The sequence below is a fragment of the Ochlerotatus camptorhynchus genome, unplaced genomic scaffold (genome assembly GCF_037179485.1).
Source record: "Ochlerotatus camptorhynchus isolate MF236.1 unplaced genomic scaffold, CSIRO-AGI_Acam_v1.1 ptg000125l, whole genome shotgun sequence".
Classification (NCBI taxonomy): domain Eukaryota; kingdom Metazoa; phylum Arthropoda; class Insecta; order Diptera; family Culicidae; genus Ochlerotatus; species Ochlerotatus camptorhynchus.
This window is the reverse complement of record NW_027040615.1, coordinates 1,622,870-1,767,048: the sequence shown is the minus strand read 5'-3', so window position 1 is coordinate 1,767,048 and position 144,179 is coordinate 1,622,870. Positions and strand designations below refer to the sequence as shown.

The 144,179-nt window shown below is 42.4% G+C and overlaps 2 protein-coding genes across 2 annotated transcripts; both read right to left on the bottom strand.

Moving 5' to 3' along the window:
* Positions 1 to 28,414: 28,414 nt before the first annotated feature.
* Positions 28,415 to 134,206, bottom strand: LOC135700042 (uncharacterized). Its single transcript, XM_065220433.1, has 4 exons — positions 133,502 to 134,206; positions 67,195 to 67,891; positions 66,704 to 67,104; positions 28,415 to 28,504 (listed from the first exon to the last, which is right to left on the bottom strand). Exons 2-4 carry the CDS (start codon positions 67,475 to 67,477, stop codon positions 28,415 to 28,417), a joined length of 774 nt encoding a protein of 257 aa, XP_065076505.1. The 5' UTR covers positions 67,478 to 67,891; positions 133,502 to 134,206.
* On the bottom strand, positions 123,804 to 124,478 carry LOC135700041 (uncharacterized). Its single transcript, XM_065220432.1, has one exon. The coding sequence runs from the start codon at positions 124,476 to 124,478 to the stop codon at positions 123,804 to 123,806; it is 675 nt and encodes a 224-aa protein (XP_065076504.1).
* Positions 134,207 to 144,179: the final 9,973 nt, after the last annotated feature.

Here is a 144,179-nt window from a genome sequence, read left to right as displayed (position 1 = left end):
CAAGAAGAATTGGCTGAATTCGATCCGCAGGAGCCATGGTCCCTTCCCATCAACGTAGTTCTGAACCCAATGAAACCTGCAAAAGTAAGGCTGGTGTGGGACGCAGCGGCAACGGTAAAGGGTGATACGGTCAAAATTTGGTCAAGGGAAAACGCGTGTAAATCGGTGAAATCGTTTATTTAAAAAATCAAATTAAATTTCTTTTTCAAGTTCAATTAGTATAAAATTCAGGAAAAATATTCAGTTAGGCTTCCGCTTTTCCAAATCCGAATTGCCGGGCCTTACGCTTGACCCCTGCCATCAGATTTTGTACAGCCACCTTGTCCACCTTCTTCGCCGCAGAAAGCCAGTTTGCCTTAAACTGCTGCTCGCCCTTAGCAGTTTTTTTGGTCTTCTTTAGGTTCCGCTTGACAATAGCCCAGTATTTCTCAATTGGGCGGAGCTCTGGCGTGTTGGGAGGGTTCTTGTCCTTGGGAACCACCTGCACGTTGTTGGCGGCGTACCACTCCATGGCCTTTTTACCGTAATGGCAAGATGCCAAATCCGGCCAAAACAGTACGGAACAACCGTGTTTCTTCAGGAAATGCAGCAGACGTTTATTCAAACACTCTTTCACGTAAATTTCTTGGTTGACAGTCCCGGAAGCTATGAAAATGCTGCTTTTCAAGCCACAGGTACAGATGGCTTGCCAAACCAGATATTTCTTTGCGAACTTTGACAGTTTCATGTGCTTGAAAACATCTGCTACCTTTCCCCTTCCTTTTGCCGTATAAAACTCCTGTCCCGGAAGCTGCTTGTAGTCGGCTTTGACGTAGGTTTCGTCGTCCATTACCACGCAGTCAAACTTCGTCAGCATCGTCGTGTACAGCCTCCGGGATCGTGCTTTGGCCGTCGTATTTTGTTTATCATCGCGATTTGGAGTCACTACCTTCTTGTAAGTCGATAGTCCGGCTCGTTTTTTGGCTCGATGCACGGTTGTAGACGATACACCCAGCTTATTTGCGGCATCTCGGAGAGAGAGGTTAGGGTTTCGCTTGAAACTACCGGCAACTCTCTTTGTCGTCTCAGCGGCTTCCGGTTTTCGATTTCCCCCCGATCCAGACTTCCTGGCTGTCGACAAACGTTCCCCAAACACTTTAATTACATTTGTAACGGTTGATTTGGCAACTTTTAGCAATTTTGCCAACTTTGCGTGCGAGTAGCTCGGATTTTCGCGATGCGCGAGCAAAATTTTGATACGCTGCTCTTCTTGCTTGGACGGCATTTTGACAACTGAAGAGTGAATTCCAAAATCAAAATAGGAGCAACATTTTACACACACACACCTTCAAAATGAGGGGTGTTCAGGTTTTTTAAATGCAAAATTGAAAGAAATACGTCAAGTTGATATTGACCAAATTTTGACCGTATCACCCTTTAAATGGTGTTTCTTTGAATTCCCAGTTGCTCACAGGTCCAGACATGCACACTCCACTACCGGGTGTTCTCAACCGTTTTCGGGAACGAGCCATCGGATTCGGCGGAGATATTCGTGAGATGTATCTTCAGTTACTGATACGGGCGGCAGATAAGAAGGCACAGATGTTCGTGTTCCGTAACTCATCACGCGATTATCCAAGCGTGTACATAATGGATGTAGCGACGTTTGGATCCAAATGCTCACCGTGCCAAGCGCAGTTCGTGTAGAATCAGAAGCCAACGAGTTTTCCACGCAATTTCCAGAAGCAGCAGCAGCGATAATAGAGAAGCACTACGTCGACGACTACTTCGACAGCATCGATACAATCCAAGAGGCCATCACTAGAGCAACGGATGTGAGATATGTTCACTCGAAGGGAGGTTTTGAGATTAGGAACTGAGTGTCGAACTCCGGAGCGTTTCTCGATGAACTGGGAGAAGTCCGGCAAGACCAGTCGGTACATTTCAATCAGCTCGGCAGTATCAGCTCGAATGTCAACGTCCTACTAAGAGAATAGTTCTGAGCTGCGTGATGGGATTTTTCGATCCGTTAGGCTTGCTCACACAGGCTGCGAATGGAATGACGAAGTAGACGACGAAAGCCTTCGTAAGTGGGAACGCTGGACGGGTCTGTTGCCGACGATGGAAGACAAACGTATACCTCGCTGTTACTTCAAAGACGCTAGCTCATCGTTCATCAACTCTCTGGAGCTGCATGTTTTTACTGATGCAAGCATTCACGCATACGGTTGTGCTGCCTTCTTCAAAGCTGTAATCGACGGAGATGTAAGGTGCTCGCTGGTGATGTCACGTTCGAAGGTGGCTCCATTAAAACTACAGTCAGTTCCACGTCTCGAACTGATGGTCATTCACTTCCCATTTCAAAATTCATTCTTTGGAGTGATTCGCAAACGGTGCTGAGTTGGATCCGGTCAGATCAGCATAAATACAAGCAATTCGTTGCTTTCAGAATCTGTGAAATATTGGAACTGACGTCAACTGGATTTGGAGGTATGTTCCGTCCGATTTGAATATTGCCGACGTCGTTACGAAATGGGGACAAGGACCACCACTGGAATCAGACGGTCCATGGTTCAACGGTCCACAGTTTCTACATAAACCGGTGTTAGAGTGGCCCGAGCAGCAGAAAGCGAAGTTCAACGTCTTGGAAGAGATGAAAGCATGCATGCTGTTCCACGACGTATCCAGTTCGGTTATCAACGTCAACGTAACGTCACGGTGGTTGAGGTTGATTCGAATAGCAGCCAGCGTAGTTCGGTTCATTGCCAACTGTCGCCGCTGCTTCAAGACGAGCTCCAAGCAGGAGAAATTATGCTTGTGAAACAAGCCCAGCAGGACAGCTTTCAGGAGGATGTGAAGATATTGGAGATCAGCCGTGGACGCAACCCGGATCAATCGCCGCTACTCGTTGACAGGTCAAGCTGGCTCTACAAGCTGAGTTCGATCATCGTTGCCAACGGAATTGTGCGCATGGGTGGAAGATTGGCGCTATCGGAATCGTTTCCTTTCTATAAGAAATTTCCGGTAATTCTTCCCAAGCGACACCAGATCACAAGTATGATCATCCAATATTACCATGAAAAATATGATCATGCCAACAAGGAGACCGTGTTCAACGAGCTTCGTCAACGCTTCTACATCCCAAAGCTTCGATCAACCATTTCGCTAGTCGTGAAAGACTGCATGTGGTGCAAAGTCAACCACTTCCGGTTCAACAGGTCACGCCGCAGTTGCGCCCCTTCAGCTCGGTCGGAGTTGATTATCTGGGTCCTGTCGAAGTATTGGTCGGTCGGTAGATGGGTAGCTCTGTTCACTTGCCTTGTGGTACGAACCATTCACCTCGAAGTGGTGCATAGTTTGACCACACAAGGTTGTCTGATGGCGATAAGGAGGGTCATCTGCAAGCGAGGTTCGCCGGACGAATTCTTTTCGGACAACGGAACCAACTTCAAGGGTGCAAGCAATGAGATGTACAAGGCGAAGCAGAAGGTTAGTACAGAATGTGCGGAAAGTGTCACAAGTCCAGCAATCAAGTGACATTTCATCCCTCCCGGAACACCTCACATGGGGGGGGGTAGCTGGGAAAGAATGGTGAGATCTGTTAAGGAAGCTATGATAGCATTAGACGACGGCAGAAAGCTAAGGGATGAAATACTTTTGACCTCGTTGTCCGAGGCGGAGGATATGGTCAATTCACGTCCGTTGACATATCTTTCACAAGAAACTGAAGAAACCGAAGCCATCGCACCGAATCATTTTTTTGCGCGGGGCTGTCAAGGATGAGGATCAGATTGTCGATGGGGAGTCAGCTGTTATTACACAGAGAACCAAAAGACGTTACTTGGGACTACCATTCATCTTCAATGTGTAAAATAAAGGAATGGGTAGGAATGTGTTGACGTGACACTCGCTTTAATGGAAGCCGAGAAATCCTCTGCACTTCCGCGAGAAATAACTGGGATGTTGGGTTTGCAGCCGGGTTCTTTTTGGTAAACGATAAGCTGAATTGATGTCGTAAGGATCCTCTAGCGCGAAAAAGTTTGAAATTGAATCCACAAGCCCCACACCACTTGTGATCGAGTCATATTAAAGCGATTAACGAATCTTGAATGTGGAGGGCCTGAGATTAAACTCATGATGTTCTGCTGAGTAAGCAAAAACGGTCGCTCTAAGGCCACCGAACCTCTCATATCTATCATACTATCTATGTACGAGTTGTTGTTGTAACTAGAGAGGGTTCAGTATAAGAGAGGAGCAGATTCAAAACAAACTACCTTGGCAACCATTATCAAGGTGATTTCTAGCAACACTGCCAATAGACTCTGCTCGATTGGCTCAAAACCAGTAAATCCGCGCCTCTCTTTTACTGTAGACCCTCTCTAGTTGTAACCATTAAAAACTTGCATCGACGGCGACGACGATAAAAAGAATCGCAAAGCACATGATAAGAAAGTGATGTGACTGTAAATCTGTTTAATATGAAAGGACTTCGGATTGATCCCTCGTTTTTCTGCTCATTATTCATAAACGGCTGTTTCAGGTCACTTAGGCTTATATCGCGTCTCAAGACGTGAAAAACTGACGATACACTCATCTAATTGCTGAATTTCGTTTGCTTAGACCTCATTCAGTATTCTATGGAATATTAAAAAAAAACAATCATAAATTGTTTAACCGTTTTAGAAAATACACTGGAGTCGCTTTTTACGCGGTTTTTTTTTACACGGTTTTTTTTTACGCGGTTTTTTTTTACGCGGATTTCGGAATTTACGCGGTTTTTTTTTACGCGGATTCCAGAATTTACGCGGTTTTTTTTTACGCGGATTTTGGTTTTTTTTTACGCGGATTTCAGAATTTACGCGGTATATCGCTTTTTACGCGGTTTTTTCTTACACGGTCTTTTTTTACTCGGTTTTTTTTTTACGCGGATTTCGGAATTTACGCGGTTTTTTTTTACGCGGATTCCGGAATTTACGCGGTTTTTTTTTACGCGGTTTTTTTTTACGCGGGACGTATCACCCGCGTAAAAAGCGACTCCAGTGTATTTACTAAACTTTAAATTAACGATGTGCTTCTTAGGAACATTTCACTCCATTTTATGGAGCAAAACGCTGCACCGATGGAGCATTTTTCTTCATACAGCAAATTAATGAACTCCTGAGAACAAATATGCTCCACATACAGAAACTAGTCAAAAGAGATTCTGCTTGGATTTAATCTCCTCCCAAGAAGCTAATAACACTAATGCACTCCTTTCATCGAGACAACATCATCGGCGAGGAAAAGTGCAACTTCAAGGTTGTTGGATCTGCTCCTTGTTCTTTCAGCACAAATCCACTTTTTGCCTATGGAAAGGAGCCGCGTCTTTGAATAGACCAGCACAGCCCAGTTGAACTAAATAGCACCCAGCCAGCCAGCCAGCCAGCCAGCGAGAACGGTGCGGTGGTACAAAAGCTCCACCTAAGATCCCATTCAAACATAAACCGAGGGCCGGGGAGCTCTCAAGTAAAATGAATTTTCCTCAACCAAGCACCAAGAGATGCAGAAAGGCACACGGAAAGGAAGTTGTTTGCCTATATTCTCCGCTGCTAACCTCTTCTTCTGCTTGAATGGGGTAACAGGAGCGGTATAATAACTGACCCTTGTCGATAGCTCACCGCTTACCAAGGCTGGTCGTCGTCGTCGTCTTCGTCGTCTTCGTCGTACACTCGAGGGGATCTGTCCGGAAATAACTAGTTTATACCGACACCCTCATTTCAAATTTGGTAGATTAGGCTGCTTGATGGAATTTGTACCAGGGTGAGTCACTTACCTGCAAAGAAAGATGGAAGAGAAATGGGATTTTAGTTTTCGGCTTTATCGGAGAAACGTTCCAGGAAAGGCGTCCTAAATACGCACTTTGTGCGTAGCGTTTCTCGGAAGTCTTCTCCGGAAAGCAGCTCGCTCGGGATTGTAATCGGCCGTACGGCGAGGATTAGTGTCGTTGTTTACTACCGGCGGCAGTTCCAGTGTATTTGCATTTAAGCCCGGGAAATACATGATTTGTCTCCATTTGAGCGTTAATCTCCGGCATTGTCGTGTTGCCGATGCTGGGCCGTGAAAGGCGAAATTACATTGTACGGTCAATTAAGCAATCTGGACACATTTATGCTTGGACCACAATCTCGATGCCTTGTAATGCGGTCATGAATTTTTCCTGTGCCAGGAGGAATTTCAATAACGAGCTCGGTAGCAATTTATCTTCGTAGCTGGAATTACATTCCATGGAACTGCGGTTTCATAATATCGATGAATTTCCTGTGCCTATTGCTACTTCCCCACCGCTTCCATCTGGTGCAGGGTGGAGAACTTAAAGCTGGATGTAATACCGGGAACTTTGCTTCACTTTTTCCATGCCGATTTGTGAGCCTTTTCAGTCACATTTTCTCATGTCTCTAAGATCCGTTAGTCGAGATTAAATGAAGAACGCTGAAGTCAGAGTAACATTTGAGATTTTATTAGGGTCATGTAGACCATAATTTAGACTAGTAGAATGCTTTAAAACCTTAATAAAACTTGCAATGTTACTTGGGAGGGGAAGACGGAGTTGAACGGCACATTTGTAGCTCATGTCATATTCTTAACTTCCCCGAGAGCACTCGGAACATGATCAGTTGTGGCCAATGTGTTCATAGGCACTCTCAATATGACCACAACTAATCAGGTTTTGAAAACCTTGAAGCTTATTATGCATTGTAAAGGGTGTCAGTCAGAACATGTGCTCACCGGCTCATCTCCAATTAGGTCAGTTACGAAGAAATTGAATTACAGTTAAATGCGATGTATAGAGTTCTTAAGGCCTACCCTTAAAATGCCCTAAAAGTCCCACGATATATTGTGAAAGTCTTCCGAACACAACCAAAACTTCTAGTCCATTAGAGTTAAGAAAATGCTTTTGAAGTACCCTGGACTTGTCCTAGCATGCCTTTAAATATAATCTGAAATGCCAGCGTAGACCTACCATCGAAATCAACCTGGTATGTTTACCTTAAAAGTCCCCACCCAAGTAACATTTTAAGTTTTATGAAATACTACAAAGCTACTATAAAACAACATTCATAAAACCATGCTAAAGGCTGCTTTGCCATTGATGCATCCACCAAAACCTCATTAAGACTAGACTTTTTCTAGTTGGCCCACCCTGGGGAAGATTTTGAAGGGTGTATTCTCAAAGCCCTTCAAGATTGATTCACTGCAGAAAGGTTGTATGAAGAACGCATTGAGAACCATTTGAATACCGTATTTAAGCTACAATAAAAACTGGGCTGTATTTGAGATTGCTCCCGAGAAATTCTACTTCAATCGACGGCAAGAGACACGTGATAACCGCTCCAGTAAGTACCAACAAAGATAACTTGTAGAAACGTTGCATTTATTGTATCCTTCCAACTAGGTCAACCTCTGCAAAGCACAAACTGATGAGCATTAAAAACATGTCGATTGAAAGTTTTGTACAGCAACCATTCGTACTGTGGAGGCTTTGGCATCTTTTTTGGGTCCCGAACAGGTCGTCTTTATTAGTCAAGACCAGTGATGGCATAAATATTAGCAAATTGATATTTTTCCGCTCTCATACGCTCTTTATATCACGCGTGATATTGAAGCAAAATATCATGCTTGATATTGATTTTACAAGCTCCTTTGATACTGCGAGGCTGTTCAAAACGTGTAAAGTTGATGCTGAGAGTTGATTCGACGCAACAATGATTCCGTTGCACGTCGTTTTCTTAGAAAGAGAAGGTATAATAATGCTATCTCGGTTTTCTCTTCACCGATGGCAGCCACGAAGCGACTGCTGCCAGCCGTTATGGAAGTTTCGGTTGCGGTCGCGTGTAGAGCAAAAATCAGGGAACTCAATCTCACCACAGTTTGGTGAGATTTGCAGCTGGTGAGTTTTGTTAGTTTGATATTCCGAGCTGCGAAATCACAGCTTGCAATATCAACCGCAGTTGTATGCTTGTTGATTTTTGCCTACGAAAATCAAGCGTGATCTTGTTCTTCGGTGAGAATTGATTTTTTGATATTTTCCCAACACTGGTCAGGACGATAAGGTCAAGGTGACCTATAGGACTAACGGCGGCACACAAACAGTGATCCAATGATGATGCACCTGGAGTATCGTGTAACTCTTCCCGACCACGACAGGGTGGTTGCACCCAAACACAAGCTCACTCCATCAGTATACGGTGCAATGAACATCAAATAACGAGGCATTGGATCCCCAGATGCAGTAACCTATTCCGGACCAACTTACATAGCCATCAGATGTCTAAAGCATTCTCCATCAAACGCTCATTCCCACGCAGAGAACCTAAAGACGTTTTTGAACTTGTCTAGTTTTGAACCCGTTGTCGACGGTGGTCAGGATGAAAATCCCAACTAAGTATTGTAACGTCATGCACATACAATTCATTTTTATATAAACTAATGCCCTATAGGTACCCCAACCCAAGTAACAATTTTGGTTTTATGAGGGTTCTGTAGACCATGATTTAGACTTGTAGAATGCTATAAAACCGCGATAAAACCTGCAATGTTACTTGGGCAAGGTTATTACATATGCCATTAAGCATTTCTTTGATTATAACTTGGACGCCGTGTTGTTGTGACGAATGCACCAGGGTGTAGTCCATTTAACCGGGTCGATCGAAGAATGGCACCATTTAGCGCACCGACCGCGTTGGTTTCTGTTGTAACCACCCCAGATAACCGACAAGAAAGCAAACATCGGGTCTAACGCTCAACATCGCGTATATCAAGGAACGTAGCAGTTCGCGATACGGTTTGTTTGCGCCTGCTCCACTTACACTGTACGAGCCGGATTACAGTCAGCCATGCCAAAACGGGTCATCAGCTTTTCGATGCTGACATCTTGAGATAGTCGTAACAGTCCACTTTCACGATTGTATTCCACCTTCATGCCTAGGAAGTGTCGTAGCTCTCCACAATCGGACATCTCGAACATTGAAGCCAAATCCTTCTTCACTTGCTCGATCGTCAACAGATTGCGACCTGCCACCAATAGGTTATCAACGTACAGTATCAGGATAATTTCACCATTGCCATCCAGCTTCGTGTAAAGGCAGTAATCGTGTTTCAAACTTGTGAAACCCATGTTCAGAATTGCTTCGTTGAACCGATCATTCCAGCACCTCGGGGACTGCTTTAAACCCTACAGCGATTTGAGCAGCCGACAGACTTGACCTGGCATCGCAGATACACCATCCGGGACTTCCATGAAGATGGTTTCCTTCAGGCAAATCCATTTGGTGGAAACAGTATTGTCTGTGCACACCTACTGCTAAAACGATCCTGATGGTTGCCATTCGAGCTACAGGTGCATAGGTTTCTTCATAGCCCTTCGCCACCAGACGGGCTTTGTAGCGAATTGGTCTGCCGTTCGCATCTTCCTTCAGCTGGAACACCCAATTTCGACTTGTGTGGTTTCACATCCTTGGGACAGGGCGTCAGTTGCCAAACTTGGTTACTCCTGAGTGATTCCAGCTCGCTGACCATACGTTTTGGGAACGTCTGAAGACCATGACACACCAGAAGTTGCTCCGTAACCAACTAAGTAATCCAGTAACTTACCGGGAATAGTGCACACCCATTCGCTGCGCCTCACCAACACTTGTTCCTCAGACTCGTGGTTATCCAGTTGCGACGGGAGCGCCGATGCTGTCGATGGTCGAACTCGTTATCGGCTTCTTCTGGTTCTTCATGATCTTGCTAGATGTTTTCTTTATTCCTCTCTTTTATTTGTAGGAAACTGCACAACTAACGGTGTTCAGACTTGACCGCATACGGTAGACAAGCTTCATTGAACTTAACATCGCGGGCCACGATTATTCTCCTATGCGTTCGGTCCCAAAGTCGGTAGCCGTTTGGAGCATAACCGACCATGACCACCTCGAAACTTTTGGCATCCAACTTCTTCCGCAACTGGTCGGGTATCCAGGCGAAGGCCAAAAATTCTTAACGTCTCCAGATTGGGCTGCATTCCTAGCCATATTCTGCGGAAGTCGATTTGCACGGAATGGCTGCTGTGGGGCTTCAGTTAAGTAAATACAAACCTGTCAACGATGCTTCGGCATTTCCGAATCTAGGAGCATCACACGAACCTTCTCGATAAGCATTCGATTGAATCTTTCAGCTACCCCATTTTGCTGTGGGGTGTACGCAACCGTCGCTTCAACTTGGATTCCTCTCGTCTTGTACAATCTCTTCTGCTCATTGGAATCGTACTCCGATGCCTCGATCCACCGTGGGTTTTGAAATCCTCTTGTCAAACGCCGCCGTCACCATCGCTTCATATTCCCGGAACTTCTCGAAAACTATCGATTTCTTCTTCAGCAAGTAGATCATGGAGAAGTGGCTTTAATCATCAATAAATGATACAAAATAGTGTGAGCCATCTCAAGCAGGGGGATCGAAGGGGCCACAGACATCCGAATGGATCCATTCTAGAACACGAGTTGCACGTTGTCGAGTTCCGTCAAATGGTTCACGGCACTGTTTGCCTTGAATACATGGCTCACAAAATTCAATCTTCTCGAGCTTCATGTTGACACCTGCATCAGTCTCGACATTGCTTGTTGGTTAAGATGTCCTAGCCGACGGTGCCACAGATCACTCACCTCAGCTTAGCATACGTTCGCAGCAGGCTGTTCACAAGATGATCGCTTGATCCGGAAACGAGCTTGAAGATCAGATGTTCTCCGTGACTCACATTCTTTCCGTTGCGATCGTCCATTCTTCTGCCGGCAGACCTTCTTCAAGTGCCCTTTCTTGCCGCACTTATGGTACTTACCATCGAACTTCTTCGATCTTGCTTTATCATTGTCGCCAACAAATGCAGTAGATTTATCATTGGAGCAATCTTCAGGTCTATCGAGCTGTTTCACTTCTTCGCCCAAAAGCCTTTGCTTCACCACGACTAGCGTCAGGTCATCATCACCAAGGTTCTCCAAAGCAGTTATCGACGGGTCGTACGATTTAGGAAGGGTTCCGAACAGCTTTACTACCACCGCTCCTGCTATCCGCAATTGAATAGTTCCGCACCAAATGATTCCGCGTAGATTCACCTTTCTTCATCTTCAAACGCCCAAGCTGCTTACGTACCAGGTTCTGCGTCGCTAGCAATTTCTTGGCAACAGAATTCTCCAACGCTCTCCACATCTGTTTCGCCGTCCGTTTTCACTGACAATCTCCTGGTAATCATTTCCTAGGAAACCAATCAACATAGATTTTACCTGCCAGGGAATCTTCCGTCAGGGTATAATTCCACTCTCATAGTGTCCAGATACATGCGTACCAGGAAACTCCAGGTCCCTTATTACGGGTGTGACTAGTTGTCATTCACGGTGAAGTGATTTCCGGGCAAACCAAATGAGAATCACTTCACCGTGAGTGAAAAGTTGTCACTTCACTTTGTAACGGATCAAAATGAGGTTGGAACCGATTCTGGATTTTTCTTTAACTTACTTCACTTTAGCGCCAAGCAAGATAATCGAAATAGCTTGCATGTGAAGTAGCAAGATTGTTTACCCGGCAAACTCAGGGCGAGTCCTTCAAATTTAAAAACAAAAACCTAATCGAAATCCGACCAATCAACCTACGAGTAGGACGATACTCGACTTAAATCGGGAACACCCAACGGGAACTTAAGATTCAAACGAACCGGCCAATATCCAATAAGTCACCCTTTCTTCATCCAATAACAACACTAGCAAGCATTCATTTTCTGTGGGAGTTTAATTCCAGTTTTCGAAGGGCTATTATCTCCTAACTCCAAAATTCCAATTGGAATTCCAATTTGCACGGCCACACTGGGCGCCAAATGCCTGTAGTACCAATACCCTCGCTCGCTGCAACGGCACCAACGATTGCGGCCTTTGTGGGAATTACACCTGGGTTGGCACCCTCAGTAAGACCCAACACTACACCCGTCGGCAATCATCAACAATGGACCAAGCAGACGTGCAACGGAAAATGGAATATTAATGGATTCCACAACAACATCAGCGATCTGGAGATTATGGTTACGGATCTCTCCTCAGCCTTTCTGACTATCCAGGAGGTACACAAATCCAGCGTCATCAGGATGAATCGGTCACTGTCTGGGCAATACCGATGGATCCTCAAGAAAGGAATCAACATCTACCACTCCGTCGGCATCGGGATTAGATCATCTCTTCCATTTGTCAGGATCACCACACCAGCTGACTTGCCAATAGTAGCTGCAAAAATACGCTGTCCGATCGTTGCCACGGTCATCTCGATCTATCTGCCCTGCCAGAAGATTTCAGACCTTCGAAACCACCTGGTAAAATTCCTTGACACCCTGGAAGGCCCTCTCATTCTGATGGGAGACGTCAATGTTCACCATCAAGCTAAAAAGGGGAGCTGGGAGTCCTTCCTAGACGAGGTTAACCCCAACCAAACAACAGCTGACCTCTGGAGCAAAGTCAATGCGATAAGCGGTAAAAGGAGAGCCCGTAGTATCGCCATCGAGCACGACGGAACGACCACACGAAATCCAGCTGAAATCGTCGACATCCTCGGCAGCTACTTCGCATCGCTGTCATCGATCGACAGGTACGACCCAGCATTCCGCCGGAAGAATTGCCCGACTATCCACTCGATAGGAAACATCCCGATCCCGAATGACAGCGACAACCTGGACATCAATCGACCCTTCCGCATGGATGAACTCGCCCTTGCATTATCTAAAGCTAGAGGCGCATCTGCTCGACCTGATGAAGTGGGATATCCTCTCTTTCGATACCTTCCTATCGGGGAGCAGGCTAGGATGCTAGAGTTGGTGAACCAGGAATGGATGGGTGACACTTTCCCCGACCAGTGGAAATACAGCCTGACCGTCCCAATCCCCAAACCGAACAAATTTAGACCCATTTCGTTGACCTGCTGTGCGTTTAAGCTGGTTGAAAGAATGTTAAACAGGAGATTGATCCTGTACCTGGAGGAAGGGAAACACCTGGACCACCGACAGCATGCTTTTAGACCAGGTCACGGTACCAGCACATACCTCGGCTCCCTCAGCGAAGCTTTATCGTCAATGTCCGCAAATAACCATCACGCTGAATTGGTTGCGCTTGACCTATCGAAGGCCTACAATCAGGCATGGATGCCAGATGTTTTGGACCAGTTGATAGCCTGGGGTCTAAAAGGACACGTGTTGAAGTTCATCCAGAACTTCCTCTCGCACCGGACCTTCCAGGTTGTCCTGGGAAACTGCCGATCCAAGATTTTCGACGAGGAGACTGGCGTTTCGCAAGGGTCGGTGATAGCGGTCACCCTCTTTCTCGTTAGGATGAATGGGGTATGCACGAGGTTGCCGGTCGGAATCTTCATTTTCGTGTATGCACACGACATCGTCCTTATGGCAGTTAAGGAGACTGCCACGGCCTACATCTCGAATTGGGCATCAAACGCGGGATTCCAGATGTCCGCAGCAAAAAGCGGGTACACTCATATTTGTCCGTCGAATCACCGGATCCTCAGCACGAAGATCAGCATCCAGGACGAGGTAATTCCGTTCAGAAAAACCCTTCGGATACTTGGTGTGCATTTCGACCGCTCTCTTACATTCAACACGCACCTGAACGAGGTAAAGAGTGCCTGCAAACAGCGCCTAAACATCCTGAGGACACTAGCAGGCCGACATCCTAACGCCAACCGGACCTCACGCTTCAATGTTGCGAAGGCTATAGTAAACGCGCGGCTGACCTATGGCATCGAGGCTACGTACCTTGCCAAACCGCGCCTGGTGGAAAGGCTTACACCAGTCTACCAGCAAGCACTTCGGATTTCTTCCGGACTCTTTCCTAGTACCCCCGGGATTGCCGCCTGCATTGAGGGAGGAGTACTCCCCTTCGACCGCCTGATTACCGGGACTATATGCAAACGCGCCATCGGGCTGAATGAGATAACGTCGGGTACAGACGAGGAAGGTTCCCTCCTAAAGGAGGCCAACAAGTTCCTCAGGGAAATCTCCAACCGAGCTCTCCCCCCAGTGTGCAAGACACGTTGGGTTGGAGCCAGAAGCTGGAACAAACTGCCAATCAAGACCGAGCACACCATCAAACGACACTTCAAGGCTGGTTCCAATCCCTCTGCGGTAAAGGAAGAAAGAGAAGGAAGTACGCTGGATACGCCATCCGTTACTCAGACGGTTCCGTAGCCCAGAAAAGGGTGGGCATCGACATCTCCGGTGACCACCTAAAGGAGTGTCACAGGCTCCAGGATGAGTGCTCTATTTTTTCCGCCGAGGCAGCCGCAGCTTTTATCGCAGTTATTACCCCGGGTACACGGCCAATCGCACTTTTCACAGACTCTGCTAGTGTAGTCACTGCACTTGAATCCGCAACCAGCAGGCACCCCTGGATACAGGCCATCCAAGAGTACGCGCCACCCAACACGATATTCATTTGGTTGCCTGGACATTGCGGTGTAAAAGGGAATGAGGAAGCTGATCATCTCGCCGGATCAGGCCGTCGTATGACCAAATATACCCGGAAGGTCCCCGGGCAGGATCTGAAGAAGTGGGCCACCAAGACCGTAGACCAATCCTGGAGTCGGGACTGGCTCGCCGGAAGTATACTGTTTATACGGAAGATAAAAGGGAACACCAGCAGATGGGAGGATCCACCCCTCCACCGTGAGCAGGTGGTTTTATCGCGACTCCGGTTCGGCCACACAAACGTCTCCCACAACTATAAGGGGGACGGACCCTTCCGGAGGATATGCGACCACTGCCACATTTCACAGACCGTCGAGCACTTCATCTGCATATGCCCGAAATACGATGGAACCAGGAGAAGCTACGACATTTCCGGCAACATCCGGGATGTCCTCTCCGATGATCCCGTTCGGACTGCTACGCTGTTCATCTTCCTGAAGGAAACCGGACTCTTCAAAATGATTTAAATTACTCGACCAAAGCAACCCTCAATGACTAGCTCCAGCTACCGGCATACACCACGATACGTTTCAACCCTGAACCCTGATGACAACTTACCGCAATCCAATTGGAAATCCAACTGAATTAACGCAGATGTACCACGGCAGTTCTTATTTTAATAAGTCCTTTATGTTTATACTGATTTATGTTTTATGTTAATGGAGTTAATGGTTATACAAACACTGTAGCAGCTCTTACAAACCTTTTGGAACTCCCTTCTGGAGTTCCCAAGGCAAAACAGCCAATGGCTGAAAGCCTTGTATCAACAACACTGTTGACTACTTCAAGTTATATATAGTGGAAGAAACAAAAAAAAACTATTGGCGTCTTGCAGTGAAACTTTTCCAAGCTTCGCCACCTACATTTCGAAGTGAGAACTACTAGAAGGAGAATAGTTTCCAAATTTTTCAAGTAAAACAGACGATTTTTGGAGCATATCGGTATATGAAGAAAAAGTTATAATTTCCCGTGGAAACTTTTGCTTGAATTGTGTAAGAAAACGTGTTTGAAAACTAACTGTTATTATGCTGCTTCGATTCCAAGCCGATTTGAATCGATCTTTTTGAAGCGAAAAGAAAGTCAATAAAAATAAAAATCAGAAAATCGTTCCATTCTTGTAACCTCGTTACAACTTCGTATTCACCGTGAAGTGACACCCGTAATAAGGCCCCAGTTATCGAAACCTGGACTTACTTGGAATTGAGGGATTCCGTGAACCGAATCCTTACTGGCCGAGCCCATAACCTCTTGGAATAGAGTACCGTCAGGAATTAAAGCCGGAAATAGTTTGTTTTTCCATTTCCAATCTGGCTAAGGCCTTGTTGTCCTCTGCTGTCCGAAGAAGTCGTCTCCACTCTACTCGATCAATGACCACACTTCGCCATCCTCGTAGTCTGCGAAGAGTCCGCAGGTCGCCTTCTACTTGGTCGATCCATATTGCCCGCTGCGCGCCTCTTCTTCTTGTTCCTATTGGCTCGCTTTCCGGAACCATTTTCACTGGGTCGTCGTGCGGCATTCTTACGACGTGCCCAGCCCACCGTAGTCGCCCAAATTTTTTGTGGTTCATTCGCCTCATCCACGTGCCGTCATCCATCTGCACTCAACCGTAGATGGTACGTAACACCTTCCGTTCGAAAACACCACGAGCATAGTCCAGGTCTCGTGGCCGTAGAGGACCACCGGTCTAATCAGCGTCTTGTAGATAGTCACCGAAGCGTCTTCCGGAGTCCAAAGCAGGCACGATTCCCTGCCATAATGCGCCTTTGAATTTCTCTGCTGGTATCACTTTCGGCGGTCACCAGTGAGCCTAAATACACGAACTCATCGACCCCCTCGATTTCGTCACCGTCAATCTGAACTCGGGGTGGGAGGCTAACATTGTCTTCCCTAGAACCTCTTCCGCTCATATATTTTGTCTTCGATGTGTTGATGGCAAGTCCAATCCGCCTAGCTTCAGCCTTCAGTCTGATGTACGTTTCCGTCATCGTCTCAAAGCTCCGTGCCATGATGTCGATGTCATCTGTGAAGCCAAGAAGCTGGATGGACCTCCTGGAGATAGTGCCACTCGTGTCTATCCCTGCTCTTCTAATCAGACAGATAGCAGACACGAAATTCCATCACCTTGCCGTAGCCCCCTTCGAAATTCAAAGGGGCTTGAGAGTGTCCCCGATACTGCAAATGGTGACAGGCGGTGGCAAAGAATTTGGGAGAGTACCTTGTAGGTGGCGCTCAGCAGTGTGGTAGTTGCAGTAATCCAACTTGTCGCCCTTTTTGTAGATTGGGCATACGACAACTTCCATCCACTCCACCGGTAATATATCATCCTCCCAAGTAAGTTCATACTACACTTTATCGAGTATACCCAAACCTTCAGAGACTTTCCCTATTGGACCTGCATTCGGACACGGCCGGCGCTGGTATTGCTAAATATTAGATCTTCAGTTTTTACACATTGAGGATGAATGTTAGTCCCAAACATCATCTGTTGGTTCTCTGTGTAATTGCAACTGATCTGGTAATAACAGAGTAGCAACCGTGGGCGGTCAATAATGCTAATGCTAATGCTGTACCCAAACCTTCAGAATCTGCCGGGACTCCAAGAATTTGAGACACTAAAAACTACAATAATTTCCGAAATCCTTTAGAGTACTCCAAAAGTACCCTGATCTTAACATTTTGTTAGCTTCGAAAGGCTCCTTAGGTTCCGAAAGTTTCTGGAATTTTCAATGCTTATGATGCTCTGGATCTTCCTAAAAATTCTAATGAACCAAAAATGTACAGCTTTATCTTCAGAGATAATCGTGGATTATCTTCAGTTCTCAGAAATATTGGTGTTCTCTGGTGTACTATATATTGATGCAAAAAATACCAAGCTATATAGCTGACCTTCGAAAAAAATTTGTAGCATAACTAAATGTCCGATCAATATTGGTTTTTAAATTCTTCCCGAACAATACTGGTCACCCTAAGGCCACATTTTCTTTGCAGAGAAATGCTCGTTGACGCAAACCCATCGGCCTATCGCCCATTTAATTGATTGACACGTTCCGTTGTTTGTTCCGTAGATGCGGTGGGATAGGTCAGGTCTTTCGCTGTCTTCTTTAGATTCCATCCCCCCCCCCTTCCATCATCGGAAGTAACCAGTTAACGTTTGGTTCATCGTCTTCCATTTTCGGACCACAAGCATTCGTTGGAAATCCGTTCGAAACCGTCGCGCGACCAACAAACAACCTCGATCACCGTTCGGGTGTGACGAGCGCGCACGTGTGTGTGTGTGTATGTGTGTACGTATGAATGTTGTTTACCTTCCAATAGGCGGCAAAAAATAGCGGTTAATGTGCTAGTCTGGCTGGGTCCGAGGCTGGTTGGTCTCGGAAGAGAGCGAACGGGAAAATGCCAGGCCAAATTGGACCTAATTGATTGATGCGGATCGAACGTATCTCGGCAGATTGCCGGGTTTGGGATTCCGGTCGAATGGCGACGGCGGTCTGCGCCAGCGAAGAAAAGGTTTCGCTTGCTTTTTCCCGGCAATTGTGGTGTAAATCGATAGTACCCTTCTATTTTTGTTTTCGTTGCCGAATTGATCCATGTGTCTGTTATTGAGGTATCGAATTTCCCATCGGAATTTAGTTTGATTTTACTTGGATTCCACTGCTGAGCATATTTCTAGACCAACAATTGACAAAAGCCTGAGTGTAAATAATGGATTTAAATGTTAAAATTTCTCTTGGTTCATCCGGCTATGTCAATTGTTGGTCTAGATTTGGAATTACCTTGGATCCCAACGGAAGCGATTAAACGGTACCCCCGAACTGATCCAACATTACAAATGGGTTTTTGCCACAGAGTGTTACGTTCCTCGGGACAATTACTCAAAAATTTAATAGCTCCAAGTCGACTTTTGCACTCACTTCGGTTGCACACCTGCCTGGTAGTCAGTAGTTGCCAGTAAATTCTAATTAGTTACTGCAGCTTGCAGTGCTCGTGCCGTTCGGGTGCCGCATGGAAAGGAAATCCTTGGACCTCTCGCCGGTGTCAGCAGAGGAGAAAAACTATCAAACTCTACACTAAATAATTTAGTTAGGTCGGTATGCTCTAGAAGGCAAGAGGCAGCTACAAACTGAGACCGAACACAACAGGAGATGGAGTACCTGTCCGGTGCTGGAATTTTGTAGTAGTTTTATTAACTAAACCAGGAAAGGTGGAAATAGAAGCACGTGTGTGCTCTGTTTAATATGCATGTGCATGTAAATTTCATCAATTAGCGCAAGTTTGTTCCCCGTTCATAGGTTTAGGGCTGTCTTAGAGCATGATTTGGGTTTGTGAAATAATTAAACAGAGGATTAGTGCTGATAATTAGGTTTGGAAGCTCAACGGGGAGAGCAAACCGTAACGGTGCGTTGCTATTACCGGACTGATATTTGGACAACTCTGGTCGTTGCTAGTTTACCTAGCTTCCAGTTTACACAGCGATCGTTGCTATCAAGGTTGACTTTCACATCGGTAGAAAGTTGCTAAGCTCCTTCACAATATAGAGTTTTAGTGTGAATCGGAGTTATTCTCAATATGAGATAAAGCGTATCGAAATTAGGTTGGAGGAAGGAGTACGTAAAAGAAAGTCCTGGTGCACTGGTCCTTGACAAATAATTCGACAATGGCCAAAGACAGAACGCCAAGCGAATTTAATCAGTTTCGAGCATCCACTATCTATGGCGTGCAAAAATATGGAAACCCCAGCGGCAGTTTTCCAAAAATAAATCGCAAATAAGCTTCGTTTGTGAGCGCTCAAAACCAAAAGCTTCCCACAGCAGTAGCAGCGATTGCCAAAGAAATCCCACTCCTTTCATAATTAATTTATGACTCGAAGGGGTTTTTCGCTTTTCACGTGGCCCGGCCTGGATTCAGTCAGCAGCGCCACGGAGATTACAGAGGCAGTCATTCTGTGTGCGTTTGACATGACCCCGGAGCTTCTGTCGGTGAAAGAGAATCCTCTCATCAGCACACTCGTCGGCGACTGTACTGACATCACCCAGGGCAAATAAGAATTTCATGGAGTTGGAACCATCGTACCGTGAGCGGAATTAATTATCAGATTCAAATCAGTAGCAGAAAGCGTCGGGCCGTCGTCAATGGGCACCCGAAATGTTGCTCTGCTTTGATGCTTGAATGCAAAGCGCACTGACGCGGCTGGAATCGGAGATGAGTCCATCTTTTTCCGCCATGTTTTTGAACCGGAAAGGTTCAAGGTCCCCCCGTATGGGACGACTCACGTTTGAATCCGCAGCAACCAATCTTAGCCAAAAATGCTAATTATGTGCAGAAAGTCACCATAAATCTTGATTACTTTGTGTGCTTGCTATCGGACTTGGCTGCACCACAACAGAAGAGGCAGATAACTCTCCAAGTACAATCGAAATCGACTGTACGTGCGGCACTTCCGAGGAGGGGGGAAATGGCAAAAGTTTTTCCTCAAGGTCGTATGTAGTTCACGGTTTGCTGTTTCTTTTTTTGTTTGCTTGCCATGCGAACGGACGAAAATGCCGTAAGCTTTCGAACGGGTATTATGCGGCCATAGTAAGTCGTGCCGGTTGAAGTAGATTTATGAGGTTCACAGTTTACTCTGATTATGGAATGGAGTTGATTTTTTTTTGTAGGAATCAGTTGAACAGTGTGCTAATTCTTGGAATCTTAAAAATGTTATGATGTTATCTCAATCCCGAATGATCGAAAAATTTGTAGGATATGCTCCTCAACAGGCATGGAAAATCATTTGCATTCATTTCGTGCATTCATTTGCCTCTAACTTTTTTCATCAACAAAATTCCTCAAAATGATGTATGAAACTTTTGTAGGTTTTGCTATTACCTACAACTTTTGTTAACAACTCAAATCCGTATCGCTTATGCATGACGAACCAACTGAAAAACAGTAACAAGTTCTGCCCGCTCTAATTCGTGAGGCATAAAAGATACAGATTTGAGTTATGGGCAAAAGTTGTAGCTAATAACAAAACCTACTAAAGCTTTAAACAACATTTTGCGGAATGCTATTGATGAAAACAGTTAGAGACAAATGAATGTAAATGAATGCATAAGATGAATGTACACTCAAGTCATTTTTTACACGGGGCATACGTACCGTGTAAAAAAACCGTGTTGTTTCAAAAACCGTGTTAAAAAAACCGCGTTGTTTAAAAAAAAAAACCGTTTAAAAAGAAAACCATGTGTTTCACAAAACCGTGTGATAAACCCGTGTTATTTCAAAATTCATCATAACAAAAAACTGAGCAGTGTGCATGGAATTTTATTCGGTACTTGTAAGTCATGATCACCTAGAACATATTCGTTCATGATAAAGTTCTTCTGGAGGTAAAGACCTTCCGAATGCTCTGTTCACACCATTTCGGAATGTTCACTCATTTGTAAATTCTAACCATCTTGTAAAGGGTGATACGGTCAAAATTTGGTCAATATCAACTTGACGTATTTCTTTCAATTTTGCATTTAAAAAACCTGAACACCCCTCATTTTGAAGGTGTGTGTGTGTGTAGAATGTTGCTCCTATTTTGATTTTGGAATTCACTCTTCAGTTGTCAAAATGCCGTCCAAGCAAGAAGAGCAGCGTATCAAAATTTTGCTCGCGCATCGCGAAAATCCGAGCTACTCGCACGCAAAGTTGGCAAAATCGCTAAAAGTTGCCAAATCAACCGTTACAAATGTAATTAAAGTGTTTGGGGAACGTTTGTCGACAGCCAGGAAGTCTGGATCGGGAGGAAATCGAAAACCGGAAGCCGCTGAGTCGACAAAGAGAGTTGCCGGTAGTTTCAAGCGAAACCCTAACCTCTCTCTCCGAGATGCCGCAAATAAGCTGGGTGTATCATCTACAACCGTGCATCGAGCCAAAAAACGAGCCGGACTATCGACTTACAAGAAGGTAGTGACTCCAAATCGCGATGATAAACAAAATACGACGGCCAAAGCGCGATCCCGGAGGCTGTACACGACGATGCTGACGAAGTTTGACTGCGTGGTAATGGACGACGAAACCTACGTCAAAGCCGACTACAAGCAGCTTCCGGGACAGGAGTTTTATACGGCAAAAGGAAGGGGAAAGGTAGCAGATGTTTTCAAGCACATGAAACTGTCAAAGTTCGCAAAGAAATATCTGGTTTGGCAAGCCATCTGTACCTGTGGCTTGAAAAGCAGCATTTTCATAGCTTCCGGGACTGTCAACCAAGAAATTTACGTGAAAGAGTGTTTGAATAAACGTCTGCTGCCTTTCCTGAAGAAACACGGTTGTTCCGTACTGTTTTGGCCGGATTTGGCATCTTGCCATTACGGTAAAAAGGCCATGGAGTGGTACGCCGCCAACAACGTGCAGGTGGTTTCCAAGGACAAGAACCCTCCCAACACGCCAGAGCTCCGCCCAATTGAGAAATACTGGGCTATTGTCAAGCGGAACCTAAAGAAGACCAAAAAAACTGCTAAGGGCGAGCAGCAGTTCAAGGCAAACTGGCTTTCTGCGGCGAAGAAGGTGGACAAGGTGGCTGTACAAAATCTGATGGCAGGGGTCAAGCGTAAGGCCCGGCAATTCGGATTTGGAAAAGCGGAAGCCTAACTGAATATTTTTCCTGAATTTTATACTAATTGAACTTGAAAAAGAAATTTAATTTGATTTTTTAAATAAACGATTTCACCGATTTACACGCGTTTTCCCTTGACCAAATTTTGACCGTATCACCCTCTATAGTTCTTCGTTATCAAAAATTTTTAGACTCGTATTTTTTTATTGCGCCATTAGGGTGACCATTTCCGTGTTAGGGTGGTCCAAAAAATCATTTTTTTTTCAAAAATGTCTTTTTTTTTCAAAAATTTATAACTTCTGAACCTCTTGACCGATTTTTACGATTGACCCTTCACATGAAAGATGTTTTATTGTAGTTTTAAGAAAAAATATGAAACACTCAGAGATATTTGATTTTGTAGGAAAAAAATATGTTACAAATGCTTTTTCTTGATTTTCACAACTTCTTATTTTAGTATTTTTAATTGAAAGATCATTTAATTTTACATAACATATCACAAAATTAGCGATGTCCAAGAAGCAGTTTTGGAGATACAATTTTTTTTTAATAAAAAATTATTGTTCCGCAATATATGCACCACACGTGCATGGAAACGATGAAGACGCAAGGTAGTTCACAATGCGTCTCCATCGAATCACAGCAGCTGTGACTAATGAAATCTATGAGTAACTTACAAGCTGGGTGCAACATTCAGTTCAACCTGCGGGCCGTCCATAAACCACGTAGACCAAGTTTTAAGCATAGCAGATCCTACCTTTCCCTTCGTATACTCAAATTTTAAAGCGTTTCGTTTCAATACTCCTCCCATAGCGCCTTTTCCATGACAAGTTGCGAAAAAATCCCACACGGCAGCAATGCCAAATTTTTTTTGCATGTTGCATCAGTACCTAAGAGTCCAAGCTGTACCTCATAGGTATATCACTCGTTCGTAGGCAATGACTTTTACATAAGCTCCAGCCCAATAGGCTTCGCGGTGTTAGTGACATTTGGAAATGTTTGGTGGTGTTTGTATTTATTCGCAATATTCATCTATTTACCTGAAACAGCTGTTTGAAGTGACGTCATTGCTTACGAACAGGTGATATACCTATGAGTTACAGCTTAGACTCGTAGGTATATCACTCACTCGTAGGTACGATATAATGCTTCACATAAAACAACGAATGTTATGAAAGAAATGATCAGTTAGAAATCAAAGTTTCCTACTAGAACAGTTGAATTGAAGAATATCTAAAAATGAAACGTAAGTGTTCAATGTGTGATGTTTGGATGTTGAGTTCATGTGCCAGAGAAATCACCAATAAATTGTACGATTATGCAGTGGAAAAAAAGATTAAAATAGATGAGAGTAGCTCCTTCATTTGTCAACGATGCTACCACAAACTATATGAACCCAATGATGCCGTGACCGAAGAAGCCGTTGCAGGACCATCCAGAATCGCTGCTGCAGGTACGTTATTTGAAAATTCATGTGATTCTTCTTTAAATTTCAATTCTTTTCTTCTAACTACTAACTTAAACTCTTCTTTTTTGCAATCATTTTTCAGAGTCCATCGAAGCAACCAGCATTGAATCAATTTCCGTTGCGGGACCGTCCAGAATGGTTCCTTTTCCCTGCCAAGGTAAATAATAAAAAATAAATCATTTGTATGTTTTTTTTTTCTAATAATCAATCATTTTTTATATTTATTTTCAGAATCAGTGGAAACAACCAGTTCTGAATCGATCGTTACCACCTACAACGCACCTTTGTCGGACGAAAATGAATTCCTTATACAACTTAAGGATAAATATAAAGAAACAAGAGACAGCAATGAGCGATACAGGATTTTAACCACACTTCCCAAAAGTTGGTCTACATATAGAATTATGAAGGAGTTCAATGTTTCCCAACATATGGCCAACCAAGCAAAAGCACTGCAGCAAGAGAAAGGAATAATGTCGGTGCCTGTAAAGAGGTTAAGCAGAGCTTCATTAGGAGAACCAACGATAATGCTTGTTCGTGATTTTTTACAATAGTGACGATATAAGTCGTGTTTGTCCGGGGAAAAGAGATTATTTAATATCTAAAAATGATGAAGGCGAAATCTACGTACAAAGAAGATTAGTTTTGTGTAACTTGCAGGAGGCGTACTCCATCTTTAAAAATACATATCCTGATATTAAAATAGGATTTTCCATGTTCGCCAGTAACCGTCCGAAACACTGCATTTTGGCAGGGACAAGTGGCACGCATACCGTATGCGTTTGTATATATCATCAGAACGTTACACTTATTTTTAAAACACTACAAAGCAGACAATCACTCCCAGATGGTTTTGATTCCTATCATTTTCATTAAAAATAATTTGTCAAAATCCAAGTGAACAATGCTGGCTGCAGTGTTGCAAAAATTTTTCAGGAACGCAAATTTTGGCCACAGAACTAATGACTATTCTTAGCAACGGACATGTTGAATCAATACAATTCAAACAATGGCGTCAAGTAGAGAGATGCATTATGGACTTAGTTGAAATGGACACACAGGAATTTATTGATACTTTTTTAGAAAAATTATTCAATTTATTGCCGCATAACTTTATAGCTGAGCAACAGGCAAATTACATGAAACACGTCAAAAGCAATTTGAAAGCTACAGAATGCATCATAATCTGTGATTTTTCGGAGAATTATTCTTTCGTTGTGCAGGATGCAGTTTAAGGCTTTCATTGGGCGAACGCCCAATGTACTATTCACCCTTGTGCTATTTATTTTAAAGACGAAGAATCTAACGATTTGAAATTTACTAGTTTTATTGCAATTGCTGATTTCACTAAACATAATCATGTCGCAGTTCGTTTATTTCTTACGCATTGTCTAGCGTTCATAAAATGTAAATTGCCAAGCTTACAACAGATTTATTTTTTCTCAGATGGATCAGGAAGCCAATATAAAAATAAGATGACCGCTTTTAATTTGTGCAACATGCAAAAAGATTTTGGCATTGCTGCCGAGTGGAATTTTTTCGCAACTTGTCATGGAAAGGGCCCTTGTGATGCTTTGGGAGGAGTATTAAAACGAAACGCTGCAAAAGCGAGTTTGCAAGGCCACCATATAACAACGGCCCAAGAACTTTACTCATGGGCTATTTCTAAGCCAGATTCAAAAATACACTATCAGTTTTTTTCGGAATCCGATTACAATAAAATGGAAAGAAAATTGAAAAACCGTTATATACATGTGAACCAAATTTCGGGGACACAGTCATTCCATAGTTTTAAGCCTCAAAACGAAAAGTATATTATTGTCAAACGGTATTCATTTTCAACGGAAGAAAAATGTGTGAAATTGTAATTAAAGAAAATAAATGCTTCATGTTTTACTTATTTTTCTTTGACCTCGTCATTATTTGTAGCATTTAAGTACTTCTCCCAGAATTTTGATACCAAAATTAATAATGTCAAACTGGGGCCTGTTTTAAGGCCACGAAGACTTCAATGGGGGAGGGGAGTCCAGCCACAGTATACGCTCGGTAAAAATATTTTAAAATTTTAGTAAAGTATACGAGGGGGGAGGTAGGATCTGCAATGTTTAAAAATTGGTCTACGTGGTTTATGGACAGCCTCCAGGCTGAACTGAATGTTGCACCCAGCTTGTAAGTTACTCAATACGAAGTTGTTGAAGACCCTCGCAGTGAAAATCAAGAAAAAGCATTTGTAACATATTTTTTTCCTACAAAATCAAATATCTCTGAGTGTTTCATAATTTTTCTTAAAACTACATTAAAACATCTTTCATTTGAAGGGTCAATCGGTCAAGAGGTTCAGAAGTTATAAATTTTTGAAAAAAGACATTTTTGAAAAAAAATGATTTTTTGGACCACCCTAACACGGAAATGGCCTAATCGCGCAATAAAAAAATACGAGTCTAATATTTTTTGATAAGGAAGAACTATACCAATTTTCATGAAATTCTGAGACCCACTCTAACTTTTTTCTATGGAATTGCTGCATATGTGTATGAATTCCATATTTACGTGGCGCAAATGTGCATACCGTGGTGCATCCTAATTTCAATTCGTAGTGATAGCAATGTTTAACATATTAAGCAGGGTTTTAATCATACAAAGCAGATCACTAGCTTTCATGCTAAAAAGTACTGGTTTTCGAGTCATATTAAGCAGGGTTTTAATCATACAAAGCAGATCACTAGCTTTCATGCTAAAAGTACTGGTTTTCGAGTCAAAAGTTATTATACGTCGTTTGATGGCCTCCTAAGGTTACTTAAGTCAAAGTCTTTTTACCAGGATATTCGGGAGAATTATCAATCACGTCTCCTTATGTGCAGCCCATTCATCATTTTAGGACCACCGAAATCATCTTAGCAACAAACAGTTCGATTTATTCACTTTATTTATTTATTTATGTATTTATTTATGTATTTAATCTTCGATATATAAAAACATCGTACAGACAAAAATAACTTATCTACTAATTCTAAGCTTAAACACAGTTTTAGTCATACCAAAATCAAACATATTGGAAACCTCGTTGAAACGATTACAGCAGACATCCAGAGGGTTGTTCATTCCATAGTCAGTACGGTGATTCGATCGGCGGAAGAACTCCGGTTGCCGCGTCACCCGAAACGGTGTGTTAAAGCGGAGTTTCTCAAGTATGTCTGCACAGTCGATATGGTCTGTCAGGACATCAAAGATGAGCATGCGTTGAAGGAATACTCGTCTGCTTGATAGTGTTGGTAGATCAATCAACATGCAACGGCTTTCATATGATGGCAGGTTCGTTCTATCTCTCCAGTGAAGGCCTCGAAGAGCATATCGAACAAAGTTCTTTTGAATTCGTTCAATCCGATTGATGTGAACTGCATGGTACGGGGCCCAGACTTGCACCCCATATTCTAAAACACTGCGTACAAGTGAGCAATACAGCGTCTTTAGACTGTACACATCTTCAAAGAATTTCGTATTACGCTTCAAAAATCCCAGCAGAGAATACGCTTTGGCTGTTACTGAAGCGATGTGTTCGACAAACCTTAGTTTGCTGTCAACGAGAATCCCCAAATCCTTAACGGTGCTCGTACGTTTCAAGCAACAAGTTTCCATTCTGTACTCGAAAGCAATCGGTGTACGTGAACGGCTGAATGTAATCACGCAACATTTCTTGATATTGGCTTCCATTCCATTCAAACTGCACCATTCCAGAAGTCCGTCGATATCCGTTTGAAGCGCACAGCAGTCTACCAGCGACGTGATTACTCGGTAAAACTTGAGGTCGTCAGCATACAAGGATTTTGGAGATTTTATCTTCATGCAGAGGTCGTTAATGAACAAAACAAACAGCAAAGGTCCCAAGATACTGCCTTGAGGCACTCCGGAATGAACCTGGAATGGAACAGAGTAGGACTCACCGACTTTCACCGAAGAACTGCGCCCTGTGAGATAAGACAGAATCCATTGTGTCAGCCACTCAGGAAGTCCTATCCTTTTGAACTTTTCAACTGCAAGGATGTGTGGCACCTTATCAAAAGCTTTGGCAAAGTCCACGTATACAGCGTCGACTTGCTGTCGTTTTTCCATCCTATTCACAAGAGTCGATACATAGCTTAGCAGGTTCGTTGTGGTCGAGCGCTTTTTCATGAAACCGTGTTGTTCAGTAGAGATTATACATTTGGTAGACTGGTACAGCACATCATGCACCAAGCTCTCGAAGATCTTCGGCAGACAGCTGAGAATGGAGATCCCACGATAATTCTCTACATCGTTGAGCGAACCAGATTTATGAATTGGTGTGATTGAAGCAGATTTCCAAATCGTAGGAAAGCACTTCTCGTTAAGTGAACGGTTGAACAAAATGCTTGCAGGTAACGCTAGAGAATTCGCACAATGTTTAACGACAAATGGAGGCAATTGGTCAGGCCCAGCGCCTTTTGAACCGTCGATTGATTGCAACTTGAGCAGTACATCGTTTGGTGAAAAATTCATCCGTGGCACGTTTACATCATACTGCGGAATACTGTCCAGGTACGTTACAGACAAAGGTGGTGAGTTATTACTTGACACACTTTGAAAGTAAGACGAGAACATATTCGCTGATTCCTGCTGCGTAGTGGTAGTCATTCCTTGGTAGCGCATGTTCTGAGGAATCCCTTTCGTCGATTTTCGGTCGTTAACGTAATTCCAGAATGATTTCGGGTCCGCTTTCACGTTGTCCTCGATGCGATGAATGTAGTCGCGAAAACATCTTGCGTTTAAAGAGTTGTATTGAGCCTCTGTATCACGCATTTCAGTTTTTCGTGACTCACTTCTGCGTTTAAAGTATCGTTTCCTAGATTTACGAAGACGATTCCGAAGGTGCCGAAGGTCCGCGTTCCACCATGGCTGGTTTTTGTGAAGTTTCCGTCTGCGTTTTCTCATCGGTACACTAGTTCGGATGATTCCAAAAAGCTCACCGTAAAAACGAACAGCTGCTTCGTCCACTGAATCTGTTCTTAATAATTGTTCCCAGTCAACTTGCTGAATTTTCCCATTCAACACAGTGAAGTCAAAGCGATGAAAATCAAAGCATTCAGACTCCTCTTCGACAAAATTGTTCTCAACATCCAGTTTTAAAACGATCGGTTTGTGATGTCTGTCCATTTGCAACAGCGGTAAGGGTGGTTAATAATGAGAAAGCGAAACGACGAGGGCAAACATACTTTTGAATTTAAAAACTAATTGCTTTGTAATGGAAGTTTGCTCTGGAATTAGTGTACATTACGGTACACATAAACTTGCTGATTATGGTGATCCTCAAAATTCCGCCAAAATAGCGAAAAATTAAACGATTTTCAGATTTTACCTCTCAGAATTACATTAAGCTGAGGGGTCAGAAGGAAAGGGTGTAAGTGACTTTGATCGATTCTCTTCATCGACTTTCTCTTTTGATAGCAGCTTTATAAACAGATTTCGCGCTATTTCTGCCACATAGTTTGATAAAGAAGCTTCTAATCTAGCATCCAGAATGGCACACGCATCAAGGAATGTGTTTGCAGCTGAATTATTAACGAAAGAGATGAAGAGAATCGATCAAAGTCACTTACACCCCTTTTTCTTCTAACTCCATCAATTGTAATTGTTCGGTAGAGGCAATAAACCAGGTTTGTGTTGGAATTCAGCCATTTCCATTCTTGCATGGTATAATCTAGACGTGTAGAGGCCGGAAATCGATGATTCACGCAATTTTGGAATCCAAAATGGTGGCTTCCGGTTTGTGAATGTTTCAAAAAATGTTATGCAACAAATTTTAATGATTTTTTTTCGATAATCTGTAATTATTCTTCTTACATTTACAAGAGCTTCATAAATTCAATGTTGAACAACATGTGATACCAGTGACTTGGTTGTGGAATGCATGTAGCACTAGAGGTTATACAGGTACAAGTGGTAATGGCCTGCCGAGATTTGCTCAGCCGAGCTCGGTAGAAAAAACTAAGTGTGTGGATAGTACTTAACATAACAGGAACTGGGGTTGAAGTTGTCGCTGACCGAATAGTCAAAGTCATGAAACACAGCGAACGAAGAATCCTTGTCACTGAAATCGATGTTTAGACAATAAGACATCATGGACACTGCCAATACCAGTGCGCGGTATGTACTGAAGTAGACCCTTTAAATTAAACTTCAATTTAAATTCCACTGTTTGACATGGTCAAAAAAAATGTGGTATACATGTATGTTCTGCAAAACCATTTCATCCATTACTAATCGAAAGAGTCGGCTCAACATAATCAAGGCGCCAAGGTAACCTATTTCATCAAGCGGAATATTATTTGGCAGAATATCCCATTTCGCGTAATGCCCTACCTTGCAAAAATTTCACAAACCGGAAGCCACCATCTTGGATTCCAAAATTGCGTGAATCTTCGATTTCTGGCCTCTACACGTCGTTCCCGTTCCGAAAATATCCATATCGTTGGCTACACTAGTTTACAAAACAACATAAAAAGTGTGAACTTTAGTGGTTGACCAACGTTTCTAATGCAAAATCCTACGCTGAATTCAATGCCGTGGTCAGAAAAAATTAAAGTAGAGCCATTTTTGAGATATACAAAAATTTTGATTTTTTGAATTTTGGACAAAAGTACGATTACTAAAATGTCAATATCGTTGGAACTAGTGCACCAATTTTAAATCTTTTTTTATTAAAGTGAAGCTAAATAAATTTGCTGTCGTTCACTTGAATATTATGTCTTAATTACAAATTTAATTTTGAAGTCATTTAAAAATTTACAGCATTTTTTTTATTTTTCCTGCGAATTTTCATAAAAATCTTGTTTTATTCAACATTTTTAATGGGATAAACAGATTCAAAAAATCATTCCATAATTTATTCTTAAAGTCCATTAAAAACTGGAGAAAATGAGCCTTTAATGGATGAAATCGGTTGGAAATTGTCGAAGTTATGAAATTTTTTGTAAGATCATGGAAATTGAATGTTCCAAGATTGGCCGTTGTCCCGCTCCTAGGTTCATGCACCACTTCCAGTAAGCCTTTCTGCGGACGTGTACGCATACGGTGTATTTCACTAACACTACCAGCCATCCCGCAAAATTAAATGGGATATTTTCAACAATATAATTTACGCTAGTGTTTGTGAGACCGCTCGGTGAGAACCTAACGCAACCAACTCAATTTGACAGCTTTCTTTCTTTAACATTGCTTAACGATGTATACGACAAAACGTGAATTCAAGTGTAAAAATGATCCTCAAATGTTTTGTTACGCGTGTGGCAACTATATATTTACAAAATCGGTCAATTTCACTGCTTCGTTGCAAACTGCATACAGGCTTTATTTTAAAATTGATCCTGGAGACTTCGACGAACCGTGGATTCCAAAAGTATTATGTAGTTCGTGCAAAACGTGCTTGGCTAGGTGGATGTCAGGCGCAAGGTAAATCGATTTTTTGAATAACTTTCATATAAACAATTTATGTACAGCATGGTAGTGCTTTGTTCTTTCCTGATCGACATTATCTTACTTCATCTATTTTTGATAAGTGTTAATGTCTTACTTACTAACTCACTTATTTGTTATCTGTCAGTCGCTATTTGTCCTTTGACATGCCCACCATATGGCGTCGACCGTTTTGTCATGCAACGGATTGTTATTTCTGCTTGACAAAAGTTAAGCAACAAGGACGTCACAAAACAGTTGAGTATCCACAAGTGGCTTCTATGACAAAACCTGTTCCACATTCAAGTTCGGTCCCGTATCCTGTTTATCCAAAGCGGAAACGAGCGCCCTCTGTTGAATCGACCGTTACAAAAAGTGAGGAGGAATGCGAGGAAGATTTCGAGGTGGAATTGGAAAGAAACCCAAAACTGTTTACACAATCCGAATTTAATGATTTGGTGCGAGATCTCGACTTATCGAAGGAGAAATCCGAATTGCTGGCATCACGCTTGAAAGAACACAACATGCTGAGCAAGGAGGTCAACATTTCTTGTCACAGGAATCGTCACAAGAAATTTGACAAATATTATTCTACAAAGGGTTTTGGGATGAAGCAATGATGGGTGACTATTGTTGGTTTCTGATTCGAGAAACAAGTTCAAAACATCGAAGACAAAGTCATTCGATTCTCAATCATTTTTAATAAAACCTAAATAAATTTCTTTTGTATCAACTCGGTTTTAAATCCTGATATGCCTTAATCAAATTGATATGTAGAGAAAAGAATCTCCCATGAAAACTTTACATGCGATTTCGATGCTTACAACGACACCTAGAAAAGGAACTCTAAAGCTGTTGTATTTCAGCAACATTTTTAAGTGTTTTACAAAAATGCTCATAACTTCTACAATTTCCAACCGATTTCATCCATTAAATGCTCATTTTCTCCGGTTTTGAATGGACTTTAAGAATAAATTATGGAATGATTTTTTGAATCTTTTTATCCCATTAAAAATGTTGATTAAAACAAGATTTTTATGGAAAATTCGCAGGAAAAATAAAAAAAAAAATGCTGTAAATTTTTAAATGACTTCAAAATAAAATTTTTAATTAAGACATAATATTTAAGTGAACGATAGCAAATTTATTAAGCTTCATTTTCATAAAAAAAAGATTTTAAATTGGTGCACTAGTTCCAATGATATTGACATTTTAGTAATCGTACTTTTGTCCAAAATTCAAAAAATCAAAATTTTTGTATATCTCAAAAATGGCTCTACTTTAATTTTTTCTGACCACGGCATTGAATTCAGCGTAGAATTTTGCATTGGAAATGATCATCACCTTACCGAGATCAAAAATGCTGTAAACTAGTGCTATTTGACAGTTTTTCACAAAACCGGAAACCGCCATCTTGGATTCCAAAATGGCATGAATAATCGATTTCCGGCCTTTGTATGTCGCCTCGGTTCCAAAAATATCCATATTGTTGGCTATTTGACAGTTTTCACAAAACCGGAAGCCGCCATCTTGGATTCCAAAATGGCGTGAATCATCGATTTCCGGCCTCTGCATGTCGTCTCGGTTCCAAAAATATCCATATTGTTGGCTATTTGAGTTTTTCACAAAACCGGAAGCCGCCATCTTGAATTCCAAAATGGCATGAATCATCGATTTCCGGCCTCTAAACGTCGTTCCCGTTCCGAAAATATGTATGTACCCATGTTGTCCGGTGAATCCTTTCGAAGTACACTTCCAAGTTTGTTTTTTGGCTAAGTCCAGTCCTCAGAAAACACTTAGAATGTTTTGGCTCTTTAACCGCGTTATTTAAAAAAACCGTGTAAAAAACAAACCGCGTTATTTCAAAAAACCTTGTAAAAAAACCGCGTTATTTCGAAAATCGTCGTAAAAAAAACCGTGTAAAAAAAAAACAGTGTAAAAAAAAAACCGTGTAAAAAAAAAACCGTGTAAAAAAAAACTTCAGTGTAAATGATTTTCCATGCCTGCTCCTCAATATCCTTTCTATGTACTCAGCGTGCGACAACCATATCCTTCTTGCATTTCGAATAGGGTCGACCATCATCTGTGCAGAAAATATGGATATGTTCCGATATCTTTTAATTTTTTCCAAGTCCTAAGCCGCAAGCCAAAGTATATTTTTTATCACAAGATCAGTTCCAAAAGTTTGAATATTTTACTTAGTCTTGAAATTATGGAAATTGAGGAAATCAAGTTCAAAGCAGCTTTTGAAAATCCCAGAATGTTGAAATTTTTCTCCCAACCAATGTTTGGAATGTTTCTTCATGACTCTAACGTACTTAAGCCTAATGAATGCATGTACAGCGCTATTGACATTGAAGCACTAAGTGACTTCAGGTTAACTAAAAAAGTGTCAGATACTGTAAAATGGAAGTACTTCTGAAATGAGGACGATGTTTAGAGGTCGCAAATTGATGTCTGATGCCAGTTTACAATCCAGGATGGTTGTTGTTGTTGTTGTTGTTGTTATTTTTTATTACCACATATTACATCTGCTGATGCATTCGTGTATTTAAAAAAATGTTAGTGTACAGTGTGTTTTATGATGTGGTGTTAGTGTTAATTGTTAAGCTCACACTTAGCTTCTTTACTGCTCCGGTTCAGTTTTCATCGCTTCTGCATCTTATCTTCAATTTTCTTCCTCTTCGCCTGCTGCTAATTCCCTTCGTCATCTCATATTTTCTGCTTCTTGTATTCCCATCCGTTTTCATATTTTTTCCCTCTCCGACAGCTTCTGCTTCTCCACCATCATCTTTTCATTTCCTGCTTCTTAGATTTCCTTACGCTTCAATCTTCCTTTGATACCCGGTTTCACCTTCTTTAGCGCCATCTTCTTCATCCGTGTTTGCGCCTGTATTCACCATTCCGTGTTATTTTGCTTCGCGCTATACTTCTTCCTCTGCATAACCATCTTCTTCTGCTTTCTTCGCATCATCTTCTATTATCTTCATCAGCTTCCATTTTTGCCCTTAATCAGCGGCAACTCTTCTCCTTCGTCTTCTTGATTTTCCATCGTTCTTCGCTTGATCTTCTGGCCGGCTTTCTTCATCTTGTTCTACATTCATGTCTTCTTCTGCTCCCAGTTTGTATGTTTCTTCTCCATCATCCTCTGTTTTCTCCTCTGAATCCGCTTCTCTCTTTTCTGTTTGATAGATATTAGCTTCATGGAGGAACTTCAGTAACCGCTTTTCAACTTTCATCATCGTTGCATAGTGCCGGGTGAAGACTAGTTGGATCGATCTCATGTTTCGTCCTGATTACTTTTAAATTTTCTGCAGTGTAGAATTACGTTCCGGACATCCATAACCGTTCCGTTTAATAGAAATTCGTGTGTCAGCCTGGTATGGCTGATGCGCAAACGATCGATCCACTTTTTGTGTCACCTTTTATCTCCTTCAGCTTGACATCTGAAAGTTGCACCCATCGTACCTTCCACTGTTGACGGTCGGCTTGGTTCAGGACCTAACACCACTGCGACCAGTAATTTGATCTATTGTAGTATATCCCGTGTCCTTAGTTTAGTGCATGGCGGATTACTCCATCACTATTGAGAAATGATGAAGTATTCGATTTTTTTACAGTTGTCATTCTTGAATTTAACGCAAGGATCCGACTCTAATTGAAAGGTCCCGCTATTAATACCCTTCGGAGTGTTGAAACACCCTCCAAAGGCGCGCCCCTTTGTCAGTCAAAATTGGATTCCTTAGCAACAAAATTAAGGAATGACACCGATAGTGACCATGCATCAGAACCCTAGTCTTAATCACTTTAAACTAGGGAACAACGAATAGAAGATTAGGAATCACATAGATGAAGACTAACTAACTCATTTTTTCCTTGTTTCAAGATCATCGTCGGTGGACAAAGCCGAGTCTTGTCACTATCAACAAGGCATACAAAGTAACAAGGACTAATATGTGTTCCTTGAATACTGAAAAATCCTGTTCCCCTAGTTTGAAGTAGTCAGGACTAGGAATCGGTGGTAGATCTCACATCCCGTAACGTACCACGAAAAGGTGATCTACCTACGTTACGGGGCAATTCATTGCCTCAATGGCATCTTTTCCTGGAATACCGATATTGAGTGGCGGCTTATTTCGTGCTTGTCCGGCGAGTCGATCCGCATCTTCGTTGCCACGGATGCCGGCGTGGCCGGGAACCCAACACAAGTGAATCGGACGGTTTGGAAGCAGATATTCAATTTCTTCGATCCAGGGATGCTGCGATTAGACACTCTCTATTGCCGAAAGACAGCTAGCCGAATCGGATAGAATGATCAGGTCATTTATTGTACTCGCCCCGTTGACACCTGATTTGATCGCATAGGCCTCCACCGAAAAAAAAACGCTACATTGTGACGGAAGGCCTATTGAATACCCCTGCTCCTACTCTGTCTTCACACCTAGAACCGTCGGTATAGATAGCCGTAGCACGGTGAAACCGGTTTGCCAGCAACTCCTGAATGATGGGACGCACTGTATCTGGGGGATCTCCCGCTTTCACCTGTCGTTTCACGTCCCAAACAATGCGTGGCTTGGGAGTATGCCACATTCGATTGGTGAAACGTGTCCGTACAGCGATGGTCGTAAAATTTATATCAACCGCCGCCAGACGATCCTTTTCCAGCAAGCGAATGGCAACTCGAGCTGTAGCTTGAATAATCAGGAGATCGAACGGTAATGTGCCCGCTTCAGCCATGATCGCTGGAATCGGGCTGGTGACGTACGGTCCTGAGACGAACCGGACCATCCGGTTGTAGATGGGCGCGAGAGTTTGCACTACCTTATCCTTCGCTCTGCTGACAAGTCCGATGCGGTAAAGAATGCGTGACGTAACGATTGCCGATCCTATGCACAGAAGAGACTCGCGTTGTAGATCGCGATAGAGTGGTCGCTCCTTATTTCTCCGTTCCACCAGCAAAATATCGTCTGCATATAAGAGCACGGTGACAGTATGTGGCACCAGTGCGCAAAACAGTCAGGTTCATTGAGTCATTTTGATATGAATATGAACTGCCATCTGCCTCATCATTCACTGCCTCGTGAGAGTCTGAATGATTCAGAGGTAAACGAGTCACTGACAGCCGAGCACTCAGTCAGTAGCTCAGTCAACACGTTTATTTTGCCGTGATAGTACCCAATATTTGTTTTGAATGACTGAGCGTACATTTTCTATGGAAAAATGACTCATTTACATGCTGTGTGAGCGAAGGCAAGCGGTGTTCGTCGCCTACTCGTGAGTGACTGAATGTTTTTGTTGGCTCTTTCATTGCCTCGTCCTTTGCCGTTTGCTACAAACGGTCTGCACAGAGCAATGTATTGAATAGCTCAGCCTAGGCAGTCAATAATTTTAAGCTCTGTGTGGCACCGCTCTGAAGATTGGCTGAATCGCGACGAGGAACAACGTCACCGACAGCACTGACCCTTGGGGAACTACGTTTTTCAATGGCATTTCACTCGATAAATGTTCTTCCACGTTCACTCGGAATGTTCTGTCGGCGAGGAAACTGTGATTTCCGGATTGCGAAAAAAAACGTCAGTCCCCATAACGGTAGGAGAACAATAGTTGACCAGCTCCAGGCCAAATAGCGAAAAATAAATAAATTTTAGATTTTATCTCTGTGAATTCCATGAAACTTCGCTAGATGCCATTTAAGAGGAGGAGGAGACAATACGGGGGCGAACACGAACCACTTTTCTGTCAGCTCGTGATTGGCCGATTTAAAGTGCGTAAGCTAGAGATAGAGATAAAAGAGGAAGAAGCCAGTTGTCTCCTTTTCCTCTTAGGATGCTAGTTAGTTTGTGCTCGAATGCGGCCATTTTGATTTGCGCCTAATTTTTGAAAATAGCGTTATCGATATGGCACCAAAACTGCTCATCTAATCGAAATGACGTCTGGGACAAAGTTAAAAAATACACACTAAATAAAAATCATATTCTCATTAAAAACTAAAAAATCTGGTATAACCTCAAATAACAAAAAAAAAAAATCAAAACTTGTGATTGTTGAAAACATATTAAAAATGCTATCTTTTAAATAGTCGCTTAAAGATTGGCCAACATCGTAAGACATCAATTTTAGGTGCCAATATTAAACTTTTTTTTTTCATAAATAACTTTTATTGTTTTTCATGCATAAAACATATTTTTTAGTCCAGGAAATCGTTTCCAATGCGCAAATCACATAAATATTCCGCGAAAATAAGTTCAATTTTTTTTACTTAATTGTTGGTTAATTTTGAGGTATCCATTGCGTCCATTTCAGAAAAGTTAACATCTCAAAAATAAACATATATTTGAAAATCTTAATATGTATTTGTTTTTTTTTTTGGCCAAACATTTTTGATTTTTTTTTGTTGGTGTTTATTTTTTTTCTGAAAAGGCAATCAAGTTGCCTACAACTTTGTATCAGACGTCATTTCGATTAGATGAGTAGTTTTCGTGCTGAGATTTATTGAAAAATATCGATTACGCCACTTTTAAATATTAGGCGTGAGTCTAAATCACAAAATTCCAGCACAAACATGGTTCATTAGACTGACGCAAAATTTAAAATTTTCACTCCGCAGTGCTCAAACGGTTCCAAATTGGGTCCTGATTAGCCACTCAAAATTTGAACTCATTTAGTAAAAGGCTGACTTGGCACAAACCGTTTGAAGTTTATATGGAAATTAATATGGGAAAACTAAAACTTGTGTTAATATCTATCGCAAAATTCCCCAGATCACTCCGGTTTGAAACTGATAGCTGCACTCAGCTACAACTTCGTTGAAGACCACATTTCGAACAAATGTAAGGAACAAAAGTTACGAATGATTCAAGTCACTGATACCGTATGATGATGCTTAATCAACAGGCAACATTGGTGTTTCTGGGCGTAGGATACAGGACAAAAATTAAGGCTACTATGTCACACTGCAGAATACAGTGTTGCCCACATTACGGCTGCTTGATCATGCCATAAGGTTATCAATTAATAACTATTTTATTTGACGTTTGGCTGAAAAACAATCTTTTGCAAAGTTGTAGCCTAGCAAATTTCCCATAAGAAAAGCGATAGTACTTGTTAACAGTTCAATATGGAAATAGGTTAGAAGACAATGAACAAAAAGTTTGGTTTTCCCATAGTAATTTATATATAAACTTCAAATGGTTTGTGCCACATCAGTTTCTAATATAATATAATCTAATCTAACACCAACACAGCCAGTTCTTGAAAGCATTGTTGAAAGCAGGTTTGTGCCACGTCAGTTTCTTAGTAATCCACAGTAACTTCTCTTTGAAGTTCCGTGAACTTCTCTCTGAATTTACGTGAACTTCTCTCCAAAGCTTCGTGAACTTCTTTCTGGGAACTTCTCTCTGAAGTTCCGAGAACTTCTCTCCAAAGTTCCGTGAACTTATCTCTGAAATTCCATGAACTTCTCTCCGAAGTTTTGTAAACTTTTCTCGGAAGTTCCGTGAACCTCTCAGATGTTCCGTACACTTCTCTTCGAAGTTTGGTGAACTTCTCTCTGAAGTTCCGTGAACTTCTCTCTGAAGTTCTGTGAATTTCTCTCTGAAACTCCGAGAACTTCTCTCTGCAGTTCCTTGAACTTTTCTTTGAAGTTCGGGGAACTTTTCTCTGAAGTACTGTAAGCTTCTCTCTGAATTTCCATGAACTTCTCTCCAAAGTTTCGTGAACTTTTCTCAGAAGTTCCTTGAACCTTTTTCAGAAGTTACATGAACTTCTCTCCGAAGTTCCTTGAACTTCTATCCGAATTTTCGTGAACTTCTCTCCGAAGTTCGTTCTGAAGTACCCTGAACTGAAGATCCGTGAACTTCTCTCTGCAGTTCCGTGAACTTCTCTTTGCAGTTCCGTGAACCTCTCTCGGAAATTACGTGAACTTCTCTCCGAAATTCCGTAAACATCTCTCGGAAATTCCGTGGACTTCTCTCCGAAGTTCCGTGACTTCTCTTCGAAGTTTCGTAAACTTTTCTCCGAAGTTCCGTACAGTTAGTTCTGCAGTTCCGTGAACTTATTTCTGAAGTTCCGTGAACTTTTATCTGAAGTTTCATAAACTTTTCTCTGAAGTTCCGTGAACTTCTCTCTGAAGCTACGTGAAGTTCTCTCTTAAGCGCCTTGAATTTCTTTCTTAAGATCCGTCAAATTTTCTCTGAAGTTCCTGGAACTTCTAACTTAAGTGTCGTAAACTACTCTCCGAAATTCCGTGAACTGCTTGAACTTCTTTTTGAAGTTCCGTAAACTTTTATCTGATACTATGTGAACTTCTCTCCAAAATTCCGTGAACTTCTCTTTGAAGTTCTGTGAACTTCTCTCTGAAGTACCGTAAACTTCTCTTTGAAGTTCTGTGAACTTCTCTCTGAAGTTCCATGAACTTCTCGATGAAGTTCTGGGAATTTCTCTCTGTAAATCCGAGAACTTCTCTCTGCAGTTACGTGAACTTCTCTCTGAAGTTCCGTGAAGTTCTCTTTGCAGTTCCGTGAACTTCTTTCTTAAGGGGGGAGTACACTTTGATTTTTCAAAAAAAATGCTTTTTTTTAAGGCTTAAAATGTTCCTTGGCATGTATACTTTAATTTAGAAAAGACTTCAAGTCCACCAGAATATTCCTTATCGCTTTACGAAGCGATTTCCTAAAACATGTACCGGCGCGCTGAGAGAGCAATTTCATCTTTAAACGCGTTTACCTCGAAACGGGGTTTTTCAAACTGGCGTGGGAAATAACTCTAATCAGTTATCATCAAATTTGGATATCGCCTAGGTTTTCTTGTTCAGAATTAAATTCTGCGTACGTATCCACATTTTCGATTTTGTCAAAAATGGATTTTTAATCCACGATTTTGTAAGCATTTTTAGCGTGAAAAAATGGACTTTTTATCCTGAGGCCACAACTTGTGAAAAAATTAATTTAAAAAAAAAAAATCGGAATACGTATTTCTAACCCAAATTTCAGTACTAATCAGGATTTTTGTTCGATTTATGTTCCAGGATCACATGGAAAGGAGTATTTTCCCACGCCGTTTTCCGACTTCCGCGCGACCTGGTGCACCGGCCACGGGGAGACGCCAATCGAGTTCAAAAAAATACAAATTGTAGTTCGAAGGATGACTAATAAATGGGTTATAACATATTTGCGCTCCCTGAGTGTTTTATTGCTTAAAAAAATTAACGAAAATGCCTTACTTTTTGGACTTTCGAAGTGTACTACCCCCTTAAGATCCGCGAACTTCTCTCTGAAGTACCGTGAACTTCTCTCTGAAGCTCCGGGAACTTCTTTCTGAAGTTCCGAAAACTTCTCTCCGAAGTTCCGTGAACTTCTCTCTGAAATTCCATGAACTTCGCTTCGAAATTTTGTAAACTTCTTTCTGTGAACTTCTCTCTGAAGTTCCATGAACTTCTTTCCGAAGTTCCATGAATTTCTTTTTGAAGATCTGTGAACTTCTCTCTACAGTTCCGCGAACTTCTCTTTGAAGTACTGTGAACTTCTCTCTGAAGTTCCATGAACTTCTTTCCGAAGTTCCATGAATTTCTCTTTGAAGATCTGTGAACTTCTCTCTGCGGTTCCGCAAACTTCTCTTTGAAGTTCCGAAAATTTCTCTTTGAAGTTCTGTGAACTTCTCTCTGAAGTTCCGTGAACTTATTTATGAAGTTCCGGAAACTTCTCTCTGAAGTTCCAGGAACTTCTCTCTGAAGCTCCGGAAACTTCTCTCCTAAGTTCCGCAAACTTCTCTTCGAAATTTCGTGAACTTTTCTCCAAATTTCCGTGCAGTTCGCTCTGAAGTTGCGTGAATTTATTTCTGAAGTTCCGTGAACTTTTATCTGAAGTTAAATAAAATTTTATCTAAAAATCCGAGAACTTCTCTCTGAAGTACCGTGAATTTCTCTACGTTTTTTTAACATTATTTAGAAGCTTTTTAGCCATGGGTTAGTTCATCTTCATCTCTCAGAAGTACCGTGAACTTTTCTAAAAAGTTCCGTGGACTTATCTCTGAGTGTTTCAGAAAGGTCCAGACAGGTTCACGAGAGAAGTCCAAAGAAGATCATGAGGGTTTGTATATCTTCAGGTAGGTTCCGTTCACTTCAGGAAAGTTGCAATGTCTTCGGGGCGTTCCGTTGAGCTTAGGAGGGGCTCCGAGAGCTTCAGGGCTTTATGCGTGAACTTACCGTGCAAATATTTTTGAATGCAGCTCGCTGCAAAATTCGATTTTTTTTTTTTCGAAGCTCGTCGTAACTATCCAAGTTGACAAGCCTCGTTAGATAAATGTATGACTCGTGCTGAAAAAAAAATCTTCATTTTGCTACATGTTGCACTAATAACTAAACTACTAGTTTAATAAATACACAGCAAAAATAAATTTTAATATTACATCTAAGAGAATGCCCTTCAATCGTGTCGAAAATCTCATGGAATTTTTATAGCCACAAAAATAAACAAATGCAGTCAAAGCAGCGTAGTGTCAGTTCATGCATTATATTAATGATAATTTTGTCCTTTTTGGCAAGTAATATTACACCATATTTTCGACACGATTGAAGTGCATGCACTTTGATGTGATATCAAAATTAAATTTTTGCTGTGTATATTTAAACTAGTTTTGCAAAAAGACGAACTGATTTCATCTACAGATAGTTCCATCAAATGGTTTCAATTGCTTCAACAGAGACATACTTGTGAAAAGGACATTTGAGTCTGTCACAAATATTCGTCAGCATTCCCAGAGATCCAGAAAATCCAATCATAATCCTTATTACAGCCTCCAGTATAAGGACATTTAACAATCATAATATCAAACCTGCCAAATGGGTGTCGATGCCGTGAATAGGCTCGCTTCTCGAAACCAGGACAGTCGTGATGATATCGCAAAATGCGTTAAATGTGCTCCATATCGCTGATATACATAATGAATGAAAGAAGCGCTAATACACTTCCCACGCTCTCCAACCAGTTCTATACATACATACATACATTTATTTGTACAACATCACATTTAAGATAAGACATAATCAACAATAGTACGCCACAATACTCGGTTTGCTCACGCTCTACCTGGTCCGCCCATCGTGCTCTCTGCGCTCCACGCCTTCTTGTGCCAACCGGATCAGTAGCGAACACCAACTTTGCAGCGTTGTTGTCTGGCATTCTTGCAACATGCCCTGCCCACCGCATCCTTCCTGCTTTGGCCACCTTCTGGATGCTGGGTTCGCCGTAGAGTGCAGCGAGCTCGTGGTTCATTCTTCGCCGCCACTCACCGTTCTCCTGCACACCGCCGAAGATCGTCCTTAGCACACGTCGCTCGAAAACTCCGAGTGCTTGCAGGTCCTCCTCGAGCATCGTCCATGTCTCGTGTCCATAGAGGACCACCGGTCTTATTAGCGTTCTATACATGGTACATTTGGTGCGGGGGTGAATCTTTTTTGACCGTAGTTTCTTCTGGAGCCCGTAGTAGGCACGACTTCCACTGATGATGCGCCTTCGTATTTCACGACTCACATTGTTGTCAGCCGTCATTAAGGATCCAAGGGAAACGAATTCCTCCACTAGCTCGAAAGTATCCCCGTCTATCGTGACATTACTTCCTAGACGAATCCTGTCATGTTCGGTTCCGCCTACTAGCATGTACTTTGTTTTTGACGCACTCACCACCAGTCCGACCTTTGCTGCTTCGTGTTTCAGGTGGGTGTATAGTTCTGCCACCGTTCCGAATGTTCTGGCGATAACGTCCATGTCGTCCGCAAAGCACACAAATTGACCGGATTTCGTGAAAATCGTAGCCCGGCTGTTGAGCCCGGCTCGTCGCATTACACCTTCTAGAGCAATGTTGAAGAGTAGACACGAGAGTCCGTCACCTTGTCGCAGTCCCCGGCGAGATTCGAATGAACTGGATAGTTCACCCGAAACCCTTACGCAGTTTTGCACACCGTCCATCGTTGCTTTGATCAGTCTGATCAGCTTCCCAGGAAAGCCGTTCTCGTCCATGATTTTCCATAGCTCTGTGCGGTCGATACTGTCGTATGCCGCCTTAAAGTCGATGAACAAATGATGCGTTGGGACCTGGTATTCACGGCATTTCTGGAGGATTTGCCGTACGGTGAAGATCTGGTCCGTTGTCGATCGGCCGTCAATGAAGCCGGCTTGATAACTTCCCACGAACTCGGTCATTTTAGGTGATAGACAACGGAAGATGATCTGGATAGCACTTTGTAGGCGGCATTCAAAATGGTGATCGCTCTGAAGTTCTCACATTCCAAATGGTCGCCTTTCTTGTGAATGAGGCAGATTACCCCCTCCTTCCACTCCTCCGGTAGCTGTTCTGTTTCCTAGATCCTGACTATCATCCGGTGCAGGCAGGTGGCCAACTTTTCTGGGCCCATCTTGATGAGTGCGGCTGCGATACCATCCTTACCAGCTGCTTTGTTGTTTTTGAGCTGCTGTATGGAGTCCTTAACTTCCCTCAGCGTGGGAGTTGGGTCAGTTCTGTCCTCTGCTGCACTGACGTAGTCGTTTCCTCCATTGCGCTGGTCTCCCGTTCCTACATTCTCCTCGCCATTCAGGTGCGCATCGAAGTGCTGCTTCCACCTTTCAATCACCTCACGTCCGTTCGTCAAGAGGCTCCCATCCTTATCCTTGCACATTTCGGCGCGCGGCACGAAGCCGTTGCGGGATGCGTTGAGCTTCTGGTAGAACTTCCGTGTTTCTTGGGAACGGCACAGCAGTTCCATTTCCTCGCACTCCGCTTCTTCCAGGCGGCGGTTTTTCTCCCGAAAGATGCGGGTCTGCTGTTTCCGCTTCTGTTTATACCGTTCCACGTTCTGTCGGGTTCCATGCTGCAGCATTACCGCCCGCACTGCGTTCTTATCCTCCAAAATCGCTCTGCACTCCTCGTCGAACCATTCATTCCGTCGACTTCTTTCCACGTACCCGATGGTGCTCTCGGCTGCGTCGGTGATGACTGCTTTTACTGTACTCCAGCAGTCCTCTAGAGGGGGCACATCGTGCTCGCCCTCCTCTGGCCACGCTGCCTCGAGATTTTGCGCGTATGCTAAGGCGACATCCGGTTGCTTCAGTCGCTCTAGGTTGTACCGTGGCGGGCGTCGGTACCGTACATTGTTGATGACGGAAGGTTTTGGGCGCAGTTTGACCATCACCAGGTGTCAGTGGTCAGAGTCGATGTTAGCGCCACGATAGGTCCTGACGTCGATTATGTCGGAGAAGTGTCCATCAATCAGAACGTGGTCGATTTGCGATTCCGTCTGCTGTGGTGATCTCCAGGTGTAACGATAGGGGAGGTGGTGTTGGAAGCAGGTGCTACGTATGGCCATGTTCTTCGAGGCGGCGAAATCGGTGAGTCGTAGGCCGTTCCCGTCCGTCAGCTGGTGGGCGCTGAACTTTCCAATCGTCGGTCTGAATTCCTCCTCCTGGCGTACCTGAGCGTTTAGGTCTCCTATGATGATCTTGACGTCGTGGCTTGGGCTGCGCGTAAAATGCGCCCTTGTCATCATCAGTGCTTCCGGAGTGAGGGCTGTGCACGTTGATTATGCTAAAGTTGAAGAATCGGCCCTTGATCCTCAACCTGCACATTCTTTCGTCGATCGGCCACCAACCGATCACGCGCTTCTGCATTTCGCCCATCACGATGAAAGCTGTGCCCAGCTCGCGTGTGTTGCCGCAACTCTGGTAGATGGTATGATTACCTCTGAACGTTCGCACCATGGATTCTGTCCAACACCTCCTGCAGCGCTACGATGCCGAATCCGCGGTGCTTCAGTAGATTGGCGAGTATTCGGGTGCTCCCGATGAAATTGAGAGATCGACAGTTCCACGTGCCGAGTTTCCAATCGCAAGTCCTATTTCGTCGCTGGGGTCGTTGCCGTTGGTCTCGGTTCGTATTCCTCTGTTGCTGATTTTCCACCAATGATTAATAGGTGTTTTCAAATTAATTATTCAATTCTGCAAAACGTGATCTTTGCGAAACGTTTTTCGTGAGCGATATGTGCAGTGTGAAAACCGAAGCGCAACTATACTGTGCCTTAACTCACTAGGCTATCTCAGGCCCAATTGTCGCTTCCCAATTCTTTTTTGCGAACGAAGACAGTGAAACAAACAAGGTGGAGTAGATTAGTGATTAGGAATTTGGCCTGTCTAGACGAGGGTCTGGGTCAATTATAATAGGCGAAATTATTTTAAATCTTAGATATCGATTGCTAACACATCCAACTGATGACAATTCTAAGATTTATTGTGAGCTAATTGAAGACAAGCCCTTCCCAGTCCCCATTACCATTTAGGGAACTAAATGGTAATGGTATCACAATTATTGTGGGAGCTCTTGAAAGAGGGCGCATGGATTTGAGGTGGGCGGACTCAGCTTTACATTTACCATACCAGCACTGCTCGGTTCGGACAGAATGACAGCCGAGATCGGTCGCAACTGAGGCTGTGTTCCATTTGGTGAATTTTCACATAAATTTGACAGATGGAAAATTTTCAAATAAACCTGCTATTGTACCAGACTTATTTCTGGCGGACCAGGAATCAATTTTGATAAACACCTTCTCGGAAATAGGAAGATCAACAGCAGAGGGATTTTCGAACATCTTAATTTATTTTCGAAGTGTCAAATTTAAGTGAAAATTCACCAAATGGAATACAGTCTGAACCTACTAAAAAATCAGTAAACTAAGTGGGAGTAACAAGTTGACAAATGGACAACATCGACTTGAATCCGAACTTAGTTCAGTTTTAACCGATCTTGGTGGATTTGACTCAAATTTTGGTAGTTTTGAAATAGCGTGTACCGTTAAGGAACGCTCTGAAATGACATTGAATCTGCTTATTCCTGCGGAACGAAAGATGGACCCAACAAACCCAAGCAGAACACGTCATGTTCCACCAAGCTGGCTGCCTAATGAGCCGTTAAACTGATAACTTTTAACCGCAAGTAAAAAGGGAGAAAAGGTCGTCGTCGTCGTCGTCGCCGGACTGCAGTCTCCCGCCCGGTTTCCTTTCCAATTCAGTTCGCACTGCGATTCGGCATGAATGTCACATCCATCGTTACTTCTGCATGATTCCCATCGCAATGATTCGCCGGTGCTCCGGGCTCAATTTATGCACTCTACGTGACAGCAATCTGAATTGATCATCGGTGCGCGGTGGCGCTGCGATTTCAATTCGCAACAAATAGAAAAAAAATCTTCCCTAATTGGATACTCAAACTCGCGAACAGAAACAACTTTGTGGGCACATAGTATTAGAGGCAAGTTGTTAATTAGCTGCTGCTTCTCCGATCTTCACACCCAGCAATCATCCTCCACTCAACACTGCCGTGGTTTCAATTTTTACCATACCAGACGGCCCGGCCAGAGATGGTTGAACATTGTTCATAGAAATTATAGATCTTCATCAGTCGCGACGACGCACGCCTCCAGTGAAACCGCAGCGGTTTCGGTTTCAAGGTTTCGTCTGTCTACTTCTACGGTCTTCGGCATCCTACTGTTCATATTTTTTTAATTCGTTTTATGTTACTAGATTAATCGTGCCATGAGAAATTAGGCGCTTGGAGGTGGCGCTTAGTCGTATAAGGAAAATTAATTCAGCGTGCATTGAGATTGATCGAAGCGAGGTCTCCAATTTCATCGTTTCGAAAATGTAGGTTTCGCTTTCATCGTTTCTTCTTTACCGACATACACTGAAAAAATGCAATTTAAAGTTTTCTTAAATCCCTTAAATCATTTTCCATTTGAAAGTTTTAAACAACAGCCCGCTCCCGCGCAGCAACCAGGAACGAGGTCGGTGGTTTCGTTTGATATGTTTAAAAATAAAACCGCTGCAATTTTCCCGACCACCAACTCACTCAACGCCGATCCGTCGCAAATGTTCAAGGGAAAAACCACTTTTCCGGCACTTGCTTTCAAGTGAGTCAAGCCGAATGCTGCAGTCCTCTTCTGAGTACAGTCGTCCGGGCGGCATGAAACCGAAATGGGACATTTTATTTTAGTGCGGTTGTCGGGAGATGCTCAACTGGTGCGGCGAAACATTCCGGGACTCATCAACGATTCAAGCGGCGTCGGGATGGCCGGCTGCCGCCGTCTTCGGTGCTGCCATAGTGAAAGGAAAAACAGAGGAATCTCCCATGCAAACACACTCACTTTGATAATCTCGTTTGTATGCAGCACGAATGATCTTAAGTTTGCTCGGAGTGCAACGATTTTAAAGCAATTCACTTAGAGGTAACTTTTTTTTTTCGCTGTCACCGATGATGTAATTTCAGAGATGAAAGTGAGAAAAATGGAAAAGTTTGTTTACCTTTCAGTCGGGTTCATCGGGGAGGGTAGCAAATTTCTCGGAATTGACTGAATGAAGTGCCATTAATCTGGATCGCGGCAGCTGACGAAAGTAATAACAGAAGAATTTATATTCATTTGTTTATTTTATTTTATGACTCTCCGGCAGCGTTTCTCGTTCTCCTCTCGGCGGGATTTTATAGACGGCAACTGTCAACATACCGTGAAGTTATGCATCTTACTTTCTTTGGATATGAGAATACACCCCGTATTTTGCAACACAATTCTAATCGATTTTCTGATGGCATTTTATTCAGTGTAATGTGAAATGAGCTTGCATTCTCGTGACTTTTCACTCAAAAGTGAGTAACTTTTACTCAGTTTCGTATTTCAATGCAAAATGTCAAAAACTGAGTAGCATTGATTTACCAAGCTGAGTAGCTTCTACTCTGATTATGTTAAATTAATGCCTACTCACTTTTGAGTAATTCCACAGAAATTTTACTTAGCGTGTTTTGCCGAAGACTTTATACATTTTCGTTCTGTTTACTCCGTTAATGAACAACAAATTCCTCAGGAATGCTGATTGAAAAGTTTACTAAATAGTACAAATAACTCGATAAAGCTCCAGTACTTAAAAACCAGAAACTACATCAACAGCTGCAGTTTAGCATTTCCCGATACCTTTCTCCGTCATATTTAATGGATTCCTGCGGCAAAGGCTCGTGACCCTAATAAAAATGTTATGGGTATTTTGTTTAACGACGTGTTTCGGGCATCATCCAAACCATTGTTGGAATAGTTCAATGATTTAGACTATCGTTTGTTTACGGTATTTTTTTGACATAGGATTACGTCTTTCGGCAACAATAAACCAAAATCGACCACGTTACGAAAAGTGGTCAGGTTTTGACCACTTATAACTCTGTCAATAGTGGATGGATTTTAATTCTAAGCAAGCTAATCGATGGGAAATTTTTCTACGATCTGCTAAAATGAACACTTTATCAATTTTCAATAGGTCACTATTGAAAATTACCCAAATGTGCAACTGTTCTAAATAGAATTTCATCCGGTCTCGCCGAATGAGCGTCAATTCACAGAAGAAGGTGGAAGAAGCCGCCCGCTACTGATCGGATTCAGTAGCTCTTCGTGGGCCATCTATGCCAAGTGCGTCATCCTCATCTGTGTTGAACACCCTAATAGCTCAGCATTACTCAACCATCACGACAAAACGTTCCTTTTCAAGACTACCATAAATATGTTAAAGAGTATTTTCTGGACCTTTGTCAAGGTCATCTGCCGGATGTCAGTTCCCATAACTAACATTGGGGGTGAAATTTCAAAAACCAAAGTCAGTCGTTGCTGAAAGTGATCCAGAGATGATGGATTTTAATTCTTAATACGCCAATCGATAGGATATGTTTCTTCAAATCTGTTAAAATTAAGTCTTTAAAAAGTTATTATTGAAAATTGCACCAATGTGCAACTGTAGCTATGATGACTAAAATTATCACCGATTGCCTGCAAAAAGCCCTTTCCCCAACACAAATTTCAAAATCGAATTCTCGCCGGTGGTGTCCGGTCGATCTTCATCAGCAGCAGCAGTAGCAGCATAAAGGTAACTCTAAGACTAGAAGGTCCCGAAATAACGTGCTCAACTTTTTGGCTCAGCTCTGATACTCTCTTCGGTCCCAAGCTAATCGATTCACCCCTCGAAACATAGGAAAAACCAATAACCCCTCATTTTATCTGTCATAGCGAATCAAAACAAACATTGCGTAGTGCTAGAATTTCGACTAAAATGGGATACGTTAATCGTTTGCTTGGGACCAATAGGCTAGTCAAGTAGTGAGCCAAATTAAAATCGTTAGTTTCGTATTGATTGTTGGTAGCAGTGCTTTCGGCGCGTGGCGTTGAACATTGTTCTCCATTACACAACGAAAGGCTGCCCGTAAGCAGCGAGCTGCAAACCACATGAGCATCCATTACCCGAAGAAGGAGGAAGAAGCCGCACCGCTACTGATTGGATTCAGTAGTTCTTCGTGAGTCGCTGTGGGCCATCTATGCCAAGCGCGCCACCCCCGTTCTAAACAACATACAGCTCACCAGCCTCATCCGTGTTGAACGTTCGCTCACCTTGCTGCCAGCCACATCCGCCCCAAAACTCTTTGATACTGTATCCAGCAACCAAACATTTGTGGTTAAATGCGTAACAGTATTGAAGTGGCCAATACAAATTCTCGCAATGACCGAATACCACCTGACCTTGTCAATTAACTAGAAACACTTCGAATTAAGGTAAGGTTTTCTCCAGGATCCCAAGAAAAAAGCAAAAAAATCTCGAATTTATATGAGTGATCGCGAATATCTCACGATTGGAAAGTTTTAGCAAGAAATTCCTCCAATAAATTTTCGCTTTTTTTTATTATCTATTGAATAAACCAAAAATTTCATGCGTTTGTGCACGCAAATGCATAATTTTGTCATCAGAGAACGAGGCGTTTCCGTGATGGGAGAAAGTGGTTTCCCTAACACAGTCGCCGAATATTGATAACGAGCACGTAATCCTGCGTCAAATCTACGGTCGTTCCTTTTACCGGTGTTCCGGATCTTCCGGAGTATCGGTATGTGGCCATGAGAGGTCCAAATGCTGGTTTCACATTATTTTGAAACACAGTAGTAATCTATTGAAAATAATCACAGAGCTTTGGAATGAGATTCATGAATTGACCACTTTTAAGGATGTTCCAGATCTTCCGCAGGACCAATGTATGACTTCAATATGGGTAAATAATGTTCAGAAGTAACATATTGGTCTAGCTCTAGTTCAACGTTAAACTTTAGAGCTTACTTTTAGAGTATCTTCATCTGAGATTAACCAATTTCCATTATCCCGTATTGTAGCCGGTTCCGTGCGTGCATAAAGGGTGATACGGTCAAAATTTGGTCAATATCAACTTGACGTATTTCTTTCAATTTTGCATTTAAAAAACCTGAACACCCCTCATTTTGAAGGTGTGTGTGTGTAGAATGTTGCTCCTATTTTGATTTTGGACTTCACTCTTCAGTTGTCAAAATGCCGTCCAAGCAAGAAGAGCAGCGTATCAAAATTTTGCTCGCGCATCGCGAAAATCCGAGCTACTCGCACGCAAAGTTGGCAAAATCGCTAAAAGTTGCCAAATCAACCGTTACAAATGTAATTAAAGTGTTTGGGGAACGTTTGTCGACAGCCAGGAAGTCTGGATCTGGGGGAAATCGAAAACCGGAAGCCGCTGAGACGACAAAGAGGGTTGCCGGTAGTTTCAAGCGAAACCCTAACCTCTCTCTCCGAGATGCCGCAAATAAGCTGGGTGTATCGTCTACAACCGTGCATCGAGCCAAAAAACGAGCCGGACTATCGACTTACAAGAAGGTAGTGACTCCAAATCGCGATGATAAACAAAATACGACGGTCAAAGCGCGATCCCGGAGGCTGTACACGACGATGCTGACGAAGTTTGACTGCGTGGTAATGGACGACGAAACCTACGTCAAAGCCGACTACAAGCAGCTTCCGGGACAGGAGTTTTATACGGCAAAAGGAAGGGGAAAGGTAGCAGATGTTTTCAAGCACATGAAACTGTCAAAGTTCGCAAAGAAATATCTGGTTTGGCAAGCCATCTGTACCTGTGGCTTGAAAAGCAGCATTTTCATAGCTTCCGGGACTGTCAACCAAGAAATTTACGTGAAAGAGTGTTTGAATAAACGTCTGCTGCCTTTCCTGAAGAAACACGGTTGTTCCGTACTGTTTTGGCCGGATTTGGCATCTTGCCATTACGGTAAAAAGGCCATGGAGTGGTACGCCGCCAACAACGTGCAGGTGGTTCCCAAGGACAAGAACCCTCCCAACACGCCAGAGCTCCGCCCAATTGAGAAATACTGGGCTATTGTCAAGCGGAACCTAAAGAAGACCAAAAAAACTGCTAAGGGCGAGCAGCAGTTCAAGGCAAACTGGCTTTCTGCGGCGAAGAAGGTGGACAAGGTGGCTGTACAAAATCTGATGGCAGGGGTCAAGCGTAAGGCCCGGCAATTCGGATTTGGAAAAGCGGAAGCCTAACTGAATATTTTTCCTGAATTTTATACTAATTGAACTTGAAAAAGAAATTTAATTTGATTTTTTAAATAAACGATTTCACCGATTTACACGCGTTTTCCCTTGACCAAATTTTGACCGTATCACCCTTTAATAACCAAATGGCATCCAGACTCTTGGAATGGCTTAATGAAGCAAGGATGATCATTTTATAGCAATAACAATCTTGGGACTATAGAGACCCAGAGCGCGAGATTGCAGCCCTTTTTTTGAATACCGTCTCTAGGTAAAACATGGTAAGCGCCAGGTAACCAGCGGGATGTTACTATGATTGATAGTGATGTGTGAATGGAACTGCAATCATCTCGGTAAAATTCAAAGAAAAAAGCTTGCTTGATCGCTAAAAGTTTTCAGAAAGTTCGTTATCCGTTTCTTACCTCGATTTACTCCATGATACGAGACGAGATCCTTGGCATGGCCATTTTCTCACCCTTAGAAGTTTTTGGCTGACTGTTTTCGAACTCAACGCTAGGGGCAGAAGAAATCCACCCAGTTCTCTTTGATCTTACATACGAAGCACTTGTCTTTAATCCCATTATATTGTTTCTCCCTTGAGCACATTTTGAGGCCCAGCTTTAGGTAGCAGTAACACTTATTTCAGCAAAATGCACGATGCGGACTGAAGTTGAGGAAGTGAATCTATTACATCGCAAAATCGAACGCATTATTTTATTCTGTAAGCGATGTAATCTCGATGTTTGTGCTGCATTGGCCAAAAATAAAACGCAAGTGCAAAAGTATAGATGAGGAGATATGGTACTGGTAATAGTTAAATCGTTTTTCAATCGACATAGAATTCAATACTTCTTGGTAACTTTCTTGATGACATTGTCAATGTGAGAGTTGAACTTAAGTTTGTCATCAATAATCAAGCCAAGATATTTAATCTCTTGAACGCGATCAACAGCCTCATCATCAATTACAACGGAGGCATTCTCGTTTGCTCGGTTCTGTGAAATTACCATGAATTTAGTTTTAATGATATTCAATCTCAATTGCTTATACTTCAAACATTTGCTTAGAGAATGCAAATCTTCATTCAAGTGAAAACGGCATCATCTAAAACCTTAGCTGCAATGAATAAAACAGTATCATCTGCAAAAAGATTAATGTCGCAAAATCGTAAGTCATTACTATATCATATAAATAAAAGGGGCCCTAATACACTTCCCTGGGGCACTCCAAAGTTGTTTCCCACGGGACTGATAAAATAATCATTAAAAACAGTCCGTTGAGTCCTGTCACACAAATAGCTTTCAACTCCTTTTATATGCAATGCTCGTAACTCCAAACCGCTTGATTGATCATAACAACAAGGGCCTAGAAATAGTTCAGGTGGTACGATTGGCTACTGAACATCGGAAACTGATCTCAGCAACTTTCTGAACAAATCATGCTTGTAATTCCGGAACCATTTCAGGATGACTGCAGAGGTTTTCCTTGGAACGAGCACAGAGCTTTAAGCGTAACTCGAGAAAACTTCTAGGATCGTCTGTAGTAATACCGGAGCAGGTCTGAGGATCTCTGGAGACAGTTTCAGTAATCTTCGATTTTAGGTCCAGCTAGCATCAGTGACAAGAGCATTTTGAGAGGTCAGAACACCGCTAGAAAAAAAAAAAAAAAAAACAGAATCTTCTGGTAGCCAGGTTTAGGAGTCATCAGAGGATCTCGAAGTATACTTCGGTGGTGGGTTCGAGAACTGTTTTCTTAATCTTCCTGAACATATCCAGCTAGTCTTCCGATTCCGGAAATGTAAAGTGCATTTGTAGAACCAGTTATCGAGACTTCTAGGGTTTTCGTGCCAGGTATGAGGTCTCTGGTGTCAGATTCAGTTAACATCAGAAGCGAATGTCCAGCATATTTTGAGAACAAGTCCAGACAATCTAGGTGGCTTCAGAGGACTTTGAGGAGCTTCAGAAACAGGTCCAAAATTCAAGGTTCAAGGGACTGCAGTGGATTTTGATGGCAGGGTATATCAAGAACGAAGAAAAACTTTCAAGTTCACAGAACTTGGAGAGTGTAACGAAGGATTGCTTCAGCAGGTCTTAAGGTGTTTGTAGACAGGTTTAACTGCACTTCGGTTACATATTTAGCTAGCATAATTGAAAAGGAAACTTTGAAGTCCAGAGGACTTCCAGAAGAAATCCAGAGTCGTTTGATTGTTTGGTTTGTCAGTTGCAGGTCGATCTATGGGACATCGGGAGTAGGTTTGGAAGGTAGAACTTATTAATTTCGGGAACTAATATCAGAATCTTCTTGGACATATCAAGCTAATAAATCCGGAAAAATTTCGGGAGAATGCAGATAATTTCGGAGGCGCGAGCTCAGATCTTAAAGCATCTGAAGAATTTACCGAAGCAGTTTCAAGAGTCCCTCTAGAGACATGTTCTGTAAACTTCGATTTCAGGACCAGCTAGCATCAGCGACAAGCGAATTATGATCGGCCAGAGGGCTGCTAGAAGAAATCCAGAATCTTTTGGATACCAGGTTTAGGAGTCTCTTGAGAGGGTGTTGAAGTAGAAGCTTTGTATCTTTTGAGGAAGGCTCGAAGGGTGGATCTACCGAACTTCGGGAAGTGATCTCTGAATCTTAATGAACACATCCAGCTAGTCTTTCCAAAACTTAAGTAGTAAGTCGAGAAGATTTCTAGAATGTTCGGAAGGATTTTCGTGAAAAAAAAATCATTAGAGAAAAAATCAATGCCCTGTCAATGCTTTTACCCTTCTTATAAAGAAGGGTATCCATATCGCTTGGAAAACCGTCATATACCAATCGACTCAGCTCGACAAGATCGGAAAATGTCTGTGCGTATGTATGTAGCGAACCATTGTCTAAGACGTGATCCTCGGCATATTTATATAATCGGTCAACTGGTTCCGGAGAAAAACAGGGATTTAGGGAACTCGACAACCACTGAACCGAATCGGACACAACAACCACCAAATGACAGGTACTAAGAACCTATCACAGAACAGAACGGGAAGTGCAAACAAATCGGTGACTCAAAAAGTGGTTCGTTTTTCTGCTCAACAAGCGATGTGTTGTGGTAGCGTTCCACACGGGCTTTCTATGTGCACTCACACTATCATAGCATGCGCCTATCTTAACTGCAGGAAGAAGATGCCTTCTACCGCTAGGTGCGCTAGTGTTCGCAAATGACAAGTGGAGCCACTTTCTGATCCGAAGTTCTACTCCTGTGAACCTATAGAATATCTTAGAATGTTTTTGAAACAGAACACCTGGTTCCGGATACAAAGTTAAAAGGGGAAATTCGTGTTCAAACGCTAGTACCCCCTCAAAAACTGTTTTTTAACCATAACTATTTAGTTTTAATTTCTAAGTTTTTTCAATGTTCTACAAAGTTGTAAGTGCTCTACATGAATTTAATCGCTATCCCTTCATCTAAAGGATTTACATCCGTATTTATAATTTTTCACCACTAACTCTAAAGGGGTGTATCTTGCAGGTTAGCAGATATTAGCAGCTGAACTCAACGTAATTTTGTTCAGTCCGCATCGTGCTCTCTTGCCGTGCGGATCTATTTGCTTTTTGCTGAAGGAAGTGTTACTACTACCTAAAGCTACAACTAATTTAAACCAACCTGTAAAAATTTTCTACCTTGTTCAACTCTTATTCCTCTTCGATCCTTGTTTGGACCCTACCCGAGGTAATCCTTCTTGGATATCGATTTGGAAAATTCCTCTTCGATCCTTCAGATTCTTATAGTAATCTGCTTGCAAGTCGATTTGGATAAAAATTTACTGCCGCTGGCGCCATGCCTAAACGCAAAAAAGGGGCAAACTCTTGACCCCCCTTCTGATGAAATTAATTTGAGTAATCAATTTGATTTGCTCACGAATGAAAAATTCTAGTAAACTTTCCCGGCTTAATGCCAAGAAGGAAAAGATTCCTCCTATTGTGATAACCACTTCCGATTTCCATGCTCTTCGCATGGAACTTTTGAGTTTCGTGAAAGTTAAGTTTTCACTACAAATTGGACGTCGGGGTGAATGCCGTGTATTGGCTGAAACCTTGGACGGATTTAAATGTCTTCTCAAGTATCTTACTGAGAAGAAGCACAAATTTTTTACTTACGACACCAAAACTGAACGTGTGTTCAAGGTTGTCATGAAAGGACTGCCCAGTGGTGAATCCCTGGATCAGATCAAAGATGAACTGGCAAAATTACTTGGAGTTGTGCCACTCCAAGTAATCAAAATGAAAATGAAATCCTGTCCTGGCGATTCGCGCAATGGGATTTCTAATGATTTTTATTCAGTTCACTTCAAGTCTAGTGAACTAAACAACCTTAAGGCCTTAGAAAAAGCTAGCCTTATGCTCCATGTCCGAGTGAAGTGGGAACACTTCAGGAAGACTGGAGGAAATTTCCAAAACCTCACCCAGTGCCGTAAGTGTCAGGGATGGGGTCACGGAACTAAAAATTGCTACATGCCAGCTAAATGCATGAATTGTGGTGATTCCTCTCACGCAAAGGACGACTGTCCTGTGAAGGAAGATCCTAAGAAATTTAAATGTTCAAATTGTGGTGAAAACCACAAATCCAATTTTTGGGAATGTAAGACTCGCAAAGCGATCCTACAATCTCGTTCTAACCGACAGGTAGGAAACGCTCCACGTTTCCGACCAGGTACAAATTCCTCTGCTGTTAACAACGGTCAGCGAGGAACAAATTCTACATTCGTACCCGTAGGTACAAATATCACCCCTGCTTCAAATGTTTCATCTGTACCTACTCCCCTCGCTGCTAACAATGTTCAGCGAGTTAATGGAGCTACATATGCTGCTATTGCAGCGGGTAGAAATCAAAATACCAACCAACGTTCTAACGGAAATTTTGACAATTTTGACTTTTTTTACAGAATTCATTAATTGACATGATTTCTGATATGCTTAAATCTAACTCCATGTTTGATGCTATTCAAACTGGAGTAAAATTTGCAAATAATATTGTCATGACTTTAAAATTCAGTAATGGATTTTAAAGCATTAAACATTTTAAATTGGAATGCTCGATCTCTTAAAGATAATGAAGACGAGCTATTTAACTTTTTGAGAGTTCATAACGTGCATATTGCCGTTATAACTGAAACGTTCCTTAAACCTGACCATAAGGTTAAGAAGGACGCAAATTATTTGGTTTATAGAAATGATCGTCTTGATGGACCCTGTGGTGGCGTTGCCATCATTATTCATAGACGAATCAAACATAAAATTCTTTCTTCATTTGAAACCAAAGTTTTTGAAACTTTGGGAGTTTCTGTTGAAACAAAAATTGGACAACTTACGTTTATAGCTGCCTATTTGCCATTCCAATGCGTAGGCCAGAAAAATAATTTTCTCAAAGGTGACCTCCAGAAACTTACCCGTCATAGGTCTAAATTCTTCATTATTGGTGATTTTAATGTAAAACACCGCTCATGGAATAATGCTCAAAGCAATTCCAATGGTAATATTCTGTTTGATGATTGTTCTGCAGGTTATTACACTATTCAATATCCAAACAGCCCAACATGCTTTTCTTCTGCAAGAAATCCCTCCACTATTGATTTGGTCTTAACTGATTCATGTCAACTTTGTAGCCAATTGGTTACCCATGCTGACTTCGGTTCTGATCACCTTCCAGTAACTTTTGAAATTTCCCAAGAAATAATTTGTAATCCCAACAGCTCTATTTTCAATTACCATAGAGCTGATTGGGAGCATTCCTTTGCAAACCAAAGATGAAATTAATTATGTTCCTGAATCTCTGACTACTTCTATAGTTGAAGCAAGAGCTGCCTCAGTTCCAAAATGCGAGGTTGAATTCGATTCAATTGTAATAGACGACGATCTTCAGCTCTTGATTCGTCTTAAAAATGTCCGTAGGAGACAATATCAAAGAACACGCGATCCTGCCATGAAGGTTATCTGGCGGAATTTGCAAAAACAAATTAAAAAGCGATTCTCTGCCCTGAGGAACAAAACTTTTGAAAATAATATTTCTAAATTAGACCCGAGTTCCAAACCCTTTTGGAAACTCACAAAAATTTTGAAAAAACCTCAAAAGCCTATTCCAGCGCTTAAAGAAGGTGGTAAAATTTTGATCACAAATTTGGAAAAAGCTCAGAAACTTGCTAAGCAATTCGAGAGTTCCCATAATTTCAGTTTGGGTCTTACTAGTCCTATTGAGAATCAGGTTGCTCGGGATTATCTGAATATTTTCTCTCGGGAAAATATTTTTGATGATTCCTGGGGGACTGATTTGGACGAAGTAAGGTCTATAACTAAAAAGTTTCAAAATATGAAAGCTCCAGGTGATGATGGAATTTTCTATATCCTCATCAAAAAACTCCCAGAGAGTACCTTGTCTTTCTTGGTAAAATTATTTAACAGATGTTTCCATTTGGCATACTTTCCTGATAAATGGAAAAATGCAAAAGTTGTTCCAATTTTGAAGCCGGATAAAAATCCAGCTGAAGCTTCTAGCTACCGCCCAATAAGTTTGCTTTCTTCAATAAGTAAACTTTTTGAAAAGATAATTTTGAATAGAATGATGCTTCACATCAATACGAACTCAATTTTTGCAGATGAGCAGTTTGGATTTCGCCATGGGCATTCAACTACTCATCAACTCTTAAGAGTTACCAATTTAATTCGTTCAAACAAATCTGAAGGCCACTCAACTGGAGTTGCTCTTCTAGACATAGAAAAAGCATTCGACAGTGTTTGGCATGAAGGTTTGATTGCTAAATTGAAAAAGTTTAATTTTCCACTTTATATTATGAAATTAGTTCAAAATTATTTAACTGACAGAACTCTGCAGGTAAATTATCAAAATTCCAAATCTAATCGACTACCTGTTAGAGCAGGAGTTCCTCAGGGTAGCATTCTTGGGCCTATATTGTATAACATTTTCACTTCGGACCTCCCTGATTTGCCTCAGGGTTGCCACAAATCTTTGTTCGCTGATGACACAGGCATTTCCGCTAAAGGAAGAAGTCTTCGTGTTATTTGCAGCAGACTGCAGAAAAGTTTAGATATTTTCTCTTCTTATTTACAAAAATGGAAGATTTCTCCCAACGCTTCCAAAACTCAACTTATAATATTTCCACATAAGCATAGAGCTTCCTTTTTGAAACCTAGTAGTAGTCACTTAGTCACTATGAACGGAGTTCCTATTTCCTGGTTAAACCAAGTGAAATATCTTGGATTAATACTTGACCAAAAATTAACTTTTAAAGATCACATGGCATTCAAGCCAAATGTAACAAATATATAAAATGTTTGTATCCTCTTATAAACAGGAAATCCAAACTTTGCCTGACGAATAAACTTCTAATATTTAAACAAGTTTTTAAACCGGCCATGCTTTACGCTGTGCAAATATGGTCTTGTTGTTGCACTACCAGGAAAAAAACACTTCAAAGGATTCAGAACAAAGTTCTGAAAATGATTTTGAAGTTGCCTCCCTGGTACAGTACTACCGAGAACACTAGCGTGTTAATTCATAGGATTTTGACAGTTCTTACAGTAATGCATCGGTAATTTGTATACAAAGTTCGAAGTCCCTCCTTTTTTACATATTATACAGAAAAACTACTTTCTAAGCCCCGCCCCTGACAGGATTTCCCGTCGTTTTTTTATGAATGGGGCGTGACAGACAGAACTTTTGTGCAGAATATGTAAAAAAGGATGGACTTCAGATGTTAATCTAATTGCATAGCTGTGAGAGGTACAGCATACATGACATGCAAATTTTCTTTCAACTTGAATTTTTGGCTCTTTGGCGGGTGAAAAAATTAACGTCAATTCTTTTTAGGTTGTCATTACAGGAGAATGGTGGGGTTTGTTATATAAAAATAACATTTGTCGCGTTTCATATTATTTGAAAGGAGCCGAAAACAGTCTGAATAACTCTTTCTGTAAAATATGTGTGGTCCTGAAAAGGACCAACTTTTCGATCTTCACAAATTCCACATCCTCTCCACCCCATCCATGGTTGTCATCAAGGTGATTACGCTGACTGCTGCTAGTTTACCACACCGTTCGTCCGATGCGAAAATGAGCGGATTCACAACATCATTGCTCTAGCCTGACTGCGGTATTGTTCAGCAGAGGCAGAGGGAAAAATTCCACCCTTTCCTGATTTGCTCCTGCTTCTGCTTGTCAGGCCGCCCGAAGCTTTAATGAGCAGAGGGAGTTTTTTTTTAGTTTAAATGATCTTTTTTTCAGTTCAACTTGGATGATTACCATATACATTTTTCTAAGTGATTTAATTGCTTTCTTCATCTTTAGGTATGGGCAAAATTCAAAATTTGTTTTACAGAATTAGTCCTAGACTTAGTACACGTTTTGTTTTTAGAATTTGAACAGAAACCACTTAATACTACTATTTACAGCTTAAAACTAACCTACTCTACTATATACACATAACCTACTATGTACAAATTGCTTATTAAAGCATGTTCAGCAAGATTGCATTTTTGGATAAATTTGGTTGTCATATCCTCAATTTTGGAATCTACTTTGGGAATTTCTGCCTCTTGATGGAGGTCTGCTATTCTTGTGTCGAATGGACGATCTAGGATCATCCTCAACACTCTATTCTGTGCAACCTGGATTTTGTTCCTGTGGGTCTGAGCGCACGATTCCCACACCGGGGCGGCATAGAAGATCGCGGGGGCTATGATCTGTTTGTAGACAGCCAGTTTGTTTTGCCTTGAGAGGTGGGATCTGCGGCAAATGAGCGGATACAAACACCTAACCAAGGCGGAGCACTTAACTAGGGTTTTCTCTATGTGGGAGCGGAACAGGAGCTTCTCATCGAACAACATCCCGAGATAAGTAACATCAGCGGGCCACTCGACAGGAGGGAGACGGTTTAAGTTTTGGCGATTGTCTGTGAAGGAACATGATCGCTTGGGTTTTCGAGGCGTTGATTTTGATTTTCCACGTGGTGGCATAATCAGTAAAGGTGTCAAGGCATCGTTGGAGCTTGTTCGTAATTTCACGAGGCATCCTACCCTTGACGGCTATCGCGGTGTCATCTGCGAACAGGAAGAACACGCAACCGTCTCCTAGAGGAGGGATGACCGACGTGTAGATGCTGTAAAGCAGTGGTCCCAGCAGACTCCCTTACGGAACACCTGCTGGGATCGGAAATTGTCCCGAAAGGGAACTATTCAACAACACCCTGAACGACCTTTGCTGTAGGTAGTTACGGGTGATTTTCACAAGGTATGGTGGAAAGTTGGAGTTACAAAGCTTGTATATAAGTCCGTCGTGCCAGACATTGTCAAACGCCTTTTCGACGTCTAACAAGGCCATGGCTGTGGACTTGGATACAGCTTTGTTACTTCGGATGTTATTCATCACCCGCACTAGCTGATGATTGGTGGAATGCCCCTTACGGAACCCGAACTGTTCCGGAAGAAGAATGTCATGTTCCTCCACAAACTTGTTCAGTCGGCTGAGGATCAATTTTTCGAACAACTTGCTCAGCTTGACGGTAGTGAAGGGTCTTTGCCAGGTTTGCGGATCGGGATGATTTTTGCCACCTTCCAGATGCTTGGAAAGTAGTGCAGCTCCAAGCATCTGTTGAGGATGGCAGCCAGCAGCGAGTGCACCCTCGGGCTGAGATTTTTCAACACTAGGTCGAATATTCCGTCAAACCCAGGAGCCTTCATGTTCTTACTGTATTTCAGAGCTGAGCAAATTTGTTCCTCTGTAATCCGTTCTTCTGGAGGGACGGCACAAAGGGAGGCATCTAACGTCTGGACGCACTGTGCAACCTGGTTCTCGAGTGGACAAGCAAATGCGACTGGGCAATGTGCTCCCCAATCGCATTGGCCTTCTCTTCGTTGGTCATAAGCCGTTCGTCATTGACTCTAAATGGTGGAATGGGCTTGGGGTGAGACTTCAGCACCTTGGCAACTTTCCAGAATGGTCTGGAACGGTCGTCCAGGTTCTGAACGAGCCGCCGGAAACTCTCGTTCCGGATTGAGACCATTCTGGAAGCGATCTGCCGATTCAGATCGACCATTTCGTATTTACGCTGCAGATCCCCAGTCCGCTGAAAGTAGTTGGCGCATGTGGGAGCGGCTTCCTCGATGCTGTCGCAGTCGTCGATCTTGTGGTTTTGCCGCATCTGATGCAGCGGCTGGCCATGCGGCAGTTCCTGGTGCCGTGCCCGAACAATAGGCAGTTCGAGCACTGAGTGACGCCACGGTGGGTCGGCTTATACCGCTCCCACTTCACTACGATGTGGAACAGTGTGCGTGTCGTCTGGAGATCCTTCACGGTTGTGGAGTTCTTCTCCAGATGGACCAGGTAGAGCTGGTCACGATACTTTGGATTTCGACCGGCTTGAGGCCGTTCGCCTTAATCTCGTCCATTAAGGTGGTGGTGTCCATGTCGTGGAGCCCACGCAGCAGCACTTTCAGCGGCTTGGTGGCCTCGACGTCGTGGGAGAAGTACTCCAACTTCATCCTGTCCAAGAGGGCCTGGACTGCTTTGTAGTGTTTTTCGGCCGGGACCATCAGTTTGTAGCCTTCCGTGCACCGTTGAATGGTGCAACGAAGGCCCTGCTTAATGTAGAAGTCCAGCTGCTTCCATAGCCCGGGAGGGAAGCCCTTCACATAGAAGGGTGGCAACTTCACTTTTTTCGGCACCGTCTCAGGGTCCGACTGCGGCTGGGCTCCGTTCTGCAGGGCGGAGAACTGATTGTTGCTCAGCAGCTTTTTTGCTGCCGATGCGGTGGCGCTGCTGTCTTCAGGTCTGGGTCGTTTAGTTCCGGGAGGTCCCGGCTGCGGGTCCGCAACGCCCGTCGGGACGGGCAATGGGGTTTTCTTCTGCTTCTTCTGGGCTGGCTCGGTGGTCGCGCCGTCTCCTGGGAGAGGCTGTTTTCCCGGCAAACCGGCACTCGCGTTACCGCGCGATTTCTTACCCATGGCTGGGTCAGCGAGAGCGTCACTACACAACGCGGAGCTAATTTGATTTGCGAACGAACGAACGAAACGAGAGAGAATACAAATCGACTGAACTGCTCAACAGTCTGGCAGCGAATGATGTCCGTCCATGAGCAGAGGGACGACAGCAGTGCTCTTATATAGTTTTACAGGTTCAAGCAAAACGATGCGCAACCAAATGATACTCGATTATGACGACTTGGTTTGGGGAGCACGTTTGTATCATTGAAACAGTGATAAAATTATCACTTTTAATTTGTACATTTTTTAACGGTTTTTTTTTTAGAAAATTAGAAAAGCATTTATTGTAACAGGTCGTATATAAATGACAAAGTTACATGCGTTAAAAATCTTACACCTTTTCGTGACGGTCGCAATTTTAGATATCCGATCTCCCAGTATCTTCCCGTAAGACGTAGTCTACGTCAAAACGGTTTTAAGGGGGTACTACCGTTTGTACTCCATTTTCACCCTATAACTTTGTCCACTGGAGAGATGGAAAATGTACGTGTTCGACAAAGTATCTGAAAATGACTTCATCTACAATGTTTCGATAGACGATCGTCAATTTTAACAAGAAATTTTTTTTTACACACCTTAGTGTACACACTTAGAATATTTGACCGAAATCTGTGAAATTTCACCGAAATCTCTACAGCTGAACGTTCGGTAAACCGTTCGGTGATTTTTCACAGATTTCCTGTAATTGTTCACAGATATTCGGTGAAAAGTTACAGGAAATCTGTGAAAAATCACCGAACTGTTTACCGAACGTTTAGCTGTTGAGATTTCGGTAAAATTTCACAGATTTCGGTGAAATAATCTTAATGTGTACACACCTCTTAAGCAAAACATTTCACCACTGCAATAAAGTCTTTCAAAATTGAAAAAATATTCTAGCAGACATCAAAATGCTACACTAAATAGTTTAGTTGCAAATTGCTATTTTCGATGCGGGAAGTAACACATTGTTCATCTCTGGGATAAATTAGGGCAACATACGGATCAGTTTCTCATCTTTTTTTCTGAAAATGAAATACTTTTTGAATATATTGCTATTTTCCGATTTTCTTATAAAACTTACTTACAATCCTATAATAGTGAACTTTCCTTAGGATTGAACTTGGGAATCTGAAGATCGCAACCAGAAGTTCAGAAAACGTCACCTGTGTAAATTTTGACTTATATCAAGCTTATCTCAGAAGAAAAACACCAATTGCTACTTACGCCAGTTACTAGTCCGTCCAGTTTTACTGATAGTAGAATCTTTCATCCTTCCAACACTTTGTGGGAATTTATCGGGAATTGACTTTCAACTCCGGGCTCAGACGTTTATTACATTTGATCTAACTCAAAACAGCAAAGTTCTATATTTATTTAATTAGAGTAAAGGTTACTCACTTTGCTAAATTGATGTTACTCAGTTTTTGACATTTAGCGCACAAATACGAAATTGAGTAAAAGTTACTCACTTTAGAGTAAAATCAGACGAGCGTGTGCACGGCAAAGCTGACAGCGGTGATGGGGACTTTGCTGTTTCGAGGGTTGGCAGCACGTGTTCCAATGCAGCAGCTGGCACGCAGTAAAGAGCATGGAGGACTAAAACTGCAACTGCCAGCGATTAAGTGTAAAGCGCTTCTCGTCAATCGCCATCTTCAAGAAATCGAATCCCTTCCCTATTATCAGTCCTTTCTCGTCCAACATATTCCTCGCCCCGCCGATCTTCCCTGCCTAAAGCACCTCTCTCAGCCATTTTTCTCCCAGATGACCAAGCTGCCTGATTTCCTGCGACCCATTCAAGGACACCCGGCCACCCACCGCTCCTGCTCTAAACTATATTTAGGGTTAATCTAATTTAATAAATGGCTGCCGATTGCTGTCCGTTAAGTCCGCAGAACTCTCCCAAAACGAACGGAAGCCATTCATTACCGGATTTGCTAAAAAAAAAAAAGAGTTCATCGACACAGCTTGACTGCTCCGTTTCTTCGTCGCTCGACACGCCACAACTTTGTCGCAGTTAGTTTTGCGAAGCACTTTATTTTCCAGTTTTATTTTCGGCCATAATACCTGCCAAAGTAGGTGGAAATGATCTAAATTTGTTGTTTTTATTCAATTCGGATGGAGGAGAAAAAAAAACCCGTGGGAGTTTCCCGCTCATTGTATTCATTCAGCGGGCGTTCCGTCATTCGTTGACTACTAAGTTCAAAGGCATATACCTATCATATAGAGCCATCGAGGAGAACTGTTGCAGCACGATTTGTTAGTCTAATTGAACCAACGTCCAACAAGCGATTGAGATCAGGCAAATTCTTCCCGTCGTCTCTTAAGGATGGGAGTGTACGTCGCTCCAGCAATCAAGAACATAAGCAAATGATTTATTATTTGGAAGCAGAAAACAAAAAAAAAAAAACGCTGGCAACCAGAATGCCGAAACAATTGAATGCCTTAATAAGAAAACATTGTTGCTCATTGCTATCGTTGTCTTGCGATCTTTGTGTTTTTTTTTTTCCTATCGAAGAAAAACAGAAATAATTGAGCGATAATTGCCAAGTTCCGTGTGGTCTTGTTCATAATTCTCCTTTTACTTGGAAGCACCCTTGCAGTTCGCAAGCAATGTGCTCCATAATTCAATTCATCTGCCGATGCCTGCTTCCTTTCTGGTGGTGGAAAACTTCTTTCCGAGACAACGGCCGGCGGTGGGTGGCGCAAAACGGTTGTTGATGAATGAATGAGCTTAAGGAGCTTGGCCTACGACTTTCTTGTGGATTTTGCATCTAAAGGGTGATACGGTCAAAATTTGGTCAATATCAACTTGACGTATTTCTTTCAATTTTGCATTTAAAAAACCTGAACACCCCTCATTTTGAAGGTGTGTGTGTGTAGAATGTTGCTCCTATTTTGATTTTGGAATTCACTCTTCAGTTGTCAAAATGCCGTCCAAGCAAGAAGAGCAGCGTATCAAAATTTTGCTCGCGCATCGCGAAAATCCGAGCTACTCGCACGCAAAGTTGGCAAAATCGCTAAAAGTTGCCAAATCAACCGTTACAAATGTAATTAAAGTGTTTGGGGAACGTTTGTCGACAGCCAGGAAGTCTGGATCGGGGGGAAATCGAAAACCGGAAGCCGCTGAGACGACAAAGAGAGTTGCCGGTAGTTTCAAGCGAAACCCTAACCTCTCTCTCCGAGATGCCGCAAATAAGCTGGGTGTATCGTCTACAACCGTGCATCGAGCCAAAAAACGAGCCGGACTATCGACTTACAAGAAGGTAGTGACTCCAAATCGCGATGATAAACAAAATACGACGGCCAAAGCGTGATCCCGGAGGCTGTACACGACGATGCTGACGAAGTTTGACTGCGTGGTAATGGACGACGAAACCTACGTCAAAGCCGACTACAAGCAGCTTCCGGGACAGGAGTTTTATACGGCAAAAGGAAGGGGAAAGGTAGCAGATGTTTTCAAGCACATGAAACTGTCAAAGTTCGCAAAGAAATATCTGGTTTGGCAAGCCATCTGTACCTGTGGCTTGAAAAGCAGCATTTTCATAGCTTCCGGGACTGTCAACCAAGAAATTTACGTGAAAGAGTGTTTGAATAAACGTCTGCTGCCTTTCCTGAAGAAACACGGTTGTTCCGTACTGTTTTGGCCGGATTTGGCATCTTGCCATTACGGTAAAAAGGCCATGGAGTGGTACGCCGCCAACAACGTGCAGGTGGTTCCCAAGGACAAGAACCCTCCCAACACCCCAGACCTCCGCCCAATTGAGAAATACTGGGCTATTGTCAAGCGGAACCTAAAGAAGACCAAAAAAACTGCTAAGGGCGAGCAGCAGTTCAAGGCAAACTGGCTTTCTGCGGCGAAGAAGGTGGACAAGGTGGCTGTACAAAATCTGATGGCAGAGGTCAAGCGTAAGGCCCGGCAATTCGGATTTGGAAAAGCGGAAGCCTAACTGAATATTTTTCCTGAATTTTATACTAATTGAACTTGAAAAAGAAATTTAATTTGATTTTTTAAATAAACGATTTCGCCGATTTACACGCGTTTTCCCTTGACCAAATTTTGACCGTATCACCCTTTACTCATTTGCTAGCACTACCGGTGGATTAAAGAGGCGTTCAATAATGAATAAGCCAAAGTCGATTGAGGCTTAATTTTGGACGGGTGCTGAATTAGTACTCATACAAGGTTTATTGGACGTTGAAGGTGAAACAATTTTGGTTGGAATTGAACCTTGAAAATGAAAACAAACATCGAGAAAAACTCACCGCTTCGATCTCCTTCTCGAACTTGACCGGCCGCAGCTTGCACAGCAGCGCCCCCACGTAGATCGCATTGATGATCAGGAACAAGCTGGCCCAGATGACGGCATCCATCGTGCACTCGACCTGCCAGCCCCAGATGATGAGCAGCACGCTCCCGGCAATGACCATACACCGCAGCCACAGCATCCCGAAGGGGGCATTCGGGGCCAGGAAGGCCAAGAAGAACAGCCCACTGCCGATCTGGTAGTACAGATGGTGGGTTCTCCGCAGCGAGAAGCAATCCATCAGTGTCCACTCACCGCCGCCGCTCAAGCCGAAGAAGCTGCTGAAACCACCTCCACCACCACCACCACCACCACCGTGCGAACCGCCTGACGATCCTCCGTTACCTCCGCCTCCCGTTCCTGGGATGAAAGAACGGAAAGTATCGTTACTTCTACCGCCGGGAATCAGGGGGGATCGATGGGGGACATCGCTAGGGGCACTATCACTACCACTAGAGGATGATGAGTGCGGGGACTGTTGACTATTGTGATGGTGAAGGTGACGATTGCTACTGCTGGCACTTCCTCCGTTCCAGACGTCCTTCTGGACGATGTACTGCGACGAGGGGGCGATCGGCGAATCCTCGATGATCAGCCCCTCGGGACTACCGAGCCCGGAAGATTGCGATTGCTGCTTTTGTTGCTGCTGCTGCTGCTGGGGATGGTGGACCATGCTGAGGGGGCTGGTGGTTTCCACTAGCCCGAGGACCAGGGTCCACCCCAGCAGGAACATGATTCGCTGTAGAAGCTCCAGTTTGAAGCCTTTGCCGGCGGTGGATGACTAGAGTTGATGCGGCGGTAGCGTTTACGTTTGCGCTTCGGAAGCATTCACAGCAGCCGTGAATGTGGCGACAGATGGATGGTCACACTTCTGCGGAGATGCTTCTCGGGGGGAGCATTTTCAAGGGGCATGCCAATGGAGGTTTTTGGATTGATTTTCTTCTTCTTATTTATTTGAATCTTCTTCGGTTTTCCCGTGGGATATCACATTTTGGAAGAGAGAGAGAGAGAAAGACGGTGAAATTTCGCACACGGCACTGCGGATTTCAATCACAAATCGAACACAAATTTCACTTGCTGTTGACTTTATTCCCGGGATTTAGCAACACTGATGACCAATTTCTGTGGGATCGCAGGGAGAGGGCACCTGTGGATGAAACGAAAAAAAGCAAGGAGTTATTAAAAAGCTGATGACTATTGAGTTATATTGATTGTAGAATTAGACTGATTTGAGATTTGAGCGTAACTGTGACAATGACTAACTAACAACACAATCTCTAGCAAAGTAGTTTTCAACCGGTAAGAAACTTGGTTCTGTCGCCATGGTGCCTAAGCACAAAAGAAAAGGGCAATCGCTGGTCCCCTTTCTGATTAAATGTATTTGAGCAATCAATTGTTTTGCTCACGTATGATGAGAATGATCCATCATCCAGGCAAAATTCTAATAAACTTCCCCGGCTTAATGCCAAGAAGGAAAAAGTCCCCCCTATTGTGATAACCACTTCCGATTTCTATGCTCTTCGCACGGAACATTTTTGAACTTCATTAAATTCAAGTTATCACTTCAAATTGGCCGTCGGGGTGAATGCCGTGTATTGGCTGAAACCTTGGACGGTTTCAAACGTCTGCTCAAGTATGTTACTGAGAAGCAACACACATTTATTACTTACCACTCCAAAACTGAACGTCTGTTCAAGGTTGAAATGACTGCCCAGTGGTGAATCCCTGGATCAGATCGAAAATGAATTGACAAAATTACTTGCAGTTGAGCCAGCCCAAGTAATCAAAATGAAAATGAAATCCGTCCTGGCGATTCGCGCAACGGGATTTGTAATGATTTGTATTCAGTTCACTTCAAGTCTAGTGAACTAAACAACCTTAAGGCCTTAGAAAAATTTGTCCTGTGAAGGAAGATTCTAATAAATTGAAATGTTCAAATTGTGGTGAAAATCACAAATCCAGTTTTTGGGAATGCAAGACTCGCAAAGTCATATTTCGTACTAAGCATCGGGCAGGTAACGCTCCACGTCATTTTTAGGTACATATATGATGTTAGGGAAAGTTTCTTCATATTTTATTATGGCGACAAACTTTTTTACTATTTGAGATAGACCATTGCAATGTTCTAAAAAGTTGTAGAACAATCAATTTGAAGCAACTTTGCTGAAGACCGAGCTGAAGACATCAAATTTCTTCCTCTTATGGTTCATGAATTATGTTTTTTTTTTAAAGTAGGTTAGGGTGACCCCTAAAAAACTAGTTTTCTTTGAATATCTTGTCATACGATCATTTCTTGTTAAAACGTTGTTCTGGATACATTTAGAACTTAAGATGACACATATTTTTGCTGAAGCAACTGAAAATCTCGGTATAGTCAAACTACCAAAAAATGAACTTTACCGAGATTTCAGATTTACCAATTGAATTAATGAGTATGCGCATGATTGACCGCCCGAGGATGCAACTCCGTTATTGCACACAGAGAACCAATAGACGTTGCTTGGGACTAGCGTACATCCTCAATGTGTAGGAAATGATGATCTCATACTTAACAATAGGCAATATCAGGCGCCGGCCACGGCTGAATGCAGGCTAAGACAGGAATGGGTAGGAATGTGTTGACGTGACACTCACTTAATTGGAAACTGAGAACACCCCTGCACTTTCACGAGGAATCACTGGGATATTGGCTAAAAGGGATGGGTATGCAGCAGCATTCGTTTTGGTAAACGATAAGCTGAATTGATGTCCTAACGATCCTCAGTAAGCAAAAACGTTTGCCACTAGGCAAAGGAGCTCCTCAAATTAAAACACATCAATTGTGATCGAGTTGTTGTTATTACCATGTATTCATAATAATAAATAAAAGCGATTAACGAATCTTGAAGGTGAAGGGGCTGGAGATTAAACTCATGATGTTCTGTTCAGTAAACAAAAACGATCGCTCTAAGGCCAACGAACCCCTCATATCACACCACCGAGTTTCGATAAATTTTGCAAAACCCACGGGATGAGTTCTTAAGGGGGTTAGATTTTAATTAGTCTTTAGTGGGAATGACACTGATAGAGCCTGCACATTTTAGCCGAAATACGTACCTGTCATAGATACCTAAATTAATTAAGTGGAATTGGAAGATAACCTTTTTTGCTGTTTTATTTAATCATTCCGCCAACACCGCAATTTCGTTACTTCAAATTGTAGTAGCTTTTTGACGTAGGACTACGCCTGTGATTTCTACATGGGGGTACACTTTGTGAAAACCAAAAATGGTACATGTAACACAATTATGAAAGATTTTAAACGTTAATAACTCAGCTGCCCCTGGATCAATTTCAATAAATTTATCACCAATCGATCAGAAATATTTCCACGCATCTGATTAATTTAAGACTTTATCATTTTTCATAATGTCACTATTGAAAATTGCACGAATGTGCAACTGTTGCTATGATAGTTAAAATTATCACCGCTTGCCTGCGAAAAACAATTTCCCTAGCGCAGATTTCGAAGTTGAATTCCGTCCGGTCTCATCAAACTGTGTCTATTCAATCACTGCATGGTGAGTGGTGGTGTTCTCCAGTACACAACGAAAGGCTGCCTGCAAACAGCGAGCTGCAGCCCACATGAGCATCCATAGAAGAAGGAAGAAGCCGCACCGCTATTGATCGGAATCAGTAGCTCTTCGTGAGTCGCTGTGGGCTATCTATGCCAAGCGTGTCATACTAAAGAGTATACACAGAGAGAACCCCGCTCAAATTCCTATTCCTACGCAAAACACAAGCTGCTGCTGCAGTTAACAAATAAGATTTATTATATAAGATCACGTAGGCCTACGTCACCGTTGCGTACAACCCCATAAGGCTTTCCCCTTTTAGTTTTTTTTTTTTTTTTCAATGATAGATACTTTTTCGAAGTTTGAAATTTGAAATATTCTTATATCTCTCAGAATTCTGATTACATACGAATTTTCGAATTAAGTTGCTTGTAAGATTTTCAAAGGGCACTTGACCGAATTCAAAGATTGAGCTTAGAAATTCTATGGGAAAGCAATGAGATCTACGGTATGAAGTTTGAATCCTTGGAATAAGAATTTTCTTTAAGAGAAGAAGAGAAAATTTGGGGCTAAGCGAGATTTCTGACTTCCATGACTTATTTCAAAGATCTCAGAACGTCCAAAAAGTAAGGCTTTTTCGTTAATTTTTTAAGCAATAAAACACTCAGGGAGGTAAAATATGTTATAACCCATTTATTAGTCATCCTTCGACATACAATTTGTATTTTTTTGAACTCGATTGGCATCTCCCCGTGGCCGGTGCACCAGGTCGCGCGGGCGTCCTCGCGCGGAAGTCGGAAAACGGCGTGGGAAAATACTCCTTTCCATGTGATCCTGGAACATAAATCGAACAAAAATCCTGATTAGTAATGAAATTTGGGTTAGAAATACGTATTCCGATTTTTTTTAATTAATTTTTTCAAAAGTTGTGGCCTTAGGAAAAAAAAGTCCATTTTTCTCACCCTAAAAATGCTTACAAAATCGTGGATTAAAATCCATTTTTGACAAAATCGAAAATGTGGATACGTATTTCTAAGCAGAATTTAATTCTGAACAAGAAAACCTAGGCGATATCCAAATTTGATGATAACTGGTTAGAGTTATTTCCCACGCCAGTTTGAAAAACCCCGTTTCGAGATAAACGCGTTTAAATGCTCAAATGCTCTCTCAGCGCGCCGGTACATGTTTTAGGAAATCGCTTCGTAAAGCGGTAAGGAATATTCTGGCGGACTTGGAGTCTTTTCTAGTTTTAAAGTATACCGTTCCGATTCAAATTTCGGACGATTCAAATTTCGGACACTTTCATTTTTAATTAAATATTACATCCAGTTAGAAACAAAGTAATAATGTTAGATGATCGTGGAGGGCACTAGTCAAAAAAATTTAAAATTTACAAGACATGTGGATCATATTCGACCGAGATAATCAACTTTTAAAAGTGTCCGAAATTCGAGTTTAGGTGTCCGAAATTTGAATCGGCACGGTATCCCAAAGAACATTTTAAACCAAAAAAAAATGCATTTTTTTTTTAAAATCAAAGTGCACTCCTTAAAAAAAAACAATCATAGCTCTTGGACTTCAAGCATTGAATTATGATAAGGATGCCAAACAAATTCAGGTGAATTGTAGATGAATGCTAGGATTGTAGTCATTTTGGGTAGAGTAAGCAATAAAATTTAACTAGATATTTCTGGTATGTTTTCGATGTATTTCAAGAAAATTTTAGGGCCAACTAGATATGAATTCCTAGTTTACAAAAAAAACATCTTTAGTGTTGATAAATCAATAAATAAGAGAAATTCTGAGAAGAGCTGCTAGGAAATATAGATAATAGTTCCAAGGGACTCTAATTCTTAATATAGCTCAAACAATTCTTTGCAGAATTCCATGCTAGTTTGAAGATAGTTTCAATAGAATTCCTATGAAAAGTCACAATAAATTTAAGAGAATTTCAAGGAGTTTTAAGTATATTTACAAAGAAACTCTTAGTAGTCTTTCAGGATATTCGGATGAAATTTCCAAGGGAATCCAAAGGAGAGCGTTAATAGAATTCCAAGAAAACTTCTAGGGCATCGTAAGAAGAATTTGAAGGAAAATCTGAGAATTAATCTCATCTGATATCCAAGGACGTATTAATATAATACTTTTCTAAATTCAAAATGGAATACCGAAAGATTTTTCAGGAATATTCTAAGTGAATTGATAGGAATACATTGGATAGAAAATAAAGCATTTTAATTATTAAGAATATGAAGACAAATGTAGATTCAATTTCAATAGTTTTCTAATACTAATATGGATAAATTTTCTAGTGAATACCGGACACAATTAAACGATTAGGTTTAACGTTAAGGTTAATCTTGAAAATAAAAGTAATTCTGACCGCATTTCCTAATGAATTCCTTGATAAAACTGCAAATACATAATAAGATGAGTTTCAAAGAAATAATTTAGTAATTTCAAACAGCATTCTTCGTTTTTCAATCGTGACAAAGAATATGAGAGGAAATGGATGTAATGTTGGCCTAAATGCCCCTAATTTGGGCCCATACATAAATTCAGCAATCGACTAAATTTTCAATAGCGACCAAAAATATCCATTAGTACCCTCCCAATGACGCGTTCATCTAGATAAAATAGATAAATAGCAGATTTTTTGCGATGGGCCCAATCTTAGATCCATAGACCAACATTAGATCCATTTCCCCATATGTCTTTTTGTCTAAAATTCAAGACGGATGACACAAATTTTCACTTCACTTGCACTATCTTAATCGACCGAATTAAACTCTTTCACTTTGACCTCGAAGTCAAACACGGCTCCGCCTTGAATGCGTTGCATTGCAATCTTGTACGTATTTCGTTGTTCTTGTTGTTGCAATGACTCAACGTCTGAGCAGCCCCAGCAATTGGCGGCGCCGGCTGATAAACATCGCTTATAAATAAAACTCGTTGAAGCAGATAATTCCGCAATGCATCGTCGCTTCGGCACCATGCTTCGATTTGCGGTTTTAGACCTGTGGTTTGTAAGATCTTCACCCCAAAGCGAAGATAGTTGTAAACAAATCATAAATGTTTAGATTCGCCGCACCTGTCAGTGTCACGGTCCGCGACGATTGATCGGAAAACCCCGCCACAACGATGATTCAAGTTTCTCCTCTATATCCTCATTCACCAGAGCAGCATGGCACACGTGATCGGGGAAAACGCTCGGTCGACAATTTGATGGTAGGGAAAATGACGGCTTCGGCGCTTCTCTATACCTATTATCGTCAGAAGGAGTATATTAATAGCGAATTCGTTTATTATTCAGTTCCAACCTGGATCGGGTATCAAGATTGGGTCTGCTTGTTTTCTGACAAACGTCAGTTTGATCGTTTGTTTTTAAAACCCAGCTCAGGTTGAGGTTCGCACTGACAAAAAGTTCGGTTTCGCACTGGGTTGGAACTGGTTCCAACCCCGATAATAAACGAATTAGCTATAAGTCTTCTGTCATTTTCGTTTTTGCGGTGTCAGCACTGGTGTTTTTTCAGTTACCGTGCGTTAGCCACGGTCCATTTCAAATTGTCTCATAATTTATGAGCGGCCCTTGTATTAGACATTTGTCGAATTAAATATTTTTAATCGGTTATATCATGCCCGATCGTTACCCATCGTTTCAAACATGTTCTGCACTCTCATTGGTCGAAAAATGACACCATAGCGAACAAAAACTAATCGATTAGTTCTAGATAGAGCTGGAATTAGGGTGTAGCAGCCTTTGTAAACAATGACTTCTCTCGTTGATTTCTCGGAATTCAATGCACACCTACACAAACCAATATATCAATCGGGTAGGAGAAGTCTTCCTCTACTCGATGGTGATGTTGATTTGCCAGGGAGGGCCATGACTTCCGATAAATCATCGAGAGAAGTCATTGTTTACAAAAGCTGTTACGCCGTAATTCCAGCTCTATCTAGAGTTATTAATCGTGTAATTAAAAAATCACTGAATTTTGGTGAGATTGCTATGATTAAAAACAGCGTAAAATGTCATCGCTACCGAGGGGGCAGCAAAAGCGTAAAAAGCACACACACACCAGACATACGAAGGCATTCTTCTTCGGCACACCGCTGCTACGTCACCGTACACGCTATTTCAAAACTACAAAAAATTGGGAACAATCCACCCAGATCGGTCAAAACTGAACCGACCCAAAAATGGGTAAACGACATGAATCCGATCGACTTTGTTCATTTGTCAACTTGTCACTCGCAACCAGAGATGCCAAGCTTATTTTGAAAAAATCTGGCAAAACCCGAAAAAAATGTCTGTCAAAAATCTTGCACAGCAAATTAACATAGAAAGTTGCCAGATTTCTCAAATAATCTATCTGGCAGAGCTTTAATTTCTCTGGCTGTGCCAGATAAATCTGGCAACCTGGCAACCCTGCTCGCAACACAGGCTGAGTAGGTTCAGTTTTGACCGATCTGGGTGTATTCTACCCAAATTTGGGTAGTTTTGAAATAGCGTGTACACCACAATTCAAGCTGAACAATGCATTAGGTCCTAAGTAACATTGAACAATTCTCTTCGTCGACTTTCTCTTTAGCATAAGGTTGTTACGAAGTGATCGGGGTTGATCGTTCAGGTCAATTTGCCTCGCAATCTGTAGAATATCGGCCACGGTTAGGGCTCTGCTTGTGTCCCTTCTAGTCCGGAGAGGTTCTAGGTCGATAAGTTGACAACGGTTTTCGTAGCTGGGTAATCGTAACGGATCATTCAAATGCAATCTACGTAGCGCAAATCGAAGAAAGCGACGTTGATCAAGATTTGATTGTCTCGAAACCGTTGTTGTAGTTTGGGTTCCAAACCGCTGAACAATACTCCAGCGCCGATCGAACAAGCGAACAACAGGCAGTAGATGTCCTGAAAATGAACCTTAAAGTTCTAGACGCCTTATCGACAACATATGAAATGTGTTGCTTGAATGATAGCTGCGAATCCAACATCGCATTCAAGCCTTTCACGACTAGACGATGTTCCAAAAGTTCCAAAAGGATTTCGGGTGTAGTTTAAGTTTGCACTGGATGCCTCGTTGGAAACTTGAAAAGCATTGACGACTGACTCGCTGGTACATGTGATTCAGCCTCACATAATGAAGTTTCAGGGGATACGTGCGATACTTCGTAAATCTTCTTAATGCTGCTCTCTTGATTGTCTTCAACCTACGTAGCTCTCTCGTCTGTCTGGATAAACTTTGTGGTGAGTTCTTTTCGGGACGTGTCTGTCAATGACATATGCCAAGATATGTGAAAATGTTTGCGCTGCAGCCTCAACGTCATCTGGATCAAGGATGTTCTCCCATACCATGCTAGACCATACATCTATGACGTTACGGTGGCCAGGTTTACGGAAGTCATAAGAAACCCTAGCAGGACAATCGTCGAAATCACGCATGAGTTTGTCATCAACAGTCACAATTAGAGGTGGGTGATGCGGAACTAGCTTAGTTAGTGCACAAGGAACCGAGGAAATTAATTGAGCCCTGTCCTGAGTACTCACGAAGCAGAGGTTCAAACTATGATTGTTTTCGTTGACTACATGGTTATTTTGAGAAAGCGTTACTGCGCTGTAGTTGTCGAGAAGACTAATAGCTCCTGCGTGACATGTAGATGATACAGGAATCCGCATGAGATGGACTCCATGAGAAACGCCAGGCAGATTGAAGTCACTCAAAATGAATATCTCATCAACTGGAGTGGCACTTCGATAACTGTGAAAACAGACCGACAGTGAGTATCGATGAGTTCATTGTCCCGGACTCGATCAGTTGGAATGTACAGAGCGCATAGAAATAGTGTGCGATCACCCAGATTGATGGCTGTCAAAACCTGCTCCACATTGTTCCACGAATCGTTCTCGATGACCTTTGCCTCCAACCTGCCACGGACAGCTGCAAGCTGCAAGGACACCTACACTAGTAGATTGACGGATGTTGTTAGGAGTCCGATCACTACGAAAGACCTCGTAGTCAGGACCGAAGATTTGACTGGAAAGCGTTCGAGAATCGAGCCACTTTTCGCACAGGACAATTACATCGAAGCAACGATGCGATACAGCTAGGCGGTACTCTTCAACATCAGAATTCAATCCACCGATGTTTTGGTGGTAGATCACGGCGTCCTGCTCACGGCAAGAAATCGAATGACTGGAAATCACAGATACATCAGGAAATAATTGACCATTATCGAGTCTGATTGAATACTCGCCATAGAGAGGGGGTTGGGAGACCCCCTCTCCAAATCCGACAGCAGGTCCAGAACGACTACGACGAACGAAGGCTGCTGATGGTTGGACTGAGACGGATGGATTGGGGGCTTCCATGGGGCTTTCTACGGCGCGTTCCGGGTTCCCAAGATTGGACAGAGGCATCATCACAATGACTAACATAGTCCGAATGGGTCAATACATTGATTGTACATGCCTGTAGAAGCAAGCTGGAAGACTCCTGATCCAGGTCCAGGACGACTATTCTGAGCGCTGACAGGAAACGGCTCGACTGGGCTGGAGGAACCAGAAGCTTCCAAAAAGTGGTCTATTGCGTGTTCCGAAGATGAATTAGGATTGTTCGAACAGGAAAGAGGATGTTGTAATTGAACAGTATCAGAAGTGCTTCTCAACTGGAAACAGCACTGGAACACGGAAGCTGATCACGCAAATCAATGTATCTAATGTATGCATACTTGCCGGAAGACCATGGTTGGGAGACCCCACCACTTAGCTCTAGCCCATAATACGACAGCCAGTGCGTTCTTGTCTACATAGTTCCAATTCACAACGTGGCATCCAATGCTGAATCAGCATACTGGGTCTAGTCCGGAGATGGGAATTGAGAACTCGGAAGTTCCCGGAACAGGAGAGATCGTGATGGATCGTGATGGCAGGCATGTTCAAACGAGGTATCCACATGTTTTTTGAACCGTCTTCAAATTCAAGGAACAAATTTCCTTTCGACCATGTATACGATGTAAGAGCAACTTCGCGTAGTTTGGGATCCAATCAGACTTTGTACGAGATGAAGCTCATACGGCTGATGTCGGATCCTTTTTGACTAGCGGCACAACCTTAATCGGATCCTCGCACTGCACACAACCTTTGACCAGCTTCTCGATTGATTCCGATTTCACGCTAGGATGTATACGAGAAGGGTACAGCCAAAACAGCTTGGTGGGTTCAGGGACAGTAAGAACCTTCGTAAAGACATTGTCATCCGTTACTGCTTTATTACCACCAACAAATGGTTTGCTGGTGAGCGAGCCTTCATCGCGGCACCGTTTTAATGGTTCACTGAACTCTCGCGTAACATTTGACTAGGGCCTATCCTCGTTGATCGATTCTCTTCATCGACTTTCTCTTTGGTTTACCACGGCAACATAAACGAATTTCTCGCTAAGCTCGCAGCATACAGAGAACTATGTTAATGCGAAGAGAAAATCGACGAAGAAAATTGATCATCGCAGTTGGGCCCTTATGAAATAGAAATAGTTGTTGGGCTCTGGGACGGGACTTGACAATCGGGTAGCGATTTCGAGCCAATTTGTTGTCAAATCCCAGCCAGTTGCTGATTGATCGATTTGACAGTAGCAATCGTGGAATAAAAAGGACAGAGGGATCACATCAATCTGGCTGGCAGTGATGCCGGAATCAATGTTTACGTCAATGGCGTTAATTGTTTATATTTCCGAAAGAAAAGATGGAAAATAGGGTCCACGGCGTTCTTTAAGAGATGGATATACTAGTTAGTTTATGGTTGTTTTTATTGTATTAAGAAAAAATGATGTACAAGGTGCTAAACTGCGGTAGAAACTCCGAATCAAATTCAAATTAAAACAGACAAAATATTCTGCAATCCTGGCATCATTGGTAACTCCGTCAAACACTATGCACAAATTTTCGACGGGCATTCATCAAAAACATTAAGAAGAGTAAGAAGCTGGATTGTCAAGTCCCGTCCCAGGTTGGGCTGTCAAAAACGAAAACGACATTAAGTGCGCCCCATACGACAGAAGCTTCGTCAATATTTCTAGACCAACAATGGAAATAGGCGGAACAACCAAACGTAAAACAATGGCTTTAAACACAAAATTCTCGAGAATCAAAACACTCTCACTTTTTTGCAAAACGATGCTCAGGGTTAAGATGCACTTTCATGTAAAAATCAGCCCTCAAGGACTTCATTTACCCACCCTGACAATAATAGGTAAAGAAGTGCCGAAGCCGTCACTTCCCCCATTCTGACAAAGCAATGAATTACCGAAAAGTTTGCCTCCGAAGTTTGTTTTGTTTACTTCTCCTCTCATTTTTTTTTCCGTTCACGCTTCTTTGGAGCTTGGTGGCGCACGTGAAACTTTGACATGTCTGTCGAATAATTGGCCATTATGAGTATTTACCAAGAAGGGTATCACCATAATTTTCTTTCGCTTTCTTTGTGACAACAAATCTAGATGTACATTTCAAAAGGTCCTATCGGCTTTGATCGATTCCCTTCATCAAATTATCGTACGTTAATAACTTAGCCGGCGAGCTGTGTTTTACGTTTTGGACGCTAGATAAGAATCAAACTATGTGGCAAAATGGCACGAAAGCTGTTTACATAGCCGTGGTTATCATAAGAGAAAATCCATGAAGATAATCAATCAAAGCCGAGAGGATCTTTTGGAATGTTCATCTATAAATATCGACGTTTCAAGTTCGACAGGCAGCCCGCCTTTGTAGGAAAAACTTCCCACATCAAACTTATTCCATGTACATATACCTACAATGGTAAAAAAGTTGACCTTCTTGTTGTTCTTTCAATCTAGAATATGTCCGTTGAATGTCTAATTGTTTGAGACACCTCTCGTCGTCGTCGTCGTTTTCTTCTTGTTGATGTGTCAAGTTTAGCAGGCCTACTCAAGACACACACAAAAAAAAGCAGAAAATCGTTTCGACACTGAAAGAAAAGAAAACTGTGTCACCGAGAAAGCAGACCGAACGGCATTTTCGCTGGAATTGAGCCAGAAAAAAAAAACGAAAGGGAAAACTCACTCTACCCATATACCTACGAGGTAGGTACTCAGTGCCAAGTATGGCAAATGTTTCATGGCTTCATGCATCGACGGTGATGACTGGAGAAATTGACAGGCCAGCACCACTGGAAAATGGGTACGGGAAATGTCACTCGCGCTGTCTTCGGTGGTTCGAACGGGTCGCCGGAGTCGAAGTTGAAGGTGACATTTCAGGACTGATTTGGGATTGGGGCGCAACTGATTTTGTAACCAACGACTAAAAGTTCACTCTCACAAACTAACTACAGAGAGGTACCGTTGTTAGCGGATGGATGCATTAGGTTCTAAGTAACATTGATCGATTCTCTTCATCAATTTTCTCTTTCGTTAATAACTTGAGTATTAACCCGTTTCTAGTGGTGTTTGTCGTATAAAATTCTAGAAAATAGTTTGTTTGAAAATCGATCTGTGTGGAGAAATGAGCTGAGAATGTCTTAACATGACGGTGAGGATACAAAGAGAAAGTCGACGAAGAGAATCTGTCAATGTTACTTAGGACCTAATGCATTGTTCATCTTGAATCAGGTTGTTTAATTTTGAAAAACATACCGATTTTCATACATCATCTGAAAGAGCATAGTTTTCTGGGCACACACGCACGACGCGTTCAACTTGCGGTTCGATTTGGAGTGAGGAAAAATAAACTGTGTTGTACTTATGCTGCGATCTGACAGCAGCCGGCGTAAAACAAGGTATGGGTATGTGCGCAGGTACGGTGAAGAGGTGTGACATTGCACCGTTCTACACTCCCCCTCAATGAAGCATTTCTTCAGCTGTACTCTTTAAGCCCAAGCATCTCGCAGAACTCCTGGTGCTTCAGCGGACCCAAGGGCTTGGTCAAAATGTCAGCGATCATGCGATCGGTGGAGCAGTACTGCAACTCTATCTTCTTCTTGACACACAACTCCCGCACAAATCGCTCACGGGTGTCAATGTGCTTGGAGCGTCTGCTGGTTCTCTCCGTTCGTACAAACGCCAAGCATCCTTGGTTATCCTCCATCACAACCGTTGGTTTTTCTTGCTGTTCACCGAAGCCGCTGAGTAACTGTCGCAGCCACAGCGCTTCCTGGCACGCTTCGCTGAGAGCGACGTATTCGGCCTCCATGGACGAAAGTGTAACGGACGATTGGCGACGGCTTGCCCACGAAACAATGCTGCCTCCAAACTGGAACACCATTCCGGAAGTAGAGCGGCAAATAGTGACATCTCCAGCCCAATCTGCATCGGAGAATCCGACCAGTGGCTGATCAACGGCTCCATCCATCTTCAACTGATAGTCTCTCGTTCTCTTCAGGAAACGCAGCACAAGCTATGCTGCCACCCAATCTACTTCGCTCGGTGTACTAAACCTTCTTCCCAAAATTGCAGCGGAAGCCGGTAGAGCAAACCACCGACAAGACTGCGGTAGTTCGTTGGATCGTCGAAGGTGATTCCGAAATCGGCCAGTCGCAAATATCCAGGGTCCATTGGTGATTTAGCAGTTTTCGCTTCTTCCATCCCATGCACCTTCAACAATGTGTTGATGTAGTTACGCAAACTGATCTTGAAAGCATCGCCTTCACGCTGTACTTCAACCCCGAGAAAATGTCGCACTTCTCCGAGATTGGCCAGCTCAAACTCCGCATTCAGGAACTCTTGTACAGTCTTGATTTCGTCTGCATCCATTGACGCCAGTAGAAGATCGTCCACGTACACCAACAGGAGAACCTTCGCCTTTCTGTCGTCTCGAAAATAGAGGCAGGGATCTGCCACCGCTGCCTTGAATTTGTTCTTCACTAGCACTTCATGCAGCTTCTTGTTCCAGCAGCGAACAGACTGACGCAATCCGTAGATGCTGCGCTGGAGCTTGCACACCAGCTGTTCCTTCCCGGCCTTCAAGTATCCCGGCGGTTGCCGCATATAAACTTTCTCCTCGAGGGTCCCGTGCAGGTAGGCCGTCTTGATGTCTAGATGCTGAACGACCATGCTGTGCTTTGCAGCCACCGTCAAAAACGTTCGAAATGTTGCTTGACTAGTAACGGGGGCAAACACTTCTCCGACGTCAACTCCGAACCGTTGCGAATAACCTTGGGCTACCAGCCTTGCCTTAAACTTCACTACGCGGTTGTCTTCGTTCTTCTTCGCCTTGTACACCCATTTTGATCCGATGACCTTCCGCCCCTCTGGCAACTGCATCAGCTTCCACGTTCCGTTGATACGATGGGCCTCCAACTCTTCATCCATTTCTTTGCGCCACACAGGTTCTGCTAGAGCTTCTTCAATACTAACCGGTTCTTCCACTGCGCACGCTGCAACGCCTGCCACGTAGTCCAGCTGAAAATCGTCCAGATCCCTTGGTCGTGTTTTCGACCGCTCCGATCTACGAACAGTTGAACTCGCACCTTCTTCTCCATTGTCAGCTTCATAAAAATCTTCCGGAGCTCATCTGGATCGTCATCAGAATCCTCATTCTTCTTCAGCGGCAGCAGCTTGATTTCTTCTTCTGGCTTCTTGCTTGTTGTTGGGATCGTTACTTCCACGGACGACGTGCCGTTCCCCAACTCAATGAAACGTGCATCGCGGCTGATCGTGATCTTATCTGTCCGAAGGTCAACAAAACGGTAACCCTTCTGCTCTATCGCATACCCGATGAACGTCATCTTGATTGCTTTGCTGTCGAGCTTCTTGCGCTTGGTGTCAGGCACGTGTACGTACGCCTGGCTTCCAAAAACCCGGAGATAACTCAAGTCCGGTTTCCGGCCCCACCACAACTGGTATGGTGTTGTCTGGATCGATCTAGATGACAGCCTATTTTGGAGGTAGGTGGCGGTGAGCATCGCTTCACCCCAGTAGCGCTTCTCCAAACCCGCGTCCACCAGCATGCAAGTCGCCATTTCCGTTAGGGATCGATTCTTGCGTTCAGCGACACCGTTTTGTTGAGGAGTTTAGGGGGTAGTAAACTGTGGTTGGATCCCTTCCGATTTGTAGAACGCTCGGAGTTCCCTGTTGTCAAACTCTCCCCCTCCATCAGAACGCACAACGCCAGGTTTACGACCAAAAATATTGCTAACCCAACGCACGTAATCCCTAATATTGCCAGCCGCCTCACTTTTGTTTTTCAATAGGCACGTAACGGTGAACCGGCTGTAGTCATCGGTAATCGTCATAACATACCGATTGCCGCTCGGCGTAGCATTGTCCATCGGACCACATAAATCAGTGTGGACTATGTCCAACACTCGGGACGACTTACGGTCAACGACCGAAGGAAATGGAAGCCTAGCTGACTTACCTTCCATACAGCATTCGCAAACCAAACGCAGTCCACAATCGGTCACTTTGATCCCAGTAGCTAGTTGTTCGTTGATGATCCGCTCTGCAGCAGCCCAATCGCGGTGACCGAGCCGCCGGTGCCATTGATGCTGGCAATCCATTTTTTGCATTCCATCCGATGCAGCCATCGACGCTTCCGCTACCCGCAGGTAGTACAAACCACTGTTTCGGCTTCCCGTAGCCACTACGTTATCTTCCGCGTCGATAATTTTACAGCCACTCTTGTCAAAATTCACCTGGAAGTTCTTCTGTGCCAATTCTGCAACACTGACAAGTTCGTAGAAAGTCCTGGCACAAATTTTACCTCATTCACGTCAATTTTTGTCACTTCCAGAACCGTCGATGCCGACGATCACTCCGCAACCTTCCCCTTCAATTTGGGTCTTTTTTTCCGTCGGCCAGCGTGATAAAACCACCAGCGAACTTACTCAACGACCCGAAGAACGCCTTGTCGTTGGACATATGTGCACTGGCACCGCTGTCAATCACCCAGCTCGACGAACTTTCACCCCCAGCAGTAAACGCCACTCCTCTGACGTCATAATGTGCCGCTTTGGCCCTCGGATGGTCGTCTGAATCGTGTCGGGAGGGATTTCCGTCCTTCTTATGCGTAGACAAAAACTTGCGGCAGTTCCGCTTGATGTGTCCTGGTTTCTTACAAAAATGACAAGTACGCGCTTCCTTATCCGACTTGCCATCACCATACCGCACGTCTGAGCGCATCGCTCTCTCCACCCTGGAAGATCCACCTTTCCTTTCTAATTGCCGGTTATATTCATCCACCAGCTTCGATTTTACGACATCGAGGGAGATATCGTCATCCGATCGGCTATCGAGCGCCGTGACCAGACCATCGAAAGAGGCAGGAATACTACGAAGCAACATACAGATCTTCGTATCTTTATCCAACTTCATCCCAGCAGCATCCAGGCGATCAAAAATGTCGTCAAACTCTTGCAGGTGTTTTTCGATATCACCGTTTTCCGACAAATTTGTGGAGCATATCTTCTTCAGAAGCAATACACGAACCGAGCGGGTCGTCTTCTGGTGATAAGTTCTGAGCTCATTGAATGCATCCTTCGCATGCACACAGTTTCGAACTAGCGGGAGCTCACTGTCCTCCAGCAGCAGAATCATGGTTGCTTTCGCCTTCCGGTCCTCACTTTTCCACATCGCGGACATGTTTTCGTCCTTTTCGACGACGTGCCACAAATCTTCGCGCGCTAGCAGCATCTCTAGCCGCACCTTCCAAGTCTGCCAGTTGACACCGTTCAGCTTGGGAATGGCATACTTTGCATCGGCCATGATTCACTTTTCCGCACTTTTCTTCACCCGATCGACACACGGGCACAATAGTTTTCGCGATTTCACAATGTCGCCGTTGTGACGATTCACCACAAAGCACTTTTCGATTCTCACTGATTCTCACGATGTTCTTGAGATCGAATCCGTTCCAGCCTGGGCCCATAACCTGACGGCATGTAGAGTCCGGGGGCCAACACAGTGGAAAACAACTCAGGTGGAACGACTTGAAATCAATAAATGAAACTCGCGAAATTACATATGAACACTTTCTTTATTAAAAAAGTATAAAATAGTACACGCACGACGCGTTCAACTTGCGGTTCGATTTTGAGTGAGGAAAAATAGACTGTGTTGTACTTATGCTGCGATCTGACAGCAGCCGGCGTAAAACAAGGTATGTGCGTACGAAAGGTACGCATCGGCAGGTGTGGATGTTAACTGGCGCAAGGTACGGTGAAGAGGTGTGACATTGCACCGTTCTACAGAAATCTGTTTGCATAGCAGTGGTTATGAAAAGAGAAAGTCGATGAAGAGAATCGATCAAAGTAGATAGGACCATTTGAAATGTTCATCGAGACTTAACGACAGCTCGCTCCTAGAAATACTCAGATGGGCGGAAAAAAACAAAATACAATTCGGCAGCAGGGATTTGTATCTAAATTATCTTACAACCCTTGCTAATACTTAGCATTTCACATGACTTTTACTTTTGATTCGATTTACGTGCAAATTAATAATTGATTGCATCGCAATAGGCCTTTTTAATAGAAACTAAACGATCGATTCAACCTCTGGTGGTGAATAGGAGAACGTGAAAAAGAGTGTTGTGAGCATAAATTTTTGCCTTGAGACATAGGAAGCGGAACACTTTTTTACTTTTCCTGATAAATTGATTCATCTGAGATGCTGCAAAACTTAATCTACAGTTGAAAAATTTAATTCTGTAACGTTTTGGAAAAGATCCTGCTGGTGTTCAGGAATATTTTTGTTGAGAAAAATGGAAAATTAGAAAAGTGCCTTAGTGGTTATGATCTTCCGGATTTCTTGTGTTCGAATAGTTAAGGTGCAAATCAGTTCAGATTTGTGGAAAATCGTACAATAAGACAATTACCGATGGATATTGGTAAGATTTTGAATGAAAAATGCTGTTATTTGCGTTGGGGAAAATACTTATTCTGATGTAAACAAACGGTTTGGTTGACGTTTCTTCTCGAACTCGCGTGGCGCACTCTACGTTGGTGGTGCATTAAAAAGGCGTATATTTTGCACATTTTTTGGTGCCAATAATTAACCAACTAAGATCAATTAATCAATAGAGTTAGAATATTGCTTTTGATTCCAAAAACTAGTTGAATTTGAGAAGCACACGAAACATAAAGGTGATTGAATTTCTGTTCGATTGCAATACTCTCAAATTTAATCTAGTAAGAATAAGAAATCCTCGGAAAAATTCTAATGGGAATGGTCGTTTGGCTCAGATTTTGACAGTTCATTTGGCTCAAAACATTCCCTCCGCCCATCTCTCCTTCTAGTATTTCTACTCGCTCCCATACAAAGTTCCACCGAGGGGTGCTAAGATGGTGATTTTTCTAATATAAACGCACTTATTTAAAATAGTTCCAGTGCATCAAAAATGATGAAATTTTGCATTTTGGTTATTATTTTACAAATACGATTTTACAGCACGATTACAAATACGCATTTAACGCTATACCCTAAACAACCCAATTACTAGCTCCCTGATCTTACGTAGTAATAATACTGATCGCAAATGGTAGCTTTAATACCGAAAACCAGAAACAAGAATTGGCGAATCACAGCAAAGCCAAAACTGGTCATGCGACACCTAGTTTTAAGATCCGCAATTACAAAAACGATGATGTACTAAAAAATATCATGCAATTTGACAGATATCAAAACGTTATTACCATCTTCACCCCCTCGCCATCGGTTTGTCAATCGTCACTTTGATTCTTCAATACCGGCTAAAACCCTTATCCGCACACACTAAGATTATTTTACCGAAATCTGTGAAATTTTACCGAAATCTCAACAGCTAAACGTTCGTTAAACAGTTCGGTGATTTTTCACAGATTTTCTGTAATTTTTCACAGATATTCGGTGAATAATTACAGGAAATCTGTGAAAAATCACCGAACTGTTTACCGACCGTTCAGCTGTTGAGATTTCGGTAAAATTTCACATATTTCGGTGAAATAATCTTAGTGTGCAAACAACGATACCTCTCACCAACAGTAGAGGAATCGCTTTGCGAGAAATCGGCGATTGAAGTCATTGTTTACAAAACCAGTTGCGCCCCAATCTCAAATCAGTCCGGATTTTTGAATTGCTCGGAAGAAGGTCGTTTCGCTTGGTGGAAGTTGGAAACTTTTGTGAATGTCGTTTGGAAATTTATTGGATTGAACTTCGCAATACACTGCAGGAAAAGTCTTCTTTTGATAACAATATCAACAATATGGAAGGGTACCGTCGTGGCGGGCTTCTTTTGGACACTTTTATTCGATCTTGAATATGTTCGTATGAAATCAATAAAGTAGTTGATAATAGAATGTGGCATAGATCCAATAGGGATACCGTTATGGTGTGTAATGAGAAGTATATGAACGACCAAGCTTGGTTGTAGAAAATTTTCGCCATCAAACCACAGTCGGAAATGTAAACAGGTGAGCTACTTTGGACTGGACACGTGGTAATTTTTCATCAGTTTTTAAAATAAAAAGTTCAAAATCAATCAACATCATAAACTCTATGCAAAAGTTAACCATCTGTCATAGTTTGGTCAGTCAATTTACGGGATTAACAGAACTTTTAAAAAATCATGAACTTTTGATATGTTGGAAATTTAATTGCGTAGCGTTACTTTTGTAACGGAATATTTCGTAAATTTCATACTGGCAACTGTAATGTACCTTATTCTGATTGATTAACTTAACTTATTTGGAAGTGAATAGCTCTCCAATCAGAGTTTCGAACTGGAAAAGCATGACAATTACCATTGCCGGCTACGTCCATCTTCTCCGTCCGTCCGAATGATCTGTAATTAGTCGGCTTCCTCGTGATTCCTAAGCTTAAGATCAATTGTTCTCCCAAATGAATCACCATCTCCTTGATCTTGATAGTAAGAAAGTCCGTCTTTCCTTGCTGGTCTCGGGAAGAAGTGCTTCGGGATAAACGAACCGCACGCAAAAAAAAACATTCCTATTTTCGTGAACAAAAAATCACGACAACGTGAACTTACATCTTTTTCGCATTCATGATTTTATTCCCATAAACGTGATTTAATAAATCCAACCTTCGTGAAAACAGTCCATGAGCTAAATGCATGAGTGCTCAACACCACAAACCATTTCGTAACGCATACAAAAATTATGATATAGTGACTTCATAAACCCATAAACGTGATTTTGTTCCTGCCTTCGTGAACGTTGTCCATAAATGGATGATAAGACTGTCATTACACTAATGTAAAGCATCCGCAAACATCACAAATATGTAACGGTAGTTGAGATTTGCTGAAACTCATACACAAGTCTGCAAGATACGTCCTCATTTGCAATCAGGTAAGATAGTTGTTAAGCCAAGCGTTTATTTCCGGGGCTATCACCTACGGTTGATCCAGAGCCCATTATTTATGAAAAAACGGCCCGTACTTTACAATACAACACTGAGAGATTGCAAAAAGATTACCACACGAGTCCAGGCATGAGCCAAGATGATGAATTTCTCCGAGCCTGGCGATGAACTTATCCGATACGGGAAGCATTATAGGAACTAAGGATCCTGAAGAGGAAGATGACGGTAAATATTCACCACTACTGTTCCCGAACATGCAACATTACCAATAATTGCTAGCAATCGATTAGTCTCCACGATGTTCGAGTTGCAGGAAATTTTTGAAGCTGTACAACAATGTGATTTTCAGGAGCCATCCAACTTGCTGGTTATATCCGTAGCTGCTACTCCATCTCGCCGACCGCAGCTAGAAAATCCAGTGGATTTAATTCTGGAATCGGTCCCCCAAGCCATCATCCTGGATGATCCTGTGTGCCATTCGACGAAAAAAAAAAACTAGCTCGGTAAGTAGATAAATATAGCAGCTAGCTTATTGAGTCCACACATAAATAAACATCATCTGTCAAAAACAGTCCATGAACTATGTTCCTGTTTTCGTGATCCGAATCATCCCAAATTCGTGAGCTTCAATCATGGATACCTGAACTAAATCACGGTTATCAGGAAAAGAGTTCACATTTCATAACATGCGTTCTCTGGTGCATGGTGCACCGTTACAATGCAGGTGTTATTTTTATTTTCCTGCACAATGTTCAGGATTTCATGATTTTTATTCATGGTGTATATTCGTAAATGAAAAATCAGCTTGTTCCGAAATTCATGACTGGAGGTTGACGAATTTCGGAACGTTGCTCAGTGTCACTATGAACCTCCAGATGTTAACCGACTTCAACCATGATCCCCTTCAGTCCCTCGTTTCCAGTCAGCTCAGATCCAATACTTCCAATACTAAAAACCACATATTCGCAAGAAATTCTACTGTTTTTTTTTCAATTTAATTCACACAAGAAAACACGGAAATTGAAACATGACAAACATGACATTACCCTTGTGTTCAGTTTGTATTTTGTGTGTGTGTTTTTTTTTTTGTATATTTGTTTCTGTAATAATTGTATAATTACAGAGTTGATATAACGTCGATAGGATTAAGTATATGTTTTAGAAATAGTGAATTTTTTTAATCATAAATCATAATCCAAATTTCCTTTTCCCTCTCCCGATCCAAACAATTGTCATCCACTAACCTCGAGAAGACCACGAGTAATCGGTCAAATCCTTTAATTTTAGATTTAAGACATTTATAATGTATAAAGAAAATGATAACTTGGCTCTGTACTGTATTCGATTGAGCCTGTACAAATAAAGTAATTAACAAAAAAAAAAAACAAACATGACATTATCACTTCTTTAACGCGACCTACTTTGATCTCTTGATATGTTGAAGATTTACTTTACAGCCCCCTGTTACTATAGTCACTGTATCCATAGTCTGGCGGAGAGAATCTCGGGAACCAATTGAGATGTCAAACTGCGGAACCAATCGAGAAAATCACGACCAACAACAGAAAAGAGCACATCCGCTATTGCAAACAAAACTTCCGGAACCCGTTTTCTCTTGACACATGGCACGCATACGCAAACTAACACCATCTTTGGGCTGGGGAAAGTTCCCCCTATCCGATGATGCCGGTAATTTGCGTTCGATTGGCGAGGAAAGAATAATCAACGTTTTGTTTATAAATCTTGATAGTACCTTTTCAATTGTTCGTCTACAATATATTTAATTGGTTTCGCTTTTTGATAGATGGAAATTCTATCCGCCAGTCTATAAATATAGCGACCACAGACAAACATACATAACACTCGCAAGTTGTTCATCGAAATGTTTTTTAGTTGGTAGTACAACCACCTGTGGCACGCATAGTCAATTCCCTTGTGTTTGACGTTAACACACTACCGCCATATGTTCAGCGTCAACAGATGGCGGTAGTGTTTTAGCGACGATGTTTTATAATGAAAAATATTCAATGAGTTATGTCTGTTTGTCTGTGTAGCGACTGCTCTTTCAATGCGTATTAAGGTCCCCAACAATTGTGCAAAATATGAACAAATTTGATTATAATCTCGATTTGCGGGAGTATTTTAAATTATATATGGGAAAATTTATGAGAAACGTAACGATCCTATTTATTGGCTTACCAAGAACCCAAATATTGCTCAAATTTCAAAAAATACTATACAAAACAATTTTGTCGAAGACTGCAAATCGATCTGATTTTGTACAAAAAGTTACTAATCCTTCACTTTAGACCAAGTGTTCCAGACGTACCTACAATAGGGTGCCTTTGAATTTGTATTTTTTTTAAATGCACCAACAACAAAATGTTCATTTTCTAAAAAAAACTATACCAAATTTAGGCTCAATCGGGCATGATTTACAGGAGGTCAAAGTTTGAAATCGAATTTTTTATGCTCCCATACAAAGTCCCACCAAGGGGCGCTAAGATGGTGATTTTTGCTAATGTAATCGTACTTATTTAAAAAAGTTCCACTGTACATATTTGGTGAAATTTTGGATTTCGGATTTAATGCAGATAACGAATATGTATTTACCTCAATACCCCCAAACAACCCAATTCATTCAGAAACTGCATGGAATTCTCATTTAAATTCTCTATAAATTCCATACGAAATGCGCTTGGAATGATCCCCGAAATTTCACTGTTTCGAGTTCTAGTAAATACTCACTTAGATATTTTCCTACAGCTCCCTAGAAAATATTATCTGAAATACCTTGATGTTATCTCGAGAATTTTAAAATCTGCTCAAATTAGTTTTGGAAAAACAATCTAAAATTCTCTCCATAGCTCTTCAAAGTGACTGAATCCTGAAAATCTAATCCAGTGTAAGGGTGTCAAAATCTTATTGAAGAGAAGATGAGGTATTGTTTTCCAGATTTATCATCTTTCGGTTTTTTTTCGGTATTCCCAGTTCACTGGTCATCCTGCATTTTACATATGGAACACTTGTTTTTAATCCCACAGCACATTTTGAGACCCTCCTCCGGCGGGAAGTCGTAAAAACGGCGCTTTCACCTCCAAAACCCTGTAAGTTAAATGTATCTAAATTGCATTAGAAGCAACATTACAATACTAAAACTTCTCTGAATCTCTGAAACTCCTCAAAATCACTGGAGGTTTTAAAACACTCTTGTCCTGAGAGTTTAGGCAGCCCTCACCTCGAGTGAGTGGCGGCAGGAATATGGAAGAAGTAAACAAAAACTCCCCGAGAGAGAGAGAGAGGGAGAGTGGATGATTTGACGTGAGGTGCGCTTTTCGAGACTCCGGATGACGTTTTTGTTCGACGCAAGAAGCTCAGAGTTCACCCAGAGTGAGAGTAAGAGCGTGTGATAGAAAACATGAACATGAATGGAAACAAACCTTACTCTCATTTTATCCCCCTTCGCTCACAAGCTCTGAAGCTCCGTAGAATGATTTGGCAGTAGGCATTCTACTCCTCAGAAAAATGCTACGCTCGGCTCATTTCAAACTCGCGAGCGAGGCTCCATCAAGCCTGGTCTAAACCCAGCTTTACTCTTAACCATTCTTGCATATACTCAAAGGCGTTCAAGAGATTGATTTTTGTTTTTGATCAGCTGGATCGAACCGACGCACCAATCTACTCGAAGGTTTAATTTTGTCAGACGCACATACCCAATAGCAGCCCCAATTTTGCAACAACGTCTAGCGTCTACGGAAATGGATTTTTATCCCGGTTCAACTCAGGAATGTGACAACACCCAGTGGGAGTTGAATTTATAGTAGGTTCAATATCATCGAAATACCCTTTTATTTCAGTAACTTTTGCTCAACTTGCAATAATGCAACTTCAATCATTGAACAACCACAAGTTAGCAACTCTATTTAAAATTTAAAATGAAAAATCATTTTCAAGCTACACTTAATAATTAAGTTGTTTGAAACTAGCGAAGTCAGTTTAATAATAATTAAGTTTCTGATAAGAAATATCTCCCGGAATTTGAATTAAATTTCCGAGATTCTCTGATTTTCCAGGTCCAAAAATGAATTCCCTGATATTCGCAGATTTTTCAGGTTTTTCCAGGTAGTCGACACCCTGAATAAGCTGCTATAATGTCTAGTATAAGAATTTAATCCCTTTGTCTTATATCTCACTTTTTTCGTTTTTGTTTGTCTCATCGTAGCCCACTGGTTACCATAGTCGGTCGAACTCCAGACGAAAACGGAATACTGTTCATACTGGCGACAACGCTCTGATAAGACAACGAAACCTCATCCCCAAGCTGTGACAATGAACCCCTCTAACCTCGGGTAGGTATGCGCGGAGCAATAGGTCTAAATGATTAAGACAATAACTTCTTTCTCAGGAGTCTATTCGATTTTCAGTCTTGGATAAAGATGCTCAAGCATAGTATTCCCAATCTATTTCGAAATTTGGTGAAATTTGAAGTGTTGGCAAGCAAATCAATAGGTTCGTTTCGTTTACCATGCATTTCTAATGCAGATCATAACCCAATTCGTTCAAATTTGACACCGTTGTTGGGGTTGTCAATACACATCAGTATAATAGTATGAATTTTGTTCACAACTATTCTGAAAATCTTTTTTGAAAGATATGCTTCGATAGATTTTCGAAGCTCTTAAGTTTTGATTTCAATCATGCAACGTGTTCAACGCATCATTTCTATAACACCTAACTAGCCTATCCGCGTGAAACGAAAATGAAAAAGAAGCACGCTTAGAACGAAAGCCTGGCTGTGAATTTTCTCGTCTTTGCTTTACTCACCCCTTTCAATGAAAGAAACGTCGATTTTCGAGTTGAAATAAAACCTCAATTTGGCTTTCAATTCTTTTCACCTGCGCTTTCAATTTGTTTAATATGCGTTATGTCCCGTATTCACTACTTTTTTCACGAAGGATTTCGTCTTTCGGCAACATGCTGGGAGGGCAATTAACAAAAAAAAAATCGACCACGTTACGAAAAGTGGTAAGGTTTTGACCACTTATAACTCTGTCAATATCGGATGGATTTTAATTCTAAATAAGCTAATCGAATTTTTATACGAATCCGCTAAAATGAGTACTTTTTCAATTTGCAGCAGGTAACTATTGAAAATTAAACAAATGTCCAACTGTTGCAATGGTGATAAAAATTATCACCGATTGCCTGCAAAAAGCACTTTCCCTAACACAATAATAACCGAACGGTGCTTATTCAATCACCGTATATGGTTGTGTCTGGTCGGCCGTCATCAGCAGCAGTCCTTTCAGTGCGTGGCGTTAAACATTGTTCTCCAGTACACAGCGAAAGGCTCCCCGCAAGCAGCGAGCTGCAGCCCACATGAGCGTCCATTCCCCGAAGAAGGAGGAAGAAGCCGCACCGCTACTGATCGGATTCAGTGGCTTTTCGTGAGTCGCTGTGGGTCATCTATGCCAAGCGTGTCACCCTCGTTCCAAACAACATTACTCAACCATAATGAGGCTCTTTTCAGGACAACCATAAATTATTGCTCTTAAAGTTAATTTTCAGTAAGCGTTAGCTCGCCTTGCTGCCAGCCACATCACCTACAAAGCTCTTTGATAATGTACCCAGCAACCAAATGTTTGTGGTCAAATGCGTAACAGTATTGAAGTGGTACATACAAATTCTCCCAATGACCGAATACCACATGAGCTTGTCAATTAACCAGAAACACTTCTAATTATGGTAAGGTTTTCTCCAGGACGCTAGGAAAAAGCAAAAAAAGCTCGAATTTATATGATTGCTCGCGAATATCTCGCGATTGGAACATTTTAGCAAGAAATTCTTCCAATACATTTTCGCTTTGTTTCATTATCCATTGAATAAACCAAAAATTCCGTGCGTTTTGTGCACGAAAATGCGTAATTTTGACATCAGAAAACGAGGCGTTTCCGTGATGGGAAAAAATAGTTTCCCTAACACAGTCGTCGAATATTGATACCGAGCACGTAATCCTACGTCAAATCTACGGTCGTGTGTTGGATATAACCTCTTACTTTTTCTTCGCTGAACCAAAATCGAGCAACATGGGTTTCCAGCTGTGGTTGGAACGTTGCAAGTAATGTGCAGACTCTGGCTTAACTTGGACAAACCTTCGCACACCACCAATCCGAAGACTGATTCATTGAGTGTTGGCAATTGGTATCCTAGGAATTGGGCTTGAAGAAGGCAGGATCAGCCAGTTTGATCCCGGGAGGAATCGCTCAATCAGTTGTGTTCAACGTCGCAGTTGCAAGATTCACTGTTACCTTCGGGAGTACGAGGAAGCTCATTGCTTTTAGCTTAACCTTGGTTACGGCTTGACCATGTCGCAAACCGAAATGTTCACCTTCTCGCGTTGGGTCTTCATTCGTTGACTCAACCGCTCCGTGATGAAGTTACTCTCCGAGCTCGGCTAGCTTGATGGCTGCCACTTTTGCCTTCTGAAGAATCTGGAAGATTGTGTGTTTAAGACGTGTTGATCGGAAATGCATATCAAATCCTTCTCAAGAGCAGTTGTCTGTGAGGTTGCCACCGGGATCGAAATCTAGTAAAAGCAAGTTGAACGCGAACGTGGTCGTAATTGTTTTGTTATATAAGGAGCTCGGTGGCCTAGTGGCGACCAATTTTGCTGATTGAGTAGAAAATTATGGGTTCAAGCTCAAGCTCCATCACATTATAGTCGGATTTATTCTTAATATGAGATAGAGCGTTTTGAAATCCGGTTGCAGGAACGAGTACGTAAAAGAAATAATATTCGAGTTTTAGGAAAGACGTGTTCATCGGAAATCTATAACAAATCCTTCTGAACATCTTGTTATCGCAGTAATAGCAAAAATCAATACGAAACTAACGATTTTAAATTGGCTCACTACTTGACTAGCCTATTGGTCCCAAGCAAACGATTAAAGTACCCCATTCTTGTCGAAATTCTAGTGCTACACAATGTTTGTTTTGATTTGCTATGAAAGTTTGACAGATAAAATGAGGGGTTAGTGGATTTTCCCATGTTTCGAGGGGTGAATCGATTAGCTTGGGACCGAAGAGAGTACCAGAGCTGAGCAAAAAAGTTGAGCACTTTTCTTCGGGACCTTTTAGTCTTAGAGTTACCTCTATGGTAATAGCAACAATCAATACGAAACTAACGATTTTAAATTGGCTCACCACTTTAGTAGCCTATTGGTCCCAAGCAAACGATTAACGTACCCTATTCTAGTTGAAATTCTATTACTACACTATGTTTGTTTTGATTCGCTATGAAAGTTTGACAGATAACATCAGGGGTGTGTGGATTCATGCAGAACATGCAGGGGTGAGTGAAATAGCTTGGGACTGCTTGGGACCGTTGTTCTGGTACTGAGTGAGCCAAAAATAATAATGATTTTCTTCGGGACCCAGTGGTCTTAGAGTTACCTCTATGGTAATAGCAAGTTGAACAGGAACTTGGTCGTAATTTTTTCGTGAAATAAGGAGTTCGGTGGCCTTGGGGCGACTGATTTTGCTTACTGAGCAGAAAATCATGGATTTAATCCCAAGATCCTTCATATTATAGATTTATTCTTAAAATCGGCTTTCTTTCAAAACATGATATGAAGTGTAATGGAATTCGGTTGTAGGGAGTATTAGAAAAAACGTCTTGATCGGAGAGCAGTTGCAGTTGAACAGAAACTTGATCGTATTTTTTTGTGATATAAGGAGCTCATTGGCCTAGGGGTGTCATTTTCATGTGTTGAATTTTTGAAAAAATATAATCCAGTTTTTGTATACGCTCTTTTCAAAATTTACTCTTGAGAAAGAAATTATATTTAGATGAAAAACACAACCATTGGAAGCCGCGAGCATTCAAATTGGAAGCGGTCAAAACTAAACTGACAATTTCTTTAGTATTTTGGGCAGGAAATGCTCTATGGTCCAGCGATAATTGCTTGTTCAAAATCAGGAAGCTATTAAGGCTCCCCCAATCAAGGTCAAATGCGTTGTAATGTAATAAATATAATCAAATTTATTGCCTTACAATTAAAATAATAGTAAGTCTCATCATAAAAGGTCAAATTGTCGGTCGCAGTGGAAATGTACACAACAGGGAAAAAAACGTATTAGCCTTGACGACACCAACGTGAAGTGAATGAAAGTATTTTTCCGTGAACTGGGCACAGTGCAAAGGGTGTATATTTACGGGAAGCTATTCACTTCTATGTCGAACCTTCGACCGGTAAACATTCACCACTCTCACTGTGGAGGCTCCACTGCTCGAGCCATTCTAGCCTCCACAGTTACCCGTAAAGAAAGGACAATGTAGATGGCACAAAAAGCTGTTTCACTTGCTTTGGTGCCAATTAGCGGCCCTCCAATCGACAATACGTTGATTTAAACCCACTCGCACAGCACGATTTTGTATGCAGGCACATGTTGAGCAAATCGCCTTTCAATACCTATCCCCCCTCACCTCGCCTTGAAATGTCTGTTTATTATGGCAAAAGCCATAATTGAATTCTGCGCCCCCACGTCGTTATCATCATCATTATCATCGCCAAATCGATTATGATGGTAAATATCCTTTCGCAGAGCGTGTGGCAAGTTTGGACCCACCTTGCGTGCCATTTCCAGCGTCGTGCATAGCATACATTTTTATTGTACCTAATGAATAATAAATTCATGAATGGGAGCGAGCGAGCTTCGTCTGAAGAAAAGAAGAAAAACTCATAACAACCGACATACCAAAATATGCCATCATCAATATGCACTTTTCCGCTCAGAAGGGTACCGAACCGAATGCACTCTCAAGCTGCCTAACATGCCTATCTCTGTGTATTGACATGTTTTGACGGCGGCGTCGGCGGTGCCTTCATAAACCACTCAATGTGGCTGTATAGACACGCTACTTCTAGACTAGCATTTGAAAAGGGCGTAGCTCCACAATGTAAACAAACCATATATGCCACATATAGAGAGAACAGTTCACAGTAAACACGAAAAAGTAGAAGAAATTATCACTTCAAATCATCAAAAACGTTTCTTCTTACATGGCGTATTTCCAACTTTCAACTCTATGATGCATCTGGTTGTTACGTCTTGCACCAGAACTACGAATTACATTGTTTTAATATGCCAAACGTACTGATTCTGTAGTATCTAGTCACGCCCAATTCATTTGAAATGCATCCGATTGATATTTCGCGTGTAAACAACGACAAAAAGAAGACAAAAAAAAATCTCCGGGCGTAGTTCCACTCTTACAAAATTTGCGAACGAAGAACCAAGGCGGAACAACAAACAAAAAATCTCGAGGGTGTACTTCCACGGCGTATCACCAGTGTTGGCAGTTCAAAGGGTGGAAGATCCGGGGGGTAACAACATGTAAGAAATTATCAGGCCGTATGATGTTTTCTTCTCAATTTCACGACAAAGAAAACTTTGTTTGTGTTTTTAGTGATGCATGATGATAGATTACACTATTAACTATATGTCAAGCTTATAAAATCATCAAGAAAATGGAAAGTCGTGAAATAGGATTAATTTTTAGGTCATCAAAATACGGAAGCGATTTTCTCGATATGGTCATTTTGGAGTTACGCCCTTTTCAAATGTTAGTCTAGACTTCTTCTCTCTCGCACCTGGCGAGCACCTCAAACGGAAATCATGATTACCTAGTTTCGTTCGAGAAGAATCTACTGAGTGGGCGGCGCGGTGGTGCGCGATGGTGGCGGGCTCCACCAAAGGGCAAATTAATAAAGTGACACTCACTCACTCGAGGGCGGTGTTGAAATTGAGGTGACAGGGTGGTGAGGAGCAACCGTCCTTGTTACTGAACAACATGAGCAAGTTTGGAGTTTACGATAATTGATGTCGTGTCACCAGTGCCGATCCAGTTGCTGCTGTACTGTACCGTTTTTGGAGCCAAGAATAAGCTCATCCGGGATGGAGGCTGGAAGTCGTAGAGCGCGTGGGAGTTTTGAATTTGTGCTCTCTAAGTCGGGAAGTTGTGAAGACGAGCAGTTCCACGCCAACTGACGAAACGACTTGACTTTTCACTCTCCGAATTCCATGAAACTTTGCCTAATTGTTCGCAAGGGGCAATGAACCAAGTTTGTGACGGATTTCGGCCATTTTGACTTACGCTTAATTTTTCAAAATGGAGCATTTGATATTTTTCAATAAATTATAGCACGAAAATTAATCTTCTAATCGAAATGACACGTTTGAGCAATTTAACAATCGGATAAACTCGATCTTCTCCGAGTTGCATGAAACTTTGCATAATTGTGTATTATGGGCAATCATTTACATTTTTACAAAACATCGTCAACATCAGACTCAAAGTAAACATTTGATACGATACATGACAAGATGAAAGTATTGAGTTGATAGTCCCGTTATAGTACGACAATGTGAAAATTGTATATAGAAAGTAGAAAGCGAGCAAAGGACAATTTTGAGGAAGGTACCAATCGGATCGAGCATTCCTTTTACCAAACTCACCCGTTGGTGAGGGGTGGTCAGGGGTATTTCCCCTCACCACCACTGACAAAAGGAATGGTCGCCTTTTCGCTCATGTACCTCCGATTTACGGAAACAGTTCTATCGATTGTTACACACTGTACGTTACGCCATCTGACGTAAGCATCTAGACGAAGGTTTTGAAAGTGCAGCTGGAAAACAATAAAAATTATTGGTAGAAAATAAATCAAAAATTTTACTAAAACTTTATGTTTCACGATTTCTGTCAAAAGTTAGCTTGCAAATAAACTTAAGCTAAAAATATTAAAAATGCACTGTGAAGTTTTTAGCAGCTATTTTCATTTTTTGACAAAAATATTTATGACACTTTTTTTCCAGTGTAAATATATATATATTTTTTTTTTCGGAAAAGGCTACTGGTCCGTTTAGACTATCTGATTTCTTGGTTTTATTTTGATCGCCACCATAATGAAAAATCTGCTCGATTTTGCTTTCAACACACTTTGTCGACCGGGGTCACATGTCGAAAGAACTGTCAATTTAGATTTAAAAAAAAATTGCATCACGAATCAACAATAAATACTTCCACAATGAATTACCGGAAATTTTCTCTAGCTTCGGCAGGCGTATTTTAAATAAAATGAGATGGAGAAGGTGAACTTTGTGGAGTAGAAAATGGTTGCTCAGGAGGAACACCGGCAGGGACCTTCAAGAACTGCGATTTGGTGACGAAAAATTCTAAAAATTCGCCAGGATGTCGATTCCAACTTTCGACAAGCTAGTGGGAAAAGTTCTCTGTCCAGCATTTTACGAGCGCTTATGGCCGCCACAATCTGGCTGTGTTTTTGGTAAGGAACATATGATTTGACGTTTGGGTTGTGTCGTTTGACGTGTAAACGTTCAAATTTGATCGTTTACACGTCAAACGACACAAGCCAAACTTCAAATCTTATGTTCCCTACCAGAAACTCAGCCAGATTGTGGCGGCCATAAGCGATCGTAAAATACTGGATAGATCTACATGATTCCTTGAGTACTGAAAATTCTGGTTAAGAACTCAATTCTGTATATTTCTCTGAAGACCTTTGGACGTCCCTGATTTTTGTTTCTGTTCTCTGGTAAAATATCTTCAAAGCTCAACAAAATTTCCTGACTATCTGCAAATTTCTCGGTAGTTCTGCAGATTTATTGGAAGTTCTGTGTGTTCTTCGGAAGTGATTTCTCTACAAATCTACAAAGTTCCTGAATCCCTGCAGATTTAAGATCCTTAAAGTCAACAATTATCTCTGATGTTCACTAGAAAGTTCTGTAATTTGCTCTGTAGATTTTCATGGTTTAATGAATATCTGCAAATATCTCTGAACATCTACACAATTCCCTAAAGTATTAAAACTGTATCTAGAAATTTTAAGTTTCCCGGAAGTTTTAGGAAGTTCTTTGAAGATCTACTATTTTTTATGAAGTTGTTTGAATATCTCTAAATATCAGCGAACTTCCCTGAAGTTCTGTAAATTTATCTTAAAATTCAAGAACCTCAATAAAATTCTGAAAATTTAGATTTACGATCTACCCTCGGAAAATTTCTGAAGTTCCTTTCTTTAAAATCCTGTAAAGTTTTATGAAGTAATGTATTTCTGCTCTGAAGATCTATGAACTGCCCTGAAGTTCAATAAATTTCTCAGTAGATCTCCGAACTTTTCTAAAGGTTTTGTAAATTTCTTTGTGGATTATTGGACTTCCATAGCGTTCCGAAATTGAAATTTCCCAAAGCTCTACAAATTATCTGAAAAGATTTGATTTATCGAGGTTCGCCACCATTTTGAAATCCAAGATGGTGAACCGAAATTCTAGAAGGCATTAGAAATCATGGCGATTTAGCATCGGCAACCATGCAAATAAAATATAGCGAACTGATATTCAAGATGGCGGCGTTCTTCTGAAACAGGGTGTCGACTCAAAGTCGAAAATAAAATTCCCTGACTTTCCCTGACTTTCCAGTCAGTTTTCAGAAAAATTCCAGTCATCAAAACTTCGTTATTTTAACAGGGTGTCTACTACCTGGAAAAACCTGAAACACCGGGAATTTACAGGAAATTTTATTTTTTCTGGAAAAACCTGGAACATTCAGGGAATTTTGGTTCCACTCAGGGAATTTTCCAATTATCACTTCATTCGTAATTCAAAAGAAGTTTTTCGTTCAGTTTCTCGAAACGTTTCTTAAGGACACTGAACTTGACAAGCATCTGACAGCTAAGAAAACGTGTGCGAACGAGACAAGTTCATTCAGAGAGTCTTGTCACGCTCGCTCTTTGCTGATTTGTATGTGGAGGATCAAAATCGTCGTAAAAAGGAAACAGTCGAAAAAGAGAGACTGGCAACCGTCAAAAGGAAGCATACGAAGCATGTATTGTATAAGAATAAGCATGCCAGACAGCAGGTCTGAGACCCAACATAGAATTTTTTTGAGCTTCAGAGAGGGTCGGAGATCTACTGAGAAATTTGTTGAGCCTCAGGGTAGTTCGTAGATCTTGAGAACAGAACTACAAACAAATTAAAAGTTATTAACAGAAATTCATAAAAACAAAATCACAAGAGAGGTCGTAGATCTTCAGATAAATGTTCAAAGAAATTTTCAAAACTTCAAGCAAGCAAAAATAATTTCAAATCAATTTGTAAAACTATAAGCGAAATTTTACAAATCTTCAGAGAAATTCGCATAACTTCAGACAAGTCCAAGAATCTACAGTGAAATATAAAGTATTTCATAGAAGTTTGAAGATCCTCGAAACATTATTCAACATCAGAAAAGTTCGTACATCATCAGAACAAAACTACATAACTTTGAAAAAAATCACACGAATCTCAGAAATGTTAATGGATGTTCAGTAAAAATTGCAGAACTTCAGGGATTAAAAAAACATATATACACGATTTCAGGAAAATTTGTAGATCTTGAGAGAGACATTTAAAACTTCAAAGAAGCTCAAATATTTTCAGATAAATTTTTGACAACTTTAGGTAATCTTTAAGGAAATTTTCAAATCTTCAGGGTAACCCTAGAGGAATTTACAAAACATCAGAGAAGTTTGCAGATCTACTGAGAAATTTATTGAGCCTCAAGTTTTTTTTTTTGTAGATCTTGGGAATAGAGCTACGGAGCTTAAGAAAACTTTACAGAACTTTAAAAAAATTTGCAGGAATTTGACAGAAAGTTTCACAGTTTTACACAAATGTGAGATCTTCAGAAAAATTCGTTAAATGTCAGAAAAGCACCTCAATTCCAAAAACAAATCGCAGCTAAGTACAAAAGTACAATATTTTGCAGAACTCCATGGAAGTCGAAAATAGATACATCTAAAGAACTTCAGAGAAGTCCGTAGACCTTAAGAGAAGTCTGTAGAGCGTCAGAAAGTTCGTACGTTTTTAGAAAAATTTGCAAAACTTCAGCAAAACTCACAGATCTTCGGGAAAGTTCGCCGATCTTTAGATCAAGAATCCACAAAGAAATTTAAAGAACGTTAGAAAAGTTCGAAGATCTACTGTAAAATTTATTGAACTTCAGGACAGTTCGTAGATCTTTAGAGCAGAAATACAGTACTTCAGAAAACTTTACAGAATTTGAAATGAATTTTAGGAACCTCAGAAAAGTTCAAAGGGTAGGTCGTAAATCTACTCAAAAATTAGCAGATGTTTAAATAAATTTTCAGAATTTTACTGCGGTTCTTGGATTTTGAAAGACATTTACAGAACTTCAGGTAAGTTCGCTGATCTTTAGAGATATTTGCAAAGCTTCAGAAAAATTAGGAAATCTTCAGAAAACTTCCGGAAAGCTCAAAAATTTCTAGATTATCTTTTAATTCTTTAGAAAATTGTATAGATGTTCAGAGATATTTGCAGATATTCATTGAATCATAAAAATCTGCAGAGAAAATTACAGAACTTTTGAGAAGTTTGTAGATTATTTGAAATTTTGTGAACATCAGAGATTATTGTTGATCTTCAAGGATCTTAAATCTTCAGGGATTCAGGAACTTTGTAGGTTTCTAGGAAAATTTGCTGAACTTCTGAAGAACACACAGAACTTCAAAGAAATCTGTAGAACTACCGAGACATTTGCAGATTGTCAGGAAAGATTGTTTATCTTTAAAGAAATTTTACCGGAGAACAGAAACAAAACTTCAGGGACGTCAGAAGGTTTGAAGACCTTGCAGAATTGAGTTGTTAACAGAAATTTTCAGAACTCAAGGAATCATGTATATCTAGTGAGAACTTTTCCCACTAGCTTATCTAAAGTTGGTACCGACATCCTGGCGAAGTTTTGAAATTCATTTTCATCTTCATATCGCAGCTCTTGATGGACAAGATGAGCCAAATCCCTGCCGGTGTTCCTCCTGAGCAACCATTTCCTACTCCACAAAGTTCACCTTCTCTTTCTCATTTTATTTAAAATAATTAAAGCAAATACGTCTGCCGAAACTAGAGCAATTTTCCGGTAATTCATGATGGAAGTATTTACTTTTGATTCCTGATACAGTTTTGTTTTGAAATCTAAATTGACAGTTCTTTCGACATGTGCAAGCAGTGTGAACACCAGCAAACAGGGGGGTTCGATAAAATAATAATGTCTATAATTTGTATGCACCTGGAATTTTTTTCATCCGACCTGGAAAAACCTGGAAAACTCAGGGAATTTGATTCCTTGGATTGAGTAGACACCCTGTTTAACCTAAGAAGCTACAACGTGATGTGCTTTATTATACCATAGTGTAAATTAAGGTTAGTTTAAAATGAGCAGCAGGGTAAGCTTTCGAAAATATCAAGAATAGCATACTCATGGCATGTACAACAGAACTTGATACTAATACAATTTTTACAGAACATATGACCGACTACCTACGAAGGATGTAAATAGGCCTAGGGCTATAAATACAAACTATAATATAATAATGAATAACTACTGCTCACAACTAGGCTCACTATTCACTACTAAGTAATAATAGGAATATTTAATCAATGTCGCCAAGCTCTCAATTTGTGTTCATAATTTCACAGCCAAATAAAAATCAACCCGTAGACGATCCTTTCCCTTAACATATAAATTATTGTAAAATAGCAGAGCAGTGATTATTCTTGCTTTGGCAACCGAACCTGAGGATGCACTGCTCATGCATTACCCAACAAACAATTTTAGCTGCAGACTAGCTTATACAGGCAAAAATTAGCTGTATAAGCCAATTTTTGGTTGTATAAGCTGATCAGCAGCTAAAATTGTTAGTTGGGTAGTCAGTTTCGTACTCTCTGGAACTCCATATGACAACCGCAGACATGGCAAAATAATTTAAGTTTAATTATCATTAAAATTTTATTCTCTCAGTGAGTTTACATTACAACGAGAAATTGCAAGTTGAATATGTGTTTATTTTCGGATTACTTTTAAAAATGTTTATCATTTGAGCAGAACAATTTTCTCCTGCAAACTCTCGGCTTCTTTTTGAGCATCTTGATCTCTCGGAATCGAGAGCTTCTTTCATACGAAGATCCTTGTCTACATGGAAAGCGGATGCGATTTTTCGAACTCGCTGAATAAGTTCATTCAAAATTTGTAAGTTTTACAACCCACCTGCATGAGATCTGGCGTCGCGCTACGACTGAAGGCCCAAACGCAATGTGGGCGGAAGCGGAACGGAAACGGCAAGTTTGACAATTGTCACAAATGACATCAAGATGCCTAACCGCAGTCGATTTGATTCTAACTAGTTTTCAATCCGGCAAATAGGCTACTCAGATCGGGTTTTTCCGCTACCACTGCCGTTCCGCTGTAATTGCGCTTGGGCCTTGACTCTTCCCTCATGTTTTCACAAAGATATTCTGCATTTACCGAAAAACCTCTCTCTGTATTGGCGTTGCCATGCGATAAGCAGCAAATCATTTTCACAACCAACAATAGTTCTGAATACGCCGACCAATAACCTGTGCCAAAAAACGTCCAGTTGTTCCTTTTTGCGATCATATTGATCAAATGTGCATTTACCTGTGCAATATTGTTCAGATGATCAATATTTATGAACCTTTCCATAATGCCTCTAACAATTTGAGACATCGCGTTGTACAAAAAAGGCACCATAGGGTTGTCCGTCTGAAATTCGCATAGAAATGGCTCAACTTCGACAGCAACTGATTTGAAGAAAGCTAGCTTAATACCACTACAGAGTTATAACATGTTTAAACGGTTGTCAAATAATTGCAACACAGAAACCACCATCAAGATAGTGCTATAACATGTTATAAATCTGTAGTCTGAACATACTATTAGCCATCAGCAGCGAGAAATTTTTTGACATCTTGGTAGGAAGCTGACGTTGGTTCGGTTTTGTCTTTCTGGACGCCTTGAATACATTTTCGTATTTGCGGAGTAATTTTGATTGCCTTCTGAACAGCAGCACTATTTTCCAACCATTGGTGACCGCAAAACTTTAACGGGAATATGGTAGATCCAGAATACATCGTGATAAACGGCTCGTCTTGCTGGTACATCTTTGAAGATATTGTAGATACCACTCAAATATTTGACAACATCCCAACTGATACTGCGAACACTATCCTTGAATGCATTATGCAAAATATACAGCCCACAGCGTCCTAGATCTATCAGCTTCTCGCCATATTTTTGTACCTCTAGCTTCAATTCACATTGGGCCTATTCATGGACACTTGCAGCAACTTGTTCGAAGAGATACCGGTAAGGGCGTCCATAAACGCAGCGAGTAGATCTGATGCCCGGGATTTTCCCAAAAACTTTGTCGTCATGCACTGATAAAATTTCAAAGATTTTTTTTATGTGTCCCACACATGATTTTTTGCAATGTGATCAACATATTTTTTTCCCTGACCTACACTAACATTCCCTGACATTCCCTGACTTTCCAGATCATAAATAGAATTCCCTGACATTCCCTGACTTTCCAGGTTTTTCCAGGTAGTCGACACCCTGTGAAACCATGAAAGATGGGTATTTTTGGTGGGGCTGTGTCATTTCGCCGAATTTTAATCATAAATCAATTGATTTTAAAAAGAAACAAGAGCCAAAGTATGAATTATTTTTTTGAGTATAAAAGAGGGAAGCATTCCTAAAAATGAAACATGTTGATTATTTAGAAAATTCCGAAGTCAGTTCTATTCGAAATAACTGCTCATCTTTAAAAGAAGGAAGCATTCCTATTAATCAAAAATATTGATTATTGAAAAAATCCTGAAATCAGCACAACTTAGCATTACATTTGAATAGCTTGCCTGGTTGAAAAAATCGAACCTTTTTAATCTTTTTTCGAGACTGATATCAAAATTTACTGAGCTTTGAGAAAGGTTCAAAACCGTAGAAAATGGGTTGCTCTTTAACGAAATAACCCATTCGACAAAATTACTGCCTAGAGGTAAAAAATCGAGTTCCATCGCCATTTCTGAATCCAAGATGGCGGACCGGAATTCAAGATGGCGGACTTTTTTTTTCGAATAAAGCAAGTAATAACGGTATTTTTAGCATGGAAAAGATGTCTAGATATCAAACATCGAGGTCGGCTGCCATTTTGAAATCTCTGATGTCGGACCGAAATTCAAGGTGGCGGCTTTTTCGTGACTACATAAACCATGAAATATGGGTATTTTTGTATGAGGAAAGTGTCTTGAGGTCAAAAATCTAGGTCCACTGCTATTTTGAAATCCAAGCTGGCGAACCGAAACTCAAGGTGGTGGTCCTTTTTTTTTTGCGAAACCAAGTAATAAGGGTATTTTAAGTATGCTTTGGGGATGATTTCCAACATTCCCGCAGACCATTACTTCATTTTCTCGGATAGTCTCAGTTCGATCGAGGCTATTCGATCGATGAAAAGAGGTAGGCACTCATCTTATTTCCTTTCAAAGGTAAGGGAGCAAATGAGTTTGCTGATCAAAAGATCATATATGATTACCTTTGTATGGGTCTCCCCATTTTGCTCAATCCCAGGCAATGAGAAGGCAGACTCTCTCGCAAAGGTGGGCGCACAACAAGGCGAGATTTATGATAGAAGAATTTCACATGATGAATTTTTCCCATTAGTACGTCAGAGTTCTCTTTTAAGTTGGCAAAACGATTGGACAAGTAATTCTCTTGGGCGGTGGTTACATTTCATTACTCCAAATGATTCTTCGAGAGCGTGGTTCAAAGGTCTGGATGTAAGTCGGGGCTTCATTCGCGTGATGTCAAGACTTATGTCCAACCACTACTCGCTAGACGCACATCTCTACAGAATAAACCTCGTTGACAGCAATATATGTAGGTGCAGAACCGGCTGTGATTACATCGCTCACGCAGTTTGGCACTGCCCGGGTAATGACGCCTCCAGAGCACGACTGTTGGATACCCTAGTGGCCCGAGGTGGACAACCCTTCCGTGAAGTAAGAGATGTATTGGGAACACGTGATCTTCCCTATATGCAAGCGATCTACGAATTCCTTTGTTTGTCTGATGTTAGAGTTTGATGTGACCATCCCGTCCTTTCCAAACAATTTCCAGCCATTGCGTCCCAGTCTTATTATCCTCCTGTTTATGTGCTACTTGCCCCTGCCCGGCCAGGATTTGGTCAACCATCCGAGAGTAGTATCTAAAAGAGGCTTCAGAAACCAGTTTCCTACCATTAACCACGAACCCGTTACGAGTAATTGGTATCCAACTACTGCTGTTTAAAATGTAAATTAAACACTACTGATTTTTGGCTCCGCAAAGTGTCACACACGACTGAGCCTAAAACGAACTAGTAAAAAAAATATATGTGTATTTATGACATGGAAAAGGTGTCTAGAGATCCACCGGCATTTTGAAATCCAAGACGTCGGATCAAAATTCAAGATGGCGGCTGTCTCATGACGATTTATCGTCTGAAACCATGCAATCTGGGTAGTTTTGGTGCGAGAAAGATGTTTAGAGGTCAAAAATCGAGATTCAACGCCATTTTAAATCCAAGATGTCTGACCAAAATTCAAGATGACGGATTTCTCAAGACTAATTTTCTTCTGAAACCATGCTATATGGATATTTTTGGAATGAAGAAAGTGTCTAGGGCCGAAAATCGCGTTCTGCCGTTTTGAAATCTTAGAATCGAATTATTTGTCGCGATAAAACGGAGACTGAATAAAACGGCGGTTACCGTTTCTGGTTACTGAGAAGAAGGTCGGGAGCTTAAACCCAGGTCCGTCACCTTCCTTTCAATTTTCCACAATGCATTATTCTATCCCCACTAGATTTAAAATAAGTGTTTGTTGAAATGTTGAAGGGTGGGCACTTTATTTTGCCGATGATTATAAATACAACTTAAGGGAAAACTTGTCAGAAATTTTAGACATTTCAGGCATAACATTTGATAACGCCACAAAAGCATTTGTAAACAAACTTTTTAAGGCCCTTTACACTCGAACCAAAGTACGCCCACGCAAACCGCCGTTATCAAATGCTATGCCTGATTTAAAAAGTATCGAGAACATGGTCGTTGAATTTCCTTGAAAATTCTGCAACATCCATTCTTTTTAGGATTCTGATATACAGAAAATACAAATTCATGAATTTTCAAAAAACTGGATTTTAAGGTGAGAGTTAATGCTTTCCGCAGTGCAAAATATCATGACACTCACGTGACACTCGTCTACGCATCAACCGACTATCGCTGACAGAACGTTTTGTCACGCAATGAGAGGTAGAGCCATGGCAAACAACAATCACCAGCAATGGTCGCTGCTCACAAGCAAAACGTTACACTTGCTGCTGATGATCAAAAGCTCAAAAGTTCTTCTCGGCAGGCGCGACTGTGTGAGTTACAAACAAAGCAGGCAACATTAAACCGAAGCTGTTGGGTTCACTCACCAACACACTCACATAAGCAAGCAAAGCAGCAACTGCTTCAAAACGAGCACAGATGAGTGTCGTGATTGTCGGGAATGACCAGATCGGTGATGGATCACAACCGAAGGCGACATTCACCAGTTGCTTTTTACTTCTTTCGTCAACTTGATGGATGGTCATGGAGAGAGCTTCGACGAGCACATTGATATGAATGTACGAAGCGTTACTACCATCAGCTGTTTGACGATCGTGATTGTGATGGATCGCAACTCTGCTTTTCCATTGATACTGAATCCACACCCGTTCGAACCACACCCAAATTCATTGCTAATTATAAAAATGAGAAGTATCGAAATTTTGACCGTATTCAAAGATTCAAAGTTCAGGGAAGTCCTACTAATGCTCAGAGAAGTCTTGCCGTAGTTCAGGGAAGGCTTGCCGAACTTCAGCGAAGTCCTGATGAAGTTTAGGGAATCCCTGCCGAAAGTCCTTCCGAAGTTCAGGGAAGTTCTGCGGAAATTCAGAGAAGATTTTAAACTTAACAAATTTTGAAGATTAAACAAAACTAACTAGGTCAAGAAGTATAAAAAGCTTTTGCAACTCTTCCTACTGTGTTACCTGACTCATATAGAGCATTCCCGAGTAAAGTTTTATTCCAAAATGATAACATGTTCTGATATGCAGTTATCAAGATTCGATAACTGAATATGTTATCATTGTGGTTGAATAAACAGCCAAAATAACTAAACATACTTGTTGGATATCACAAAAATAACTAATTTTGTTATCATGGAAAACTTCTAGATAACAAAGCTGTGATTCAATTTTTTCCAACCAACTTCAAATTATCTTATTAATGTGATATAAAAAACTATACGCAATGTAAAGCACAATTTTTGTTTTAACCATGCGGTTATATTTAGAGTTTTGAACTAACTTGTTCGCAAACAAATAGTATTTTCGTTCATGATATCAACTGATAACAAAATTAGTCAAGGTTGATAATAAAATTAATAAGGCGATAACAACTGAACACAAAATGACATCTGGTGTTCCGACGAGTGGATCCATCTAACGACCCCTCGTACAATTTGGGTGTTGTGGAAGATGAATTGGGAGACAATGGATCGTTTTGGTGAAACGTCAGAGAGATAAGAAATAATGATTTGTCATTGTATAGTGTTTTGAAGCAGAAGTAAAAAGTGAATTAAAATTTATATTTTCTCTTAATTAGTTAGTAACAATTAGATTTAATTACAGGTATTTGCTTAACATAATGATGAATTTGAATTTTGCTATTGAAGTTGTGAATTAATACTAAGTACGAGACAGATTGTAAGTAGATATGATGAAACCAAAATAACCTAAAACTAACTAAATAATAAACATTGCAGCTTTGAGCTATCGCACTACAAAAAAGGACGATTTGCTTCGAAGAGCTCGGAAAAGAAAGTTATCGCAACATTCTCAAAGAATCTTTATCATAATGCAAAGATCATTCGTCCGCCAGACCCGATCTAGAGCCAAGGCCACCCAGGAAGCTTTTTTTTTTTTTTTTTTTTTTTTTTTTTGTCTTTATTTTAGAGATTTTTAGCCTGAGGCTAGTTCATCTCTTAAGACACCCAGGAAGCGCCGGGAACTGGTGCTTGTGCGATTGCTGATGATCCGGACACGACAGCGGACGATAGTTTTGTGCCTTCGGTGATCGATCTCGAGCATGGAAATGAATGCGAGTGTGCGGAATGTGATCGACCCAATAATGCCGAGCTGTATATGGTCCAATGCGGAGGCTGTAAGCGTTGGTACCATTTCTCGTGCGCTAATGTCGATCCAGTTACGGTACGTTCGAAGGACTTTTCCTGTGCGCAGTGTTCAACTGTGGTACCCCCTCCGTCTGCTAGTTCTGTTGCTGGACGGTCCAGTATCTCTAGTTCACGGCGAGCTCAGATAGCCCGTGATCTAGAACGATTGGAGGAAGAAAGGCTTCTACAGGAGAAAGTGGAGGAGGAACGGTTACGGCTGGTCGATAAAGCGATGAAGGACAAATTGGAACGAGAAAAGGAGTACATCGCTCGAAAGCACGAGCTGCTCCGTCAGCAGGACGATGAAATAGCTAGCTCACGAAGGCGGCGTAGTAGCAGAAGTAGCATCCAAAAGGTTGAAGCATGGGTTGAGCAACATGTGAAGCCCACTGGAAACAATCAAGTCAACGTGGAAGGAATCGTGACCGAGACCAAGAACTCCGTTCAGGAACTAGCCCCAACACCCGTTGGAACGTCAACTCCGCTGATGAATAGCGGAATCAACGAGGAAGTAGTGGATATCGATGGGGACGAAATCTCCATCTCTCCTACAGCCGATAGCATTACCATCGGGGAAAGTCCACGAAGCGAGTCAGATTCAGCAAGCAATCAACATCGGAATCCGTCAAACCATTTGATTTCGCCAAAGCTACAGTTGGTGAACATTCAGCCGTACACTCGCCTACTGGAAGATTCTGGGCTTGCACCGTTGAAGATCGCAACGAATCCGATGTCATCAAAAACTGGCACGATCCCGAAGATCGTACCAAAGCAAATGATGAACATCTCTCCATACGAAGTTTGGCATCGTGAAACCAACCAGTTAAGGAAGCAGCAAAGTCTTGAACTTCAACGTCAGCATAACGATGAACTGAAACGACATGAGCAACGTGAGCGTGAGTTGGAAGATCACCTCAGACGCGCGGAAGAACAGCGCGATAAGGACCGGCAGCGGCTGCGTGAAATGGAAGACGGCTTGCGGAGGCAGCATGATCTGGAAACCAAACATCGAGAGGAGAATGATTTGAGGCGCAAACGAGAGATGGAACTAGTCAACAAGTTGAAGCTCTTGGAACAACGGCATACGGAAGAACGGGACCAATTGCTCAAGGTTGAAGACGCTTTGCAGAAGCAGCTTGAAATGAGTCATGAGCAGTATCAGACTCTGGTGGCAGTAAGGCAGCAGGAGCTAGCGGACCAAGACGAAGACCGACGAAGATTTCGATCGTTGGAGCAACAAATGGCCGAGCAGCGAGAATTACTTCGCCAACGAGAGCAGAGTCATCCATTTCAAGCAACCGGGTCGCAACAGGTGGCACCATCGGCTCAGCCAATGCAACGCGTGAGTACGGACCGTACCCCTGATTTGGAGCGTAGTGGAATAAATAACTCCTCCAACATTGCGACACCCTGTCCCAGTGTCGCTAATTCGTTAGACAGATTAGGAACGCCTCGTACATTTATTGTACCCCCAGAATTAGGGCCTTCTTATGTAGGGCCACAAGTTCAACCACAGCTCAATCCGTTAGGGCCGCCTTATGTAGGACCACAGGGTCATCCACAGTTCAATCCGTATCACCCTCCGGAGTTGAATCCTTGTCAACATAATCAGTTTCCACCGGTACAATATGGTCCAACACATCACCAGCTAGCTGCCAGGCATATCATCCCAAAAGAGCTTCCAATTTTCTCTGGGGATCCAATCGACTGGCCACTCTTCATAAGTAGCTACAAGCACTCTACTGAAACTTGTGGCTACTCGGACTCGGAAAATCTTCTGCGCTTGCAACGTTCCCTAAAAGGGGTTGCAAAAGAGTCGGTCAGTAGTTTCCTTCTTCATCCGTCGACCGTGCCACAAATTCTAACCACTCTGCAGACCTTGTTTGGGAGGCCTGAACAGATCGTGCATAACATGGTTGCCAAAGTGCGTGCGACGCCAGCGCCAAAGGCGGAAAGACTGGAAACGCTAGTCCAGTTTGGGTTAGTTGTCCAAAATTTATGTGGGCATCTGAGGGCTGTCGGAATGGAGAACCATCTTTCCAACCCTATTCTTCTCCAGGAGCTCGTCGATAAGCTTCCAGCAACCATCAAATTCAGCTGGGCGCTCTTCCAAGAGAATCTACCGGTTGTCGATTTGAGCGCTTTTGGGGAGTACATGGAAAAGGTGACATCTGCTACCAGTGGTGTTACAAACCTGTGTTTCTCAGCGAGAATCCCGAAGGAGGAGAAGCCGAGAGCGAAGGAAAGGGCATTCGTAAATACGAACGCTGCGTGTGACCGGAGGAGTACGGTATCGTCCAGTAATCAACAAAAGAGTGACCGTCGAGAGATGCCAACGGACGGTAAAAGCAAGGAAAGTGAAGGTGAAAAACGCTGCCCGATGTGCAAGGCGATGGATCACGTTGTAGCGAATTGTTCATCATTCAAGAAGCTATCGTTGGATGAACGTTGGAAAGTGGTGAAAGTGAACAAGCTGTGTCGTAGATGTCTCATTTCGCATACTCGCTGGCCATGTGAAGGTGAGGTTTGCGGCGTCAACGGTTGCGAAAAGCGCCATCATCAGCTACTACATTACGAGCCCGCTGCAGGACAATCCACGTTTACCACCAACGCTACTGTCACCATCCATCGTCAGCCCGTTTCGTCGACGTTGTTCAAGATACTTCCGGTGACGTTATACGGGGAGAATGGATCCATTGATACCTACGCGTTTCTGGACGATGGATCATCGGTTACCCTAGTAGAAAAATCAATAGCGGAAGAGCTCGGAGCTGATGGAAAAATGCAATCCTTGTGCATTCAGTGGACAAGCGGGATCAACAAAAAGATTCCCACTAAACAACTGGGAAAGCTGGGAATATCAGAACCCGGCGGTAAGAAGCGATTTGATGTATCGGAGGTCTACACCGTCGAGAACTTAGGGCTACCGGAGCAATCGTTGGACTTTGAAAGCATGGCGAAGCAGTACAAGCATTTCCGTCAAGAGTTTCCAAAGGGCCGTTCCTGGTGTGCTGATTGGGTTAAACAACACTCATCTAATGAATACGTTGAAACTGCGGGAAGGAGAAGAACAAGAGCCAGTCGCTGCGAAAACTCGTATCGGATGGGTAGTCTGCGGCGGTCTACGAGGGGGAGCTCATCAATTTCAACACCGGCAGATGCACATATGCGTGGAGCCAGCGGAACTCGATCTGCATGACTACGTACGGGAATTCTTCTCTGTGGAAAGTCTAGGGGTCTCTGTGGCGCCGAATTTGGAAGGAAGTGAAGATCAGCGAGCTCGTCGAATCCTCGAAAAAACGACCGTGAGAACATCGAATGGGAAGTACGAGACTGGACTACTGTGGAAACAAGACATCATCGAATTCCCGAATAGCAGACCGATGGCCGAGCGTCGTCTGAAATGTCTCGAAAAGCGTCTTGAGAAGGATCCGCAACTCTACGAAAGCGTACGGCACCAAATAGCGGATTATCAGGCGAAAGGCTACATCCACGCGGTAACGGAAGAAGAAATGTCAGAGTTCGACCCACACCGCACTTGGTACCTTCCTCTCGGAGTGGTTTTGAACCCTAACAAACCAGGAAAGGTAAGAGTGATATGGGACGCAGCGGCAAAGGTAAACGGAGTTTCGCTGAACACGATGTTGCTGAAAGGTCCTGATTTGTTGACACCACAGCTGTATGTTACGTTCAAGTTCCGTGAACGGGAGGTGGCATTCTCTGGTGACATCCAAGAAATGTTCCTGCAGCTCGGGATTCGGAGAGAGGATCGGAGTGCGCTGCTCTTCGTGTTTCGCAACTCACCGTCCCAGTCTATGATTACGATGGTATCGGACGTTGCGATCTTCGGAGCGACTTGTTCTCCAGCCCAATCGCAGTATGTCAAGAACCTAAATGCAGCGGAGAACGAGAAGGAACATCCAAGAGCGGCGGCAGCAATCAAGAACAGACACTACGTTGACGATTACTTGGACAGCGTAAACACGGAGGAAGAAGTAATCGAGCTAGCTCTGGATGTGGCGGAAGTCCACCGGAAGGCAGGTTTCAACATTCGTAACTGGGTTTCAAATAGGCCCAAGGTGCTAGAGGCTATAGGAGAGGTTAACCCAGCTACAGTCAAGAATCTCGCGATGAATAATCAGAGTGGATTTGAGCGGCTACTCGGGATATCTTGGCTGCCGGGCGAAGATGTGTTCTGCTTTTCACTTAGCCTACAAGGAGATCTTTAAGGACTGGTGGAAGGCACGATCGCACCAACCAAGCGAATGATGCTAAGCTTCGTTATGAAAATCTACGATCCGTTGGGACTGGTAGGATCGCTGATTGTCCAGGGGAAGATCCTCATCCAAGAAGTCTGGAGAGCCAAAGTGGATTGGGACCAGCAGATACCGGAGGATATTTTCAAGTCATGGAAACTCTGGTTACAGGCGCTGAAAGATTTGGACAACGTGAGAATTCCTCGTTGCTACTTTCCGGGGTACGATGCCAACTGTTATGATTCTCTAGAGCTGCACATATTCGTTGATGGCAGTGCACAAGCATACTCCGCCGTCGCTTACTTCCGAGTTCAGGACCAGGGATGGATACGGTGTGCTCTAGTTGCTTCAAAAACTAAAGTTGCTCCTCTGCAATTACTATCAATCCCACGCATAGAATTACAGGCAGCAGTTCTCGGGGTGCGTCTTCGAAAAACTATTGAAGAAGGTCATTCCATCCAAGTGAAGCGCACATACTTTTGGAGTGACTCCAGTACGGTTATCTCGTGGATCAGATCGGACACTCGTCGGTATCGGCCGTATGTTGCCTTCCGAGTCAACGAAATTCTCAATCATTCGAGGGTCGAGGAATGGCGATGGCTGGGAACAAGGATCAATGTCGCCGATGAAGCTACGAAGTGGGGAAAAGGGCCGAACTGTAAGCCAGACAGTCGGTGGATGTGTGGACCTGCGTTTATCTACGATAAGAAGAGTGAGTGGCCGAGCAGCGAATACGAAATACCGGAAGTAACAACTGAAGAATTACGATCAGCATACATCTGCAGTCACTTCCTAACAGTTCCGATCATTGAGGTGGAACGATTTTCCAAATACGAGCGGCTGTTGCGGAGCGTAGCATACGTTTACCGCTTCCAAGAGAACAGTTCGCGACGAGCCAGAAGTACACAGCACGGAGCGGCGGAAGAGTTAAGCAGTGAAGAATTGCAGAAAGCAGAGCGGAGCCTGTGGAGACTTGCGCAATCGGAATGCTTTCCAGACGAGGTAGCTACTCTGAAAGGGAACGTACAATTGAAGCAAGAACAGCAGAAGGCGTTGGATAGAAGCAGTTGTATAGCAAAGCTATCTCCTCTACTCGACGAGCACGGAGCTCTACGCGTAGATAGCCGCATCGCGGCTGCCGATTTTGTAGCGTACGATACCAGATACCCTATCATTCTGCCGCGAGGACATCGGATTACAAACCTATTGCTAGATTGGTTTCACCGCAAATTTCGCCACGCTAACAATGAGACGATTGTAAATGAGGTACGTCAGCGTTTCAACATTGCAAAGCTGAGAACACAAGTACGGTCTGCAGCACTCCGATGTCAGTGGTGTCGCGTGTATAAAGCGAAACTAGCAACACCTAAGATGGGTCAACTACCTCGGGTTCGGATTACACCATTTCTACGACCGTTCACATTTGTAGGGATAGATTATTTTGGACCCTACTTCGTGAAGGTAGGGCGAAGCTCCGTCAAGCGCTGGGTGGCGATTTTCACGTGTCTAACCGTTCGAGCAATATACCTGGAGCTGGTCTTCAGCCTAACAACTGACGCGTGTAAGAAGGCCATTCGACGATTCATCGCGCGAAGAGGAGCACCACAAGAGGTGTATACGGACAATGGAACGAACTTCTGCGGCGCTAGCAGGGAGCTGGCAACAGAGCTGCGGGAAATCAACGTAACGATGAGTAGCTGTTTTACGGATGCCAACACTAAGTGGTATTTCAATCCACCCTCTGCGCCCCACATGGGTGGGTGCTGGGAGCGCATGGTGCGGTCCGTGAAGACTGCACTGGGATCATTGCCAACGTCACGGAAGCTGGACGAAGAGTCTTTCATAACCCTCTTAGCCGAAGCAGAGCATATGGTGAACTCACGGCCATTAACGTTCGTGCCACTAGACAACGAAGAGCAGGAGTCGTTGACTCCGAACCACTTTCTTATGCTGAGTTCGAGTGGAGTTCGACAGCTGGTCAAAGCTCCCGTGGACCAAAGGAAAGCTGTATTGTGAAGCTGGGCGCTGCTGCAGCACATGCTTGACGAGTTTTGGCGTCGTTGGATCGTCGAATACTTACCAATCATCTCTCGGCGAAATAAATGGTTCCAAGACGTCACACCGATCAACGAGAAAGCACTAGTAATGATAGCAGACGAAGGGGTCCGAAACCGGTGGCTACGGGGTCGCGTGATTCGCACCTATCCAGGCAAAGATGGAGTAGTGCGCAGCGCAGCTGTGGAGACATCTAGTGGAGTTTTGAGAAGACCAGTTTGTAAACTCGCTGTTCTCGAAGTTCGTGGAGATGCTGAAGTAGAAGCAGAGACTAGCAGAGATGGTGACGTCGAAGCAGTGTTCGAGCGACACGGGGGGGAGAATGTTCCGACGAGTGGATCCATCTAACGACCCCTCGTACAATTTGGGTGTTGTGGAAGATGAATTGGGAGACAATGGATCGTTTTGGTGAAACGTCAGAGAGATAAGAAATAATGATTTGTCATTGTATAGTGTTTTGAAGCAGAAGTAAAAAGTGAATTAAAATTTATATTTTCTCTTAATTAGTTAGTAACAATTAGATTTAATTACAGGTATTTGCTTAACATAATGATGAATTTGAATTTTGCTATTGAAGTTGTGAATTAATACTAAGTACGAGACAGATTGTAAGTAGATATGATGAAACCAAAATAACCTAAAACTAACTAAATAATAAACATTGCAGCTTTGAGCTATCGCACTACAAAAAAGGACGATTTGCTTCGAAGAGCTCGGAAAAGAAAGTTATCGCAACATCTGGAATAACAAGACTTGTTATGTAGATGATATCAGGTTGTTACTTTACTTTCCTCGGGGTTAAAGCTCAAAATGGCAAAAATAAAGCCACTTCCCATGTATCATTTTAAGTTTTATTAAATACTACAAAGCTACAATCAAACAACATTCATAAAACCCTGGTCAATGCTGTTTTGCCATTGATACATCCACCAAAACCTCATTAAGACTAGAATCTGTCTACTTGGCCCATCCTGGAGAAGGTTCTGAGAGACGTATTCTCGGAGCTCTTCAAGATTGATTTACTGCAAGCAAGGTTGCTTCTACTCACTTGCAATAAAAAAATATTTTTTGGATTTATGCAATCATTCGATGTTATAATGATATGTTGTACTAGTAAGTAACAAGAAGAGGGTGTAAGGTATGTGTTTGACTCATAAAACCTGTCAATTTCGCTTTCAGAGCGTCACAATAAGCGATCTTATGATTCGTGAGCGTTCACTCAGAGTGAGCGCTCACGAGTCGTAAAATCGCTGATTGTGACGCACTGAAAGCAATATTGACAGATTTTATGACCTTTTCTTGTAACTTACAAGTAATCATTAGCATTATACTATTCAATGATTTCATAATTCCGAAAAACATTATTTTATAGCAAGTGAGTGGAAGTAACCCTGACTTCAAGAAGGTTATATGACGAACGCATGGAGAACCATTTGAAACCCGTATTTAAGCTACAATAAAAGCTATTTGGTAACAATAAAACCCTTTCTTGATCCGTTTTCCCTAGCTGCTTGCCCAATCCACTAGAAAAGCATCAATCAAGATAGAAAAGAATTCATAATTACTTTGTAAACAATCACTTTAATCGACGATTTGTCTTAACTGCTAAGTCACCCACGCAAACAAACACCATCATCAGGTAGGGGAATCATTCCCCTACTAGCTGGTGTTGTTATTTTCTGTGAGTGAGCTAGCAGTTGCCGCAAATCGTCGATTGAACTGATTGTTTACAAAATCAGATACACTTTAAAAGACTAAAAAGTATTGAAATATGCCTTCCGCTAATGATAGAACACTTTCATAGAGCATTTGATCAAGCCCTGATAAAGTGCTGATAAAGTTTATGATTTAATTACACAACAGTTTTATGGAGGGATTGAGAACTGCTTTAAATTTATTTTTAAAACTAGGCAATCATCGACTTTCTCGCCAGAGTATAAAAGGTTTTTGAAACAGAGAAAAGCTGAATTACTAAACAGCAATGGTTTACACTTTAAAATACTGTATTTAAACTAAATGGATTGTTCATTGCCATTATAAAACCATCATAAATTAGAGTGGATGCCAAATGGTTGCTGAATTGTTACTTGGGTTGGGTCTTGAATGAAACTTTGCACATTTTCCATTAAAAAATTGTAAATTTTCCCGGACTATTTGTTTATAACGGCTCATGTAAAAAATGGTTTTTATTTTTACAAAAATAAATAATTTGAAAACGGTAGGGAAGAGGGCTACTTCGTCGTAATCGCCCATTTCCGTTCTATCGAGCAGAAATCATCAATAATATCAATGATTTCACCATGCACAAAACAATAATACGTTTGTTCCGATGCGTTAGTTCATTAGCTACGACATAAATCCTATTAGAGCGCATTGTATGCATATTTACGCTCATTGTTCTCAAAACAAAAGAAGCGCTCCTAGCGCATCCCCTTTTTCTCCGTTTATCCGTAGGACGAAGGAAATCTAATGGCGTTTCAATGCGTTTGGACGGAATTGAAACGCGTAGGACGAATTTAGAAGCAAGAAGCAGTGTTAGATTTTTAATAATATCTCAACATTGTTTGACTCTTTATCAAATCCAACGGTACGTATGGAAAGGTGGATAAATTTAGAAGTTATCTTTGATGAAAACATTCCATGTTTTGTTCAAACGCTTTCCAAAAAGCGTGGTAAAGTGCGGGATGTCCTTAGTAGGACGGAAATTAGATCAAAAACCCTATATTTGATCAAAATGACGTCTGAAAAGAAGGTGTAGGGAATTGTATGGACTATTTTTTTTAAATACACTGAGAGGAAAATCACTGTAAAATCGTGTTTAATAGTTCATCTGTTAATTTTCTCAAAAGACCCCACCTTTACTTAAGATACGTTTGCTTAGATTTTGACGATTGAAGCTGCTATTGTGACGCCCTGACCTGAACAAATAGCACTATCCGGTGCATCGTTAATTGCGATTAGTAATATGTTCCTATCGGTACGTTACAATCCAAGAAGGAGAAGAAAATCCCATCAGTAAACGGGTCAAACAATACAGCAAATAAACTCGGTCAGCAGCATCCAGTTATTATCCGGTTTACTGCAGCAGACAGTAATGATCCATGTAGACACACACACACACATACACATACAGTCTGATGTTGCAATAATCCGGTGGCTGCTGCTGCCCCGCCGATGGCTGCAAAATCCGCAGTTTTGCATATGTGTTCACTTCACCGCATATTATGACACCGAAAAACTGCAACCAGCTTAACAAACGCACAGTGGGTCAATTTAGACGACTAAACCAATAACTCTACCCTACTCTACTCTCAGTGCTACAAAATATCGACAATACACGGTGAGAGTCAAAATTCTGCATTGGTCACTCATTTGATCTAACCGTCATCGTCAAGGCAAACCATGTCAATTGTCAGAGACAATGCTGTCAGTGACGAACACGAATTTACGAAATTAAATGACTTGAGCAAAACAATTACACGGAGCCGTTAAAGTGAAGAGGCATCTACGTTCTGAACTGCTTGGATATCAATAATGTGAATCAGAATGCACGCAATTACACTTTCTGTTACCAGATGAATCTTTGTCATTGACGATTTTGACAAAGGTTATCAGTGACTATGTGAAGAACAATTTTGTCAATATCGCGCGAAAGTCTGTCAATGACAATGGAAAATCTCAGCACTGATTGAGAGGTAGAATGCCGCCTAAATTGTGTCCCGAAATTTCCATTTCTGACCCATAGTGCAACGCGACGGACGCCTTAACTTGCGGTCCGGTTTCAGGTCCAAAACAAAAACAAAAACCAAAATCGAAACAGCATGCCGAACCGAAAAGTTAACAAAGGAGACAGCCGCAGTCGGTCGTCCGTCCCGGTCTCTGGTCGATGGTATGACTAATGCAGTGCTAACATTTGAAAACGGCACAAAAGCCATTTGTAAACAAATGGTTTGTGGGCCCTTTACTCACTACTTGAAGTACACCCACGCGACACAACAGCAACATCGGGTAGGGGAAATTTTCCCCTTCCTGACGATGCTGTTGGTTTGCGTGGGCGTTCTTCGGGTAGCGAGTAAAGGGCCCACAAACCATTTGTTTACAAATGGCTTTTGCGCCGTTTTCAAATGTTAGCACTGAATGGCTAACGAAATGTGAAACTACGACGACGACGACGACGACAACGGTGACAACGAACGCTTCGCAAATGTTAAACGGCCACTTGAGACACCAAGTGGAAGCCATTCTAGTAAACGGCCGACCAGTAACATTACTATCTGTCATTGTATCGCCGTTGTTGCTCGGTGACTGCCGAAGTTGCTTTAATGCGTTTGTTGTGTTTTGACTTCTTGCGACAGCGAAATACCCCCCCGAATGACTATGTAGGGTCGGTATTTACGAAATTCGTACCCAAAACAATGAAATATGATCATGACGGTTGTATTGCCGGGGGATGTGATTTGCTGATGAAGGAGAAAAAAAAAGGAAAAGGCACGCCATAAGCGGATAAAAGTTCAATGTCATGCGGCCTCAGGCGCCGAAAAAGGGTCCCATGATTGCGTCATTGAGGCAGTGCGATGATGACAATAGGATTGAAACTCTTGAAACGACTCATACGGCGACTGGGAAAACTACGATAATCCGGATCTCGTCAATCTTAGGCTGTATAATCCCTTAGTTCGACTCAGTGAGCCTTTAGTCCCATTTGTCCCATGAATACGTGTTAGCAAATCGAGTGAATTTTACGATGTCTGCAACGCATCTTGCAAGGAACAAATTATGCGGGTCATGTGGTGTGTGTGTGCCCGGTTCGGGTCGTAAAAGCGAACCGAATACAAGACAAACAGTCTGCCTGGCCTTGTGGACATGCTTTATTCGTTTACATGAGCTACTAACACGTGGCAGGGTGATGATCTTTAGCTATCATCAGCTGTGACCCTGTGTTGTTTTTATTTCAAATGAATTAAATGAGAGCTGCGGATTGGAAAAGACAACATTATTCAAGCTGAACAATGCATTAGGTCCAAAGTAATAGCGAATTCGTTTATTATCGGTGCGAAACCAAACTTTTTGTCAGTGCGAACCTCAACCTGAGCTGGGTTTTAAAAACAAACGATCAAACTGACGTTTGTCAGAAAACAAGCAGGCCCAATCTTGATACCCGATCCAGGTTGGAACTGAATAATAAACGAATTCGCTATAAGATTGACATGTTCTCTTCGTCGACTTGCTCTTCTCATCCTCACGGTCATATTACGACATAGATCAGTGCACGGTCCCTAACCTCACTTTTTGCGTCCTATTATTTTGTCTGTGAGTAAAAGAGATGGCAACGAATAGGAGCCAAAACAAACCACCCAAAACTGTCAAAATTTACGGGAGAGGGAAGAGTGCGGCAAATCTTCGTGCACTGATCTGAAGAAGCGGTTCTGTACCCAAGTTATTAACGAAAGAGAAAGTCGATGAAGAGAGTCGATCAATGTTACTTAGGAGTTAATGCATTGTTCACCTTGTATTCTCAACGAAAAAATGAAATCCAAGCTGTTGTCGTAGTGGTGATAACAAATGTAAACAGCTGTTAAAATTTGCCTTTTTCTGTACGTTTTGGTGATCAAAAAGCTTTTCAAATTATAGGGAAAAGTGGTTTTCTACAAAATGGTAAGTGGCTTCAATAATATATTTACTTGCAATCAGAAAAAATTGCTACGACCGGAGACACCAATCCAAGTGGGTCGTAGAGCTTTGCAACAGCCGAAAAGATCTTCCGTTTTGTCCAACAACCGTCGTCGATAGGTGGCTGAACTTCGATGCAAAACTGGTCTGGTCCTATCTCCCACCCCACTCCGAGTGTTTTGATTTTTTGCGGTTCGTCGAAATGCAGCGTTGATTCCATTCCCAACGAGTCGGTTGGCATGTTGTGTAGTACTTCCACTCTGTTTGAGCACCATTTTCGAAGTTCAAGACCTCCTTCTTCCATCATTATACCTCCCTTTGTAGTTTGATGGCTTCTTCCACAGACTCGGCTCCAGAGAGAAAATCGTCCATATAGAAATTGTCTTGCACAGCACTGGCAGCAAGCTTGTATTTGTTTTCTAAGTCCTGAGCCAACTGCTTCAACACCTGCGTAGCGAGAAACGACGATGGAGCCAAACCGTAGGTGACGGTCTGCAGCTCATACACTTGAAGCGATTCCGAAGCATTGAATCTCCATAATATCCGCTGGAGTGGAGTGTCGTCCTCATGTTTCCGAATCTGGTGGTACATTTTCGCGACATCAGCGACTAGAGCAACACAGTTCATCCTGAATATTGGGCCCAGAGAGCAGAGCGTCGTTGAGCGAAAAGTTCGTGGATGTTTTCGCGGACCCATCGAAGACAACCCGTACTTTTGTGGTCGAGCTAGATTCCTTAAACACCGGATGATGCGGAAGATAACAGACTATTTTGTCTTCATCCGATCGAACGTCATTGGCCATACCGATGCATTTCATGTGCCCTAGGTCCAAATACTCCTGCATAAAATCCACGTCATGCTTGCGTAGATTGAGGTCACGGTCCAGCCGTTTTTCTGTTTGAAGAAATCGTCGTAAAGCCGCTTGCTTCGATTCTCCAACCATGTTGTGAAATTCCATGCGTTTAGGGTAACGAACAGTATTCTTGAAATGTGCTTCACAGTCCTCTTCTTCTTGCGAACATGGTTTTTTAGTCTCGAGCTACTCCACTGTCCAGAATTTTTCAATAGCCTTGTCTAACGAATACACCATCGCTACATGGCAAGTGATGTGCGTCGCCTCATCCATGGATTTCGTTTCGCCTATTGCTACCCATCCGAACATCGTACTGACAAATACTGGAAGTGTACTGTCGAATTTGCGAACTTGAAGCCGGCCACCATTCGCGTACGAGGAAGTCGTAAAAGTACTGAGCACCCAAAACCAGATCGATCGGACCAGATACGAAGAATTCCGGATCAGCTAGTGCCATGTTAGCAGGAGGTTTCCACTGAGTCAACGGAAGAGAAACGGAAGGCTGATCATCGGTAACATGCTCCATCAACCAGAACATCCAGAGCCATTGAGAAATCTTGCACCCGAGAAGCGATTGTAGCGGAAACTTCATAAGCTGTGTGACTACGTGATCGTCCTGTACCAGAAATTTCCATTTTCCTGTCCCGCCTTGGTAGCCGGAGTAGGTTGCAGAGATTTTCAAACATCAGGTTAGCTTGCGATCCAGCATCCAGAAGTGCCCTTGCGAGATGAATCCTTCCCCAAATATCCTTGACGTTCAGCAGAACCGTTTGCAGAAACACGTGCGATTTTGGCTGTCCCATCGCCAGATTCATTGCAATTGATGCCGCCGAACTAGTATCCAAACCACCAGAGTTCGAAGCACCACCCGATGTTGATGGAACAGGTGAATCCTCGATGTCATTCACTGCTGGGGTAGGAGCAGAACCAGAACCAGCAAAACCAGGGTGGAGCAGTGAATGATGTTTTTTTGAGCAAGTCTTGCACCGAAATTTTCAAGGACAATCTCGAGCCAAATGATTTCTTCCTAGACAGTTACTGCAGAGCCGCTTGGAGTTGGTTAGCTGCAGCTTTTTGTCAATCGGAAGTTTAGCAATAGTTGGACACCGACTGATCCAGTGTTTATCGCTACATGCGAAGCAATCCGATGGAACCCTTTCGGTCGCCGAGCTGACCGAAACCTTCGATGGACGAGATTTGAAACTATTGTTGGTCCATGAACCAATGGGATCGAAGATATGTTGATCCACAGAAACTCTCTTCAGACGTAACATTCTCCTCCCACCGCTTCTGAGTCACCTCGTCGAGCTTCGAGACCATTAAGTGAACTAGCATCGCTCCCCAACCGTTCGACTTCTCTCCTAGTTGGTCCAAAATTTTAGCGTTTCGTTCGAAACAATCGTGCAATGTTGCCGCTGACTCCTTCTTCATTCTTGGACACTCAAACAACGCATTCAAATGCCGCTTCTTGAGAAGGTAGTTGTTGAAGAACCGTGAGACCAAACCATCCCAAGCAACCCTATAGTTAGCCTCGCTCATCGAATAGGAATCAATCAGCTTCAAAGCATCAACCTTGAGTGAAGCGCGCAAGTAGTGGAACTTCTGTATGTTGTTCAACTCTGTAGAGGAATCGATCAAGGCAACAAACGTATCGTGGAATGGAATCCAGTTTTGGACATTACCATCGAACTCAGGTAGATTGATTTGAGGAAGTTGTACGGAAGCTTGCACATGAGAGGTGTTAATAGGAACTGTGTTTTGTGTTGCATACTGTTGTGGTAATTTACTCGCCGACCCTGCCCTTACCTCAAAGTACTTGTCCTCGAATTCTGCCCTCAGCTGCTGGTGCTCCTTCATGTTCTCCTCGGACTTCTCCATGCCCTCAATATTGTTCTAAAGTTCCTCGAATTCAGTCCACTTCGCTTCAAGTTTCTCCAGACATATCTTGACTTGTTGCACGTTGAACTCCTTGGTGTTGTTCAGATAGCTTTCCAAGCGGATCACAAAGTCAGCAACGTTGTCCCTACTGCGTAACAGAGTCTTGAGTTTCTTCGACATGACGTGGACGAAGAAGGATATCCACCATGCACAAACCGAGCACCAGAGCAGAAGCCCTCTGAGCTTACCGTGGAAGTTCTTCCGAGTGACTAGCTAACCGTTTAGTGGACGTTCATTGGTTCTGGAGGTCCTAAGAGGCTTCGTGGACTACATTCACTTAGTTTTGGAGACCTTTATCAACTGTCCTATTCAATAACTGCCCGTAGACGCCCTTTAAACCTCTACTGAGTAAGGATTGAGTTATTTCAAGTACCTTGACAGGATACCCGTGCGTCTCTGGAAATCCAAAGGTTTCTAAGGAGCCCCTAGACTTCCCCAGAAGTGACCTAAACCATTTCCTCTGAATTTCCTTAGGAGAGTTCTATTTGGGAACTGTGTTTCAACATCCTTCGACCCTTTCCTGATTTAAGCATCCGAGGATCTTCGTTTGAATTGCATTGAGAGAGAACTTGGAGGAATTCAACCTTTTTCTGGAAGCATGAATCTTCTTGCGAGAGTTTCTCCAACATTTCATTGAAGTCCCACTAAAACACTCCGTTTTTGAGACTCCTTTGGGGTTTGGAGTTCTATGCAAACTCTGCGAGTTGAAAAAAGCAGTATAGCTCTTATAGGCGAACTCGTGAACTCGTGAATCTACCTCATAATTTGTCGAAAATTGGCCCAAAAATGTATTAGCAGTTTACAGGAAGAAGTTTTCGTGACGTCTTATTCGAGAGATTCGCTAGCAGAAATCCTCTTGGTGTTCTGAATTTACAGTAGAAGTTTTCCCATGACTCCATCGGGCTTCACCTTGGGGTTTCATGAAAGAACTTTCTCTGGTTCTGCCGAAAATCCTAAACTTTTCTATTCCAGAACTGCCCGTAAAAGTCTATTGAGTTCTATGATCTTATTTTAAGAAGCATCAAAAAATACCTAGTTGTCCTCAAGATCTTTTCTTGGAGTCTAAGCTCGTGAAGCGATTTCTTCAGAGTTTTACAAACTGCTTGGTAAATTTTGCAAAACAATCATTCGAACTTGAGGATACTATTCAACAAATCTTCAAACTTCTGCCAAGAAGTTTTTGCGAGAGTTCGCCCGAAACTACTATTTACGGGCACTTTCTAGATCGTTGAGGTCTTCTGAATTTCGTGTGGAAGTTCTTTTATTACTTCATCGCAAGGCCGACTAGCAGTTCAATTCTTTGATTCTGATCCTGGAGATCCTAAGGGTTGTTCTGAACTTCGTTCAAACTTTTTTCTTCTCGAAGAACTACCCATAGAAGTCATTTAAATACCTACTGAGCTAGAATTGAGTTCCATGGTCTTCTTTCGCGTACCTTGTGCGTTTACTAGTTCTTCCCATGGGACTCCAAAGATCTGCAAGGAGCCTCCCTTTTCTTCTTCTGACGTACCTACAAAGTTTCATTCCGTTCAAAGGAATTCCATCCAACATTTTATCACTGATTTTGGCACCTGGTATTTCAAAAATTCCTCAGTCTTCTAATTGGCCTTTGATCTGACTCCGCAGCTCTGGATTTCACAAAAAAGCGTTGAGGACTTTCCCCTTCAGGGCACTTCTACACACTTAAGTTTGTACAGAATGGCTGAGTCCTATCTCAAGCCTATCCATGAATGTCCCATAGGATTAGTAGATCTTGAGTCGATCTAGAACTTTATTATAACGGCCAATGTCCCCGGAGATGCCCTCAACATTACAACCTAGAGTTTGTTGTCTAGATTTGGCCTAGTTCCATTATAGATTTCTCCCAAGAGTCTTCAGGGTTGTCTCTTATCACTGATGATGGACTACGTCTGTGATTTTTATATGGGGGTACACTTTGTGAAAACCAAAAATGGAACATGTAACAAAATTATGAAAGATTTTGAACGTTAATAACTCAGCTGCCCCTGGACCAATTTAAATAATTTTATCACCAATCGATCAGAAATATTTCTACGCATCTGTTAAATTTAAGACTTTATCATTTTTCAAAATGTCATTATTGAAAATTGCACGAATCTGTTGCTATGATGTTAAAATTATCACCGATTGTCTGCCGAAAGCGATTTCCCTAACATAGATTTCAAAGTTGAATTCCATGCGGTCTCACCAAACGGTGTTTATTCAATCACCGCGTGATGAGTGTGGTGTTCTCCAGTACACAACGAAAGACTGCCTGCAAGCAGCGAGATGCAGCATACATGAGCATCAATAGACGGTGGAAGAAGTCGCACAGGTATTGATCGGAATCAGTAGCTCTTCGTGAGCCACTGTGGGCTAAACTAAAGAGTATAAACAGAGATAACCCCGTTCAAATTCCTATTCCTACACAAAACAGTAGCTCCTGCTGCAGTTAACAAATAAGATTTATTATATAAGAACACGTATTTCCCATTGCGAACAACCCCATAGGGGGCTGTCCCTTATAGCTTTTTTACGTAGGACTACGTGTTTGTTTTCTATATGGGAGTACACTTTGCGAATACGAAAAATGAACGTGTAACGAAAAGTGGTCAGGTTCTGGGCGATTATAACTCGGATATTTCAAGATACATTTTCAATATGTTTACATCAATCAAACGGAATTTTCTCTACGTATCGAGTCGAATAGTTAAAACTATTGATTTCCAGCAATATACTTTTGAAACATTGGGCAACGTCAAGTATCGTCTAAAACATCGTGTAAATCAAAGAATCAATTAATCACAAACAAGCATTCCTACCCCGAGACTTTAATATACTGTAGTTACCATTATTCGGCCTAACTAAAGCTAACCAGCAGTCACTATATAAGAGAACGGTTTCGCAAAGAATCGTGTGGCGTTAACAGTTCATAAAACTCCATTGGACTGTCCCTTGTAGTTTTTAAAATTCCTCAATCCTTAACCTTACTCTGGTCCAACTTGTCAATTTCTTCAAAGAGCACTCCATTCCTACAGAATGGTTGAGTTCAGTCTCCCATAGGATTAGAATTTTTACCCTCAAAATGCTAGCGACAAATGTCCCCGGAGATGCCCTCAACATTTCAGCCTAGACTTTGTAGCCTGGATTTCACCTGGTTCCATTTCTCCCGTCTTGATTTCAACCTAGATTTGCGTTGGTTCCAGCATAGATTTCTCCTAATAGTCTTCAGAACAGTTCACTCGAGCACTTCAAGAGAATGCCTGACTTCAGTCTCAAGCCTGCCCTTGAAGTGTCTATAGGATTAGGGCTTTCATATTCCAAATTCTATCAGAAGAATGTCCAGGAAGTGTTCGCTATATTTCAATCAAGAGTCTTCTGTTTGGATTAGATCTTGCTTCGATCATAGATTTCTCCTAACTGTCTTAAGGGTTATCCTATCGAGCATTTCTAGAGCATGGCTAAGTTCACTCTTAATGCAGCTCCAGGATTAGGGCATGCGAAATTCTATTAGGAAATGTCCCCGGAGAATCCAACCAAGCTTCCTTTGACTGAATTTGATCTTGACAATCAATTTTAGGAATTTTTCCTGAACAATACAGTTTTGACTGCTACAAGTCTGTCTCTGAAGATTTCAGTTCTAAAGAGTATCTAGGATGCTTCCTTGGGATCTTCCGAGAATTTTTAAAATCATACCCAGAATGACTTTACTGGGATTTACCGGAAATTACCCTGGAAGTTAAATGGATAACCTCTGGTAGCCCCTTGGAATAAGCCTGTATAATTGTGTTGGGAAACCGTCCTAGGCCTTTTTGAGGCTGAGCAAATCCACGCCAAATAGCGCAGTTTCCGTAGCTGCGGTCCCTTCAACGAGTCGGAGGCGCTACGAGGAAGCCGACTCTGAAACCTTCAGGGAGAAATCCAACGCTCTTTTTCGGCATCACGATCCGAACGACATCTCCCGCTTCTCGCATGTTATCTACGAAGCTGCAACAGTATCGATGTCAAAGACTGGTAGAGTATCCGGGCGGAAGCCCTACGTTGGTGGAATGTGCGGTGAAAGCACGGCGCAAAGTGTTACGCCGGTTTAAGCGCCTCGCCTTAGATGATCCTGGTAGGGAGGAAGCGCTGAAGTGTTATTGAAAACGCCATCTCTCGTGCAAGCAGGTGATCCGTGATGCGAAGCGATCCAGCTGGATGGATTTCCTGGATTCAATCGATGAATCTCAATCGTCGAGAGACATGTGGATTAGCGTCAACGCTCTTAGCGGCAAGCGGCGGTCTATTCCTATCCAAGCTCATGGCACCACGATCTCAGAACCGAAGGACATCGCCGACGAGTTAGGGAACTATTTCGCCGGTTTGTCTGCTGTCAGTGACTACGACAGTGTATTCGTCCAGCGCGTCAAACCCTCCACAAGTACGGAAAAATGCGGCTACTCACCCTCTTCAACGATCTTTGGCTCACCGACTCGTACCCGGACCGCTGGAAACAAAGCTTGGTAGTGCCCATTCTGAAGAATAACGTGGCGAGCGAAGAAGTCTTCTCCTTTAGGCCGATTGCGCTCACTTACTGCGCGGCCAAAGTGTTGGAGAGAATGGTAAATCGTCGTCTCAGGTAGTTCCTTGACGAATACAGCTCCTCTACTTACTTTTCGGTTCTCGGGAAAGTACTTAAGGAAGCCCAGGAAAACGGTCACATTGTTCAGTTAGTCTCCTTTGATATTTCAAAGGTGTTCAACAGGACGTGGACACGCGGCGTCAGCAGGCAGCTCATGACACATTTCCTCTTTGATCGTCCTTCAAGGTGACTGTCGGGAACACTCGCTCGGATCGGTTCCCCGAGGAAACTGCGGTAACGCTATTCCTGGTGGCACAGAACGGGGTGTTCAGCCGACTGCCATACTCATCGTCGTAACGGGACGAATGACTAAGCGGACCAGGAATATAGCCCAAGCAGCGGTCTCCGCCGTCAGAAGGTAGCCCAAGTAACATTGAAGGTTTTATCGCGGTTTTATAGCATTCTACAAGTCTAAATCATAGTCTACAGAACCCTCATAAAACCAAAATTGTTACTTGTAAGGCGTTTTCGGTTGGTCTAAAGCTCTCCGCGCTGTGTACGGGCCATCAGATTCGGAGACCACCGATCACCATCCAAGACCATCCAATTCCGCTCAAGAAAACAGCACGTGTTCTGGGGGTAGTTCAGGATCGCACCCGAAACTGTCGTAGCTGCATCACCATCGTCAGGAAAATCTCTCGCCCGCACTGCTCCAGCAACCGTGAGATCCACCTTCGTGCCGCCCGGGCTGTTATTGACAGTCGACTTTTCTACGGCCTCGAAATTACCTGCTTACCCAAGTAACATTGCAGGTTTTATCGCGCTTTTATAGCATTCTACAAGTCTAAATCATGGTCTACAGAACCCTCATAAAACAAAATTTTTTATTTGGGTGGCCACCGAGAAGCTCAACCGCATCCTCGCTCCGGTATACAATACCTACGTACGCATTGTATCCAGTCTTCTCTCTTTCAAGTCTGCGTATGCCGCATGTGTGGATTCCTATCATCCCTTTCCGCTATCGATCTACTGCAACCATTGCTACGAAAGCCGCTGCCCACGCCGCTAAAACATCCGGGAACGATAGGGAACACTGATGCCAACCTTGAACTCCCCCGGTGGCCACGGTCCCCTGGCACGGTGAGAAGAGTTGGCAATCAAACGTTGTCAAAATAGATAAGCGGATTAAGAGAGGATTCCAAGCCGGAGGTAACTCTACAGCGCTGAGGCGTTCTGTTGCAGACCTTCTCGGGGCGGCACTGCAAGAAGTCAAAGTCTACCAGAGGAGTGTTCCGTATTTTCCGCAGAATCACTCCGACAGATCAACCGCTGCTTGTGCTAACGGACTCACACAGTGTCATACAGGCGCTGGAAGCCGAAGCGGTCACCTATGGATAGAAGCCATTACACGGTACGCCCCACCTTCAACCTGGTGCTGTGTATCTGCCCGGATTTAAAGAGGCTACGCGAACAACACGGACTGCCGGAGAACGTCAGGAATCTACTTGGTAACGACCCCTCGACTTTGGTAGCTTGGAGTACCTCTAGAGCGAACACCTCATCGTAATCGCTCCCGTACTGTTCGCTGAATACTTGAGCGACTTAACGAGCTTTAAACCGTTGAATCTCTCCTGCTGCATCACGCTTGATCTTGAACACCCACTTACTGCCAACTGCTTTTCGTCCTGATGGGAGGTCCACTAACGTCCAGGTATCGTTCTGCTTGATTAACTGCAGTTCATCGGATATCGCTCTCTTCCACTATTCCGCAGATGGAGACGCCATCGCTTCAGCAAACACTGACCCTGCTCTTACACCAACTGAATCAAATGGTACCAACCGGTAACAGTCCAGTTTCCTCAAACGCGTCGCATAGCTTCTGCCAAACTGCCCGAACGTGGTAGCAATTGGCCGGCTCTAGGAATAGAATCATTTTCCCTCTGGCCTTTCTGTCTTTTACTGGAACGACGAGTTCAAGAATACCATCGTCCTTCTTCGAAGGCTCAACTGAATCTCAAAGATCTTCGACTTCGAGGTATGCACAGCAAATTTTCAGGTCATCCAGTTCGATTCGATTCGATAATGATTTTCAAGCAGGTTCATTATTTTCAGGGAAGTGCTCATCCCCGGACAAATCTCAACCCAAGTAACAATCTCGGTGTTATTAGGGTTCGGTAGAACATGATTTAGCGTTGTAAAATGCTTTAAAACCTCGATAAAACTTGCAATGTTACTTGGGGAATGACCTAAAGTGCGTTAAAGTGACTATAATGATAACCACAAAAATATATTTTCAGGGAAGTTCCGAGTATTTCGAGGAAGATCAGAGAACTTCAGAGCAGTTCCATTAATTACTTGCAGGAAGTTTATAGAGGTTCCGAGGAATTATGAAATATTCCATGAATTTCGGCATTGTTCGAAACATTCTAAGAAATTTTCGTGGTTGTCAGGGATGTTCCATGAATTTCAGGAATTCTGTTGAAGCGTTGAAGAAGTTCAGATTTTAAGAAATTTAAGAAACTCCAGGGAAGTTTAGAAATTCTAAAGAAAATTCCACAAGCTTCAAGAAAATACCGAAAACTTCGGGAAATCTTTTGGGAGCTTCAAGCTCGTTCAAAGAACTTGAAGACAGTTCAATTAACATCAGGACAACTATTAAAGTTCTGAGATCCTTAGGGCAGTTCCAATTACTTCAGCTAAGCACCTAAAACTTCCCTAATTAATGGTCAAATTCCCTGATAAATCCAGGTTTTTTTTTCCGGGTGGTTGCCATCAAAATACCATATTTTTTCGAAAAGTCACCAATCACAAATTAATTCACCGATAAATACTGATTCATCAATCAATCGAAACGTTACCAGGTTACAGCATTAATCGCATTTCCCCGCCCTCAATGACTCATCTTTAATCGATGATGCCTTTTGCCGTCGTCGAGAGCGCCTTTAATTGACCTTCTGCTTCCTCCCCATGCGGTCCCCATTCTCTCCGAAAGATATATCCCATTCATCAACCACTTCAAGCACAAACCACCGGAGCCCCCATATTGCGTAAATTACGTAATACTGGGCGCGAGGGAGGGGCGCGGTGTAAGGAGTAGAGCCTCCACCACATCCAATCCAGTTGGTGTGGTACATAATTGAGTCTTGAACTGGAAAAAAAAGTAGCAACTCGACTCGAGCTATTTCTGTCTCCCACTACCCGCATTTCGGTAGAAAATTTGCCTTCTGCTGCTGCATCGGAACTTCTGCTCCATCTCACATCGCAGCTCACACATCAATCGAATCTAACTTTGGATCTGCAATCGAAAAAAAAAAAACTTTGTTTGTTACCTTTTGGAAGGTTCTTCTTCCTCTCATCAAGGCCTTTGATTTCCATCGCGTCGAACAATCCACCACAGCCGAATCCGTGCCGGGCTGGTGCCGCTTCAAGCTTCCAGTAAAAACGCACATGTGTAAGTGCGTACCTCTCTATATGTACACATTGGTTCCGCGTTGTTTACTTTTTTCGCAGGGAACAAGCAAGAACAGTAACTCATCACCGACAGTCAGAGCCAGTCAGTCAGTCACGGTTGTGTGTAGATGAGATGGGCCATATTCCATATTTATGTTACACGGTGTGTGCTCTGCGAGAAATGGAGGAAACCCTTCGTTCCCGGTTTCCTTTCTTGGAAGCCAAGGTGATTTGGTTTTACCAAAAAAAATGGTGGTCAAATAGTCATGTTTTTGGTTGTAATACATGACAACAACAGAATTTCAATCCTGAAACATATTTCTTTTCGTTACAAAGTAATTTACAACGCAACCACCTCCCATTTGCAGAAACCTTGCATCATTCGGTGCACAGCTGCAGAACAGTTGTTACAGGCAGTCGGTGTGGTCTATTGTTAGAACTGCAGCTCTTTCCTCGTAGATCGGGAGCTGCACCCTGTTTTTTATGTGTTGTGCATTTCTTTACGCGAAATGGAAGGAACACTTGCTTCCGCGTACATTTACATGATGCAGTAGACGCCGTTCCTTACCGCAGTAATTGATCAACTTGTTCCGCTCTAGGAGTAGGGTCGGTATGTCAAAGTCTCCCTAGCTGCCCCGCGACCGACACTATTACGCACATTGTTTGCCTTCTCGGCGACGACGCTTAGATCACCATCGCTCTATGGGCAAGGATAAGAATAGAGGACATTGGAAAATCGATTTTTCCCAACTTGCACCTATAGGAGCGCAAACTTTTCCCCCTTTGTTTGGCTGTTATTGTTGTGAGTGACGACTATCGCCGTGTTTCTCATCCCGAAGAAAATTTCGCCAAAATTGGGAGAAACCAACAGAAATGGGATGGGACAGATGGTGCAAATGATGCAAAAGCGAAAACGATCTTAATCACTCGATTCGATCAATAGAAAACTCACACGGTTTGCTCCAATGATGACGACGACTTCGCTCCTTGACGTTTGCTGAACTGCTTCGTCGACAGGAAATACACAATCTCCTCTGTTTATTCTATTTCTCGCTGACAATTTCTTCCTTCTTATCACTGATGTGCATACACACCACCCTTCTTGCACTTACGTTTGCCTCCTTCTCTTCACACCAAGACACTTACACTGATCACACCAAAAAAACACGAAACCGATAAGCAATCTTCCCAAAAATACACACTGTGTTAACTGCAACCACAAACAACAAACTCTTCACTCCTGCACTCTTCGAGCGGACGGGTGGGGAAGCGCAATTCACTATTTCCAACCTATTTTTCCACCAGCAATAGATCACTCACATCCCCACAGCGAGGAAGGCACCGCCACGATTGAATTCGATTTTCAATCGAAAACTCTTGCTCCACCACAAGAAGTAACCTGAGAATTTGCACCCCGTTTCCACGGAAACTTCGGATCGAACACGCGCGGCACGACCACGATTTGCAAGGGGGGGGGAAGGGAGTTGAATTTTTCCAATTTTTTTCACTTTGTCAAAACCAAACGGACCCTTCTTCTACTACACTGCACTACTGTGGGGGAACCCTTCAACGCGTGAGCAGGTCTCCACACAGAATAGATTGCAAGATTGTTTTGCAGTTGTCGTCGGGGGATCGGACGTGGTCTTCGTGATGCCGTACACTCGCACTTACTCACTTGTACTGACGACGACGACGACGACGCGCTCCGGCTTCTGCTGAGAAAGACGCGGACTGTCTCTCCGATGTATATCCACCACATGTGGAGCCGCCGTGGTGAGAATGAGAATTTCCAGCAGTTTGTTGTTTGGTGTAGTTTACTGGTAGTGGAAGGCAAGCATAATATGCGTATACATATACAGTGCACTTCGTTCGTTCGATTGCGTTCGTATTTGACAGCGGAGAATGCTATCAGCTGCACACACAAGAGAGGATATGCTCGGTGAAGAGAAGTGATGTAGCGTATGGGAGCAGAAAATAGCATCGTGAGAGGAGAGCGATTGTAAAAGAGCTGTAAAGTTTGGTGCTTCCTGCAGCGTTGCCAGATTGTTTTCAAGCCTATCGGTATCAAATGTTTAAAAAAAATCGGTTTAAATTGTAAATGTGTGCTGTTAGTGAAGGCGAAAATTCAACTCTTTGGACTAAGATGGAAAAATTTAGTTTCCAAGAAAAGTCGGTAGAAATTTTCAGGGAACGTTTGAATTAGCTTCTGAAGGAAACCGAAAATACATCCAGCGAAAGAATAAAGAATTTCTAACGAAAGTTGGAAAAACATCCCGGGAAACTTCCAAGACAAATATTGAGAAACTTCTGGCAAAAAAAAAAAAAAAAAAAACAGTTGTCGAAAAAGTTTCGCAAATCGGAAGCAAATACCAGGAGTGGCCATTTCCATGAGCTCGGAAAATCCGCCCAAAACTTCTACGGAGAATGGATTATGGAGAAACTTCCAGAGGTGGACGGTAGAAACTTGTGGGAGAATTCGATAGATACATCCGGTAGAAATTTATTTGAACCTTCTAGCGAAGAGGTTAGAATCTTTCTGGAAACGCTGGAAGAATGTTCCTAAGGTAGATGGGAAGAAACTTCTGGAAAAAGTCGGAAGCCAGAGAGCTTTAAGGCCGTTCATTATAGTGGGAGGGAGGAGTGGCAAAACATCTACGCTAGTCTACGGAGAGGTAGACAGGGTGTATCAAGGTCTACGTGGCTTAAATTTGTTTATAAAATATATAATTTCTTAGAAACTACTTGTTCGCCTCACGAAAATAGCATCTTCACGGCACCTAGGTGTGAATAGTTGCAGCATGTCAGCACCAACCATCCCGTTCATCGACAATGGCTCCCTTCGGGAATTTGCGATTCAACTCTTCCCGCGAACCAAACAGAAGACGACCTGTTATAAAAGCCGATCCAAGATTGTTTTCATTATCAGTAAAAGTGACAACACGACCCCCATCATTATCATTATCTTCAAGTGTACCCGCTAGTGAACCAGTAGAGAAGAGTCATTAAAATTATATGATCCTTCGAACCGGATCACGGCCGTCGAACTCCGTCCGTTCCGGTAACTGTCCGTTGTGAGACAACCACCATCGCTACTACAAAACACCTAGCGCACGGTCCGCCATCATAGCCCGTGGAACAATCGCGAAGTAGCGTTGGAACACGCCATCACTTTCGCAAATTGAATAGCTATACAAGGCACAGTTTGCCTTTTCAAAGGTAATTAGGTTTCCTATTTCCTCTACTCTTTCTCGTGTGATCTGCGCAGTCTTTCGCTTTGCAGACCACTGTCGCCGTTCATCATGTCAACGGAACGTCGCATCAAGGGATTGAAGACCAAGCTGAAGAGCCTAAAGGGTGTCCACGATGAAATTGCCACACACAAAATTGATTCGCAAAATTCGAGTTTTCATCCGATTGCCATCAAATTTTCAGGGATTGAGAAATAACTATTAAACTTCATTTTACCATTTTACTCGTATTTTATTTACAGTCCATACGCAAACGCCCGCACCTTGGCCTTAACCCCGGCCATAAGATTCTGCACAACCTGTGAATCAACCGTTTTTTGCATGTAAACCCATACTTTCTTCAGTTCCTCGACTGTCTTCACTACCTTAGGTCGTTTAAGAAGGTGCTGCTTCATAATCGCCCAGTACTTCTCGATGGGGCGGAGCTCCGGAGTGTTGGGAGGGTTGAACATTTTCGGCACGAAATGGACCTTATTGTCCGCATACCACTTCAGCACGTCCTTGGAGTAGTGGCATGAAGCCAAATCCGGCCAGAAGATTGTTGGGACGTTGTGGGCCTTCAGGAGAGGAAGCAGCCGCTTCTGGAGGCACTCTTTTATGTACACCTGTCCGTTCATCGTGTCCTGGGTCACGAAAGGTGCACTCCGCTTCCCGCACGTGCAGATGGCTTGCCAAACCAGGAATTTCTTCGCAAATTTGGACATCTTCTGAGTGCGGACATGCTCCGGAACGCTGAACTTATCCTTGGCCGTGAAAAACAGGTTGCCGGGGATCTGTCGGCCTTCACATATGTTTCGTCGTCCATGATGCAGCATTCAACTTTCGTCAGCATGTTGAGGTACAATTTCCTGGCACGGGTTTTGGCGGACTTGTTCTGCTTCTCGTCGCGATTAGAGGCCTTTTGTACCTTGAACGTTCGAAGCCCAGCCTTAGTTTTGGCCTTCTGGACAAAACTTCGGCTTAGGTGCAGATTCTTAGCCACATCCCTAACGGAGGCGTTCGGATTTCGGTTGAAGGCCCCAACTACGCGGTTGTGATTTTTGGTGTTGTACGGAATACTTTTTCCTTCACTTCTGGGCTTCCGATCGATGGTCAACCGTTCCTCGAACCGCTTAATCACTCGCGACACCGTGGAATTCGCGATTCCCAACGTTTTAGCGATGGAACGATGCGAGAGATCCTTGTTCTCGTGATGAATGCGCAAGATTTTATCACGCACGAGCTGTTCTTTCGACTCCATTTCCGCGAGTTTTGATCACAGGACTTTAAAACTTGCAGGATATAAATAATGCACTATGAACTAAATCCACCCAAATTTTCATTAAATTCTACCCAACGGTTAAAAAGTTAGAGCAATTTCATAGTGTGGCAATTTCATTGTGGACACCCACCGTCTCATTCAACCTGATCAAGACGTTCGTTAACAATCAACAGGAAGAAAGGGATGCCTTCGAGATACCGGTACACCTTGAGAACCTCAACAAGGTGTGGACCGATTTTCAGAGCACTCAATCGGAGCTCAAATCCGTCGGTGAGACTATCGACGAGCACCTTAAAGAACGGATCGACTTTGAAACTGCCTACTACCGAGTGAAAGTCTTTTGCTATCCAAAAATAAATCTTTGCTATCGACGTCTATGACTACGTCTTCCTCTTCAAGGTCACAATTCCATGGTATTGGGGGGCGACCCCGGCGTAGTGGTTAACATCCATATCTCTCACGCCAAAGTCACGAGTTCAAATCTCACCCCCGGACAAGTCACGAATGACCCACGAGTGTTAAAGTAACTATAAAAAAAAAAAAAAAAAAAAAACAATTCCATGGTTCGTCGTCGAATGTGCACTCACATGACATAAAATTTCCTACGTTCAGTGGAAACATCGACACCTGGTTGAATTTCCATGATCTGTATGTCTCTCTGGTTCACCCTTCTGTCGAATTATCTAACATTCAGAAGTTTTACTACCTTCGTTCCTCTCTGGCTGGAGAGGCCTTAAAACTGATTCAAGCGTGCCAATAACTACCATGTGGCTTGGAATCTGCTGGTTGAGCATTATCAAAACCCTTCGCGTCTGAAACAATCGCACCTCGACGCTCTTTTCGAAGTCGGTACTCTGAAACGCGAATCCTGGGGTCGATTTACATCTGCTGGTAGAGAGCTTCGAAGCCAACGTGAAGGTGTTGAAGCAGCTCGGTGAGAGAACCAAGTTTTGCGACTCCATTCTGATCCGTATGCTCAGTGTCCACATAGATCCCACAACTCGGAGGGACTGGGAGGAATTATCTTCAACTAAACCAGACGTGACGTTCAAGGATCTGACATCCTTCATCCAGCGAAGAGTGACTGTTCTGCAAACGATCCAGGGAAAAGCTTTCGACACTCCAGCATCTACTCAACAGATGAAAAGGTCCAGTCAACGTGTCGTTGCTAGTCATGGGGCCATTCAAGTTCACACTGGCCGGAAATGCGTCGTGTGTTCTGATCATCACCCACTCTATATGTGCCAGCTGTTCTCGAAACTCGACGTCGAAGCGAAGGAAAAGGAAGTTCGCGGCCATCAACTATGCCTCAACTGCCTGCGCACGGGTCACCAAGCTCGAGAGTGTTCGTCAGGCAGTTCCTGCCGAAAGTGTCGAAGTCGTCACACACACAGCTCTGCTCCGGGATGAATTCTGCCAGGGAACCAAGTCCTCAATCAAAAGCCACAACATCCTCTGCGAAACTCGAACAGCCGAAAGCATCTGTATCCGCTACCGTCACCGGACATGCAAGCCATGCAAGCACCGGTCAAGCACGAAAGGGTGTGCTTTTGGCTACCGCAGTCGTTAAACTAATGGACGACAACGGCACTGAACATGTTGCCAGAGCGCTTCTCGACTCCGGTAGTGAATGTTGCTTCATTACCGAATCACTCTAGCAAGTCATTAAATCTCAACGCACAAAAATATCCTTGGCGACACCCGTTCTACTGCCGTCCGTCTTTTTAGAATGCTGAAAGGTCGACTTATTCGTAACCCAGGCATAGCGCAGCAATACCGTGACTTCATGGACGAATACCTTGCTTTGGGCCACATGAAGCAGTCGACAGTCGCCACCATCTCCATGCTATCATATGCCTCACCACGCTGTAGTTCGAGAAGAGAACACTACTACGAAGCTGCGAGTGGTCTTCGACGCATCATGCAGGACTCCAGAGGTACCATCGCTCAACGACGCACTCATGGTAGGCGCAACCGTGCAGCAAGTGTTTCGGTCGATCATCATGCGCTCCCAAATCCGTCGAATAATGGTCATTGCTGACGCCAAGCAGATGTACCGACAAGTACTGGTAGACGAACAAGACACTCCGCTTCTACGAATTGTTTGGACAACATCATCGGAGCTACCACTAGGTACCTATGAGCTGCTAACTGTAACTTATGGCACTGCAAGCGCACCCTTTCTCGCTACTCGTGTTCTCTTGCAACTTGCAGATGACGAACAGGATAGCTTTTCAGGAGCATCCGAAGTCTTACGTAAGGACTTCTACGTGGACGATCTTTACTCGGGGGCTAGCAGCGTCCAAGAAGCAACTAAGCTCCGTCAGCAGCTAGAAGCACACCTGGCGAAAGGCTTCGGTTTGAACTTCGAAAGTGGGCATCTAACGAAGAAGCTGTTCTGGAAGGTATCGCTCCAGAAAATCGAGCACTAAAGACCTCCATTGAACTGGATCATGACCAATCCATCAAGTCGTTAAGTCTTCATTGGGAACCTGCGTCAGATCAGCTGAAGTACCGCATTGAGCTGCCACCTGACTCATTTGATGCTTCACTAACTAAGCGAAAAGCATTATGACAGATTGCTCGCCTCTTTGATCCCCTTGGTTTACTAGGTCCAGTCGTTATCTCCGCTAAAATGTTTATGCAAGCCCTCTGGACGTTGAAGGATGACAGCGGAAGAAGCTGGATCTGGGACGAAGAGCTTCCAATGTCAATAAAGGACCGTTGGCATAATTATGCATAGCAATTACAGCTTCTGAACGACCTACGGATCACGCGCTATATCCTATCAGCAAAACCAGCATTCGTTCAATACCATTTCTTCTCGGACGCTTCTCAGCACGCATACGGCGCGTGCTGCTACATCCGATCGGCAGACAATTCTGGATCGTGCAAGGCAGCCCTTCGCACAGCCAAGTCTAAAGTAGCACCTCTCCAGCAGCAAAGCATTCCTCTGGGTTGATTCGACGACGGTTTTCAGCTGGCTGAATGCTACGCCGTCAACATGGACCACCTACGTCGCGAATCGCGTGTCGAAAATTCAGCAAGCTACGCAAAAGTGTTCCTGACACCACGTCACCGGGCAAGAGAATCCCGCAGATCTCCTATGACGAGGAATTGCAGCGGAGGATATTTTGGACAATCATCTCTGGTGGCACGGGCCGAAATGGCTGCAACTCGCTCAAACGTCTTGGCCGATCAAGCAGCACGCATTCGCACCCAACACCGAAGCACTAGCAGAAGCAGGTAGACAGCGTAAAACTGTATGTCATCTGAACCAACATTCATCGATCAACTCTCGACAAAGTTCTCCGACTACGACCGTTTGCGCAGAGTAACCGCTTACTGCCGTCCATTCATCCAAAATTGTCGCCAAAACACATCGGATGAGAAGAAAGCAGCAGAGGCCACTCTTATTCGATTGGTTCAGCAACAAACCTTCATTGAGGAGTGGAAGGATCTCGAGAAATTCATGCACGTTTCGGTGAAGTCCCGCTGATTCGCATTGGTGGCCGTCTCGTGCAAGCACCACAGCCTTACGATAGCAAGCACCAGATCATCATTCCAGCTTCTTACCCTCTCTCAAAGCTATTGATTCGTTCATGCCACGAAAAACACCTAGGTAATACGACAAACATCAGCAAGAAACGGTGATGTGCTCAAGTTGCTACCGAAAGAGAAAGTTGACGAAGAGAATCGATCAATGTTACTTAGAACCTAATGCAATGTTCAGCTTGAATTATGCGAAGTTTCATGAAATTTGGAGAGGGAAAAAATAAAACCAATTCGTCAGTTGGTGTGCACACTCAAAGATAAATTAAATCCAAAAAGCTTAAAAAGTATGCAGATTCCCGCTTCACCTTATTGAGTCCGAGCCATGATTACGTCGGCAGTAGTCATGCATGATTAAAATCGAAATAATCTTTCCAGTATTAAATTTTAGTCTTTTTAAATACTGATATAGGGTAAATGATGGCTTCGGCAGCCATCGACTGTTTTCGGCAACGACAATTTAAACGTTAATTTCGATGTATTTTCTCACTAAAACACTTCGCTGAATGTATTTAAACGATTCCTTAGTCTTTCAACTTCCATCCTAATACATTTTTACGACTGAGCAAACCTGTTATGACAGGTGTTTCTGCAAAAGAAACATAAGCACATCAAAATACGGCTGATTTCGAGTTGCCGATAATAGAACAGCTGGTTTACACGCAGTTTAAACGGAAAGGTTGCCGAAGTAAAAGAGGCTGCCGACAATAGTCACACTCACCTGAGAAGTTTGGAGCGCCTTAATAACGTTTTCAAACCGTTTTGGACAGTTTTGTTGATTGGAATGGATAGAGTAGCTAGCAGCAGATGAATGTAAACAAACAGACACGTCATATGTGTGCGTGACACTGAGAAAATGCTAATAGAAGTGCGGAAGCTACTTAGATTGACGAGAATACGTAAATTCCCCTATAATCAAAAAAAGATTAAAATTCAATAAAAAATTATTAAAATAGAATCAAAAATGATTGACATTTATTCAAAAAAAGATAATCTACAATGTAATCAACCATGATTAAACTAGGATTAATATCAGATGCTTATATTTTAGAAAGAGAGAATTAATTTTTAATCATTGGATATGATTAAACGGGGTTTAATGTCAAATTGATTAAATTTCAAGCAAAATGGAAATAGTTCAATTTATCAGTGCAACTGCTCAACTGCCGACTTCAGGAATAACGATGCCAACACTGCCTCCAAGAACTCGACTCATTCCGCCCAAACCAGCCGGTGTTTCTCAAATTTCTTTCACATAGCAAGAACGAAGTAGTCTCTCCAATTGCGATTTGACAGTTTGATAATTAGCTGCAACGCACAACACATGCGAACACGCAGAACATCCACGCCTAGGCACCGTCGTATGCTTAGCGCAATTTGCAACAACAAAATTACAACATTAACCGCCACCACTTCATCCCGACGGACCAGCCCCAACCAGCTGAAATACAGATGTTTGGGTGTGAGCACAGATCAACACTGCGCATGCAGAGGCAGAGAGCGAGAGCCAGAGCGAAAGCGGGAGTTTGAGCGGAGATCGGAGAGTGAATATACTCTCAGCTCTTTCTCTCATACACGTTCTCACAAATAAAGGGAAAAAAGAAAAGAGAGAGAGAGAGAGTGCAACGTGCAAGAAGGACATCTACCAAGCGCTAGGGTAAGCTGAAGTTGCCTGAAACTTGTGGTTGCAGACAAGTTTTTGAAAATTGAAACTTTTAAACGGAAGTTCACTCAACGTTCGGTAACTTTTTTTTTTTTTTTTTTCCTTTGGTTTGTTTTTTCCGTCGATCTTGTTTTCCGTGCTGAGCACCAATGCTACCGACGTGCCAGGAAGGCAGCTCCCACACCTGGACCCTACCTATCGACCCATCAACTCATGAACCGGGGACCAACGGCTTTACTTCCCATCCGAAGGAAGGCGTGATCAGAGATGTTATGCCTCAGAACATCCCGGCGGCGCCGACTGGGATTGAACCCAGGCCTGCTGGGGTGAGAGGTAATCACGCTTACCACTACACCACCGGCGCCGTTAACGTTCGGTAACTGAAACATGTTTACTTTTCGTCTAGCAAACGGAATTCGCCAACTTAAATTCATTTTAAGTGCATCGATGAGGAAAATTTCTCATGTTTTATGAATCATCAATCCCAACTCATTTTGAGGTTGTCGTTTATGTTCCACCTCTTTATCTCTGTTTGAATTAGCTTTCAACAAGGTAGATTGATGATCAAAGTGAAATGTTTATCATGAAAAGTATAGAATTATTGATCAACGCAAAATTGCTTATTGTAGTTGATGAAATTTTCGACCGGCGCAGATCGCTAGTAGAGATAGCTGAATGGGCAAGGCAGATTGACGGTTACGTTTTTAATTGTTCATCTAGAAAGATAGTTATCAAGGCGAAATGATGATCAAAGTGGAAACATGAATTGATCATCAAGGCAGAATGATAATTCAGAAAAAAAAATTGTTGATCAAGACATATTTTTGATCAAACCATTTTAATGACCCCTGAGAATTGTGCAGAATGTTGATCATGGGCTATTTTTAATCAAAATAGTTTGACGATCAAGGCAGATTGTTGATCATGATAAATTATTGATCATGATCAATTTATGATCAACGCAATATTGTTGATTGTAGTTGATGAAATTTTCAACCGGCGTAGATCGCTAGTAGATATAGCTCAATGGTCAAGGCAGATTGACGGTTACGTTTTGAATTGTTCGTCAAGAAGGATAGTTATCAAGGCGAAATGATGATCAAAGTTGATACATACTTTGATCATCAAGGCAGAATGATCATCCATTAAAATTGTTGATCAAAACATATTTTTGATCAAACCATTTTAATGGCCCCTGAGAATTGTGCAGAATGTTGATCATGGACTATTTTTGATCAAAAGGCAGATTGTTGATAATGGCAAATTATTGGTCAGAATGGATCTATGATCAAATAAGATTGTTGGTCAATGTGGGTTGTTGCTCAAGGGAAATTTTTGATCAAGACAAACTGGTGAACAGGGTGGATTGTTGATCAATGCAGATTGATGATCAATCCAAACTGCTGGTCAATGGCGGTCTCAGATAACCAAGCTGGAGCCGGATGGATGATTTATAAGGCGATGCTTATCTGCCAGCCTCGAGCTAGGGTACTCCCTTCAACACTTGGACATCGGATGGAGAAACAAACAAAGAGAAAGAAATCGATGTTAAATTCGTGTATTCTACCTTATTTCTCCTCGTTGCTGTATGTTACCTTGCTGCTGCTGATGATCTCGGTGGGACCCTTGATGATGGCGACGGTTCTTCTTAACAGCTCTCCTTGATACTTAGCGGAGGGCTGAGTGGGGCTCGTCTGTCGGCAGTTCATCGCAAATTGTAAATCAAGCTAGATTGTTGATCAAGACAAGTTATTGATAAGGGTAGAAAATAGATCGTTCAAATGGGAAAATCGAATGTTCATAGAGGAAGATTGTTGATCAAAGATTATTGATGATCAAGAGGGGCCTCCCTTAGCTCAGTCGGTAAAGGCGCAGCTACAAAGCAAGACCATGCTGGAGGTGGCTG

Excerpts from the sequence above, each read along its gene's own strand:
- LOC135700042 (XM_065220433.1), bottom strand. The coding sequence starts at position 67,477 with ATGTTCCTGCTGGGGTGGACCCTGGTCCTCGGGCTAGTGGAAACCACC. Across the intron at positions 67,105-67,194 it reads GCACTCATCATCCTCTAGTG|GAACGGGAGGCGGAGGTAAC; the intron begins GTAGTGATAGTG and ends CTTTCATCCCAG. Across the intron at positions 28,505-66,703 it reads TCGAGAAGGAGATCGAAGCG|TGTACCGATGAGAAAACGCA; the intron begins GTGAGTTTTTCT and ends CATCCGAACTAG.
- LOC135700041 (XM_065220432.1), bottom strand. The coding sequence starts at position 124,478 with ATGGAGAAGTCCGAGGAGAACATGAAGGAGCACCAGCAGCTGAGGGCA.